The 116597-nt window shown below is 42.3% G+C and overlaps 1 protein-coding gene across 1 annotated transcript; it reads left to right on the top strand.

The window, feature by feature from the left end:
- Positions 1-35436: 35436 nt before the first annotated feature.
- EMX1 (empty spiracles homeobox 1) lies at positions 35437-101083 on the top strand. Its single transcript, XM_040420597.1, has 3 exons — positions 35437-36050; positions 93838-94022; positions 100523-101083. The coding sequence occupies exons 1-3, from the start codon at positions 35711-35713 to the stop codon at positions 100688-100690; spliced, it is 693 nt and encodes a 230-aa protein (XP_040276531.1). The 5' UTR covers positions 35437-35710; the 3' UTR covers positions 100691-101083.
- Positions 101084-116597: the final 15514 nt, after the last annotated feature.

Here is a 116597-nt window from a genome sequence, read left to right as displayed (position 1 = left end):
AGATGATATACAGTGTATCAGTGTACAGCACAGAGTGCAGTGAGGACAGGAGAGCCTCTGTATATATAGATGATATACAGTGTATCAGTGTACAGCACAGAGTGCAGTGAGGACAGGAGAGCCTCTGTTTGTATAGATGATATACAGTGTATCAGTGTACAGCACAGAGTGCAGTGAGGACAGGAGAGCCTCTGTCTATATAGATGATATACAGTGTATCAGTGTACAGCACAGAGTGCAGTGAGGACAGGAGAGCCTCTGTATATAGATGATATACAGTGTATCAGTGTACAGCACAGAGTGCAGTGAGGACAGGAGAGCCTCTGTCTATATAGATGATATACAGTGTATCAGTGTACAGCACAGAGTGCAGTGAGGACAGGAGAGCCTCTGTCTATATAGATGATATACAGTGTATCAGTGTACAGCACAGAGTGCAGTGAGGACAGGAGACCTCTGTTATATAGATGATATACAGTGTATCAGTGTACAGCACAGAGTGCAGTGAGGACAGGAGAGCCTCTGTATATATAGATGATATACAGTGTATCAGTGTACAGCACAGAGTGCAGTGAGGACAGGAGAGCCTCTGTCTATATAGATGATATACAGTGTATCAGTGTACAGCACAGAGTGCAGTGAGGACAGGAGAACCTCTGTATATAGATGATATACAGTGTATCAGTGTACAGCACAGAGTGCAGTGAGGACAGGAGAGCCTCTGTATATATAGATGATATACAGTGTATCAGTGTACAGCACAGAGTGCAGTGAGGACAGGAGAGCCTCTGTATATATAGATGATATACAGTGTATCAGTGTACAGCACAGAGTGCAGTGAGGACAGAACAGCCTCTGTATATAGATGATATACAGTGTATCAGTGTACAGCACAGAGTGCAGTGAGGACAGCAGAGCCTCTGTATATATAGATGATATACAGTGTATCAGTGTACAGCACAGAGTGCAGTGAGGACAGGAGAGCCTCTGTAATATAGATGATATACAGTGTATCAGTGTACAGCACAGAGTGCAGTGAGGACAGGAGAGCCTCTGTATATAGATGATATACAGTGTATCAGTGTACAGACAGAGTGCAGTGAGGACAGGAGAGCCTCTGTCTATAATAGATGATATACAGTGTATCAGTGTACAGCACAGAGTGCAGTGAGGACAGGAGAGACCTCTGTCTATATAGATGATATACAGTGTATAGTGTACAGCACAGAGTGCAGTGAGGACAGGAGAGACCTCTGTATATATAGATGATATACAGTGTATCAGTGTACAGCACAGAGTGCAGTGAGGACAGGAGAGCCTTCTGTCCTATATAGATGATATACAGTGTATCAGTGTACAGCACAGAGTGCAGTGAGGACAGGAGACCTCTGTCTATATAGATGATATACAGTTGTATCAGTGTACCAGCACAGAGTGCAGTGAGGACAGGAGAGCCTCTGTGTATATAGATGATATACAGTGTATCAGTGTACAGCACAGAGTGCAGTGAGGACAGGAGAGCCTCTGTATATATAGATGATATACAGTGTATCAGTGTACAGCACTAGAGTGCAGTGAGGACAGAGAGCCTCTGTTAATTTGATGATATACAGTGTATCAGTGTACAGCACAGAGTGCAGTGAGGACAGGAGAACCTCTGTATATAGATGATATACAGTGTATCAGTGTACAGCACAGAGTGCAGTGAGAACAGGAGAGCCTCTGTATATATAGATGATATACAGTGTATCAGTGTACAGCACAGAGTGCAGTGAGGACAGGAGAGCCTCTGTATATATAGATGATATACAGTGTATCAGTGTACAGCACAGAGTGCAGTGAGGACAGGAGACCTCTGTCTATATAGATGATATACAGTGTATCAGTGTACAGCACAGAGTGCAGTGAGGACAGGAGAGCCTCTGTGTATATAGATGATATACAGTGTATCAGTGTACAGCACAGAGTGCAGTGCGGACAGGAGAGCCTCTGTCTATATAGATGATATACAGTGTATCAGTGTACAGCACAGAGTGCAGTGAGGATAGGAGAGCCTCTGTGTATAGATGATATACAGTGTACCAGTGTACAGCACAGAGTGCAGTGAGGACAGGAGAACCTTTGTATATATAGATGATATACAGTGTATCAGTGTACAGCACAGAGTGCAGTGAGGACAGGAGAACCTCTGCCTATATAGATGATATACAGAGTATCAGTGTACAGCACAGAGTGCAGTGAGGTCAGGAGATCCTCTGTCTATATAGATGATATACAGTGTATCAGTGTACAGCACAGAGTGCAGTGAGGACAGGAGAACCTCTGTCTATATAGATGATATACAGTGTATCAGTGTACAGCACAGAGTGCAGTGAGGACAGGAGAGCCTCTGTCTATATAGATTATATACAGTGTATCAGTGTACAGCACAGAGTGCAGTGAGGACAGGAGAGCCTCTGTCTATATAGATGATATACAGTGTATCAGTGTACAGCACAGAGTGCAGTGAGGACAGGAGAACCTCTGTATATAGATTATATACAGTGTATCAGTGTACAGCACAGAGTGCAGTGAGGACAGGAGAGCCTCTGTTTGTATAGATGATATACAGTGTATCAGTGTACAGCACAGAGTGCAGTGAGGACAGGAGAGCCTCTGTATATATAGATGATATACAGTGTATCAGTGTACAGCACAGAGTGCAGTGAGGACAGGAGAGCCTCTGTCTATATAGATGATATACAGTGTATCAGTGTACAGCACAGAGTGCAGTGCGGACAGGAGAGCCTCTGTCTATATAGATGATATACAGTGTATCAGTGTACAGCACAGAGTGCAGTGAGGACAGGAGAACCTCTGTCTATATAGATGATATACAGTGTATCAGTGTACAGCACAGAGTGCAGTGAGGACAGGAGAGCCTCTGTATATAGATGATATACAGTGTATCAGTGTACAGCACAGAGTGCAGTGAGGACAGGAGAGCCTCTCTGTATATAGATGATATACAGTGTATCAGTGTACAGCACAGAGTGCAGTGAGGACAGGAGAGCCTCTGTCTATATAGATGATATACAGTGTATCAGTGTACAGCACAGAGTGCAGTGAGGACAGGAGAGCCTCTGTCTATATAGATGATATACAGTGTATCAGTGTACAGCACAGAGTGCAGTGAGGACAGGAGAGCCTCTGTATATATAGATGATATACAGTGTATCAGTGTACAGCACAGAGTGCAGTGAGGACAGGAGAGCCTCTGTCTATATAGATGATATACAGTGTATCAGTGTACAGCACAGAGTGCAGTGAGGACAGGAGAGCCTCTGTGTATATAGATGATATACAGTGTATCAGTGTACAGCACAGAGTGCAGTGAGGACAGGAGAGCCTCTGTCTATATAGATGATATACAGTGTATCAGTGTACAGCACAGAGTGCAGTGAGGACAGGAGAACCTCTGTATATATAGATGATATACAGTGTATCAGTGTACAGCACAGAGTGCAGTGAGGACAGGAGAACCTCTGTATATATAGATGATATACAGTGTATCAGTGTACAGCACAGAGTGCAGTGAGGACAGGAGAGCCTCTGTATATATAGATGATATACAGTGTATCAGTGTACAGCACAGAGTGCAGTGAGGACAGGAGAACCTCTGTATATATAGATGATATACAGTGTATCAGTGTACAGCACAGAGTGCAGTGAGGACAGGAGAGCCTCTGTGTATATAGATGATATACAGTGTATCAGTGTACAGCACAGAGTGCAGTGAGGACAGGAGAACCTCTGTCTATATAGATGATATACAGTGTATCAGTGTACAGCACAGAGTGCAGTGAGGACAGGAGAGCCTCTGTATATATAGATGATATACAGTGTATCAGTGTACAGCACAGAGTGCAGTGAGGACAGAAGAGCCTCTGTATATAGATGATATACAGTGTATCAGTGTACAGTACAGAGTGCAGTGAGGACAGGAGAGCCTCTGTATATATAGATGATATACAGTGTATCAGTGTACAGCACAGAGTGCAGTGAGGACAGGAGAACCTCTGTATATATAGATGATATACAGTGTATCAGTGTACAGCACAGAGTGCAGTGAGGACAGGAGAGCCTCTGTGTATATAGATGATATACAGTGTATCAGTGTACAGCACAGAGTGCAGTGAGGACAGGAGAACCTCTGTCTATATAGATGATATACAGTGTATCAGTGTACAGCACAGAGTGCAGTGAGGACAGGAGAGCCTCTGTATATATAGATGATATACAGTGTATCAGTGTACAGCACAGAGTGCAGTGAGGACAGAAGAGCCTCTGTATATAGATGATATACAGTGTATCAGTGTACAGTACAGAGTGCAGTGAGGACAGGAGAGCCTCTGTATATATAGATGATATACAGTGTATCAGTGTACAGCACAGAGTGCAGTGAGGACAGGAGAGCCTCTGTATATATAGATGATATACAGTGTATCAGTGTACAGCACAGAGTGCAGTGAGGACAGGAGAGCCTCTGACTATATAGATGATATACAGTGTATCAGTGTACAGCACAGAGTGCAGTGAGGACAGGAGAGCCTCTGTATATATAGATGATATACAGTGTATCAGTGTACAGCACAGAGTGCAGTGAGGACAGGAGAGCCTCTGACTATATAGATGATATACAGTGTATCAGTGTACAGCACAGAGTGCAGTGAGGACAGGAGAACCTCTGTGAATATAGATGATATACAGTGTATCAGTGTACAGCACAGAGTGCAGTGAGGACAGGAGAGCCTCTGTCTATATAGATGATATACAGTGTATCAGTGTACAGCACAGAGTGCAGTGAGGACAGGAGAGCCTCTGTCTATATAGATGATATACAGTGTATCAGTGTACAGCACAGAGTGCAGTGAGGACAGGAGAACCTCTGTCTATATAGATGATATACAGGGTATCAGTGTACAGCACAGAGTGCAGTGAGGACAGGAGAGCCTCTGTATATATAGATGATATACAGTGTATCAGTGTACAGCACAGAGTGCAGTGAGGACAGGAGAGCCTCTGTATATATAGATGATATACAGTGTATCAGTGTACAGCACAGAGTGCAGTGATGACAGGAGAGCCTCTGTCTATAGATGATATACAGTGTATCAGTGTACAGCACAGAGTGCAGTGAGGACAGGAGAACCTCTGTGTATATAGATGATATACAGTGTATCAGTGTACAGCACAGAGTGCAGTGAGGACAGGAGAGCCTCTGTGTATATAGATGATATACAGTGTATCAGTGTACAGCACAGAGTGCAGTGAGGACAGGAGAGCCTCTGTCTATATAGATGATATACAGTGTATCAGTGTACAGCACAGAGTGCAGTGAGGACAGGAGAACCTCTGTCTATATAGATGATATACAGTGTATCAGTGTACAGCACAGAGTGCAGTGAGGACAGGAGAACCTCTGTCTATATAGATGATATACAGTGTATCAGTGTACAGCACAGAGTGCAGTGAGGACAGGAGAGCCTCTGTGTATATAGATGATATACAGTGTATCAGTGTACAGCACAGAGTGCAGTGAGGACAGGAGAGCCTCTGTCTATATAGATGATATACAGTGTATCAGTGTACAGCACAGAGTGCAGTGAGGACAGGAGAGCCTCTGTATATAGATGATATACAGTGTATCAGTGTACAGCACAGAGTGCAGTGAGGACAGGAGAGCCTCTGTCTATATAGATGATATACAGTGTATCAGTGTACAGCACAGAGTGCAGTGAGGACAGGAGAGCCTCTGTATATATAGATGATATACAGTGTATCAGTGTACAGTACAGAGTGCAGTGAGGACAGGAGAGCCTCTGTCTATATAGATGATATACAGTGTATCAGTGTACAGCACAGAGTGCAGTGAGGACAGGAGAACCTCTGTATATAGATGATATACAGTGTATCAGTGTACAGCACAGAGTGCAGTGAGGACAGGAGAGCCTCTGTATATATAGATGATATACAGTGTATCAGTGTACAGCACAGAGTGCAGTGAGGACAGGAGAACCTCTGACTATATAGATGATATACAGTGTATCAGTGTACAGCACAGAGTGCAGTGAGGACAGGAGAGCCTCTGTCTATATAGATGATATACAGTGTATCAGTGTACAGCACAGAGTGCAGTGAGGACAGGAGAGCCTCTGTATATAGATGATATACAGTGTATCAGTGTACAGCACAGAGTGCAGTGAGGACAGGAGAGCCTCTGTCTGTATAGATGATATACAGTGTATCAGTGTACAGCACAGAGTGCAGTGAGGACAGGAGAGCCTCTGTATATATAGATGATATACAGTGTATCAGTGTACAGCACAGAGTGCAGTGAGGACAGGAGAGCCTCTGTATATATAGATGATATACAGTGTATCAGTGTACAGCACAGAGTGCAGTGAGGACAGGAGAACCTCTGTCTATATAGATGATATACAGTGTATCAGTGTACAGCACAGAGTGCAGTGAGGACAGGAGAGCCTCTGTGTATATAGATGATATACAGTGTATCAGTGTACAGCACAGAGTGCAGTGCGGACAGGAGAGCCTCTGTCTATATAGATGATATACAGTGTATCAGTGTACAGCACAGAGTGCAGTGAGGATAGGAGAGCCTCTGTGTATAGATGATATACAGTGTATCAGTGTACAGCACAGAGTGCAGTGAGGACAGGAGAACCTTTGTATATATAGATGATATACAGTGTATCAGTGTACAGCACAGAGTGCAGTGAGGACAGGAGAACCTCTGTCTATATAGATGATATACAGAGTATCAGTGTACAGCACAGAGTGCAGTGAGGTCAGGAGATCCTCTGTCTATATAGATGATATACAGTGTATCAGTGTACAGCACAGAGTGCAGTGAGGACAGGAGAACCTCTGTCTATATAGATGATATACAGTGTATCAGTGTACAGCACAGAGTGCAGTGAGGACAGGAGAGCCTCTGTCTATATAGATTATATACAGTGTATCAGTGTACAGCACAGAGTGCAGTGAGGACAGGAGAGCCTCTGTCTATATAGATGATATACAGTGTATCAGTGTACAGCACAGAGTGCAGTGAGGACAGGAGAACCTCTGTATATAGATTATATACAGTGTATCAGTTTACAGCACAGAGTGCAGTGAGGACAGGAGAGCCTCTGTTTGTATAGATGATATACAGTGTATCAGTGTACAGCACAGAGTGCAGTGAGGACAGGAGAGCCTCTGTATATATAGATGATATACAGTGTATCAGTGTACAGCACAGAGTGCAGTGAGGACAGGAGAGCCTCTGTCTATATAGATGATATACAGTGTATCAGTGTACAGCACAGAGTGCAGTGCGGACAGGAGAGCCTCTGTCTATATAGATGATATACAGTGTATCAGTGTACAGCACAGAGTGCAGTGAGGACAGGAGAACCTCTGTCTATATAGATGATATACAGTGTATCAGTGTACAGCACAGAGTGCAGTGAGGACAGGAGAGCCTCTGTATATAGATGATATACAGTGTATCAGTGTACAGCACAGAGTGCAGTGAGGACAGGAGAGCCTCTGTCTATATAGATGATATACAGTGTATCAGTGTACAGCACAGAGTGCAGTGAGGACAGGAGAGCCTCTGTCTATATAGATGATATACAGTGTATCAGTGTACAGCACAGAGTGCAGTGAGGACAGGAGAGCCTCTGTATATATAGATGATATACAGTGTATCAGTGTACAGCACAGAGTGCAGTGAGGACAGGAGAGCCTCTGTCTATATAGATGATATACAGTGTATCAGTGTACAGCACAGAGTGCAGTGAGGACAGGAGAGCCTCTGTGTATATAGATGATATACAGTGTATCAGTGTACAGCACAGAGTGCAGTGAGGACAGGAGAGCCTCTGTCTATATAGATGATATACAGTGTATCAGTGTACAGCACAGAGTGCAGTGAGGACAGGAGAACCTCTGTATATATAGATGATATACAGTGTATCAGTGTACAGCACAGAGTGCAGTGAGGACAGGAGAACCTCTGTATATATAGATGATATACAGTGTATCAGTGTACAGCACAGAGTGCAGTGAGGACAGGAGAGCCTCTGTATATATAGATGATATACAGTGTATCAGTGTACAGCACAGAGTGCAGTGAGGACAGGAGAGCCTCTGTGTATATAGATGATATACAGTGTATCAGTGTACAGCACAGAGTGCAGTGAGGACAGGAGAACCTCTGTCTATATAGATGATATACAGTGTATCAGTGTACAGCACAGAGTGCAGTGAGGACAGGAGAGCCTCTGTATATATAGATGATATACAGTGTATCAGTGTACAGCACAGAGTGCAGTGAGGACAGGAGAGCCTCTGTATATAGATGATATACAGTGTATCAGTGTACAGTACAGAGTGCAGTGAGGACAGGAGAGCCTCTGTATATATAGATGATATACAGTGTATCAGTGTACAGCACAGAGTGCAGTGAGGACAGGAGAGCCTCTGACTATATAGATGATATACAGTGTATCAGTGTACAGCACAGAGTGCAGTGAGGACAGAAGAGCCTCTGTATATAGATGATATACAGTGTATCAGTGTACAGTACAGAGTGCAGTGAGGACAGGAGAGCCTCTGTATATATAGATGATATACAGTGTATCAGTGTACAGCACAGAGTGCAGTGAGGACAGGAGAGCCTCTGTATATATAGATGATATACAGTGTATCAGTGTACAGCACAGAGTGCAGTGAGGACAGGAGAGCCTCTGACTATATAGATGATATACAGTGTATCAGTGTACAGCACAGAGTGCAGTGAGGACAGGAGAGCCTCTGACTATATAGATGATATACAGTGTATCAGTGTACAGCACAGAGTGCAGTGAGGACAGGAGAACCTCTGTGAATATAGATGATATACAGTGTATCAGTGTACAGCACAGAGTGCAGTGAGGACAGGAGAGCCTCTGTCTATATAGATGATATACAGTGTATCAGTGTACAGCACAGAGTGCAGTGAGGACAGGAGAGCCTCTGTATATATAGATGATATACAGTGTATCAGTGTACAGCACAGAGTGCAGTGAGGACAGGAGAGCCTCTGTCTATATAGATGATATACAGTGTATCAGTGTACAGCACAGAGTGCAGTCAGGACAGGAGAGCCTCTGTATATATAGATGATATACAGTGTATCAGTGTACAGCACAGAGTGCAGTGAGGACAGGAGAGCCTCTGTATATATAGATGATATACAGTGTATCAGTGTACAGCACAGAGTGCAGTGATGACAGGAGAGCCTCTGTCTATAGATGATATACAGTGTATCAGTGTACAGCACAGAGTGCAGTGAGGACAGGAGAACCTCTGTGTATATAGATGATATACAGTGTATCAGTGTACAGCACAGAGTGCAGTGAGGACAGGAGAGCCTCTGTGTATATAGATGATATACAGTGTATCAGTGTACAGCACAGAGTGCAGTGAGGACAGGAGAGCCTCTGTCTATATAGATGATATACAGTGTATCAGTGTACAGCACAGAGTGCAGTGAGGACAGGAGAACCTCTGTCTATATAGATGATATACAGTGTATCAGTGTACAGCACAGAGTGCAGTGAGGACAGGAGAACCTCTGTCTATATAGATGATATACAGTGTATCAGTGTACAGCACAGAGTGCAGTGAGGACAGGAGAGCCTCTGTCTATATAGATGATATACAGTGTATCAGTGTACAGCACAGAGTGCAGTGAGGACAGGAGAGCCTCTGTATATAGATGATATACAGTGTATCAGTGTACAGCACAGAGTGCAGTGAGGACAGGAGAGCCTCTGTCTATATAGATGATATACAGTGTATCAGTGTACAGCACAGAGTGCAGTGAGGACTGGAGAGCCTCTGTGTATATAGATGATATACAGTGTATCAGTGTACAGCACAGAGTGCAGTGAGGACAGGAGAGCCTCTGTCTATATAGATGATATACAGTGTATCAGTGTACAGCACAGAGTGCAGTGAGGACAGGAGAGCCTCTGTATATATAGATGATATACAGTGTATCAGTGTACAGCACAGAGTGCAGTGAGGACAGGAGAGCCTTTGTCTATATAGATGATATACAGTGTATCAGTGTACAGCACAGAGTGCAGTGAGGACTGGAGAGCCTCTGTGTATATAGATGATATACAGTGTATCAGTGTACAGCACAGAGTGCAGTGAGGACAGGAGAGCCTCTGTGTATATAGATGATATACAGTGTATCAGTGTACAGCACAGAGTGCAGTGAGGACAGGAGAGCCTCTGTCTATATAGATGATATACAGTGTATCAGTGTACAGCACAGAGTGCAGTGAGGACAGGAGAACCTCTGTATATATAGATGATATACAGTGTATCAGTGTACAGCACAGAGTGCAGTGAGGACAGGAGAACCTCTGTATATATAGATGATATACAGTGTATCAGTGTACAGCACAGAGTGCAGTGAGGACAGGAGAGCCTCTGTATATATAGATGATATACAGTGTATCAGTGTACAGCACAGAGTGCAGTGAGGACAGGAGAACCTCTGTATATATAGATGATATACAGTGTATCAGTGTACAGCACAGAGTGCAGTGAGGACAGGAGAGCCTCTGTATATATAGATGATATACAGTGTATCAGTGTACAGCACAGAGTGCAGTGATGACAGGAGAGCCTCTGTGTATAGATGATATACAGTGTATCAGTGTACAGCACAGAGTGCAGTGAGGACAGGAGAGCCTCTGTGTATATAGATGATATACAGTGTATCAGTGTACAGCACAGAGTGCAGTGAGGACAGGAGAACCTCTGTCTATATAGATGATATACAGTGTATCAGTGTACAGCACAGAGTGCAGTGAGGACAGGAGAGCCTCTGTATATATAGATGATATACAGTGTATCAGTGTACAGCACAGAGTGCAGTGAGGACAGAAGAGCCTCTGTATATAGATGATATACAGTGTATCAGTGTACAGTACAGAGTGCAGTGAGGACAGGAGAGCCTCTGTATATATAGATGATATACAGTGTATCAGTGTACAGAACAGAGTGCAGTGAGGACAGGAGAGCCTCTGTATATATAGATGATATACAGTGTATCAGTGTACAGCACAGAGTGCAGTGAGGACAGGAGAGCCTCTGACTATATAGATGATATACAGTGTATCAGTGTACAGCACAGAGTGCAGTGAGGACAGGAGAGCCTCTGACTATATAGATGATATACAGTGTATCAGTGTACAGCACAGAGTGCAGTGAGGACAGGAGAACCTCTGTGAATATAGATGATATACAGTGTATCAGTGTACAGCACAGAGTGCAGTGAGGACAGGAGAGCCTCTGTATATATAGATGATATACAGTGTATCAGTGTACAGCACAGAGTGCAGTGAGGACAGGAGAGCCTCTGTATATATAGATGATATACAGTGTATCAGTGTACAGCACAGAGTGCAGTGATGACAGGAGAGCCTCTGTCTATAGATGATATACAGTGTATCAGTGTACAGCACAGAGTGCAGTGAGGACAGGAGAGCCTCTGTGTATATAGATGATATACAGTGTATCAGTGTACAGCACAGAGTGCAGTGAGGACAGGAGAGCCTCTGTGTATATAGATGATATACAGTGTATCAGTGTACAGCACAGAGTGCAGTGAGGACAGGAGAGCCTCTGTCTATATAGATGATATACAGTGTATCAGTGTACAGCACAGAGTGCAGTGAGGACAGGAGAACCTCTGTCTATATAGATGATATACAGTGTATCAGTGTACAGCACAGAGTGCAGTGAGGACAGGAGAACCTCTGTCTATATAGATGATATACAGTGTATCAGTGTACAGCACAGAGTGCAGTGAGGACAGGAGAGCCTCTGTGTATATAGATGATATACAGTGTATCAGTGTACAGCACAGAGTGCAGTGAGGACAGGAGAGCCTCTGTCTATATAGATGATATACAGTGTATCAGTGTACAGCACAGAGTGCAGTGAGGACAGGAGAACCTCTGTATATATAGATGATATACAGTGTATCAGTGTACAGCACAGAGTGCAGTGAGGACAGGAGAGCCTCTGTATATATAGATGATATACAGTGTATCAGTGTACAGCACAGAGTGCAGTGAGGACAGGAGAGCCTCTGTCTATATAGATGATATACAGTGTATCAGTGTACAGCACAGAGTGCAGTGAGGACAGGAGAGCCTCTGTATATAGATGATATACAGTGTATCAGTGTACAGCACAGAGTGCAGTGAGGACAGGAGAGCCTCTGTATATATAGATGATATACAGTGTATCAGTGTACAGCACAGAGTGCAGTGAGGACAGGAGAGCCTCTGTATATAGATGATATACAGTGTATCAGTGTACAGCACAGAGTGCAGTGAGGACAGGAGAGCCTCTGTCTATATAGATGATATACAGTGTATCAGTGTACAGCACAGAGTGCAGTGAGGACAGGAGAGCCTCTGTATATAGATGATATACAGTGTATCAGTGTACAGCACAGAGTGCAGTGAGGACAGGAGAGCCTCTGTCTATATAGATGATATACAGTGTATCAGTGTACAGCACAGAGTGCAGTGAGGACTGGAGAGCCTCTGTGTATATAGATGATATACAGTGTATCAGTGTACAGCACAGAGTGCAGTGAGGACAGGAGAGCCTCTGTATATATAGATGATATACAGTGTATCAGTGTACAGCACAGAGTGCAGTGAGGACAGGAGAACCTCTGTGTATATAGATGATATACAGTGTATCAGTGTACAGCACAGAGTGCAGTGAGGACAGGAGAGCCTCTGTATATATAGATGATATACAGTGTATCAGTGTACAGCACAGAGTGCAGTGAGGGCAGGAGAGCCTCTATCTATATAGATGATATACAGTGTATCAGTGTACAGCACAGAGTGCAGTGAGGACAGGAGAACCTCTGTATATATAGATGATATACAGTGTATCAGTGTACAGCACAGAGTGCAGTGAGGACAGGAGAGCCTCTGACTATATAGATGATATACAGTGTATCAGTGTACAGCACAGAGTGCAGTGCGGACAGGAGAGCCTCTGTCTATATAGATGATATACAGTGTATCAGTGTACAGCACAGAGTGCAGTGAGGACAGGAGAGCCTCTGTGTATAGATGATATACAGTGTATCAGTGTACAGCACAAAGTGCAGTGAGGACAGGAGAACCTTTGTATATATAGATGATATACAGTGTATCAGTGTACAGCACAGAGTGCAGTGAGGACAGGAGAACCTCTGTCTATATAGATGATATACAGAGTATCAGTGTACAGCACAGAGTGCAGTGAGGACAGGAGATCCTCTGTCTATATAGATGATATACAGTGTATCAGTGTACAGCACAGAGTGCAGTGCGGACAGGAGAGCCTCTGTATATATAGATGATATACAGTGTATCAGTGTACAGCACAGAGTGCAGTGAGGACAGGAGAACCTTTGTATATATAGATGATATACAGTGTATCAGTGTACAGCACAGAGTGCAGTGAGGACAGGAGAACCTCTGTCTATATAGATGATATACAGAGTATCAGTGTACAGCACAGAGTGCAGTGAGGACAGGAGATCCTCTGTCTATATAGATGATATACAGTGTATCAGTGTACAGCACAGAGTGCAGTGAGGACAGGAGAACCTTTGTATATATAGATGATATACAGTGTATCAGTGTACAGCACAGAGTGCAGTGAGGACAGGAGAACCTCTGTCTATATAGATGATATACAGAGTATCAGTGTACAGCACAGAGTGCAGTGAGGACAGGAGATCCTCTGTCTATATAGATGATATACAGTGTATCAGTGTACAGCACAGAGTGCAGTGAGGACAGGAGAACCTCTGTCTATATAGATTATATACAGTGTATCAGTGTACAGCACAGAGTGCAGTGAGGACAGGAGAGCCTCTGTCTATATAGATTATATACAGTGTATCAGTGTACAGCACAGAGTGCAGTGAGGACAGGAGAGCCTCTGTTTGTATAGATGATATACAGTGTATCAGTGTACAGCACAGAGTGCAGTGAGGACAGGAGAGCCTCTGTATATATAGATGATATACAGTGTATCAGTGTACAGCACAGAGTGCAGTGAGGACAGGAGAGCCTCTGTCTATATAGATGATATACAGTGTATCAGTGTACAGCACAGAGTGCAGTGCGGACAGGAGAGCCTCTGTCTATATAGATGATATACAGTGTATCAGTGTACAGCACAGAGTGCAGTGAGGACAGGAGAACCTCTGTCTATATAGATGATATACAGTGTATCAGTGTACAGCACAGAGTGCAGTGAGGACAGGAGAGCCTCTGTATATAGATGATATACAGTGTATCAGTGTACAGCACAGAGTGCAGTGAGGACAGGAGAGCCTCTGTGTATATAGATGATATACAGTGTATCAGTGTACAGCACAGAGTGCAGTGAGGACAGGAGAGCCTCTGTCTATATAGATGATATACAGTGTATCAGTGTACAGCACAGAGTGCAGTGAGGACAGAAGAGCCTCTGTCTATATAGATGATATACAGTGTATCAGTGTACAGCACAGAGTGCAGTGAGGACAGGAGAACCTCTGTCTATATAGATGATATACAGTGTATCAGTGTACAGCACAGAGTGCAGTGAGGACAGGAGAGCCTCTGTGTATATAGATGATATACAGTGTATCAGTGTACAGCACAGAGTGCAGTGAGGACAGGAGAGCCTCTGTCTATATAGATGATATACAGTGTATCAGTGTACAGCACAGAGTGCAGTGAGGACAGGAGAGCCTCTGTATATATAGATGATATACAGTGTATCAGTGTACAGCACAGAGTGCAGTGAGGACAGGAGAGCCTCTGTCTATATAGATGATATACAGTGTATCAGTGTACAGCACAGAGTGCAGTGAGGACAGGAGAGCCTCTGTATATAGATGATATACAGTGTATCAGTGTACAGCACAGAGTGCAGTGAGGACAGGAGAGCCTCTGTATATATAGATGATATACAGTGTATCAGTGTACAGCACAGAGTGCAGTGAGGACAGGAGAGCCTCTGTATATAGATGATATACAGTGTATCAGTGTACAGCACAGAGTGCAGTGAGGACAGGAGAGCCTCTGTCTATATAGATGATATACAGTGTATCAGTGTACAGCACAGAGTGCAGTGAGGACAGGAGAGCCTCTGTATATAGATGATATACAGTGTATCAGTGTACAGCACAGAGTGCAGTGAGGACAGGAGAGATTCTGTCTATATAGATGATATACAGTGTATCAGTGTACAGCACAGAGTGCAGTGAGGACTGGAGAGCCTCTGTGTATATAGATGATATACAGTGTATCAGTGTACAGCACAGAGTGCAGTGAGGACAGGAGAGCCTCTGTATATATAGATGATATACAGTGTATCAGTGTACAGCACAGAGTGCAGTGAGGACAGGAGAACCTCTGTGTATATAGATGATATACAGTGTATCAGTGTACAGCACAGAGTGCAGTGAGGACAGGAGAGCCTCTGTATATATAGATGATATACAGTGTATCAGTGTACAGCACAGAGTGCAGTGAGGGCAGGAGAGCCTCTGTCTATATAGATGATATACAGTGTATCAGTGTACAGCACAGAGTGCAGTGAGGACAGGAGAACCTCTGTATATATAGATGATATACAGTGTATCAGTGTACAGCACAGAGTGCAGTGAGGACAGGAGAGCCTCTGTATATATAGATGATATACAGTGTATCAGTGTACAGCACAGAGTGCAGTGCGGACAGGAGAGCCTCTGTCTATATAGATGATATACAGTGTATCAGTGTACAGCACAGAGTGCAGTGAGGACAGGAGAGCCTCTGTGTATAGATGATATACAGTGTATCAGTGTACAGCACAGAGTGCAGTGAGGACAGGAGAACCTTTGTATATATAGATGATATACAGTGTATCAGTGTACAGCACAGAGTGCAGTGAGGACAGGAGAACCTCTGTCTATATAGATGATATACAGAGTATCAGTGTACAGCACAGAGTGCAGTGAGGACAGGAGATCCTCTGTCTATATAGATGATATACAGTGTATCAGTGTACAGCACAGAGTGCAGTGCGGACAGGAGAGCCTCTGTATATATAGATGATATACAGTGTATCAGTGTACAGCACAGAGTGCAGTGAGGACAGGAGAACCTTTGTATATATAGATGATATACAGTGTATCAGTGTACAGCACAGAGTGCAGTGAGGACAGGAGAACCTCTGTCTATATAGATGATATACAGAGTATCAGTGTACAGCACAGAGTGCAGTGAGGACAGGAGATCCTCTGTCTATATAGATGATATACAGTGTATCAGTGTACAGCACAGAGTGCAGTGAGGACAGGAGAACCTTTGTATATATAGATGATATACAGTGTATCAGTGTACAGCACAGAGTGCAGTGAGGACAGGAGAGCCTCTGTCTATATAGATGATATACAGTGTATCAGTGTACAGCACAGAGTGCAGTGAGGACAGGAGATCCTCTGTCTATATAGATGATATACAGTGTATCAGTGTACAGCACAGAGTGCAGTGAGGACAGGAGAACCTCTGTCTATATAGATTATATACAGTGTATCAGTGTACAGCACAGAGTGCAGTGAGGACAGGAGAGCCTCTGTCTATATAGATGATATACAGTGTATCAGTGTACAGCACAGAGTGCAGTGAGGACAGGAGAGCCTCTGTGTATATAGATGATATACAGTGTATCAGTGTACAGCACAGAGTGCAGTGAGGACAGGAGAGCCTCTGTATATATAGATTATATACAGTGTATCAGTGTACAGCACAGAGTGCAGTGAGGACAGGAGAGCCTCTGTTTGTATAGATGATATACAGTGTATCAGTGTACAGCACAGAGTGCAGTGAGGACAGGAGAGCCTCTGTATATATAGATGATATACAGTGTATCAGTGTACAGCACAGAGTGCAGTGAGGACAGGAGAGCCTCTGTCTATATAGATGATATACAGTGTATCAGTGTACAGCACAGAGTGCAGTGCGGACAGGAGAGCCTCTGTCTATATAGATGATATACAGTGTATCAGTGTACAGCACAGAGTGCAGTGAGGACAGGAGAACCTCTGTCTATATAGATGATATACAGTGTATCAGTGTACAGCACAGAGTGCAGTGAGGACAGGAGAGCCTCTGTATATAGATGATATACAGTGTATCAGTGTACAGCACAGAGTGCAGTGAGGACAGGAGAGCCTCTGTGTATATAGATGATATACAGTGTATCAGTGTACAGCACAGAGTGCAGTGAGGACAGGAGAGCCTCTGTCTATATAGATGATATACAGTGTATCAGTGTACAGCACAGAGTGCAGTGAGGACAGAAGAGCCTCTGTCTATATAGATGATATACAGTGTATCAGTGTACAGCACAGAGTGCAGTGAGGACAGGAGAACCTCTGTCTATATAGATGATATACAGTGTATCAGTGTACAGCACAGAGTGCAGTGAGGACAGGAGAGCCTCTGTCTATATAGATGATATACAGTGTATCAGTGTACAGCACAGAGTGCAGTGAGGACAGAAGAGCCTCTGTCTATATAGATGATATACAGTGTATCAGTGTACAGCACAGAGTGCAGTGAGGACAGGAGAGCCTCTGTGTATATAGATGATATACAGTGTATCAGTGTACAGCACAGAGTGCAGTGAGGACAGGAGAGCCTCTGTCTATATAGATGATATACAGTGTATCAGTGTACAGCACAGAGTGCAGTGAGGACAGGAGAGCCTCTGTATATATAGATGATATACAGTGTATCAGTGTACAGCACAGAGTGCAGTGAGGACAGGAGAACCTCTGTATATATAGATGATATACAGTGTATCAGTGTACAGCACAGAGTGCAGTGAGGACAGGAGAGCCTCTGTGTATATAGATGATATACAGTGTATCAGTGTACAGCACAGAGTGCAGTGAGGACAGGAGAACCTCTGTCTATATAGATGATATACAGTGTATCAGTGTACAGCACAGAGTGCAGTGAGGACAGGAGAGCCTCTGTATATATAGATGATATACAGTGTATCAGTGTACAGCACAGAGTGCAGTGAGGACAGAAGAGCCTCTGTATATAGATGATATACAGTGTATCAGTGTACAGCACAGAGTGCAGTGAGGACAGGAGAGCCTCTGTATATATAGATGATATACAGTGTATCAGTGTACAGCACAGAGTGCAGTGAGGACAGGAGAGCCTCTGTATATATAGATGATATACAGTGTATCAGTGTACAGCACAGAGTGCAGTGAGGACAGGAGAGCCTCTGACTATATAGATGATATACAGTGTATCAGTGTACAGCACAGAGTGCAGTGAGGACAGGAGAGCCTCTGACTATATAGATGATATACAGTGTATCAGTGTACAGCACAGAGTGCAGTGAGGACAGGAGAACCTCTGTGAATATAGATGATATACAGTGTATCAGTGTACAGCACAGAGTGCAGTGAGGACAGGAGAGCCTCTGTATATATAGATGATATACAGTGTATCAGTGTACAGCACAGAGTGCAGTGAGGACAGGAGAGCCTCTGTATATATAGATGATATACAGTGTATCAGTGTACAGCACAGAGTGCAGTGATGACAGGAGAGCCTCTGTCTATAGATGATATACAGTGTATCAGTGTACAGCACAGAGTGCAGTGAGGACAGGAGAACCTCTGTGTATATAGATGATATACAGTGTATCAGTGTACAGCACAGAGTGCAGTGAGGACAGGAGAGCCTCTGTGTATATAGATGATATACAGTGTATCAGTGTACAGCACAGAGTGCAGTGAGGACAGGAGAGCCTCTGTCTATATAGATGATATACAGTGTATCAGTGTACAGCACAGAGTGCAGTGAGGACAGGAGAACCTCTGTCTATATAGATGATATACAGTGTATCAGTGTACAGCACAGAGTGCAGTGAGGACAGGAGAACCTCTGTATATAGATGATATACAGTGTATCAGTGTACAGCACAGAGTGCAGTGAGGACAGGAGAGCCTCTGTGTATATAGATGATATACAGTGTATCAGTGTACAGCACAGAGTGCAGTGAGGACAGGAGAACCTCTGTCTATATAGATGATATACAGTGTATCAGTGTACAGCACAGAGTGCAGTGAGGACAGGAGAGCCTCTGTGTATATAGATGATATACAGTGTATCAGTGTACAGCACAGAGTGCAGTGAGGACAGGAGAGCCTCTGTCTATATAGATGATATACAGTGTATCAGTGTACAGCACAGAGTGCAGTGAGGACAGGAGAGCCTCTGTATATAGATGATATACAGTGTATCAGTGTACAGCACAGAGTGCAGTGAGGACAGGAGAGCCTCTGTATATATAGATGATATACAGTGTATCAGTGTACAGCACAGAGTGCAGTGAGGACAGGAGAACCTCTGTCTATATAGATGATATACAGTGTATCAGTGTACAGCACAGAGTGCAGTGAGGACAGGAGAGCCTCTGTATATAGATGATATACAGTGTATCAGTGTACAGCACAGAGTACAGTGAGGACAGGAGAGCCTCTGTATATATAGATGATATACAGTGTATCAGTGTACAGCACAGAGTGCAGTGAGGACAGGAGAGCCTCTGTATATAGATGATATACAGTGTATCAGTGTACAGCACAGAGTGCAGTGAGGACAGGAGAACCTCTGTATATATAGATGATATACAGTGTATCAGTGTACAGCACAGAGTGCAGTGAGGACAGGAGAACCTCTGTCTATAGATGATATACAGTGTATCAGTGTACAGCACAGAGTGCAGTGAGGACAGGAGAACCTCTGTCTATATAGATGATATACAGTGTATCAGTGTACAGCACAGAGTGCAGTGAGGACAGGAGAGCCTCTGTCTATATAGATGATATACAGTGTATCAGTGTACAGCACAGAGTGCAGTGAGGACAGGAGAGCCTCTGTATATAGATGATATACAGTGTATCAGTGTACAGCACAGAGTGCAGTGAGGACAGGAGAGCCTCTGTATATATAGATGATATACAGTGTATCAGTGTACAGCACAGAGTGCAGTGAGGACAGGAGAGCCTCTGTCTATATAGATGATATACAGTGTATCAGTGTACAGCACAGAGTGCAGTGAGGACTGGAGAGCCTCTGTGTATATAGATGATATACAGTGTATCAGTGTACAGCACAGAGTGCAGTGAGGACAGGAGAGCCTCTGTCTATATAGATGATATACAGTGTATCAGTGTACAGCACAGAGTGCAGTGAGGACAGGAGAGCCTCTGTCTATATAGATGATATACAGTGTATCAGTGTACAGCACAGAGTGCAGTGAGGACAGGAGAACCTCTGTATATATAGATGATATACAGTGTATCAGTGTACAGCACAGAGTGCAGTGAGGACAGGAGAACCTCTGTCTATATAGATGATATACAGTGTATCAGTGTACAGCACAGAGTGCAGTGAGGACAGGAGAGCCTCTGTATATATAGATGATATACAGTGTATCAGTGTACAGCACAGAGTGCAGTGAGGACAGGAGAGCCTCTGACTATATAGATGATATACAGTGTATCAGTGTACAGCACAGAGTGCAGTGAGGACAGGAGAACCTCTGTATATATAGATGATATACAGTGTATCAGTGTACAGCACAGAGTGCAGTGAGGACAGGAGAGCCTCTGTCTATATAGATGATATACAGTGTATCAGTGTACAGCACAGAGTGCAGTGAGGACAGGAGAACCTCTGTCTATATAGATTATATACAGTGTATCAGTGTACAGCACAGAGTGCAGTGAGGACAGAAGAGCCTCTGTATATATAGATGATATACAGTGTATCAGTGTACAGCACAGAGTGCAGTGAGGACAGGAGAGCCTCTGTCTATATAGATGATATACAGTGTATCAGTGTACAGCACAGAGTGCAGTGAGGACAGGAGAGCCTCTGTATATATAGATGATATACAGTGTATCAGTGTACAGCACAGAGTGCAGTGAGGACAGGAGAGCCTCTGTATATAGATGATATACAGTGTATCAGTGTACAGCACAGAGTGCAGTGAGGACAGGAGAGCCTCTGTCTATATAGATGATATACAGTGTATCAGTGTACAGCACAGAGTGCAGTGAGGACAGGAGAGCCTCTGTGTATATAGATGATATACAGTGTATCAGTGTACAGCACAGAGTGCAGTGAGGACAGGAGAGCCTCTGTATATATAGATGATATACAGTGTATCAGTGTACAGCACAGAGTGCAGTGAGGACAGGAGAGCCTCTGTCTATATAGATGATATACAGTGTATCAGTGTACAGCACAGAGTGCAGTGAGGACAGGAGAGCCTCTGTATATATAGATGATATACAGTGTATCAGTGTACAGCACAGAGTGCAGTGAGGACTGGAGAGCCTCTGTCTATATAGATGATATACAGTGTATCACTGTACAGCACAGAGTGCAGTGAGGACAGGAGAGCCTCTGTATATATAGATGATATACAGTGTATCAGTGTACAGCACAGAGTGCAGTGAAGACAGGAGAACCTCTGTCTATATAGATGATATACAGGGTATCAGTGTACAGCACAGAGTGCAGTGAGGACAGGAGAGCCTCTGTATATATAGATGATATACAGTGTATCAGTGTACAGCACAGAGTGCAGTGAGGACAGGAGAACCTCTGTATATATAGATGATATACAGTGTATCAGTGTACAGCACAGAGTGCAGTGAGGACAGGAGAACCTCTGTGTATATAGATGATATACAGTGTATCAGTGTACAGTACAGAGTGCAGTGAGGACAGGAGAGCCTCTGTGTATAGATGATATACAGTGTATCAGTGTACAGCACAGAGTGCAGTGAGGACAGGAGAACCTCTGTATATAGATGATATACAGTGTATCAGTGTACAGCACAGAGTGCAGTGAGGACAGGAGAACCTCTGTATATAGATGATATACAGTGTATCAGTGTACAGCACAGAGTGCAGTGAGGACAGGAGAACCTCTGTATATATAGATGATATACAGTGTATCAGTGTACAGCACAGAGTGCAGTGAGGACAGGAGAACCTCTGTATATAGATGATATACAGTGTATCAGTGTACAGTACAGAGTGCAGTGAGGACAGGAGAACCTCTGTATATAGATGATATACAGTGTATCAGTGTACAGCACAGAGTGCAGTGAGGACAGGAGAACCTCTGTATATAGATGATATACAGTGTATCAGTGTTCAGCACAGAGTGCAGTGAGGACAGGAGAACCTCTGTCTATATAGATGATATACAGTGTATCAGTGTACAGCACAGAGTGCAGTGAGGACAGGAGAGCCTCTGTCTATATAGATGATATACAGTGTATCAGTGTACAGCACAGAGTGCAGTGAGGACAGGAGAACAGTAAGTTGAAGATTAAATAATCTCTAAAAGGAATGAATTTATATATTAAACAGATTTTTCTACATTTGATTGATTGATTATGATTGGATAATTTAGATTTTTTTAACTTGAGAGTAAAAAAAGGAAATGAAAACCTTGGAAAAGTATGGGAACCGTCGGAGATGTGCCACGATCCAGCAGGTGTGAAACCTCTGTGCCACGTGTCCCACCTCCTCTACGGGCGTTGTCTAAGTGAATCTCTCGATCTTCACAGTACCCCTGATGGTGGGGATAGACTTTCCTGAGGGGAACACCAGGTCGTTTGCTCTTGAGGAGGGAAGGCACACAAGGCAGCTGGTCTAGGCGGACCAGGAGATACCTGGGTAGGTACCAGAAGTACAAGCGGTATTAGGCAAGCGGGGTCATTACCAGTAGCAACAGTGCAGGACTGAAGGATGAGGCAAAGGCATAGTCAGACAGGCAAAAGGTCACGGCAGGCGGCAGAGGAACAGGTCTGGCAATCCGGATCGGCAACAGGAGAGTCAAGGAAAGCAGGCAGGGATCAGACGAGTAGCAGAATACAGGAACAAAGTATAAGTCAGGAGCACATGTGGGTATTAGGAGCTAGCAAACACAAGGACCTTGACATTGAGGCATCTGGGAAGAGGGCTGAGCCACTTAAGTACCTGCTGGAAAGCCTGGGTTGGTCAGCGAGGTCACATGACCAAAGTTATAGAGCCCAGGGAGTGATGCACGCCGCCCTTAAGGCAGTGTAACACAAAACCAGGCAGCAAGCATGCTGTGGCCAAGGCTGAGTGGAACCTGTAGATGGGAATCCTCAGCACCAAAGCACGTACAGCGACAAGGCCCAGGACTGCAACGGTGGACGGAAGGATCACCGCTGAGCACGGCGCCAAGGACCACGGCTGTAAGTGGGGAACAGCAGGGTACAGCAGCCACTGTTACAGTACCCCTCCCCCTTATGCCCCCTCTTCTTCAGTCCATGACGGGACAAAAATCTTTTTATCAAGGCCGGTGCATAAATATTCTCTGACTCCCAAGACCTCTCCTCCGGACCGAAGCCCTTCCAGTCCACCAGATAGTAGGTCTTCTTACCTCGCTTCTCGAAAGTCCAAGATGTCCTTGACCTCGAATGTCCCCTCCAAATCTTCAGATATCGGAGTAGGAGTAGACATAGCCGTAGAGACACGGTTAAGGACTACAGGTTTAAGCAGGGACACGTGGAAGGCATTGGGGATACGAGATAGAGAAAGCAGTAGACTTAACTTATAAGTCACCTTATTGATCCTCCTCAAAACTACGAAGGGTACAAGGAACCTAGGGGCAAACTTGAAACCAGGAACCCTTAAACGGATGTTTTTGGAGGATAGCCATACCTTGTCTCCAGACAAGAACTGAAGCTAAAAAGGTCCTTTGCTTCTGCACCTGTTCTGCGGCATCCCGATGTCTCCCGACAATTATTTTTAGGCTAGTTTCACACTAGCGGCAAGGAACTCCGGCAGGCTGTTCCCGCGGGTAAACAGCCTGTCGGATCCATGCTGCCACTAGTGCACGCGTGCCCCCGGACTATCGCTCCGGCCCCATTGACTATGATGAGGGCGGGCCGGAGTTCCGGCGGCAGCACGGTAAATATGCCGAGAGGCAGCCGGTATAAAACTATGACATGTCGTAGTCTTATTCCGGCCGCCTCTCGGCATGTTTGCCGTGCTGCCGCAGGAACTCTGGCCCGCCCCCATTATAGTCAATGGGGCCGGAGCGGTAGTCTGTGGGCACGTGTGCACTAGCGGCAGAACGGATCCGACAGGATGTTTACCCGTGGGAACAGCCTGCCGGAGTTCCTTGCCGCTAGTGTGAAACTAGCCTAAAAATAATTGTCGGGAGACATCGGGATGCCGCAGAACAGGTGCAGAAGCAAAGGACCTTTTTAATTGGACGAAGGTGGCCTCTGCCTCAGGAGTCCAGTCTCTGGCATTCACCCCTTTCTTAGTAGAGTGGCGATCGGAGAAGTAAGGGATAAAAATATTTGGGATGAACTGACGGTAGAAATTTGCGAATCCAAGGAAGAGCTGTATAGCACAAAGACCCTGTGGGCGGGACCAGTCCATTACTGCATTCAATTTTTCAGGATCTATCTGCAACCTGGCATATGAGATGATGTATCTGAGAAACGGTACGGTAGATTTTTCCAAGATGCAATTCTCGAGTTTGGCATAAAGTCGATTCTCTCTCAAACGCTGTAGAACTAAACGTACATGCTTCCGGTGAGTGGTCAGATATGGAGAGTAGAGATCAATATATCGTCCAGGTAAACTATCACGCACACATAGAGCGGATCATGAAAGATATTGTTTACCAACTCGTGGAATAGCGCGGCCGAAAGGCATGACGAGATACTCGTAGTGTCCATCACGGGTGTTCAAAGCAGTCTTCCATTCATCGCCCTTTCGGATGCGGATAAGGTTGTATGCACCGCGCACGTCGAGTTTAGTGAAGAACTTAGCCCCCCGGATCCTGTCAAAGAGTTCGGAGATTAGCAGAAGAGGGTATCGATTCTTGACTGTGACCTTATTCAGACCTCGATAGTCTATACAAGGCCATAAGGAACCATCTTCGACCACGAGGAGGAGTGGCACCAGGCAGAAGGTCGATCGGACAATGATACGGAGGTAGGGTCTCAGCCTTTTCTTACTGAAGACATCTGCAAAACTGGCATATTGCTGCAGGAGTCCAGGCAGATCTACCGGTACAGTAGGCGAGGAATCAGGTCGGACCTCTGATAAACAGGTGGAGTGACAGGATGATCCCCAACGCAGAATCTGACCGGAGTGCCAGGGGAGTCCAAGGATAACTGGATTAATGGAGGCTGGCAGCACATTAACCACTTCACATCCGGGCCATTTACCCCCTTCCTGACAGAGCCTAATTTAGCAAATCTGACATGTGTCACTTTATGTGGTAATAACTTTGGAACGCTTTTACTTGTCCAAGCCATTTTGAATTTGTTTTCTTGTGCTTAGTGATGATCGAGTATGCTCGGCCAAACACCAGTTCAGCTCGAGCATCTCGATGCTCGGCACATGGCGGTATTCGGCCGAATACCGCCATGTGCTCGAGCTACTATGTGGCCAATAAACGTGCAGGTAAGTACTGCCCTCACTGTAATGCCGTAGCCACGTTGGCTGCTGGCATTACAGTGATTGGCTGTCCGGAACGCTTCATCGGGTGCTATATAGCACCCGATGACACGTGTTCGGCTCAGTCTTAGTCAGGGAGGGCTGAGCATAGGAAGGGACAGACAGTGTAGGTAAGTTAATGGCTACCAGAAGTACAAGCGTAGTCAGGCAGGTGGGGTCGTTACCAGGAGCAAAAGTGCAGGACCGAAGGATGAGGCAGAGGCGTAGTCAGAAAGGCAAAAGTCAGGGCAGGCGGCCCAGGAACAGGTCAGGCAATCCGGATCGGCAACAGGAGAGTCAAGGCAAGCAGGCAGGGATCAGATGAGTAGCTGAATCCAGGAACAATGTTTAAAGAGGACCTTTCACCAATTATTACCCTATGAACTAAGTATACAGACATGTAGAGCGGCGCCCGGGGATCTCACTGCACTTACTATTATCCCCGGGCGCCGCTCCGTTCTCCCGCTATGCCCTCCGGTATCTCTGTTCACTAAGTTATGGTAGGCGGAGTCTGCCCTTGTTCTTCTGTAGCGCTGGCCAATCGCATTGCAGAGCTGACAGCCTGGGAGAAAATAACCTCCCAGGCTGTGAGCTCTGCGCTGCGATTGGCCAGCGCTACAGAAGAACAAGGGCAGACTCCGCCTACCATAACTTAGTGACTGGAATCTCCGCCTACTATAACTTAGTGAGCAGAGATACCGGAGGGCATAGCGGGAGAACGGAGCGGCGCCCAGGGATAATAGTAAGTGCAGGGAGATCCCCGGGCGCCGCTCTACATGTCTGTATACTTAGTTCATAGTGTAATAATCGGTGAAAGGTCCTCTTTAAGTCAGGAGCACACGTATCAGGAGCTAGCAAACACAAGGACCTTGACACTGAGGCATCTGGGAAGAGGGCTGATCCACTTGAGTACCTGCAGGAGAGACTGGCTTGGTCAGCGAGGTCACATGACCCAACCCATGCAGCCCAGGGAGTGATGCGCGCAGCCCGTAAGGCAGTGTAACACGAAACCAGGTAGCAAGCATGCTGTGGCCAAGACTGAGTGGAACCTGTGGAGCGGAATCCTCAGCACCACAGCACGTACAGCGACAGAGCCCAGGACTGCAACAGTGGACAAAAGGATCACCGCTGAGCACGGCGCCCAGGAGCACGGCGGTAAGCGGGGAAACAACGGCATTTAGCAGCCGCTGTTACAAGATGTGAGCGTTCAGACTCCTTCAAGCTTGTCTCCAATGCAACAGCCATGGTTTCTTCTAAGCATCTGTCTAGCACTCTGAAAATGACAATGGTTGAGACCCAAAAAGCAGAAGACTACAAGAAAATTGCAAAGTGTTTTCAGGTAGTCATTTATTCATTTCAAAATGTTATTAAGAAATGGCAGTTACCAGGAACCGCGGAGGTCAAGAGAACGTCTGGAAGACTAAGAAAAATTTCAGAGACAGCTGCTCGTAGGATTGCAAGAAAGGCAAATCAGAACCTCTGCTTAACTGGAAAAGACCATTAGGAAGTTTTAGCAGATTATGGAGTTGTGGTACATTGTTCTACTGTTCTCCAACACTTGCACAAATATGGCCTTCATGGAAGAGTCATCAGAAGAAAACCTTTCCTGTGTCCTCACCACAAAATTCAGTGTCAGAAGTTTGCAAGACAACATCTAGACAAGCCTGATGCATTTTGTAAACAATTTTTGTGGACCAATGAGGTAAAACAGAACTCTTTGGCCACAATGAGCAAAGGTATGTTTGGAGAAAAAATGGCACAGAATTTCATGAAAAGAACACCTCTCCAACCATTAGGCATGGGGCTGGATCAATCATACTTTAGGGTTTTGTTGCAGCCAATGGTACGGGGTAGATTCCATAACACCAACTGTAAAAAAGCTGATGGTGAAAAGTGGATGGCTTCTACAAATAGATAATGATCCTAAACACACCTCAAAATCCACAGTAGACAACCTCAAAAAGCGCAAGCTGAAGGTTCTACCATGGCCCTCACAGTTCCCTGATTTGAACATCACTGAAAATCTGTGGACAGACCTTAAGATAGTAGATTATTCAAGATGGCCCAGTAATCCCACAGAACTGGAAGAGGGGATGTGATATTTGTCAAAAGAGGTGCTACTAGGTACTAACCATGCAGGGTGCCCAAAGTTTTGCTTTGGGCCCTTTTCCTTTTGGGTATTTTAAAAATGTAAAAGATGAAGATAAAAAATACTTTTTGCCTAAAGTACAAAAGGAAACGTGCCATCTGTAACTTTATGCCTTTTGGAGATCATTTCCTCTTCAACTTGCTTAAGGAGTTGTCTCCTCTCAGACAATGGGTGCATATCGCTAGGATATGCCCCCATTGTCTCTTAGGTGCAGGTCCCACCGCTGGTACCTGCACCGATATTGAGAACGGAGCCCCAAAAGTGGTGGAGTGCGCAGCTGCCCTACATTAATTTCTATGGGGCTGCCGAAAAGAGCCGAGCATTGGCTTGGCTATTTCCGTCTGGCCCAGAGAAGTGAATGGGAGCGGCGGACGGTCATGTGCGGTGTGCTCCCATTCACTTCTATGGGAAGACCACTTGGTGGTAGCCCGTTCTTTGCAGGGCGCCGTTCTCAATATAGGTGCGGGTCCCAGCAGACACGCACCTATAACACAATGGGGATATGCCCCCATTGTCTGAGATTAGACAACCCCTTTAACTGTTTACAGTAACAGTAATTGTGACAGGGTGCCAAAACTTTTCCATGCCACTGTAGATGGTTTACAATGTATCAGTGTGTACAGCACAGAGTACAGTGAGATATTGCACATAGTACTAACTGTTGTGGGGCACAGGTTCCACACTGCTGCCCTCAAGTCCTCCATTACCTGTGCCCCCTCCTCCTCAGTGATCACAGGCGGTGAGGGGGGGGGGGGGGGGGGGGTTGCTGCAGCCACTGGAGTGGATAATAGACTCTTTGTAGTGAAGGTGAGAAAACATCCCCCTCCACAGGGGGCTATCCAAACTGCAAGAATGTCACAGCAACCCAGCCAACTAACACTGCCTGCATCCCCAGTGCACAAAGCCCCCGCTCACAGGACATGGCACCCCATAACACACTGGGAGCTGCAACCTCTAAAATACAGAGGACCCCCATAACATACTGCACCTGACAAAATACACTGCACCCCATAACATAATGTACTCGCCTAATGTACTGTAACTCCTATAATACACTGCACCCCATAATGTACTGCAACTGACAAAATACACTGCACCCCCATTACACACTGCACCCACTTAATGTACTGCAAATCCTAAAGTACGCTTCTACCGATTAACACACTGCACCCACCTAATATATTGCAACTCCAAAAAATACACTGCATCCCTATAACACACTGCACCTGCCTATTGTACTGCAAATCCTAAAATACACTTTTCCAGAATAACACACTACACCTCCTAATGTACTTCATAGACTGCACCCCCATAACACACCACACCTGCCTAACGTACTGAAAATCCTAAAATACACTGCACCCCATAACACACTGAACCTGCCTAATGCACTGCAACTGTTAACTTACACTGCACCCGCCTAATGTACTACAAATCCTAAAATTCAATGCACCCCCATAAAACACTGCATCTGCCTACTGTACTGCAACTGCTAAAATACTCTGCACCCCTTAACACACTGCACCTGCTTAATGTACGGCAAATCCTAAAATATACTGCACTCTATAACACACTGCACTTGCCTAATGGGCTACAACTGCTAAAATACACTACACACCATTATACACTGCACACGCTTATCGTACTGCAACAGGTAAAATACACTGCACTCATAACACAAACTGCACTTGTCTAATGCACTATAACTGCTAAATCACACTGCACCTCCATAACACACTGCACCTGCCTAAGGTACGGCAATTAATAAAATACACTGCACCAAATAACACACACACTGCACCTGCCTTATGCACTGCATTTAATAAAATATACTGCAGACCCTCAACAATCTGCACCCGCCTAATGCACTGCAATTAATAAAAATACACTGCACCCACATAACACTCTGCACCTGTCTAATGCACTGCAACTGCTAAATTACTCTCATCTCCATAACACACTTCACCTGCCTAAGGTACTGCAACTAATAAAACACACTGCACCCTATAACACACACACTGCACCTGCTTAATGCACTGCAACTGCTAAATTACACTCACTTCCATAACACACTGCACCTGCCTAAGGTGCTGCATTTAATAAAATACAGTTGCACCTCCATAACACTCTGCACCTGCACAGGGTACTGCAATTAATAAATTACACTGCACCTCCATAACACACTGCACCTGTCTAATGCACTGAAACGGATATATTACACTGCACCCACATAACACACTGCATCTGCTTAATGCACTGCAATTGCTAAATTACATTGATGCAGAAAAATCCCCTGCATCCTCTCTACTTCAACCCTGCAACCGGCAATACAGTGCCCCACGTCTCATGTACCGGATCTTCTAAAATACCCTGCATCCGAAAATGTAGGGCTAGTCCTATTAGATACACTGTGCCCCTAAAATAGGGTTAGTCCTATAAGATACACTGCGCCCCTAAAATAGGGTTAGTCCTATAAGATACACTGTGCCCCTAAAATAGGGTTAGTCCTATTAGATACACTGCGCCCCTAAAATAGAATTAGTCCTATAAGATACACTGCGCCCCTAAATTAGTGTTAGTCCTATAAGATACACTGTGCCCCTAAAATAGGGTTAGTCCTATAAGATACACTGCGCCCCTAAAATAGGGTTAGTCCTATAAGATACACTGTGCCCCTAAAATAGGGTTAGTCCTATTAGATACACTGCGCCCCTAAATTAGTGTTAGTCCTATAAGATACACTGTGCCCCTAAAATAGGGTTAGTCCTATAAGATACACTGCGCCCCTAAAATAGGGTTAGTCCTATAAGATACACTGCGCCCCTAAAATAGTGTTAGTCCTATAAGATACACTGCGCCCCTAAAATAGGGTTAGTCCTATAAGATACACTGTGCCCCTAAAATAGGGTTAGTCCTATAAGATACACTGCGCCCCTAAAATAGGGTTAGTCCTATAAGATACACTGTGCCCCTAAAATAGGGTTAGTCCTATTAGATACACTGCGCCCCTAAATTAGTGTTAGTCCTATAAGATACACTGTGCCCCTAAAATAGGGTTAGTCCTATAAGATACACTGCGCCCCTAAAATAGGGTTAGTCCTATAAGATACACTGTGCCCCTAAAATAGGGTTAGTCCTATAAGATACACTGCGCCCCTAAAATAGGGTTAGTCCTATAAGATACACTGCGCCCCTAAAATAGGGTTAGTCCTATAAGATACACTGTGCCCCTAAAATAGGGTTAGTCCTATAAGATACACTGTGCCCCTAAAATAGGGTTAGTCCTATAAGATACACTGCGCCCCTAAATTAGTGTTAGTCCTATAAGATACACTGTGCCTCTAAAATAGGGTTAGTCCTATTAGATACACTGCGCCCCTAAATTAGTGTTAGTCCTATAAGATACACTGCGCCCCTAAAATAGGGTTAGTCCTATAAGATACACTGTGCCCCTAAAATAGGGTTAGTCCTATAAGATACACTGCGCCCCTAAAATAGGGTTAGTCCTATAAGATACACTGTGCCCCTAAAATAGGGTTAGTCCTATTAGATACACTGCGCCTCTAAAATAGGGTTAGTCCTATAAGATACACTGCGCCCCTAAAATAGGGTTAGTCCTATAAGATACACTGCGCCCCTAAAATAGGATTAGTCCTATAAGATACACTGCGCCCCTAAAATAGGGTTAGTCCTATAAGATACACTGTGCCCATAAAATAGAATTAGTCCTATAAGATACACTGTGCCCCTAAAATAGGGTTAGTCCTATAAGATACACTGCGCCCCTAAAATAGGGTTAGTCCTATAAGATACACTGCGCCCCTAAAATAGGGTTAGTCCTATAAGATACACTGTGCCCCTAAAATAGGGTTAGTCCTATTAGATACACTGCGCCTCTAAAAGAGGGTTAGTCCTATAAGATACACTGCGCCCCTAAAATAGGGTTAGTCCTATAAGATACACTGCGCCCCTAAAATAGGATTAGTCCTATAAGATACACTGCGCCCCTAAAATAGGGTTAGTCCTATAAGATACACTGCGCCCCTAAAATAGAATTAGTCCTATAAGATACACTGCGCCCCTAAAATAGGGTTAGTCCTATAAGATACACTGCGCCCCTAAAATAGGGTTAGTCCTATAAGATACACTGCGCCCCTAAAATAGGGTTAGTCCTATAAGATACACTGTGCCCATAAAATAGGGTTAGTCCTATAAGATACACTGTGCCCCTAAAATAGGGTTAGTCCTATAAGATACACTGCGCCCCTAAAATAGGGTTAGTCCTATAAGATACACTGTGCCCCTAAAATAGGGTTAGTCCTATAAGATACACTGCGCCCCTAAAATAGAATTAGTCCTATAAGATACACTGCGCCCCTAAAATAGGGTTAGTCCTATAAGATACACTGCGCCCCTAAAATAGGGTTAGTCCTATAAGATACACTGTGCCCCTAAAATAGGGTTAGTCCTATAAGATACACTGTGCCCCTAAAATAGGGTTAGTCCTATAAGATACACTGCGCCCCTAAAATAGGGTTAGTCCTATAAGATACACTGTGCCCCTAAAATAGGGTTAGTCCTATAAGATACACTGTGCCCATAAAATAGGGTTAGTCCTATAAGATACACTGCGCCCCTAAAATAGGGTTAGTCCTATAAGATACACTGTGCCCCTAAAATAGGGTTAGTCCTATAAGATACACTGTGCCCCTAAAATAGTGTTAGTCCTATAAGATACACTGCGCCCCTAAAATAGTGTTAGTCCTATAAGATACACTGTGCCTCTAAAATAGGGTTAGTCCTATAAGATACACTGCGCCCCTAAAATAGGGTTAGTCCTATAAGATACACTGCGCCCCTAAAATAGGATTAGTCCTATAAGATACACTGCGCCCCTAAAATAGAATTAGTCCTATAAGATACACTGTGCCCCTAAAATAGGGTTAGTCCTATAAGATACACTGCGCCCCTAAAATAGGGTTAGTCCTATAAGATACACTGCGCCCCTAAAATAGGGTTAGTCCTATAAGATACACTGCGCCCCTAAAATAGGGTTAGTCCTATAAGATACACTGTGCCCATAAAATAGGGTTAGTCCTATAAGATACACTGCGCCCCTAAAATAGAATTAGTCCTATAAGATACACTGTGCCCCTAAAATAGGGTTAGTCCTATAAGATACACTGTGCCCATAAAATAGGGTTAGTCCTATAAGATACACTGCGCCCCTAAAATAGAATTAGTCCTATAAGATACACTGCGCCCCTAAAATAGGGTTAGTCCTATAAGATACACTGCGCCCCTAAAATAGGGTTAGTCCTATAAGATACACTGCGCCCCTAAAATAGGGTTAGTCCTATAAGATACACTGTGCCCATAAAATAGGGTTAGTCCTATAAGATACACTGCGCCCCTAAAATAGAATTAGTCCTATAAGATACACTGTGCCCCTAAAATAGGGTTAGTCCTATAAGATACACTGCGCCCCTAAAATAGGGTTAGTCCTATAAGATACACTGTGCCCCTAAAATAGGGTTAGTCCTATAAGATACACTATGCCCATAAAATAGGGTTAGTCCTATAAGATACACTGCGCCCCTAAAATAGAATTAGTCCTATAAGATACACTGCGCCCCTAAAATAGGGTTAGTCCTATAAGATACACTGTGCCCCTAAAATAGTGTTAGTCCTATAAGATACACTGTGCCCCTAAAATAGGGTTAGTCCTATAAGATACACTGCGCCCCTAAAATAGAATTAGTCCTATAAGATACACTGCGCCCCTAAAATAGGGTTAGTCCTATAAGATACACTGCGCCCCTAAAATAGGGTTAGTCCTATAAGATACACTGCGCCCCTAAAATAGGGTTAGTCCTATAAGATACACTGTGCCCCTAAAATAGGGTTAGTCCTATAAGATACACTGTGCCCCTAAAATAGGGTTAGTCCTATAAGATACACTGTGCCCATAAAATAGGGTTAGTCCTATAAGATACACTGTGCCCCTAAAATAGGGTTAGTCCTATAAGATACACTGTGCCCCTAAAATAGGGTTAGTCCTATAAGATACACTGTGCCCCTAAAATAGTGTTAGTCCTATAAGATACACTGTGCCCCTAAAATAGGGTTAGTCCTATAAGATACACTGTGCCCCTAAAATAGGGTTAGTCCTATAAGATACACTGCGCCCCTAAAATAGAATTAGTCCTATAAGATACACTGCGCCCCTAAAATAGGGTTAGTCCTATTAGATACACTGCGCCCCTAAAATAGGGTTAGTCCTATAAGATACACTGCGCCCCTAAAATAGGGTTAGTCCTATAAGATACACTGCGCCCCTAAAATAGGGTTAGTCCTATAAGATACACTGCGCCCCTAAAATAGGGTTAGTCCTATAAGATACACTGCGCCCCTAAAATAGGGTTAGTCCTATAAGATACACTGCGCCCCTAAAATAGGGTTAGTCCTATTAGATACACTGCGCCCCTAAAATAGAATTAGTCCTATAAGATACACTGCGCCCCTAAAATAGAATTAGTCCTATAAGATACACTGCGCCCCTAAAATAGGGTTAGTCCTATAAGATACACTGTGCCCCTAAAATAGTGTTAGTCCTATAAGATACACTGTGCCCCTAAAATAGGGTTAGTCCTATAAGATACACTGTGCCCCTAAAATAGGGTTAGTCCTATAAGATACACTGCGCCCCTAAAATAGGGTTAGTCCTATAAGATACACTGTGCCTCTAAAATAGGGTTAGTCCTATAAGATACACTGCGCCCCTAAAATAGGGTTAGTCCTATAAGATACACTGCGCCCCTAAAATAGGGTTAGTCCTATAAGATACACTGCGCCCCTAAAATAGGGTTAGTCCTATAAGATACACTGCGCCCCTAAAATAGGGTTAGTCCTATAAGATACACTGCGCCCCTAAAATCCATTTTCACTGTGAACCCAAACCTACCTCTGCTTCTCGTCTAATGTAATGCAGTTAGTGAAATACATAGAGCCCTAAGTAGACCAAATCACTGTGCACCCCTGTCCCCACCTAATGTACTGCACCCCATTATTGCATTGCACCCCATTCCTCAATCAGAGGACCCTCTGTGTAATTCTATATATCCTCAAGTAGAAAGAGCTTGGCCTGCACCAGCACCCCAACACTTCAGCCTGCACCCTATTCCTGCAGGAATCATTTGCCCTGAACCCATGTCTACACATGGCATACAAGACCAATGATAAGGACATCTCTGAACATTGCCTGGTCTTCAGGCCATCTCTGAACATTGCCTGGTCTTCAGGCCATCTCTGAACATTGCCTGGTCTTCAGGCCATCTCTGAACATTGCCTGGTCTTCAGGCCATCCCTGAGCATTGCTTGGTCCATAATTGACACCTAACATCTCGGGGGGTTTAAGATATTAAGATGCACAGGTTTGCACAAGCGCTTGGGAGCTGTAAGAGTTAATATCGGGCAGGCCCCTCCTCTCATGCATGATTCATGAGCTGGGTGGAGCAGCAGTCATGCAGACCCTTGCAGCCTCCTCCACCTCTCAGAATAGTTGCTGCTTTTGGGGGGGTTGATCATCATCTTCAGAGCAGCAGGTGAGGAGGTGCTGGAGCCCTGGCCAGGTGACCACACATCATCTCCAGGAGAAAGAAGGAGACTTGTGTGGAGGAATCTCTGGGAAGCTTGGAGTCACCACCTGCCCAAGAAGAAGGTGCATGGATTCAGAGGTCTGCAGCTGAGTACTGGAGCGCTTGCTTGGAGAGTGGTCCTGGATTTGGGGGGTTGGGGGGACAGGATTGACCCTGTTTGAGGAGGAGGACAGGAGCCTCCGGAACTGTGAGCCATGTTTCAACCAGCAGGGAAACGCTGCTTTACCATTGAGTCTTTAGTGGCCAAGGACACCCACCTGACCTCAGAGGAACCTGTCAGACCCACAGCCCTGAGCTACCCCAGCTCCACAGCCGAAGCTTTTGTCAGTGGCTTCCCCAGTCCTGCTGGAAGGTCCCTGTACACTAACCCAGAACTGGTCTTCCCAGAGGCTGCTGTCACCCACCCACCACTAACTATGCACCCACACCAGCTCCACCAGCACCCACACTCCTTCTATGGAGCTCAGCACAGGGACCCCCTCAACTTCTACCCTTGGGTGCTCAGGAACAGGTTCTTCCCACACAGATTTCAAGGTAACTACAGCTCTGGTGGCACCATTGCCCCCTGCCTTCTTCACTACCCCAGTGGCTTCTCATATCTGCTGATGGCTACTCTTCTTCTTACATTTGTGCAGGATAATTATTGATCGTGAGATTGTGTGTATAATCACCCACCATTATCTGTCACAATGATATCTGCTGCGTGCACCCTGGTATATACCTGATATCTGCTGTGTGCACCCTGGTATATACCTGATATCTGCTGTGTGCACCCTGGTGTACACATGATATCTGCTGTGTGCACCCTGGTATATACATGATAACTGCTGTGTGCACCATAATATATACCTGATATCTGCTGTGTGCACCCTGATATATACCTGATATCTGCTCTGTGCAGCCTGTTATATACTTGATATCTGCTGTGTGCACCCTGGTATATACATGATATCGGCTGTGTGCACCCAGGTGTACACATGATATCTGCTGTGTGCACCATAATATATACCTGAAATCTGCTGTGTGCACCCTAGTATATACTTGATATCTGCTGTGTGCACGCTGGTATATACATGATATCTGCTGTGTGCTCTATAATATATACCTGATATCTGCTGTGTGCACCCTAGTATATACCTGATATCTGCTGTGTGCACCTTGGTATATACATGATATCTGTTGTATGCTCCCTGGTATATACCTGATATCTGCTGTGTGCACGCTGGTATATACATGATATCTGCTGTGTGCACGCTGGTATATACATGATATCTGCTGTGTGCACGCTGGTATATACATGATATCTGCTTTGTGCACCCTGGTATATACCTGATATCTGCTGTGTGCACCCTGGTATATACATGATATCTGCTGTGTTCACCCTGGTATATACATGATATCTGCTGTGTGCACCATAATATATACCTGATATCTTCTGTGTGCACCCTGGTATATACCTGATATCTGCTGTGTTCACCCTGGTATATACATGATATCTGCTGTGTGCACCATAATATATACCTGATATCTTCTGTGTGCACCCTGGTATATACCTGATATCTGCTGTGTGCACGCTGGTATATACATGATATCTGCTGTGTGCACGCTGGTATATACATGATATCTGCTGTGTGCACGCTGGTATATACCTGATATCTGCTGTGTTCACCCCGGTATATACATGATATCTGCTGTGTGTACGCTGGTATATACCTGATATCTGCTGTGTTCACCCCGGTATATACATATCTGCTGTGTGCCCCCGGTATATACATGATATATCCTGTGGGCACCATGGTATATATACAGGATGCTGTATATACTTATTACACCAGAGAATATACAGTGGCATACTAAATACGGGGTACACAACAAAATACTAAATACTACATAGTAATATAGTAGGTGAAACGTAACCAACTACATACTATACACCAATGACACATACTGAACACAAACTAAACGAAATTACAATTTGAGTAAAGGTTACACACATACACCAATACTGTAAGTACCACATGCAGGTTACACAGCAAATACAAGTGACACATATACTGAATACACAACTGCACCAAGGGACACATTACACACAAGACACTGCACCTAATAAACACAGGTTCTACATGTGCACAGCTACATACTAAACACATCTACACAGGAGCATAGGACATGGGGACTAACTGGTAACCTCTATACTATATGCCATACTACTATACTAAGTACTCGTGTACCCGTCTGCAGCTAGAAGAAAGAATACACAAGATACCGTTCTCAACAACAGCACAATAAACGCCTGGACACATGTCTATGGAATACAGGAGAACCCTCCTGGAGGTGTCCACAGAGCTGACATCGGCATAACCTACAGTGTAAATACAGGTTCAACGTATATATACGGTCAGAAAGCTGGTAAACAGACGAAATAGTCAGGAGAACAGGCATATAAGTGTACAGACTAAACATATACAAAGTTCTATTCAGAATTTAGTATAAACATACACTACTATATAATAAACACATTATATGTGTGTGTGTGTATATATATAACTTCCTTACTAAATATAGGTTACACCTGTATAAACTACATACTAAATACAAACCACATATATATAACTAAGTTCTAAATGTAGGATACACATATCCACAACTACATACTAAATACAAACTTCCGATATATAAAACTACATATTGAATATAGGTTTATATAAAACTACATAGTAAATATTGGTTAAACATAAACAACTACATAATAAATATAGGTTAAATATATATAAAACTACATAATAAATATAGGTTAAATATATATAAAACTATATAAAAAATATAGGTTACACATATAAAACTACATACTAAATATTGGTTAAACATATAAACAACTACATAATAAATATAGGTTAAATATATATAAAACTACATAATAAATATAGGTTAAATATATATAAAACTACATAATAAATATAGGTTAAATATATATAAAACTATATAAAAAATATAGGTTACACATAAAACTTCATAATAAATATAGGTTAAATATCTATAAAACTACATAGTAAATATAGCTAAAACATATATAAAACTACACAATAAATATAGGTTAAATATATATAAAACTACATAATAAATATCTATAAAACTACATAGTAAATATAGCTTACACATATAAATCTACATAATAAATATGGCTTAGATATATATATATATAAAACTACATACTAAATACAAACTTCACATATATTGAACTAGATAATAAATATAGCTAAAACATATATAAAACTACATAATAAATATAGGTTAAATATATATAAAACTACATACTAAATATAGGTTACACATAAAAAACTACATAATACATATAGCTAAAAAATAAATAAAATTACATACTAAATATAACACATAGATAAACCTACATAATAAATATGGCTTATACATATATAAAACTAAATACAAACTTCCCATATATAACACTAGATAATAAATATAAGTTACACAAAGATACAACTACATAATAAATATAGGTGTTATATATATATAACTACATACTAAATACAAACCTCCCCTATATAACAGTAGATAATAATGACAGGTGACACATATATAACACTACATAGTAAACACAGGTCACACAGCGTCCCGACTACACCTGTAAGTGCTAATCGTGTGCTCATATCAGATGCTAATATCACGTACATTATATGTAAAATATCTACGTACATATACTGTCAGAATAAACGTACAGCAATTGCCCAGCACTCCATTCACACAGTCTTCTATGAGCAGCCGAGTACTGAGCAGGACCCCGCACCACCGGCACCGCACACAGGGGGTCAGCAGCGACACGTGCGGAGAAGACGCAGCACATACAGGAGCGTTCACACTCGGCATACCCCGGTATACATGGCGACAAACTAAACAGATGGTTTATATGGCCGACAAAACATCCAGGAGAGGAGAGGACAGACCGACCGGTTATACACAACGATGTGTCCAGGGGTAGATAGATAGGAGATGATAGAGAGATAGATCATAGATAGATAATAGATAGAAAGATAATAGATAATAGATAGATAGATAGATAATAGATAGATAATAGATAGATAATAGATAGATAATAGATAATAGATAGATAATAGATAGATAGATAATAGATAGATAATAGATAATAGATAGATAGATAATAGATAATAGATAGATAGATAATAGATAGATAATAGATAGATAATAGATAATAGATAAATAATAGATAGATAGATAATAGATAATAGATAGATAGATAATAGATAGATAGATAGATAGATAGATAGATAGATAATAGATAGATAATAGATGGATAATAGATAATAGATAATAGATAATAGATAGATAATAGATAGATAGATAATAGATAGATAGATAGATAGATAGATAGATAGATAGATAGATAATAGATAGATAATAGATAGATAATAGATAATAGATAATAGATAGATAGATAATAGATAGATAATAGATAATAGATAGATAATAGATAATAGATAGATAATAGATAATAGATAGATAATAGATAGATAATAGATAGATAATAGATAATAGATAATAGATAGATAGATAATAGATAGATAATAGATAATAGATAGATAATAGATAATAGATAGATAATAGATAGATAATAGATAGATAATAGATAATAGATAATAGATAATAGATAATAGATAGATAGATAATAGATAATAGATAATAGATAGATAATAGATAATAGATAATAGATAGATAATAGATATATAATAGATAGATAATAGATAGATAATAGATAGATAATAGATAATAGATAATAGATAGATAGATAATAGATAGATAATAGATAGATAATAGATAGATAATAGATAGATAGATAGATAATAGATAATAGATGGATAATAGATAATAGATGGATAATAGATAATAGATAGATAATAGATAATAGATAGATAATAGATGATAGATAGATAGATAGATAATAGATAGATAATAGATAGATAGATAGATAGATAGATAGATAGATAATAGATAGATAAGAGATAGATAGATAATAGATAGATAATAGATAATAGATAGATAGATAGATAATAGATAGATAATAGATAATAGATAGATAATAGATAGATAGATAATAGATAGATAGATATGAGATAGATAATAGATAGATAATAGATAGATAGATAATAGATAGATAATAGATAATAGATAGATAGATAATAGATAGATAATAGATAGATAGATAGATAGATAGATAAATAGATAGATAATAGATAGATAATAGATAGATAATAGATAGATAGATAATAGATAGATAGATAATAGATAGATAATAGATAGATAGATAATAGATAGATAATAGATAATAGATAGATAATAGATAGATAGATAATAGATAATAGATAGATAATAGATAGATAGATAATAGATAGATAATAGATAATAGATAGATAGATAATAGATAGATAATAGATAGATAGATAGATAGATAGATAAATAGATAGATAATAGATAGATAATAGATAGATAATAGATAGATAGATAATAGATAGATAGATAATAGATAGATAATAGATAGATAGATAATAGATAGATAATAGATAATAGATAGATAATAGATAGATAGATAATAGATCATATACAGATCTACAGTCAGACCCTCAAACCCTAAGCGGTTGGAGAAAACATTCTTTCCTTCAGGCTCCCTGTAACATTATACACTGCAGACCTCACTCCAGAGATATGACCTAAATAACCACAGAAATAATTACTAATACCAGTAATAACACTAATAAGAAGAATATTTAGTATAATATTAATGATCATGATTACTAAAATTATCACTATTACTTCTGTACTTCCTTCACCTCTTATCATTACTGTACCTGTCACCACTGCTAATATCTCTACTACATGATCACTATTATTACCAGTATTATTATCACCACTAGTATTATCACTATTATTACCAGTATTATTATCACCACTAGTATTATCACTATTATTACCAGTATTATTATCACCACTAGTATTATCACTATTATTACCAGTATTATTATCACCACTAGTATTATCACTATTATTACCAGTATTATTATCACCACTAGTATTATCACTATTATTACCAGTATTATTATCACCACTAGTATTATCACTATTATTACCAGTATTATTATCACCACTAGTATTATCACTATTATTACCAGTATTATTATCACCACTAGTATTATCACTATCATTACCAGTATTATTATCACCACTAGTATTATCACTATCATTACCAGTATTATTATCACCACTAGTATTATCACTATTATTACCAGTATTATTATCACCACTAGTATTATCACTATCATTACCAGTATTATTATCACCACTAGTATTATCACTATCATTACCAGTATTATTATCACCACTAGTATTATCACTATCATTACCAGTATTATTATCACCACTAGTATTATCACTATTATTACCAGTATTATTATCACCACTAGTATTATCACTATTATTACCAGTATTATCAGTACTACATGGTCACTATCATTATCACTGTCATCACTACTATTATCACCACTAGTATTATCACTATCATTACCAGTATTACTATCACTAGTATTATCACTATCTTTGACAGTATTATTATCTCCACTATTAGCACTACTATTACTGCCCCTCTTATTATCCCTACCGCTAATTGCAGGACATTGTATATTATTATTATCCCTCTTAAATTGGGGGTTATTATATTTGCCGGAGAGATGATGGGTGTAGTTGTGGGGTGATCCTTGGTTTGTGAGTTGATATTAGTGATGATGATGGAGGGGGGGGGGGGGGGAGCAGAGGGTCTCCCTCCCCCTCCTCATTATTGTCCTATAAATGCTAATCCCCGGCCCCTCTATACAAGATGATTATGAAAAGCGTCATTGTCCCGGGGGAGAGCAGCCTCACATCTCCGACCCCCCATCTCCAGGGTGAGACCCCTCATCACAAGTATATAGATACCAATACATAGCAGGAAGGACGACTCCCATCATCAACCCTTCAATTACCAGGGTGAATATATATTATTACCATCACCCCCACCATCATTATATCATTACCGATACTAATTACAGCGCAGATTAATCACCCTCTTCTCCCCACTCCCTATTCTATAGTAGTAGTAGTATTATTACTACAGGATTTAAGACTATTGTAGAAGAAATATATTACTAATATTACATTCAAAATATTATTATTATTTATTGTATAATTTTTATTGTATTTTTATTATTTTATTATAAATTGTATATAATTATTTCAATTATTACATTATTATTTATAATTACATTTCTATAATTATTAGTTTAATCATTATTTTTAGTTTTCCAATCTTCCTTATTTTTTGTAGCATGTAGATATGAGATTAACAAATTCTATTTCCTAGACATTAAAAGTACTTGCAACAGCCTTATAATCTATGTATCACCTATATACTGTATACTGTGAGGTAGATTTATATTCTGGATTAGAGGTCAGTGGTCAGGGGGCACTCTCTGATGTCATCTATATATCACCTATATACTATATACTGTGAGGTAGATTTATAGTATGGATTAGAGGTCAGTGATCGGGGAACTCTCCGATGTCGTCTATATATCACCTATATACTGTGAGGTAGATTTATAGTCTGGATTAGAGGTCAGTGGTCAGGGGGGCACTCTGTGATGTCATCTATATATCACCTATATACTGTGAGGTAGATTTATATTCTGGATTAGAGGTCAGTGATCGGGGGGGGGCACTCTCTGATGTCATCTATATATCATCTATATACTATATACTGTGAGGTAGATTTATAGTCTGGATTAGAGGTCAGTGATCTGGGGGGGGGCACTCTCTGATGTCATCTATATATCACCTGTATACTATATACTGTGAGGTAGATTTATAGTCTGGATTAGAGGTCAGTGATGGGGGGGGGGCACTCTCTGATGTCATCTATATATCATCTATATACTGTGATGTAGATTTATAGTCTGGATTAGAGGTCAGTGGTCAGGGGGCACTCTCTGATGTCATCTATATATCACCTATATACTGTGAGGTAGATTTTAGGGTTGGTTGAGCACCAAAGTGCTTGGGTGCTCTGGTGCTCGAGTAGAACACCTCGGGATGCTCGGGTGCTCTACAGACCGAGCACCTGAGCACAATAGAAGTCAATGGGAGAACCCGAGCATTAAACCAGGTACCCCCTGCTCTGAAGAGGGGAGGGTGTCTGGTTAATAGGAAAAGGTCAGAAATTGATGGAAACACCACAGAAATGGTTCGGGAACAGCATGGGGACGATGTCTGGATGCATCTCGGACTCCCAGATCGCTGCTGGGAACGATGTTGTCCGAGTAGTACGCCACTTTTGCAGACTGACAATAATACGCACAAAACCGAAGATAAAATCAATTTTAGAGGAAAAATTGTGAGGAAACATTCTTTCCTGTATATTTACTTGTATATAAAGTCCAAGTGCTGCCAAAAATTACAAGGAAGAGGCACTCCGATACAACCTGTATATCACATAAAGGAGGGTCTCATTCACATTGTGGTACAATTGTTCAGGTAGTGGGACTCCTACACTCATAAAGCCTATGCACTAAGTGAAAGGGCTGCCAAAAATTACAAGGAACCGGCACTCCAATACACCCTTTATTACACATAAAGGAGGGCATCATACACACCCTTGAAAAATTATGATTGATGGCCTGCTGGTGACCCTCAAAAACATTAGGGGTGAGGGCCTGCTGCTGATCTGACCATCTAAAACATTAGGGGCGAGGGACTGCTGGTGACCCTCAAAAACATTATGAACAATGGCCTGCTGGTGACCCTCAAAAACATTATGGGCGAGGGCCTGCTGGTGACCCTCTAAAACATTATGGGTGAGGGCCTGCAGGTGAGCTGACCCTCTAAAACATTAGGAGCGAGGGCAGCCTTATAAGCATGTTGATATGATGGAGGAGGAGGACGAGAAAAGGGAGATTGGACCATATACCCTTTTTAGTGGCGGAAGGGGTGGATGGGAATACAGTGTATTCAATACACCATAGAAGCCATATTTAGAGTGCCTTTATGTTCAGCCGCTTTCCTCTGGTGGAGTAGAGAAGTCAGGGGCAAACCAGGCCTTTTTCATTTTTATGAGTCAACCGGTCAGCATTTTCAGTTGACAGGCAGATGTGCTTATCAGTCATTATGCCCGAGCAGCACTCAATACCCGCTCTGACAAAACCCTGGTGGCGGGGCAGGCCAGCACCTCCAAGGCGTAGAGTGTCAGTTTGTGCCACGTGTCCAGCTTGGACACCCAACAGTTGTAAGGCACTGAGGGATCATTGAGGACGCTGACACGGTCTGCTACGTGCTCCTTCACCATCTTCCAAAATTTTTCCCTCCTTGTGATACTAGGCCGCGCATCAGGGTGAGGTTGCTGGCGGGGTGTCATGAAACTGTCCCAGGCCTTGGAGAGTGTTGTCCTGCCTCTGTTGGAACTGCTGTGTGTTCCCCTCATATCCCCTCCTCGGTTGTCCAAGGAACTACGTACTCTACCGCCAGCGTTGTCAGATGCAAATTTTTGGAGCAATTTTTTCACAAGGACCTTCTGGTATTGCACCATTTTTCTCATCCTCTCCACCACAGGAATGAGAGATGAGAATTTCTCTTTGTAGCGGGGATCGAGAAGGGTGAACAACCAGTAATCGGTGATGGCCAAAATGCGTACAACGCGTGGGTGACGGGGTAGGCAGCATAACATAAAGTCAGCCATGTGTGCCAGAGTCCCAACAGACAAGACTTCGCTGTCCTTATCAGGAGGATGACTCTCAATCTCCTCATCCTCCTCTTCTACCCATCCACGCTGAACAGATGGAATAAAACTTCCATGGGTACTACCCTCTGTAGCGGAGGCAACCGTCTCCTGCTCATCCTCCTCCTCCTCTTCATCATCCAATTCACGCTGAGAAGACGAACTGAGGGTGGTCTGGCTATCACCCTGTGTAATGTCTTCCCCCATTTCCACCTCTTCCACATGCAAAGCGTCCGCCTTAATTGTAAGCAGCGAGCGTTTGAGTAGACACAGAAGTGGGATGGTGATGCTGATAATAGCGTTATCGCCGCTCACCATCTGTGTAGATTCCTTAAAGTTGCGTAAAACCTCACAGAGGTCAGACATCCATGCCCACTCGTCGCTTGTGAAGAGTGGAAGCTGACTGGAAAGGTGATGACCATGTTGTAGCTGGTATTCCACTACTGCCCTCTGCTGCTCACAAAGCCTGGTCAACATGTGGAACGTGGAGTTCCAGCGCGTGCTCACGTCGCACAACAGTCGGTGAGCTGGCAATTGCAAGCGCTACTGCAGCGTTGCCAGGCCGGCAGAAGCTGTCGATGACTTGCGGAAATGGGCACACACGCGGCGCACCTTCACCAGGAGCTCAGGAAAATTGGGGTAGGTCTTGAGAAACCACTGAACCACTAGATTAAACACGTGGGCTAGGCATGGTATGTGTGTGAACTTGCCGAGCTCCAAAGCCGCCACCAAGTTACGGCCATTATCAGACACAACCATGCCTGGTTGTAGGTTGAGTGGCGAGAGCCACAGCTCAGTCTGGTTCCTTATACCCTGCCACAGCTCTGCGGCGATGTGCTGTTTGTCACCTAAGCAGATCAGTTTAAGCACGGCCTGTTGCCGCTTCCCCACTGCAGTGCTACACTGCTTCCAGCTACTGACTGATGGCTGACTGGTGCTGCAAGATGATAATTCAGAGGTAGAAGTGGAGGAGGAGGAGGAGAAGGGGGGTTGCAGTCACTAACGTAGGTGGTGGGGCGGAAACCCTGATGGAAGTAGGGCCTGCAATCCTTGGCATCGGTTGCACCTGTGCCATCCCAGGGTACGACTCGCTCCCGGCCTCCACAATGTTCACCCAATGTGCCGTCAAGGAAATGTTAAGTGGACCTTCCCAATAACTGTGTTGTCAGGGCACGGGTGATGTTACGGGACACATCCTGGGGTAAGGCTGGGAATGCACAGTGTGAAAAATATTGGTGGCTGGGGACAAAGTAACGCGGGACGGCCACCACCATCAGGCTGCGGAAGGCCTCAGTGTCCACAAGTCTAAATGGCAACATTTCCAGGGCCAGCAATTTGGAAAGGTGTGCATTTAGTGCTATGGCCTGTGGGTGGCTGGGTATTTGTGCTTTCGTGCAAAAGCCTGGGGGTATAGACATCTGTACGCTGCGCTGGGATACAGAAGTGGATGTGCTAGCTGATGGTGCTTGCAAAGGTCCAGGTGCAGGGCGGGAGGCATCCGGGCCTGCGTCTTGGACAGAGGATTGGCCAGCACGTAACACAGGGGAAGAGGAGGTAGTGGTGTGACCCGCAGACACAGATTGTGGACCCAGGCGTTCGGCCCACCTATTAGGGTGCTTTGATGCCATGTGGCAGATCATGCTGGTGGTGGTGAGGTTGCTAGTGTTCACGCCCCTGCTCATTTTGGTATAGCACAGGTTGCAAATAACAATTCTTTTATCATCCGCACTTTCCTTAAAAAAAAGCGCCAGACTGCGGAACACCTACCCCTTGGCAAGGGAGATTGCCGCAAGGGGGTGCTCCGGGGAACAGTTGCAGGCCTGTTTGGTGTGGCCCGCCTTCTCCCTTTTGCCACCCTACTGCCTCTTCCAGCCTGTTGCGGTTCTGCGGATCCCTCCCCCTCTGTACTGCTGTCATCGCTCGGCTTGCCACCTTCCCAGGTTGGGTCAGTGACTTTATCGTCCACCACCTCCTCTTCAACTTCCTCACTCTGGTCATCCTCCTGACTTGTCGACCTAACAACAACCTCAGTTATTGACAACTGGGTCTCATCCTCATCATCAACCTCTTGAGACACTAATTGCGGTTGACTTATTGGCAACTCGTAAAATCATCATCCACCTCGTAAAAAACTAATTGCCGTTTCCCACCGTCATCTTCTTGTGACTGTGGATGCTCCAGAGTTTGGGAATCAGGGCACAATATCTCCTTATGTCCCTCTTCAAGCGGTCTTGTTGAGAGGCCTAAATCAAGGAATGGCGATGAAAAGAGCTCCTCGGAATATCCGAGTGTGGGATCACTTGTTTGCCAAGACTCTCCATGGTGGGTGGAAGGAGGATCAGGGTGAGGATTCTGTTGACCAGACTCTTGGCTACTGAGACTGGACTTTGTGGAAGACAGGGTGGTGCTTAACCGACTGGAAGCATTATCTGCTGCAATCCAACCGACCACCTGGTCGCACTGGTCTGACTTCGAGAGCGTTGTCCTGCACCGCCCTGCAAACTGGGACATGAAGCTAGGTATCGTGGATGAGTGTGTTTCTTGTGCTCTGGCAGCAGACACAGTTTCACCGCGCCCAGGGCCACGCCCTCTGCGTGCACCATCAGCAGCACGGCCACTTCCCTGTCCCTTACTGCTCGTCTTCTTCATATTAAATGGTATATATGCTTGCAAGTATGTCACACGTACAGTAGCGCAGGTTTTGTAAGTGTATGCGCAAATAAAGTACACTGGATGTCACAGATATTTTTAGGATGCGCAAACATTATACAGGAGGTATAGCGCAAGTAATGTCGCTGTCACCAGCGGCTAATAAAAAATTACACTGAATTAATGTCACTGATATTTAGGATGCGCAAATATTATACAGGAGATGTAGCGCAGGTAATGTCACAGATATTTAGGCTGCGCAAATGTACAATAAAAGATGTAGCAGAGGTTGTGTCACTATCAGAAGCAATTTACGCAGGGTGCGCTAATAATTATATTGCTGTCAGATACAACTATAGTTCTTAAAAGGACTTTTGTGTCTCTAACAAGTTTTTTCACTAAAATATTCCTCTTCCACTCCCTACACTGTCTGTCCCTTCTTCAGCACAGCTCTCCCTGACTAAGACTGAGCCGAACACGTGTCATCAGGGGCTATATAGAACCCAATGACGGGTTCCTGCCAGCCAATCACTGTAATGCCAGTAACCAACATGGCTACGGAATTACAGTAATGGCGGTACCTCCGCGCACGTTTATTGGTTTTGATGGGGGGGGGGGCACTCTGTGATGTAATCTATGTATCACCTATATACTATATACTGTGATGTAGATTTATAGTCTGGATTAGAGGTCAGTGCTGGGGGGGGCACTCTGTGATGTCATCTATGTATCACCTATATACTGTGAGGTAGATTTATAGTCTGGATTAGAGGTCAGTGGTCAGGGGGGCACTCTGTGATGTCATCTATGTATTACCTATATACTATATACTGTGAGGTAGATTTATAGTCTGGATTACAGATTACAGGTCAGTGATCGGGGGGGGGGGGCACTCTCTGATGTCATCTATATATCACCTATATACTGTATACTGTGAGGTAGATTTATAGTCTGGATTACAGGTCAGTGATCAGGGGGCACTCTCTGATGTCATCTATGTATCACCTATATACTATATACTGTGAGGTAGATTTATAGTCTGGATTACAGGTCAGTGGTCAGGGGGGCACTCTCCGATGTCATCTATGTATCACCTATATACTATATACTGTGAGGTAGATTTATAGTCTGGATTACAGGTCAGTGGTCAGGGGGGCACTCTCCGATGTCATCTATGTATCACCTATATACTATATACTGTGAGGTAGATTTATAGTCTGGATTACAGGTCAGTGGTCAGGGGGGCACTCTCCGATGTCATCTATGTATCACCTATATACTGTGAGGTAGATTTATAGTCTGGATTACAGGTCAGTGGTCAGGGGGCACTCTCTGATGTCATCTATGTATCACCTATATACTACACTGAACAAAAATATAAACGCAACACTTTCAGTTTTGCTCACATTATGCATGAGCTGAACTCAAAGATCTGAAAAATTTTCTACATGCAAAAAAGACCCATTACTCTCAAATTTAGTTCACAAAATTGTCTAAATCTGTGTTAGTGAGCGCTTCTCCTTTGCCGAGATAATCCATCCCACCTCACAGGTCTGGCATATCAAGGAGCTGATTAGACAGCATGAATATCGCACAGGTGTTCCTGCAGTCAGCATGCCAACTGCACGCTCCCTCAAATGTTGCAACATCTGTGGCATTGTGCTGTGTGATCAAACTGCACATTTCAGAGTGGCCTTTTATTGTGGGCAGTCTAAAGCACACCTGTGCAATATTCATGCTGTCTAATCAGCTCCTTGATAGGCCACACCTGTGAGGTGGGATGGATTATCTCGGCAAAGGAGAAGTGCTCACTAACACAGATTTAGAGAGATTTGAACAATATTTGAGAGTAATGGGTCTTTTGTGTCTGTAGAAAATGTTTCAGATCTTTGAGTTCAGCTCATGCAAAATGGGAGCAAAACCGAAAGTGCTGCGTTTATATTTTTGTTCAGTGTATATACTGTGAGGTAGATTTATAGTCTGGATTAGAGGTCAGTGAACAGGGGGGCACTCTCTGATGTCATCTATATATCACCTATATACTGTATACTGTGAGGTAGATTTATATTCTGGATTAGAGGTCAATGATCGGGGGGGGGGGCACTCTCTGATGTCATCTATGTATCACCTATATACTATATACTGTGATGTAGATTTATAGTCTGGATTAGAGGTCAGTGGTCAGGGGGCACTCTCTGATGTCATCTATGTATTACCTATATACTATATACTGTGAGGTAGATTTATAGTATGGATTAGAGGTCAGTGATCAGGGAACTCTCCGATGTCGTCTATATATCACCTATATACTGTGAGGTAGATTTATAGTCTGGATTAGAGGTCAGTGATCGGGGGGGGGGGGCACTCTCTGATGTCATCTATATATCACCTATATACTGTGAGGTAGATTTATAGTCTGGATTAGAGGTCAGTGGTCAGGGGGGCACTCTCTGATGTCATCTATATATCACCTATATACTGTGAGGTAGATTTATAGTCTGGATTAGAGGTCAGTGATCGGGGAACTCTCCGATGTCGTCTATATATCACCTATATACTACACTGCCCGTCAAAAAAAAAAGTCGCCACACAAAAATATTTCATTGGACCGCCTTTAGCTTTGATTACGGCACGCATTCGCTGTGGCATTGTTTCGATAAGCTTCTGCAATGTCACAAGATTCATTTCCATCCAGTGTTGCATTAATTTTTCACCAAGATCTTGCATTGATGATGGTAGAGTCTGACCGCTGCGCAAAGCCTTCTTCAGCACATCCCAAAGATTCTCAATGGGGTTAAGGTCTGGACTCTGTGGTGGCCAATCCATGTGTGACAATGATGTCTCATGCTCCCTGAACCGCTCTTTCACAATTTGAGCCCAAAGAATCCTGGCACTGTCATCTTGGAATATTTGCCCGTGCCATCAGAGAAGAAAAAATCCATTGATGGAATAACCTGGTCATTCAGTATGTTCAGGTAGTCGGCTGACCTCATTCTTGGAGCACATACTGTTTCTGAACCTAGACCTGACCAACTGCAGCAACCCCAGATCATAGCCCTGCCCCCACAGGCTTGTAGAGTAGGCACTAGGTATGATGGGTGCATCACTTCATCTGCCTCTCTTCTTACCCTGATGTGTCCATCACTCTGGAACAGGGTAAATCTGGACTCATCAGACCACATCACCTTCTTCCATTGCTCCAGAGTCCAATCTTTATGCTCCCGAGCAAATTGAAGCCTTTTTTTCTGGTTTTCCTCACTGATTAGTGGTTTTCTTACGGCTACACAGCTGTTCAGTCCCAATCCCTTCCCTACGCATTGTGTGTGTGGAAATGCTCTTACTTTCACTATTAAACATAGCCCTGAGTTCTACTGATGTTTTTCTTCGATTTGATTTCACCACGATCATTCAGGATATTTTTTTCTTCCTCGAATACGATGGGTCCCCACTATCCTTCCAGTTTTTAATAATGCGTTGGACAGTTCTTAACCCAATTTTAGTAGTTTCTGCAATCTCCTTAGATGTTTTCTCTGCTTGATGCATGCCAATGATTTGACCCTTCTCAAACAGACTAACATCTTTTCCACGACCACGAGATGTGTCTTTCGACATGGTTGTTTAAGAAATGAGAAGCAGCTCATTGCACCAGTCGGGGTTAAATAACTTGCTGCAGCTGAAAGATAATCGCCCATGCAGTAATTATCCAATAGGAGGCTCAGAACTATCTGCTTAGTTAGATCCAGGTGGTGACTTTTCTTTTGGACAGGCAGTGTATGTACTGTGAGGTAGATTTATATTCTGGATTAGAGGTCAGTGATCAGGGGGGCACTCTCTGATGTCATCTGCAGTTGCAAGAAAAAGTATGTGAACCCTTTGGAATAATATGGATTTCTGCACAAATTGGTCATAAAATGTGATCTGATCTTCATCTAAGTCACAACAATAGACAATCACAGTCGGCTTAAACTAATAACACACAAAGAATTAAACGTTACCATGTTTTTATTGAACACACCATGTAAACATTCACAGTGCAGGTGGAAAAAGTATGTGAACCCTTGGATTTAATAATTGGTTGAGCCTCCTTTGGCAGCAATAGCTTCAACCAAACGTTTCCTGTAGTTGCAGATCAGACGTGCACAACGGTCAGGAGTAATTCTTGACCATTCCTCTTTACAGAACTCTTTCAGTTCAGCAATATTCTCGGGATGTCTGGTGTGAATTGCTTTCTTGAGGTCATGCCACAGCATCTCCATCGGGTTGAGGTCAGGACTCTGACTGGGCCACTCCAGAAGGCGGATTTTCTTCTGTTTAAGCCATTCTGTTGTTGATTTACTTCTATGCTTTGGGTCGTTGTCCTGTTGCAACACCCATCTTCTGTTGAGCTTCAGCTGGTGGACAGATGGCCTTAAGTTCTCCTGCAAAATGTCTTGATAAACTTGAGAATACATTTTTCCTTCGATGATAGCAATCCGTCCAGGCCCTGACGCAGCAAAGCAGCCCCAAACCATGATGCCCCCACCACCATACTTCACAGTTGGGATGAGGCTTTGAGGTTGGTGTGCTGTGCCTCTTTTTCTCCACACATAGTGTTGTGTGTTTCTTCCAAACAACTCAACTTTGGTTTCATCTGTCCACAGAATATTTTGCCAGTACTGCTGTGGAACATCCCGGTGCTCTTGTTCAAACTGTAAACGTGCAGCAATGTTTTTTTTGGACAGCAGTGGCTTCCTCTGTGGTATCCTCCCATGAAATCCATTCTTGTTTAGTGTTTTACGTATTGTAGATTCGCTAACAGGGATGTCCGCATATGCCAGAGACTTCTGTAAGTCTTTAGCTGACACTCTAGGATTCTTCTTCACCTCATTGAGCAGTCTGCGCTGTGCTCTTGCAGTCATCTTTACAGGACGGCCACTCCTAGGGAGAGTAGCAGCAGTGCTGAACTTTCTCCATTTATAGACAGTTTGTCTTACCGTGGACTGATGAACAGCAAGGCTTTTGGAGATACTTTTATAATCCTTTCCAGCTTTATGCAAGTCAACAATTCTTAATCGTAGGTCTTCTGAGAGCTATTTTGTGCATCATTCACATCAGGCAATGCTTCTTGTGAAGAGCAAACCCAGAACTGGTGTGTGTTTTTTATAGGGCAGGGCAGCTGTAACCAACACCTCCAATCTCATCTCATTGATTGGACTCCAGTTGGCTGACACCTCACTCCAATTAGCTCTTGGAGATGTCATTAGTCTAGGGGTTCACATACTTTTTCCACCTGCACTGTGAATGTTTACCTGGTGTGTTCAATAAAAACATGGTAACATTTAACTCTTTGTGTGTTATTAGTTTAAGCAGACTGTGATTGTCTATTTTTGTGACTTAGATGAAGATCAGATCACATTTTATGACCAATTTGTGCAGAAATCCATATAATTCCAAAGGGTTCACATACTTTTTCTTGCAACTGTATGTATTATCTGTACACTATATACTGTGAGGTAGATGTATAGTCTGAATGAGTTCATACCTATGGCTGATGATCTATACAGGTGAAATAAATACAGATGAGGCAATGAGTAGATATCTCCTGGTGATGCGTACATATCTTTATGTGATGAGTACATATCGTCATCTGATAAGTACATATCTTCAGGTGACGAGTACATATCTCCTGGTGATGAGTACATATCTCCTGGTGATGAGTACATATCTCCTGGTGATGAGTACATATATTCAGGTGATGAGTACATATCTCCAGGTGATGAGTACATATCTTCAGGTGATGAGTACGTATCTCCTGGTGATGAGTATGTATCTCCTAGTGATGAGTACATATCTCCTGGTGATGAGTACATATCTCCAGGTAATGAGTACATATCTTCAGGTGATGAGTACATATCTTCAGGTGATGAGTACATATCTCCAGGTGATGAGTACATATCTCCAGGTAATGAGTACATATCTCCAGGTAATGAGTACATATCTCCTGGTGATGAGTACATATCTCCAGGTAATGAGTACATATCTTCAGGTGATGAGTACATATCTTCAGGTGATGAGTACATATCTCCAGGTGATGAGTACATATCTCCAGGTAATGAGTACATATCTCCAGGTAATGAGTACATATCTCCTGGTGATGAGTACATATTTTCAGGTGATGAGTACATATCTCCTGGTGATGAGTACATATCTCCTGGTGATGAGTACATATATTCAGGTGATGAGTACATATCTCCAGGTGATGAGTACATATTTTCAGGTGATGAGTACATATCTTCAGGTGATGAGTACATATCTTCAGGTGATGAGTACGTATCTCCTGGTGATGAGTACGTATCTCCTGGTGATGAGTACATATCTCCTGGTGATGAGTACATATCTTCAGGTGATGAGTACATATCTCCAGGTGATGAGTACATATCTCCAGGTGATGAGTACATATCTTCAGGTAATGAGTACATATCTCCAGGTGATGAGTACATATCTTCAGGTGATGAGTACATATCTTCAGGTGATGAGTACATATCTCCAAGTGATGAGTACATATCTTCAGGTGATGAGTACATATCTTCAGGTGATGAGTACATATCTCCAGGTGATGAGTACATATCTTCAGGTGATGAGTACATATCTTCAGGTGATGAGTACATATCTCCAGGTGATGAGTACATATCTTCAGGTGATGAGTACATATCTCCAGGTGATGAGTACATATCTTCAGGTGATGAGTACATATGGATGGCTGATACCTATTGATGTTTGATTAGTGAATATCATTGATAATGAATAAGTGTCAGTCATCCTTTAGCAGCATGGATCTGATCCATGGTATCTGAGTAAGGCCTCATGCACACAACCTTTTTTTTTTTTTGCGGTACGCAAAAACGGGTTCCGTTTTTCCGTGATCCGTGACCGTTTTTTTTCGTCCGTGGGTCTTCCTTGATTTTTGGAGGATCCACGGACATAAAAAAAAGTCGTTTTGGTGTCCGCCTGGCCTGCGGAGCCAAACGGATCCGTCCTGACTTACAATGCAAGTCAATGTGGATGGATCCGTTTGACGATGACACAATATGGTGCAATTGCAAACGGATCCGTCCCCCATTGACTTTCAATGTAAAGTCAGGAGTTAATATACCATAGGATCGTAGTTTTCTCCAATCCGATGGTATATTTTAACTTGAAGCCTCCCCATCACTATGGGAACGCCTCTATGTTAGAATATACCATCGGATTTGAGTTAGATCGTGAAACTCAGATCCGACAGTATATTCTAACACAGAGGCGTTCCCATGGTGATGGGGACGCTTCAAGTTAGAATATACTGAGAACTGTGTACATGACTGCCCCCTGCTGCCTGGCAGCACCCGATCTCTTACAGGGGGCTGTGATCCGCACAATTAACCCCTCAGGTGCTGCACCTGAAGGGGTTAATTGTGCATATCATAGCCCCCTATAAGAGATCAGGGGCTGCCAGGCAGCAGGGGGCAGACCCCCCTCCCTCCCCAGTTTTAATTTCATTGGTGGCCAGTGCGGCCCCCCCACCCCCCTCCCTCCCTCTATTGTATTATTTTCATTGGTGGCACAGTGTGCGGCCCCCCCGCCCCCCTCCCTCCCTCTATTGTGTTATTTTCATTGGTGGCACAGTGTGCGGCCCCCCCGCCCCCCTCCCTCCCTCTATTGTATTATTTTCATTGGTGGCACAGTGTGCGGCCCCCCCCCTCCATCCCTCTATTGTATTATCATTGGTGGCCAGTGTGCGCCCCCCCCGGCCCCCCCTCTATTGTATTAATATCATTGGTGGCCAGTGTGCGGCCTCCCCTCTCCCCCTTCCCCCCACGATCATTGGTGGCAGCGGAGAGTTCCGATCGGAGTCCCAGTTTAATCGCTGGGGCTCTGATCGGTAACCATGGCAACCAGGACGCTACTACAGACCTGGTTGCCATGGTTACTTAGCAATATTAGAAGCATCATACTTACCTGCTGCGCTGTCTGTGACCGGCCGGGAGCTCCTCCTACTGGTAAGTGACAGGTCTGTGCGGCGCATTGCTTAATGATCTGTCACTTACCAGTAGGAGGAGCTCCCGGCCGGTCACAGACAGCGCAGCAGGTAAGTATGATGCTTCTAATATTGCTAAGTAACCATGGCAACCAGGTCTGCAGTAGCGTCCTGGTTGCCATGGTTACCGATCGGAGCCCCAGCGATTAAACTGGGACTCTGATCGGAACTCTCCGCTGCCACCAATGATCGGGGGGGGGGGAAGAGGCCGCACACTGGCCACCAATGATAATACAATAGAGGGAGGGAGGGGGGGGGGGGCGCACACTGTGCCACCAATGAAAATAATACAATATAAGAGGGGCGGGGGGGCCGCACACTGTGCCACCAATGAAAATAATACAATGGAGGGAGGGGGGGGGGCGGGGGGGGACCGCACTGGCCACCAATGAAATTAAAACTGGGGAGGGAGGGGGGTCTGCCCCCTGCTGCCTGGCAGCCCCTGATCTCTTAAAGGGGGCTATGATATGCACAATTAACCCCTTCAGGTGCAGCACCTGAGGGGTTAATTGTGCGGATCAAAGCCCCCTGTAAGAGATCAGGGGCTGCCAGGCAGCAGGGGGCAGTCATGTACACAGTTCTCAGTATATTCTAACTAGAAGCGTCCCCATCACTATGTGAAAACTCAGCTCTGAAAAAGCTTTCATACGGACGGATCTTCGGATCCGTCTGTATGGAAGTAACCTACGACCACGGATCACGGACACGGATGCCAATCTTGTGTGCATCCGTGTTCTTTCACGGACCCATTGACTTGAATGGGTCCGTGAACCGTTGTCCGTCCGAAAAATAGGACAGGTCATATTTTTTTGACGGACAGGAAACACGGATCACGGATGCGGCTGCAAAACGGTGCATTTTCCTATTTTTCCACGGACCCATTGAAAGTCCGCGAAAAAAAAAGCGGAAAACGGCACAACGCCCACGGATGCACACAACGGTCGTGTGCATGAGGCCTAACATTACTGTACTTAGTGTCAATGACTCTAATCTGAATGTTAGAATGATTTTCTCAGCGTGGATTGCTGATGGTCTGGATGTAGTGCTGTGGAGGTTGCTGGTGAGGGCACTTTAAGGCCTTATTCACATGGCCGTTGTTTGGGTCCGCAAAAATGCAGTCAACTTCAATGTGGCCACAAAAGATACGGACAGCACTCGGTGTCCACATCCATTGCTCTGTTCTGTTGCCCAGCAAAAAAATAGAACCTGTCCTAACACCCTCTGTATACTGTTACTACACCAGTGGATATACAGTAAGTGTGCCCTGACACCCTGTGTATACTGTTACTACACCAGAGGATATAAGTATGCCCTGTCACCCTGTGTACATTGTTACTAGACCAGTGGATATAAGTGTGCCCTGTCACCCTCTGTATACTGTTACTACAGCAGTGGATATAAGTGTGCCCTGACACCCTCTGTATACTGTTACTACACCAGTAGATATACAGTAAGTGTGCCCTGACACCCTCTGTATAGTGTTACTACACCCGTGGATATAAGTGTGCCCTGTCACCATCTGTATAGTGTTACTACACCCGTGGATATAAGTGTGCCCTGTCACCCTCTGTATAGTGTTACTACACCCGTGGATATAAGTGTGCCCTGTCACCATCTATATACTGTTACTACACCAGTGGATATAAGTGTGCCCTGACACCCTCTGTATAGTGTTACTACACCCGTGGATATAAGTGTGCCCTGTCACCCTCTGTATAGTGTTACTACACCCGTGGATATAAGTGTGCCCTGTCACCATCTATATACTGTTACTACACCAGTGGATATAAGTGTGCCCTGTCACCCTGTGTATACTGTTACTACAGCAGTAGATATAGAGTAAGTGTGCCCTGTCACCCTCTGTATACTGTTACTACACCAGTGGATATACAGTAAGTGTGCCCTGTCACTCTCTGTATAGTTTTGCTACACCAGTGGATATAAGTGTGCCCTGTGACCTTCTATATATTGTTACTACACCAGTAGATATACAGTAAGTGTGCCCTGTCACCCTCTGTATACTGTTACTACACCGGTGGATATAAGTGTGCTCAGTCACCATCTGTATAGTGTTACTACACCAGTGGATATAAGTGTGCCCTGTCACCCTGTGTATACTGTTACTACACCAGTGGATATACAGTAAGTGTGCCCTGTCACCCTGTGTATACTGTTACTACACCAGAGGATATAAGTGTGCCCTGACACCCTCTGTATACTGTTACTACACCAGTAGATATACAGTAAGTGTGCCCTGACACCCTCTGTATACTGTTACTACACCAGTGGATATAAGTGTGCCCTGTCACCCTGTGTATACTGTTACTACACCAGAGGATATAAGTGTGCCCTGTCACCCTCTGTATACTGTTACTACACCCGTGGATATAAGTGTGCCCTGACACCCTCTGTATACTGTTACTACACCAGTGGATATACAGTAAGTGTGCCCTGTCACCCTGTGTATACTGTTACTACACCAGTGGATATAAGTGTGCCCTGTCACCCTGTGTACACTGTTACTACACCAGTGGATATAAGTGTGCCCTGTCACCCTGTTTATACTGTTACTACACCAGTGGATATAAGTGTGCCCTGTCACCCTGTGTACACTGTTACTACACCAGTGGATATAAGTGTGCCCTGTCACCCTGTGTACACTGTTACTACACCAGTGGATATAAGTGTGCCCTGTGACCTTCTATATATTGTTACTACACCAGTAGATATACAGTAAGTGTGCCCTGTCACCCTGTGTATACTGTTACTACACCAGTGGATATAAGTGTGCCCTGTCACCCTGTGTACACTGTTACTACACCAGTGGATATAAGTGTGCCCTGTCACCCTGTGTATACTGTTACTACACCAGTGGATATAAGTGTGCCCTGTCACACTCTGTATACTGTTACTACACCAGAGGATATAAGTGTGCCCTGTCACCCTGTGTATACTGTTACTACACCAGTGGATATAAGTGTGCCCTGTGACCTTCTATATATTGTTACTACACCAGTAGATATACAGTAAGTGTGCCCTGTCACCCTCTGTATACTGTTACTACACCGGTGGATATAAGTGTGCTCAGTCACCATCTGTATAGTGTTACTATACCAGTGGATATAAGTGTGCCCTGTCACCCTGTGTATACTGTTACTACACCAGAGGATATAAGTGTGCCCTGTTACCCTGTGTATACTGTTACTACACCAGTGGATATAAGTGTGCCATGTCACCCTGTGTATACTGTTACTACACCAGAGGATATAAGTGTGTCCTGTCACCCTCTGTATACTGTTACTATAGCAGTGGATATAAGTGTGCCATGTCACCCTGTGTACACTGTTACTACACCAGTGGATATACAGTAAGTGTGCCCTGTCACCCTGTGTATACTGTTACTACACCAGTGGATATAAGTGTGCCCTCTCACCCTCTGTATACTGTTACTACAGCAGTGGATATAAGTGTGCCCTGTCACCATCTGTATAGTGTTACTACACCAGTGGATATAAGTGTGCCCTGTCACCCTCTGTATACTGTTACTACACCAGTGGATATAAGTGTGCCCTGTCACCATCTGTATAGTGTTACTACACCAGTGGATATAAGTGTGCCCTCTCACCCTCTGTATACTGTTACTACACCAGTGGATATCAGTGTGCCCTGTCACCCTCTGTATACTGTTACTACACCAGAGGATATAAGTGTGCCCTGTCACCCTGTGTACACTGTTACTACACCAGTGGATATAAGTGTGCCCTGTCACCCTCTGTATACTGTTACTACACCAGTGGATATAAGCGTACTCTGTCACCCTGTGTACACTGTTACTACAGCAGTGGATATAAGTGTGCCCTGTCACACTCTGTATACTGTTACTACACCAGAGGATATAAGTGTGCCCTGTCACCCTGTGTACACTGTTACTACACCAGTGGATATAAGTGTGCCCTGTCACCCTGTGTACACTGTTACTACACCAGAGGATATAAGTGTGCCCAGTCACCCTGTGTACACTGTTACTACACCAGTGGATATAAGTGTGCCCTGTCACCCTGTGTATACTGTTACTACACCAGTGGATATAAGTGTGCCCTGTCACCCTGTGTATACTGTTACTACACCAGTGGATATAAGTGTGCCCTGTCACCCTGTGTATACTGTTACTACACCAGTGGATATAAGTGTGCCCTGTCACCCTGTGTATACTGTTACTACACCAGTGGATATAAGTGTGCCCTGTCACTCTATGTATACTGTTACTACACCAGTGGATATAAGTGTGCCCTGTCACCCTGTGTACACTGTTACTACACCAGTGGATATAAGTGTGCCCTGTCACCCTGTGTACACTGTTACTACACCAGTGGATATAAGTGTGCCCTGTCACCCTGTGTACACTGTTACTACACCAGTGGATATAAGTGTGCCATGTCACCCTGTGTACACTGTTACTACACCAGTGGATATAAGTGTGTCCTGTCACACTCTGTATACTGTTACTACACCAGTGGATATAAGTGTGCCCTGACACCCTCTGTATACTGTTACTACACCAGTGGATATAAGTGTGTCCTGTCACCCTGTGTATACTGTTACTACACCAGTGGATATCAGTGTGCCCTGTCACCCTGTGTACACTGTTACTACACCAGTGGATATAAGTGTGCCCTGTCACCCTGTGTATACTGTTACTACACCAGTGGATATAAGTGTGCCCTGTCACCCTGTGTATACTGTTACTACAGCAGTGGATATAAGTGTGCCCTGTCACCCTGTGTACACTGTTACTACACCAGTGGATATAAGTGTGCCCTGTCACCCTGTGTATACTGTTACTACACCAGTGGATATCAGTGTGCCCTGTCACCCTGTGTACACTGTTACTACACCAGTGGATATAAGTGTGCCCTGTCACCCTGTGTATACTGTTACTACACCAGTGGATATCAGTGTGCCCTGTCACCCTGTGTATACTGTTACTACACCAGTGGATATCAGTGTGCCCTGTCACCCTGTGTACACTGTTACTACACCAGAGGATATAAGTGTGCTCTGTCACCCTGTGTACACTGTTACTACACCAGTGGATATAAGTGTGCCATGTCACACTCTGTATACTGTTACTACACCAGTGGATATAAGTGTGCCCTGTCACTCTATGTATACTGTTACTACACCAGTGGATATAAGTGTACCCTGTCACCCTGTGTATACTGTTACTACACCAGTGGATATAAGTGTGCCCTGTCACCCTGTGTACACTGTTACTACACCAGTGGATATAAGTGTGCCCTGTCACCCTGTGTACACTGTTACTACACCAGTGGATATAAGTGTGCTCTGTCACCCTGTGTACATTGTTACTACACCAGAGGATATAAGTGTGCCCTGTCACCCTGTGTATACTGTTACTACACCAGTGGATATAAGTGTGCCCTGTCACCCTGTGTACACTGTTACTACACCAGTGGATATAAGTGTGCCCTGTCACCCTGTGTATACTGTTACTACAACAGTGGATATAAGTGTGCCCTGTCACCCTCTGTATACTGTTACTACACCAGTGGATATAAGCGTACTCTGTCACCCTGTGTACACTGTTACTACACCAGAGGATATAAGTATGCCCTGTCACCCTGTGTACACTGTTACTACACCAGAGGATATAAGTATGCCCTGTCACCCTGTGTACACTGTTACTACACCAGTGGATATAAGTGTGCCCTGTCACCCTGTGTACACTGTTACTACACCAGTGGATATAAGTGTGCCCTGTCACCCTGTGTACACTGTTACTACACCAGTGGATATAAGTGTGCTCTGTCACCCTGTGTACATTGTTACTACACCAGAGGATATAAGTGTGCCCTGTCACCCTGTGTATACTGTTACTACACCAGTGGATATAAGTGTGCCCTGTCACCCTGTGTACACTGTTACTACAGCAGTGGATATAAGTGTGCCCTGTCACCCTGTGTATACTGTTACTACACCAGAGGATATAAGTGTGCCCTGTCACCCTCTGTATACTGTTACTACACCCGTGGATATAAGTGTGCCCTGACACCCTCTGTATACTGTTACTACACCCGTGGATATAAGTGTGCCCTGACACCCTCTGTATACTGTTACTACACCAGTGGATATACAGTAAGTGTGCCCTGTCACCCTGTGTATACTGTTACTACACCAGTGGATATAAGTGTGCCCTGTCACCCTGTGTACACTGTTACTACACCAGTGGATATAAGTGTGCCTTGTCACCCTCTGTATACTGTTACTACACCAGTGGATATAAGCGTGCCCTGTCACCCTCTGTATACTGTTACTACACCAGAGGATATAAGTGTGCCCTGTCACCCTGTGTACACTGTTACTACACCAGTGGATATAAGTGTGCCCTGTCACTCTATGTATAGTGTTACTACTAGAGATGAGAAAATGTCATATTTTGAAATCCGTTCACGCTTCGTTTGGTGGTAAAAGCAGAATTGAGTTCTGGAATCCGTTACCACGGACCATAGCGCAGTTCTATGACGGAATGCATAACGTAATGTCTTTAGAGGCATGCCGTTATTTATTCTATCATAATAGACGTCTATGGGCTGCATAACGGCTCTGTCCTGTTCCCGTTATGCAGGGGGGTCCTCTCCTGCCTCTAAAGACATTCCGATATACGTTCCGTCATAGAACTGCGCTATGGTCCGCGGTAACGGAATCCATAACAATTCTACTTTTACAATCAAACGAAGCGTGAACGAATTTCATAACATGAAATTCGCTCATCTCTAGTTACTACACCAGTGGGTACTGCAGTGACATACAGTATGATGGACATATATGGGTCAATTAAAATACACAGTAATGAACATTTGCATGTAATATGCATTAAAAAAGTTACTCTTGTCATTTTCACACTGCATGTGATATATACACTGTACATGAGCTACTTATACTTGTCATATGCACACTGAATATTCATCTTTACACACATCAAGTATCATAGATTTATGTCATATACAATGTAATTTCTCCAGAATGTACAGATTATAATTACCTGTCACCCAGCCAGATACAATGTATTAATTACATGTACAATGTCCTCACAGGTCCAGAGACATTGTAACAATTCTAGGAATGATGTCACCTGCCCGATAGAATAAAACAATGATACCCTACCATCACCAGTGACAATCATATATACAATGTCACCAGCCCATATACAATCATATATACAATGTCACCAGTCCAGATACAATCATATATACAATGTCACCAGCCCATATACAGTCATATATACAATGTCACCAGTCCATATACAATCATATATACAATGTCACCAGCCCATATATACAACCATATATACAATGTCACCAGTCCATATACAATCATATATACAATGTCACCAGTCCATATACAATCATATATACAATGTCACCAGTCCAGATACAATCATATATACAATGTCACCAGCCCATATACAATCATATATACAATGTCACCAGTCCAGATACAATCATATATACAATGTCACCAGCCCATATACAGTCATATATACAATGTCACCAGTCCATATACAATCATATATACAATGTCACCAGCCCATATATACAACCATATATACAATGTCACCAGTCCATATACAATCATATATACAATGTCACCAGTCCATATACAATCATATATACAATGTCACCAGCCCATATACAATCATATATACAATGTCACCAGCCCATATACAATCATATATACAATGTCATCAGCCCATATACAATCATATATATAATGTCACCAGCCCATATACAATCATATTACAATGTCACCAGCCCATATACAATCATATATATAATGTCACCAGCCCATATACAATCATATATATAATGTCACCAGCCCATATACAATCATATATACAATGTCACCAGCCCATATACAATCATATATACAATGTCACCAGCCCATATACAATCATATATACAATGTCACCAGTCCATATACAATCATATATACAATGTCACCAGCCCATATACAATCATATATACAATGTCACCAGCCCATATACAATCATATATACAATGTCACCAGCCCATATACAACCATATATACAATGTCACCAGTCCATATACAATCATATATACAATGTCACCAGTCCATATACAATCATATATACAATGTCACCAGCCCATATACAACCATATATACAATGTCACCAGTCCATATACAATCATATATACAATGTCACCAGTGCATATACAATCATATATACAATGTCACCAGCCCATATACAATCATATATACAATGTCACCAGCCCATATACAATCATATATACAATGTCACCAGCCCATATAAAATCATATATACAATGTCACCAGCCCATATACAACCATATATACAATGTCACCAGTCCATATACAACCATATATACAATGTCACCAGTGCATATACAATCATATATACAATGTCACCAGTCCATATACAACCATATATAAATGTCACCAGCCCATATACAACCATATATACAATGTCACCAGCCCATATACAACCATATATAAATGTCACCAGCCCATATACAACCATATATACAATGTCACCAGCCCATATACAACCATATATACAATGTCACCAGTCCAGATACAATCATATATACAATGTCACCAGCCCATATACAATCATATATACAATGTCACCAGCCCATATACAATCATATATACAATGTCACCAGTCCATATACAATCATATATACAATGTCACCAGCCCATATACAACCATATATACAATGTCACCAGTCCATATACAATCATATATACAATGTCACCAGCCCATATACAATCATATATACAATGTCACCAGTCCATATACAATCATATATACAATGTCACCAGCCCATATACAACCATATATACAATGTCACCAGCCCATATACAACCATATATAAAATGTCACCAGTCCATACACAACCATATATAAATGTCACCAGCCCATATACAATCATATATACAATGTCATCAGTCTGGATACAACCATATATACAATGTCACCAGTCCATATACAATCATATATACAATGTCACCAGCCCATATACAATCATATATACAATGTCACCAGTCCATATACAACCATATATAAATGTCACCAGCCCATATACAATCATATATAAATGTCACCAGCCCATAAACAATCATATATACAATGTCACCAGCCCATATACAACCATATATACAATGTCACCAGCCCATATACAATCATATATACAATGTCACCAGTCCATATACAACCATATATACAATGTCACCAGTCCATATACAATCATATATACAATGTCACCAGCCCATATATACAACCATATATACAATGTCACCAGTCCATATACAATCATATATACAATGTCACCAGCCCATATACAATCATATATACAATGTCACCAGTCCAGATACAATCATATATACAATGTCACCAGCCCATATACAGTCATATATACAATGTCACCAGTCCATATACAATCATATATACAATGTCACCAGCCCATATATACAACCATATATACAATGTCACCAGTCCATATACAATCATATATACAATGTCACCAGTCCATATACAATCATATATACAATGTCACCAGTCCAGATACAATCATATATACAATGTCACCAGCCCATATACAATCATATATACAATGTCACCAGTCCAGATACAATCATATATACAATGTCACCAGCCCATATACAGTCATATATACAATGTCACCAGTCCATATACAATCATATATACAATGTCACCAGCCCATATATACAACCATATATACAATGTCACCAGTCCATATACAATCATATATACAATGTCACCAGTCCATATACAATCATATATACAATGTCACCAGCCCATATACAATCATATATACAATGTCACCAGCCCATATACAATCATATATACAATGTCATCAGCCCATATACAATCATATATATAATGTCACCAGCCCATATACAATCATATTACAATGTCACCAGCCCATATACAATCATATATATAATGTCACCAGCCCATATACAATCATATATATAATGTCACCAGCCCATATACAATCATATATACAATGTCACCAGCCCATATACAATCATATATACAATGTCACCAGCCCATATACAATCATATATACAATGTCACCAGTCCATATACAATCATATATACAATGTCACCAGTGCATATACAATCATATATACAATGTCACCAGCCCATATACAACCATATATACAATGTCACCAGCCCATATACAATCATATATACAATGTCACCAGCCCATATACAACCATATATACAATGTCACCAGTCCATATACAATCATATATACAATGTCACCAGTCCATATACAATCATATATACAATGTCACCAGCCCATATACAACCATATATACAATGTCACCAGTCCATATACAATCATATATACAATGTCACCAGTGCATATACAATCATATATACAATGTCACCAGCCCATATACAATCATATATACAATGTCACCAGCCCATATACAATCATATATACAATGTCACCAGCCCATATAAAATCATATATACAATGTCACCAGCCCATATACAACCATGTATACAATGTCACCAGTCCATATACAACCATATATACAATGTCACCAGTGCATATACAATCATATATACAATGTCACCAGTCCATATACAACCATATATAAATGTCACCAGCCCATATACAACCATATATACAATGTCACCAGCCCATATACAACCATATATAAATGTCACCAGCCCATATACAACCATATATACAATGTCACCAGCCCATATACAACCATATATACAATGTCACCAGTCCAGATACAATCATATATACAATGTCACCAGCCCATATACAATCATATATACAATGTCACCAGCCCATATACAATCATATATACAATGTCACCAGTCCATATACAATCATATATACAATGTCACCAGCCCATATACAACCATATATACAATGTCACCAGTCCATATACAATCATATATACAATGTCACCAGCCCATATACAATCATATATACAATGTCACCAGTCCATATACAATCATATATACAATGTCACCAGCCCATATACAACCATATATACAATGTCACCAGCCCATATACAACCATATATAAAATGTCACCAGTCCATACACAACCATATATAAATGTCACCAGCCCATATACAATCATATATACAATGTCATCAGTCTGGATACAACCATATATACAATGTCACCAGTCCATATACAATCATATATACAATGTCACCAGCCCATATACAATCATATATACAATGTCACCAGTCCATATACAACCATATATAAATGTCACCAGCCCATATACAATCATATATAAATGTCACCAGCCCATAAACAATCATATATACAATGTCACCAGCCCATATACAACCATATATACAATGTCACCAGCCCATATACAATCATATACAATGTCACCAGTCCATATACAACCATATATACAATGTCACCAGTCCATATACAATCATATATACAATGTCACCAGCCCATATATACAACCATATATACAATGTCACCAGTCCATATACAATCATATATACAATGTCACCAGTCCATATACAATCATATATACAATGTCACCAGCCCATATACAATCATATACTGTATACAATGTCACCAGTCCATACACAACCATATATAAATGTCACCAGCCCATATACAATCATATATACAATGTCACCAGTCCATATACAATCATATATATAATGTCACCAGTGCAGATACAACCATATATACAATGTCACCAGTGTGGATACAATCATATATACAATGTCATCAGTCTGGATATAACCATATATACAATGTCACCAGTCTGGATATAACCATATATACAATGTCACCAGTCTGGATATAACCATATATACAATGTCACCAGTCCATATACAATCATATATACAATGTCACCAGCCCATATACAATCATATATACAATGTCACCAGCCCATATACAATCATATATACAATGTCAATATACAATGGTGCATTTATGTGTGTTGCATGGTGTACTGTATGTATATGTAAACGTGTTGTGACGCTGCGTGTCCGCCGTTGAGTAAGGAACCTGTTGTTAAAAATTTTAATCCCAGCCCCGGTCAGAGCCTTTCTAATAATTGTCTCCCGACCTCGCATACAGACAGGGGGAGATGTAAGGCCAGCACTCACATGGTTAATGCCAGTGAGGAGCTTAATTAGGGAGATGATGGGGATTGCAGTGCTGTACATGACCTGCCTGTCACAAGCTCCAGCAACTGCTAATTATTCTGTAATATCTTGTAATAACCGCTAATTATTCAGATTACACTGTAATAACCTCTGCCCGGGAGAAGAGACAATCCTGGAGAGTCCTCAGAGCTGATACTCTAAAGACACTGCTGCTGGCAGCACAAAGACAGCACTGCAACATGGGACTGTGTGTGCACCACTATACTGCACTATGGACACCGTGTATAGGTCACCAGTGTGCACCACTATACTGCACTATGGACACAGTGTATAGGTCACCAGTGTGCACTACTATACTGCACTATGGACACAGTGTATAGGTCACCAGTGTGCACCACTATACTGCACTATGGACACAGTGTATAGGTCACCAGTGTGCACCACTATACTGCACTATGGACACAGTGTATAGGTCACCAGTGTGCACCACTATACTGCACTATGGACACAGTGTATAGGTCACCAGTGTGCACCACTATACTGCACTATGGACACAGTGTATAGGTCACCAGTGTGCACCACTATACTGCACTATGGACACAGTGTATAGGTCACCAGTGTGCACCACTATACTGCACTATGGACACAGTGTATAGGTCACCAGTGTGCACCACTATACTGCACTATGGACACCGTGTATAGGTCACCAGTGTGCACTACTATACTGCACTATGGACACAGTGTATAGGTCACCAGTGTGCACCACTATACTGCACAATGGACACAGTGTATAGGTCACCAGTGTGCACCACTATACTGCACTATGGACACAGGGTATAGGTCACCAGTGTGCACTACTATACTGCACTATGGACACCGTGTATAGGTCACCAGTGTGCACCACTATAGTGCACTATGGACACAGTGTATAGGTCACCAGTGTGCACCACTATACTGCACAATGGACACAGTGTATAGGTCACCAGTGTGCACCACTATACTGCACTATGGACACAGTGTATAGGTCACCAGTGTGCACCTCTATACTGCACTATGAACACAGTGTATAGGTCACCAGTGTGCACTACTATACTGCACTATGGACACAGTGTATAGGTCACCAGTGTGCACCTCTATACTGCACTATGAACACAGTGTATAGGTCACCAGTGTGCACCACTATACTGCACTATGGACACAGTGTATAGGTCACCAGTGTGCACCACTATACTGCACTATGGACACAGTGTATAGGTCACCAGTGTGCACCACTATACTGCACTATGGACACAGTGTATAGGTCACCAGTGTGCACCACTATACTGCACTATGGACACAGTGTATAGGTCACCAGTGTGCACCACTATACTGCACTATGGACACCGTGTATAGGTCACCAGTGTGCACTACTATACTGCACTATGGACACAGTGTATAGGTCACCAGTGTGCACCACTATACTGCACAATGGACACAGTGTATAGGTCACCAGTGTGCACCACTATACTGCACTATGGACACCGTGTATAGGTCACCAGTGTGCACCACTATACTGCACTATGGACACAGTGTATAGGTCACCAGTGTGCACCACTATACTGCACTATGGACACAGTGTATAGGTCACCAGTGTGCACCACTATACTGCACTATGGACACAGTGTATAGGTCACCAGTGTGCACCTCTATACTGCACTATGAACACAGTGTATAGGTCACCAGTGTGCACCACTATACTGCACTATGGACACAGTGTATAGGTCACCAATGTGCACCACTATACTGCACTATGGACACAGTGTATAGGTCACCAGTGTGCATCACTATACTGCACTATGGACACCGTGTATAGGTCACCAGTGTGCACCACTATACTGCACTATGGACACAGTGTATAGGTCACCAGTGTGCACCACTATACTGCACAATGGACACAGTGTATAGGTCACCAGTGTGCACCACTATACTGCACTATGGACACAGTGTATAGGTCACCAGTGTGCACCACTATACTGCACTATGGACACAGTGTATAGGTCACCAATGTGCACCACTATACTGCACTATGGACACAGTGTATAGGTCACCAGTGTGCACCACTATACTGCACTATGGACACAGTGTATAGGTCACCAGTGTGCACCACTATACTGCACTATGGACACAGTGTATAGGTCACCAGTGTGCACCACTATACTGCACTATGGACACAGTGTATAGGTCACCAGTGTGCACCACTATACTGCACAATGGACACAGTGTATAGGTCACCAGTGTGCACCACTATACTGCACTATGGACACAGTGTATAGGTCACCAGTGTGCACCACTATACTGCACTATGGACACAGTGTATAGGTCACCAATGTGCACCACTATACTGCACTATGGACACAGTGTATAGGTCACCAGTGTGCACCACTATACTGCACTATGGACACAGTGTATAGGTCACCAGTGTGCACCACTATACTGCACTATGGACACAGTGTATAGGTCACCAGTGTGCACCACTATACTGCACAATGGACACAGTGTATAGGTCACCAGTGTGCACCACTATACTGCACTATGGACACAGGGTATAGGTCACCAGTGTGCACTACTATACTGCACTATGGACACCGTGTATAGGTCACCAGTGTGCACCACTATACTGCACTATGGACACAGTGTATAGGTCACCAGTGTGCACCACTATACTGCACAATGGACACAGTGTATAGGTCACCAGTGTGCACCACTATACTGCACTATGGACACAGGGTATAGGTCACCAGTGTGCACCACTATACTGCACTATGGACACAGTGTATAGGTCACCAGTGTGCACCACTATACTGCACTATGGACACAGTGTATAGGTCACTAGTGTGCACCACTATACTGCACTATGGACACAGTGTATAGGTCACTAGTGTGCACTACTATATTGCACTATGGACACAGTGTATAGGTCACCAGTGTGCACCACTATACTGCACTATGGACACAGTGTATAGGTCACTAGTGTGCACCACTATACTGCACTATGGACACAGTGTATAGGTCACCAGTGTGCACCACAATACTGCACTATGGACACAGTGTATAGCTCACCAGTGTGCACCACAATACTGCACTATGGACACCGTGTATAGGTCACCAGTGTGCACTACTATACTGCACTATGGACACAGTGTATAGGTCACCAGTGTGCACCACTATACTGCACTATGGACACAGTGTATAGCTCACCAGTGTGCACCACAATACTGCACTATGGACACCGTGTATAGGTCACCAGTGTGCACCACTATACTGCACTATGGACACAGTGTATAGGTCACCAGTGTGCACCACTATACTGCACTATGGACACAGTGTATAGGTCACCAGTGTGCACCACTATACTGCACTATGGACACAGTGTATAGGTCACCAGTGTGCACTACTATACTGCACTATGGACACAGTGTATAGGTCACCAGTGTGCTCTACTATACTGCACTATGGACACAGTGTATAGGTCACCAGTGTGCACCACTATACTGCACTATGAACACAGTGTATAGGTCACCAGTGTGCACTACTATACTGCACTATGGACACAGTGTATAGGTCACCAGTGTGCACCACTATACTGCACTATGGACACAGTGTATAGGTCACGAATGTGCACCACTATACTGCACTATGGACACAGTGTATAGGTCACCAGTGTGCACCACTATACTGCACTATGGACACAGTGTATAGGTCACCAGTGTGCACCACTATACTGCACTATGGACACAGTGTATAGGTCACCAGTGTGCACCACTATAGTCTACAATGGACACAGTGTATAGTTCACCAGTGTGCACCACTATACTGCACTATGGACACAGGGTATAGGTCACCAGTGTGCACTACTATACTGCACTATGGACACCGTGTATAGGTCACCAGTGTGCACCACTATACTGCACTATGGACACAGTGTATAGGTCACCAGTGTGCACTACTATACTGCACTATGGACACAGTGTATAGCTCACCAGTGTGCACCACTATACTGCACTATGGACACAGTGTATAGGTCACTAGTGTGCACCACTATACTGCACTATGGACACAGTGTATAGGTCACCAGTGTGCACCACTATACTGCATTATGGACACAGGGTATAGGTCACCAGTGTGCACTACTATACTGCACTATGGACACAGTGTATAGGTCACTAGTGTGCACCACTATACTGCACTATGGACACAGTGTATAGGTCACCAGTGTGCACTACTATACTGCACTATGGACACAGTGTATAGGTCACCAGTGTGCACCACTATACTGCACTATGGACACAGTGTATAGGTCACCAGTGTGCACCACTATACTGCATTATGGACACAGTGTATAGGTCACCAGTGTGCACTACTATACTGCACTATGGACACAGTGTATAGGTCACCAGTGTGCACCACTATACTGCACTATGGACACAGTGTATAGGTCACCAGTGTGCACTACTATACTGCACTATGGACACAGTGTATAGGTCACCAGTGTGCACCACTATACTGCACTATGGACACAGTGTATAGGTCACTAGTGTGCACCACTATACTGCACTATGGACACTGTGTATAGGTCAATAGTGTGCACTACTATACTGCACTATGGACACAGTGTATAGGTCACCAGTGTGCACTACTATACTGCACTATGGACACAGTGTATAGGTCACCAGTGTGCACCACTATACTGTACTATGGACACAGTGTATAGGTCACCAGTGTGCACTACTATACTGCACTATGGACACAGTGCATAGGTCCCCAGTGTGCACTACTATACTGCACTATGGACACAGTGTATAGGTCACCAGTGTGCACCACTATACTGCACTATTCACACTGTGTATAGGTCACTAGTGTGCACCACTATACTGCACTATGGACACAGTGTATAGGTCACTAGTATGCACCACTATACTGCACTTTGGACACAGTGTATAGGTCACCAGTGTGCACCACTATACTGCACTATGGACACAGTGTATAGGTCACCAATGTGCACCACTATACTGCACTATGGACACAGTGTATAGGTCACCAGTGTGCACTACTATACTGCACTATGGACACAGTGTATAGGTCACCAGTGTGCACCACTATACTGCACTATGGACACAGTGTATAGGTCACCGATGTGCACTACTATACTGCACTATGGACACAGTGTATAGGTCACCAGTGTGCACCACTATACTGCACTATGGACACAGTGTATAGGTCACTAGTGTGCACCACTATACTGCACTATGGACACAGTGTATAGGTCACTAGTGTGCACTACTATATTGCACTATGGACACAGTGTATAGGTCACCAGTGTGCACCACTATACTGCACTATGGACACAGTGTATAGGTCACTAGTGTGCACCACTATACTGCACTATGGACACAGTGTATAGGTCACCAGTGTGCACTACTATACTGCACTATGGACACTGTGTATAGGTCACCAGTGTGAACTACTATACTGCACTATGGACACAGTGTATAGGTCACCAGTGTGCACTACTATACTGCACTATGGACACTGTGTATAGGTCACCAGTGTGCACTACTATACTGCACTATGGACACAGTGTATAGGTCACCAGTGTGCACTACTATACTGCACTATGGACACAGTGTATAGGTCACCAGTGTGCACCACTGTACTGCACTATGGACACAGTGTATAGGTCACCAGTGTGCACCACTATACTGCACTATGGACACAGTGTATAGGTCACCAGTGTGCACTACTATACTGCACTATGGACACAGTGTATAGGTCACCAGTGTGCACCACTATAGTGCACTATGGACACAGTGTATAGGTCACCAGTGTGCACCACTATACTGCACTATGGACACAGTGTATAGGTCACCAGTGTGCACCACTATACTGCACTATGGACACAGTGTATAGGTCACTAGTGTGCACCACTATACTGCACTATGGACACAGTGTATAGGTCACCAGTGTGCACTACTATACTGCACTATGGACACAGTGTATAGGTCACCAGTGTGCACCACTATACTGCACTATGGACACAGTGTATAGGTCACTAGTGTGCACCACTATACTGCACTATGGACACTGTGTATAGGTCAATAGTGTGCACTACTATACTGCACTATGGACACAGTGTATAGGTCACCAGTGGGCACTACTATACTGCACTATGGACACAGTGTATAGGTCACCAGTGTGCACCACTATACTGTACTATGGACACAGTGTATAGGTCACCAGTGTGCACTACTATACTGCACTATGGACACAGTGTATAGGTCAGCAGTGTGCACCACTATACTGCACTATAGACACTGTGTATAGGTCAATAGTGTGCACTACTATACTGCACTATGGACACAGTGCATAGGTCCCCAGTGTGCACTACTATACTGCACTATGGACACAGTGTATAGGTCACCAGTGTGCACCACTATACTGCACTATGCACACTGTGTATAGGTCACTAGTGTGCAACACTATAGTGCACTATGGACACAGTGTATAGGTCACCAGTATGCACCACTATACTGCACTTTGGACACAGTGTATAGGTCACCAGTGTGCACCACTATACTGCACTATGGACACAGTGTATAGGTCACCAATGTGCACCACTATACTGCACTATGGACACAGTGTATAGGTCACCAGTGTGCACCACTATACTGCACTATGGACACAGTGTATAGGTCACCGATGTGCACTACTATACTGCACTATGGACACAGTGTATAGGTCACCAGTGTGCACCACTATACTGCACTATGGACACAGTGTATAGGTCACTAGTGTGCACCACTATACTGCACTATGGACACAGTGTATAGGTCACTAGTGTGCACTACTATATTGCACTATGGACACAGTGTATAGGTCACCAGTGTGCACCACTATACTGCACTATGGACACAGTGTATAGGTCACTAGTGTGCACCACTATACTGCACTATGGACACAGTGTATAGGTCACCAGTGTGCACTACTATACTGCACTATGGACACTGTGTATAGGTCACCAGTGTGAACTACTATACTGCACTATGGACACAGTGTATAGGTCACCAGTGTGCACTACTATACTGCACTATGGACACTGTGTATAGGTCACCAGTGTGCACTACTATACTGCACTATGGACACAGTGTATAGGTCACCAGTGTGCACTACTATACTGCACTATGGACACAGTGTATAGGTCACCAGTGTGCACCACTATACTGCACTATGGACACAGTGTATAGGTCACCAGTGTGCACCACTATACTGCACTATGGACACAGTGTATAGGTCACCAGTGTGCACTACTATACTGCACTATGGACACAGTGTATAGGTCACCAGTGTGCACCACTATAGTGCACTATGGACACAGTGTATAGGTCACCAGTGTGCACCACTATACTGCACTATGGACACAGTGTATAGGTCACCAGTGTGCACCACTATACTGCACTATGGACACAGTGTATAGGTCACTAGTGTGCACCACTATACTGCACTATAGACACTGTGTATAGGTCAATAGTGTGCACTACTATACTGCACTATGGACACAGTGTATAGGTCACCAGTGTGCACCACTATACTGCACTATGGACACTGTGTATAGGTCACCAGTGTGCACCACTATACTGCAATATGGACACAGTGTATAGGTCAGCAGTGTGCACCACTATACTGCACTATGGACACAGTGTATAGGTCACCAGTGTGCACTACTATACTGCACTATGGACACAGTGTATAGGTCACCAGTGTGCACCACTATACTGCACTATGGACACAGTGTATAGGTCACCAGTGTGCACCACTATACTGCACTATGGACACAGTGTATAGGTCACCAGTGTGCACTACTATACTGCACTATGGACACAGTGTATAGGTCACCAGTGTGCACCACTATTGTGCACTATGGACACAGTGTATAGGTCACCAGTGTGCACCACTATACTGCACTATGGACACAGTGTATAGGTCACCAGTGTGCACCACTATACTGCACTATGGACACAGAGTATAGGTCACCAGTGTGCACCACTATACTGCACTATGGACACAGAGTATAGGTCACCAGTGTGCACCACTATACTGCACTATGGACACTGTGTATAGGTCACCAGTGTGCACCACTATACTGCAATATGGACACAGTGTATAGGTCAGCAGTGTGCACCACTATACTGCACTATGGACACAGTGTATAGGTCACCAGTGTGCACCACTATACAGTAATATGTACAATTATAGAGTGTAAGTCTTTACTGTGCACCACTATCCTGTATCCATGTATGCATGGTTGTAGATTATATACAGCACCACTATACAGTACTAGGTATACGTATAGAGTGTATTTAACATTATTGTGCACCACTATACTGTAATATGTAGAATTATAGAGTGTGTATGTAACAGTATACACCACTATACTGTACTATTCACAATCCTAGTACTGTACAGTGGTGCACATTAGTGACATATACACTCTATGTACAATTCTGGATTGTATATGTCACTAGTGTGCACCCCCGTACTGTACTATGTATTATGAATTATAATTATTGTATTTCTATGAATTTACACTATTTTGCACCACTATACTGTAATATGCACAACTACAGAGTATTTGTTATACTAGTGTACTATGTACAATTATAGAATGTATGTCTTTAGCGTGCACCACTATGCTATACTATGCACAATTATAGAGTGTATATAACACTATTATGCATCACTATACAGTACTATGTATAATTTTTAAGTGCATGTCTTTAGTGTGCACCACTATGCAGAATTATACAATGTATATAGCACTATTGTGCAGAACTATACAGTATGTAAAACTATAGTGTATATTTTACCAGTGTGCACCACTATAAAGTACTATGCACAATTATAGAGTGGATAAGTCACTAGTGTGAACCATTATGGGGTTTATGTGTATTATGCACAATTATAGTGTATATGTTACTAGTGTGCTCCACTGTACCATACTATGTACACTGCTCAAAAAAATAAAGGGAACACTTAAACAACACAATGTAACTCCAAGTCAATCACACTTCTGTGAAATCAAACTGTCCACTTAGGAAGCAACACTGAGTGACAATCAATTTCACATGCTGTTGTGCAAATGGGATAGACAACAGGTGGAAATTATAGGCAATTAGCAGACACCCCCAATAAAGGAGTGGTTCTGCAGGTGGTGACCACAGACCACTTCTCAGTTCCTATGCTTCCTGGCTGATGTTTTGGTCACTTTTGAATGCTGGCGGTGCTTTCACTCTAGTGGTAGCATGAGACGGAGTCTACAACCCACACAAGTGGCTCAGGTAGTGCAGTTTATCCAGGATGGCACATCAATGCGAGCTGTGGCAAGAAGGTTTGCTGTGTCTGTCAGCGTAGTGTCCAGAGCATGGAGGCGCTACCAGGAGACAGGCTAGTACATCAGGAGACGTGGAGGAGGCCGTAGGAGGGCAACAACCCAGCAGGAGGACAGCTACCTCCGCCTTTGTGCAAGGAGGAACAGGAGGAGCACTGCCAGAGCCCTGCAAAATGACCTCCAGCAGGCCACAAATGTGCATGTGTCTGCTCAAACGGTCAGAAACAGACTCCATGAGGGTGATATGAGGGCCTGACGTCCACAGGTGGGGGTTGTGCTTACAGCCCAACACCGTGCAGGACGTTTGGCATTTGCCAGAGAACACCAAGATTGGCAAATTTGCCACTGGCGCCCTGTGCTCTTCACAGATGAAAGCAGGTTCACACTGAGCACATGTGACAGACGTGACAGAGTCTTGAGACGCCGTGGAGAACGTTCTGCTGCCTGCAACATCCTCCAGCATGACCGGTTTGGCATTGGGTCAGTAATGGTGTGGGGTGGCATTTCTTTGGAGGGCCGCACAGCCCTCCATGTGCTCGCCAGAGGTAGCCTGACTGCCATTAGGTACCGAGATGAGATCCTCAGACCCCTTGTGAGACCATATGCTGGTGCGGTTGGCCCTGGGTTCCTCCTAATGCTAGACCTCATGTGGCTGGAGTGTATCAGCAGTTCCTGCAAGACGAAGGCATTGATGCTATGGACTGGCCCGCCCGTTTTCCAGACCTGAATCCAATTGAGCACATCTGGGACATCATGTCTCGCTCTATCCACCAACGTCACGTTGCACCACAGACTGTCCAGGAGTTGGCAGATGCTTTAGTCCAGGTCTGGGAAGAGATCCCTCAGGAGACCGTCCGCCACCTCATCAGGAGCATGCACAGGCGTTGTAGGGAGGTCATACAGGCACGTGGAGGCCACACACACTACTGAGCCTCATTATGACTTGTTTTAAGGACATTACATCAAAGTTGGATCAGCCTGTAGTGTGTTTTTCCACTTTAATTTTGAGTGTGACTCCAAATCCAGACCTCCATGGGTTGAAAAATTTGATTTCCATTTTTTAATTTTTGTGTGATTTTGTTGTCAGCACATTCAACTATGTAAAGAACAAAGTATTTCAGAAGAATTTTTAATTATTTCAGATCTAGGATGTGTTATTTTTGTGTTCCCTTTATTTTTTTGAGCAGTGTATAATTATAGAATGTATTTAAGACAATTGTGCACCACTACACAGTACTGAGTACAATTATAGAGTGCATATAACACTGTTGTGCAGCACTTTATAGTACTATGTACAACTAAAGAGTGTATTACTAGTGTGCACCATTATACTGTACAGTGGCTAATACTATAATTACAGTGTATATGGCGCTAGTATGCACCATTACTCAGTATATTAGCTAGTGTTATACATAACTACAGTGTATATGACACTCATGTGCACCATTATACAGCACATTAGTACTATAAATAATCACAGTGTATTTGACACTAGTGTGCACCATTATACAGCACATTAGTACTATAAATAATCACAGTGTATATGACACTAGTGTGCACCACTATACAGTACATTAGTTAGTATTATAAATGATTACACTGTATATGACACTAGTGTGCATGTATATAAATGGTAAAAAGTATAAATCTGAAGGTGTCGGCCCTCTACAGAGTAATGAGGGGGGAGTCGCAGAGAGCGATGAGGAGAAAGCAAAGCTATTAAATATTTTTTTCTGTATTCACTGAAGAAAATAAACTGTCAGATGAAATGCAGAATGTAAAAGTTAATTCCCCATTAAAAGTGCCCAGTTTGACCCAGGAAGAAGTACAGCGGCTTCTTAAAATGATTAAAATGGACAAATCGCCAGGACCAGATGGCATACACCCCCGTATCCTAAGAGAATTAAGTAATGTCATAGCCAGACCCTTATTTCTGATATTTGCGGACTCTATACTGACAGGGAATGTCCCACAGGATTGGCGCATGGCAAATGTGGTGCCAATATTCAAAAAGGGTCCAAAAACAGAGCCTGGAAACTATAGGCCGGTAAGTTTAACATCTGTTGTGGGTAAACTGTTTGAAGGTTTTCTGAGAGATGCTATTTTGGAGCATCTCAATGGAAATAAGCAAATAACACCGTATCAGCATGGCTTCATGAGGGATCGGTCATGTCAAACTAATTTAATCAGTTTCTATGAGGAGGTAAGTTCTAGACCTGACAGCGGCGAATCAATGGATGTCGTATATCTGGACTTCTCCAAAGCATCTGACACTGTACCACATAAAAGGTTAGTATATAAAATGAGAATGCTCGGACTGGGAGAAAATGTCTGTATGTGGGTAAGTAACTGGCTGAGGGATAGAAAACAGAGGGTGGGTATTAACGGTACACACTCAGATTGGGTCACTGTCACTAGTGGAGTACCTCAGGGGTCAGTATTGGAGGGGTCACTGTCACTAGTGGAGTACCTCAGGGGTCAGTACTGGAGGGGTCACTGTCACTAGTGGAGTACCTCAGGGGTCAGTATTGGAGGGGTCACTGTCACTAGTGGGGTACCTCAGGGGTCAGTATTAGAGGGGTCACTGTCACTAGTGGAGTACCTCAGGGGTCAGTATTGGAGGGGTCACTGTCACTAGTGGAGTACCTCAGGGGTCAGTACTGGAGGGGTCACTGTCACTAGTGGGGTACCTCAGGGGTCAGTACTGGAGGGGTCATTATCACTAGTGGAGTACCTCAGGGGTCAGTACTGGAGGGGTCACTGTCACTAGTGGGGTACCTCAGGGGTCAGTATTGGAGGGGTCACTGTCACTAGTGGAGTACCTCAGGGGTCAGTACTGGAGGGGTCACTGTCACTAGTGGAGTACCTCAGGGGTCAGTATTGGAGGGGTCACTGTCACTAATGGAGTACCTCAGGGGTCAGTACTGGAGGGGTCACTGTCACTAGTGGGGTACCTCAGGGGTCAGTACTGGAGGGGTCATTATCACTAGTGGAGTACCTCAGGGGTCAGTACTGGACCCTATTCTCTTCAATATATTTATTAATGATCTTGTAGAAGGCTTGCATAGTAAAGTATAAATTTTCGCAGATGACACTAAACTGTGTTTACTGCCTAACTAAAGTACGTTAAAAACACTTTATTTCATTTTATTAAAAAGTTATCTCCACAATTATAGGCTGATAGGGTGAACTGGAACTAATTCAGACCAATAATATGCTGGTTCCTACGTAGACCCTACCACAAGAACTCCCTATGTGTATAGGAGTATGAAAAGCAAAGGAAAACTCCTATTGCAGTCCTAGAAGTGTATCTGCACCAGTCCCTCAGGGCTGTAGACCCCATAGACAGTGCGTACCTTATTGTTATATAGGACCAAAATATAGAAGGAGTATTCCCTATTGGGGCTCAGTAAGGGGAAGAGAGTCAGCCTGCAGGTAACAAATCTATACTGCAGTCTAATGCTCGACGCGTTTCCCTTCCGACTACTGTCGGTAATTCATCAGGAGCATTGATCCAAGTGTATGGCCAACACTATGCACTGCGACCCTGATGGTGGGTGCGCAATAATCACGCCAAACACACTTGGATCTAATTGCTGACTATAACGCTGCACGCCCCTGAGCCTCCCGGCACTGTAGTGGCCGTAGCGCGCGCGAAGTATGCGCTGATTAATGGAGATGTCTCCTCCAAATAATTACCGTGTATAACACTAGTGAGCACTGTACATTATTCACTACTGCACACAATGATTGTGTCTACACCACCAGAGAGCATCACTCCAATATGGTATGGTCCTCACTAGTGTGCCACTTTATACAATACATTGTTGACTATCGTGCACAGTTATAATGTACATTTATCACCATTGTGCCCTATAATATCCCTCAGTGCACTATAATCCACCATGATAGAGCACGTATTACAAGTGTGTACCATTACAAAGTATATTAATGAGTGATATGCATAATTAAAGTGTATGTATCACTAGTTTGCACCAGTATACAGTGCAGTAATGAATTATTACTTATCCTGTACTGATCCTGAGTTACATCCTGTATTATACTCCAGAGCTGCACTCACTATTCTGCTGGTGCAGTCACTGTGTACATACATTACTTATCCTGTACTGATCCTGAGTTACATCCTGTATTATACTCCAGAGCTGCACTCACTATTCTGCTGGTGCAGTCACTGTGTACATACATTACTTATCCTGTACTGATCCTGAGTTACATCCTGTATTATACTCCAGAGCTGCACTCACTATTCTGCTGGTGCAGTCACTGTGTACATACATTACTTATCCTGTACTGATCCTGAGTTACATCCTGTATTATACTCCAGAGCTGCACTCACTATTCTGCTGGTGCAGTCACTGTGTACATACATTACTTATCCTGTACTGATCCTGAGTTACATCCTGTATTATACTCCAGAGCTGCACTCACTATTCTGCTGGTGCAGTCCCTGTGTACATACATTACTTATCCTGTACTGATCCTGAGTTACATCCTGTATTATACTCCAGAGCTGCACTCACTATTCTGCTGGTGCAGTCACTGTGTACATACATTACTTATCCTGTACTGATCCTGAGTTACATCCTGTATTATACTCCAGAGCTGTACTCACTATTCTGCTGGTGCAGTCACTGTGTACATACATTACTTATCCTGTACTGATCCTGAGTTACATCCTGTATTATACTCCAGAGCTGCACTCACTATTCTGCTGGTGCAGTCACTGTGTACATACAGTACTTATCCTGTACTGATCCTGAGTTACATCCTGTACTATACTCCAGAGCTGCACTCACTATTCTGCTGGTGCAGTCACTGTGTACATACATTACTTATCCTGTACTGATCCTGAGTTACATCCTGTATTATACTCCAGAGCTGCACTCACTATTCTGCTGGTGCAGTCACTGTGTTCATACATTACTTATCCTGTACTGATCCTGAGTTACATCCTGTATTATACTCCAGAGCTGCACTCACTATTCTGCTGGTGCAGTCACTGTGTTCATACATTACTTATCCTATACTGATCCTGAGTTACATCCTGTATTATACCCCAGTGCTGCACTCACTATTCTGCTGGTGCAGTCACTGTGTTCATACATTACTTATCCTGTACTGATCCTGAGTTACATCCTGTATTATACTCCAGAGCTGCACTCACTATTCTGCTGGTGCAGTCACTGTGTACATACATTACTTATCCTGTACTGATCCTGAGTTACATCCTGTATTATACTCCAGAGCTGCACTCACTATTCTGCGGGTGTAGTCACTGTGTACATACATTACTTATCCTGTACTGATCCTGGGTTACATCCTGTATTATACTCCAGAGCTGCACTCACTATTCTGCTGGTGCAGTCACTGTGTACATTACATTACTTATCCTGTACTGATCCTGAGTTACATCCTGTATTATACTCCAAAGCTGCACTCACTATTCTGCTGGTGCAGTCACTGTGTACATACAGTACTTATCCTGTACTGATCCTGAGTTACATCCTGTATTATACTCCAGAGCTGCACTCACTATTCTGCTGGTGCAGTCACTGTGTACATACATTACTTATCCTGTACTGATCCTGAGTTACATCCTGTATTATACTCCAGAGCTGCACTCACTATTCTGCTGGTGCAGTCACTGTGTACATACATTACATTACTTATCCTGTACTGATCCTGAGTTACATCCTGTATTATACTCCAGAGCTGCACTCACTATTCTGCTGGTGCAGTCACTGTGTACATACAATACTTATCCTGTACTGATCCTGGGTTACATCCTGTATTATACTCCAGAGCTGCACTCACTGTTCTGCTGGTGCAGTCACTGTGTACATAGATTACTTATCCTGTACTGATCCTGAGTTACATCCTGTATTATACTCCAGAGCTGCACTCACTATGCATTTGGTTTGAACTATTATAGAGCCCCAAATGAAGGTCCCTCTGTTAGGGGCAGATAGCAGACCCCACCCTGTATATTTGGAGAATACCCTGTTAGTCCTCTGGTATATATGGGAAGCTGCCGTGTGGCTGGGGCTAATGATACTGAAGTAAAAGCTTAATAATGGGGTGGGATTGAAAGTCCAATGTTTTAATTGTGCACATATTGATGTAATTATACCGTGCGTCTGCCTGATCCTGCAAATGAAGGATTCAATAAGAAGCTTTCTCCCGCACTCTTTAGGCAACTGCCTGGGCCTGTAACCTGACACCTCATTATTGATGGACTGATGCCAGCGAGTCTATAATTATATAATACATAGGATCCTTGCATCGCTGCTAACCTACACTGTTACCTTACAGAGCGGCGCCGACCGCTGACATTCACCGCAGCCCTGATACACGGGGCCCCATTATTACACCCTCCAAATAGAAAATGATGCAGTAACTGAGATCCCAGCGGATAGAGTTACATGAATCATTTACTAAATACAGCCACAAAACATGGCCCTTGTCTCCAGATATAAGCTGCCTATAATTATATACAGGAGAGACCCAGGTTATACCAGCATGGTCCATATCACTGTATACAAGAAGATGTATAACTTATACCAGCTGTACATATATAATGATATACAGGAGATACCCAGGTTATACCAGCATGGTCCATATCACTATATACAAGAAGATGTATAACTTATACCAGCTGTACATATATAATTATATACAGGAGATACCCAGGTTATACCAGCATGCTCCATATCACTGTATACAAGAAGATGTATAACTTATACCAGCTGTACATATATAATTATATACAGGAGATACCCAGGTTATACCAGCATGGTCCATATCACTGTATACAAGAAGATGTATAACTTATACCAGCTGTACATATATAATTATATACAGGAGATACCCAGGTTATACCAGCATGGTCCATATCACTATATACAAGAAGATGTATAACTTATACCAGCTGTACATATATAATTATATACAGGAGATACCCAGGTTATACCAGCATGGTCCATATCACTATATACAAAAAGATGTATAACTTATACCAGCTGTACATATATAATTATATACAGGAGATACCCAGGTTATACCAGCATGGTCCATATCACTATATACAAGAAGATGTATAACTTATACCAGCTGTACATATATAATTATATACAGGAGATGCCCAGGTTATACCAGCTGTACATATATAATTATATACAGGAGATACCCATGTTATAGCAGCTGTACATATATAATTATATACAGGAGATACCCAGGTTATACCAGCATGGTCCATATCACTATATACAAGAAGATGTATAACTTATACCAGCTGTACATATATAATTGTATACAGGAGATACCCAGGTTATACCAGCATGCTCCATATCACTATATACAAGAAGATGCATAACTTATACCAGCTGTACATATATAATTATATACAGGAGATACCCAGGTTATACCAGCATGGTCCATACCACTATATACAAGAAGATGTATAACTTATACCAGCTGTACATATATAATTATATACAGGAGATACCCAGGTTATACCAGCATGATCCATATCACTATATACAAGAAGATGTATAACTTATACCAGCTGTACATATATAATTATATACAGGAGATACCCAGGTTATACCAGCATGGTCCATACCACTATATACAAGAAGATGTATAACTTATACCAGCTGTACATATATAATGATATACAGGAGATACCCAGGTTATACCAGCATGCTCCATATCACTATATACAAGAAGATGTATAACTTATACCAGCTGTACATATATAATTATATACAGGAGATACCCAGGTTATACCAGCATGATCCATATCACTATATACAAGAAGATGTATAACTTATACCAGCTGTACATATATAATTATATACAGGAGATGCCCAGGTTATACCAGCATGCTCCATATCACTATATACAAGAAGATGTATAACTTATACCAGCTGTACATATATAATTATATACAGGAGATGCCCAGGTTATACCAGCATGGTCCATATCACTATATACAAGAAGATGTATAACTTATACCAGCTGTACATATATAATTATATACAGGAGATGCCCAGGTTATACCAGCATGGTCCATATCACTATATACAAGAAGATGTATAACTTATACCAGCTGTACATATATAATGATATACAGGAGATACCCAGGTTATACCAGCATGGTCCATATCACTATATACAAGAAGATGTATAACTTATACCAGCTGTACATATATAATTATATACAGGAGATACCCAGGTTATACCAGCATGCTCCATATCACTATATACAAGAAGATGCATAACTTATACCAGCTGTACATATATAATTATATACAGGAGATACCCAGGTTATACCAGCATGGTCCATATCACTATATACAAGAAGATGTATAACTTATACCAGCTGTACATATATAATTATATACAGGAGATGCCCAGGTTATACCAGCTGTACATATATAATTATATACAGGAGATACCCATGTTATAGCAGCTGTACATATATAATTATATACAGGAGATACCCAGGTTATACCAGCATGGTCCATATCACTATATACAAGAAGATGTATAACTTATACCAGCTGTACATATATAATTGTATACAGGAGATACCCAGGTTATACCAGCATGCTCCATATCACTATATACAAGAAGATGCATAACTTATACCAGCTGTACATATATAATTATATACAGGAGATACCCAGGTTATACCAGCATGGTCCATACCACTATATACAAGAAGATGTATAACTTATACCAGCTGTACATATATAATTATATACAGGAGATACCCAGGTTATACCAGCATGATCCATATCACTATATACAAGAAGATGTATAACTTATACCAGCTGTACATATATAATTATATACAGGAGATACCCAGGTTATACCAGCATGGTCCATACCACTATATACAAGAAGATGTATAACTTATACCAGCTGTACATATATAATGATATACAGGAGATACCCAGGTTATACCAGCATGCTCCATATCACTATATACAAGAAGATGTATAACTTATACCAGCTGTACATCTATAATTATATACAGGAGATACCCAGGTTATACCAGCATGATCCATATCACTATATACAAGAAGATGTATAACTTATACCAGCTGTACATATATAATTATATACAGGAGATGCCCAGGTTATACCAGCATGCTCCATATCACTATATACAAGAAGATGTATAACTTATACCAGCTGTACATATATACTTATATACAGGAGATGCCCAGGTTATACCAGCTGTACATATATAATGATATACAGGAGATACCCAGGTTATACCAGCATGGTCCATATCACTATATACAAGAAGATGTATAACTTATACCAGCTGTACATATATAATTATATACAGGAGATGCCCAGGTTATACCAGCATGGTCCATATCACTGTATACAAGAAGATGTATAAGTTATACCAGCTGTACATATATAATTATATACAGGAGATACCCAGGTTATATCAGCATGGTCCATATCACTATATAAAAGAAGATGTATAACTTATACCAGCTGTACATATATAACTATATACAGGAGATACCCAGGTTATACCAGCATGGTCCATATCACTATATACAAGAAGATGTATAACTGATGCCAGCTGTACATATATAATTATATACAGGAGATACCCAGGTTATACCAGCATGGTCCATATCACTATATACAAGAAGATGTATAACTGATGCCAGCTGTACATATATAATTATATACAGGAGATGCCCAGGTTATACCAGCATGGTCCATATCACTATATACAAGAAGATGTATAACTTATACCAGCTGTACATATATAATTATATACAGGAGATACCCAGGTTATACCAGCTGTACATATATAACTATATACAGGAGATGATCAGGTTATACCAGCATGGTCCATATCACTATATACAAGATGTATAACTTATACCAGCTGTACATGTATAATTATATACAGGAGACACCCAGGTTATACCAGCATGGTCCATATCACTATATACAAGATGATGTATAACTTATACCAGCTGTACATATATAATTATATACAGGAGATACCCAGGTTATACCAGCATGGTCCATATCACTATATACAAGAAGATGTATAACTTATACCAGCTGTACATATATAATTATATACAGGAGATACCCAGGTTATACCAGCATGGTCCATATCACTATATACAAGAAGATGCATAACTTATACCAGCTGTACATATATAATTATATACAGGAGATGCCCAGGTTATACCAGCATGGTCCATATCACTGTATACAAGAAGATGTATAACTTATACCAGCTGTACATATATAATTATATACAGGAGATGCCCAGGTTATACCAGCATGCTCCATATCACTATATACAAGAAGATGTATAAGTTATACCAGCTGTACATATATAATTATATACAGGAGATACCCAGGTTATACCAGCATGGTCCATATCACTATATACAAGAAGATGTATAACTTATACCAGCTGTACATATATAATTATATACAGGAGATACCCAGGTTATACCAGCATGGTCCATATCACTATATACAAGAAGATGCATAACTTATACCAGCTGTACATATATAATTATATGCAGGAGATACCCAGGTTATACCAGCATGGTCCATATCTCTATATATGTACAAGAAGATGTATAACTGATACCAGCTGTACATATATAATTATATACAGGAGATACCCAGGTTATTCCAGCATGGTCCATATTACTGTATACAAGAAGATGTATAACTTATACCAGCTGTACATATATAATTATATACAGGAGATACCCAGGTTATACCAGCATGCTCCATACCACTATATACAAGAAGATGTATAACTTATACCAGCTGTACATATATAATTATATACAGGATATACCCAGGTTATACCAGCATGCTCCATATCACTATATACAAGAAGATGTATAACTTATACCAGCTGTACATATATAATTATATACAGGAGATACCCAGGTTATACCAGCATGGTCCATATCACTATATACAAGAAGATGTATAACTTATACCAGCTGTAAATATATAATTATATACAGGAGATACCCAGGTTATACCTGCATGGTCCATATCACTGTATACAAGAAGATGTATAAGTTATACCAGCTGTACATATATAACTATATACAGGAGATGCCCAGGTTATACCAGCATGGCCCATATCACTGTATACAAGAAGATGTATAACTTATACCAGCTGTACATATATAATTATATACAGGAGATGCCCAGGTTGTACCAGCATGCTCCATATCACTATATACAAGAAGATGTATAACTTATACCAGCTGTACATATATAATTATATACAGGAGATACCCAGGTTATACCAGCATGCTCCATATCACTGTATACAAGAAGATGTATAACTTATACCAGCTGTACATATATAATTATATACAGGAGATACCCAGGTTATACCAGCATGGTCCATATCACTATATACAAGAAGATGTATAACTGATACCAGCTGTACATATATAATTATATACAGGAGATGCCCAGGTTATACCAGCATGGTCCATATCATTATATACAAGAAGATGTATAACTTATACCAGCTGTACATATATAACTATATACAGGAGATACCCAGGTTATACCAGCATGCTCCATATCACTATATACAAGAAGATGTATAACTTATACCAGCTGTACATATATAATTATATACAGGAGATACCCAGGTTATACCAGCATGGTCCATATCACTATATACAAGAAGATGTATAACTTATACCAGCTGTACATATATAATTATATACAGGAGATACCCAGGTTATACCAGCACGGTCCATATCACTATATACAAGAAGATGTATAACTTATACCAGCTGTACATATATAATTATATACAGGAGATGCCCAGGTTATACCAGTATGGTCCATATCACTATATACAAGAAGATGTATAACTTATACCAGCTGTACATATATAATTATATACAGGAGATGCCCAGGTTATACCAGCATGGTCCATATCACTATATACAAGAAGATGTATAACTTATACCAGCTGTACATATATAATTATATACAGGAGATGCCCAGGTTATACCAGCATGCTCCATGTCACTATATACAAGAAGATGTATAACTTATACCAGCTGTACATATATAATTATATACAGGAGATACCCAGGTTATACCAGCATGCTCCATATCACTATATACAAGAAGATGTATAACTTATACCAGCTGTACATATATAATTATATACAGAAGATACCCAGGTTATACCAGCATGCTCCATATCACTATATACAAGAAGATGTATAACTTATACCAGCTGTACATATATAATTATATACAGGAGATACCCAGGTTATACCAGCATGCTCCATATCACTATATACAAGAAGATATATAACTTATACCAGCTGTACATATATAATTATATACAGGAGATACCCAGGTTATACCAGCATGCTCCATACCACTATATACAAGAAGATGTATAACTTATACCAGCTGTACATATATAATTATATACAGGAGATACCCAGGTTATACCACCATGGTCCATATCACTATATACAAGGAGATGTATAACTTATACCAGCTGTACATATATAATTATATACAGGATATACCCAGGTTATACCAGCATGGTCCATATTACTGTATACAAGAAGATGTATAACTTATACCAGCTGTACATATATAATTATATACAGGAGATACCCAGGTTATACCAGCATGCTCCATACCACTATATACAAGAAGATGTATAACTTATACCAGCTGTACATATATAATTATATACAGGATATACCCAGGTTATACCAGCATGCTCCATATCACTATATACAAGAAGATGTATAACTTATACCAGCTGTACATATATAATTATATACAGGAGATACCCAGGTTATACCAGCATGGTCCATATCACTATATACAAGAAGATGTATAACTTATACCAGCTGTACATATATAATTATATACAGGAGATACCCAGGTTATACCAGGATGCTCCATATCACTATATACAAGAAGATGTATAACTTATACCAGCTGTACATATATAATTATATACAGGAGATACCCAGGTTATACCAGCATGGTCCATATCACTGTATACAAGAAGATGTATAAGTTATACCAGCTGTACATATATAACTATATACAGGAGATGCCCAGGTTATACCAGCATGGCCCATATCACTGTATACAAGAAGATGTATAACTTATACCAGCTGTACATATATAATTATATACAGGAGATGCCCAGGTTGTACCAGCATGCTCCATATCACTATATACAAGAAGATGTATAACTTATACCAGCTGTACATATATAATTATATACAGGAGATACCCAGGTTATACCAGCATGCTCCATATCACTGTATACAAGAAGATGTATAACTTATACCAGCTGTACATATATAATTATATACAGGAGATACCCAGGTTATACCAGCATGGTCCATATCACTATATACAAGAAGATGTATAACTGATACCAGCTGTACATATATAATTATATACAGGAGATGCCCAGGTTATACCAGCATGGTGCATATCATTATATACAAGAAGATGTATAACTTATACCAGCTGTACATATATAACTATATACAGGAGATGCCCAGGTTATACCAGCATGGTCCATATCACTGTATACAAGAAGATGTATAACTTATACCAGCTGTACATATATAATTATATACAGGAGATGCCCAGGTTATACCAGCATGCTCCATATCACTGTATACAAGAAGATGTATAACTTATACCAGCTGTACATATATAACTATATACAGGAGATACCCAGGTTATACCAGCATGCTCCATATCACTATATACAAGAAGATGTATAACTTATACCAGCTGTACATATATAATTATATACAGGAGATACCCAGGTTATACCAGCATGGTCCATATCACTATATACAAGAAGATGTATAACTTATACCAGCTGTACATATATAATTATATACAGGAGATACCCAGGTTATACCAGCACGGTCCATATCACTATATACAAGAAGATGTATAACTTATACCAGCTGTACATATATAATTATATACAGGAGATTCCCAGGTTATACCAGCATGGTCCATATCACTATATACAAGAAGATATATAACTTATACCAGCAGTACATATGTAATTATATACAGGAGATACCCAGGTTATACCAGCATGGTCCATATCACTATATACAAGAAGATGTATAACTTATACCAGCTGTACATATATAATTATATACAGGAGATGCCCAGGTTATACCAGCATGGTCCATATCACTATATACAAGAAGATGTATAACTTATACCAGCTGTACATATATAATTATATACAGGAGATACCCAGGTTATACCAGCATGGTCCATATCACTATATACAAGAAGATGTATAACTTATACCAGCTGTACATATATAATTATATACAGGAGATACCCAGGTTATACCAGCATGCTCCATGTCACTATATACAAGAAGATGTATAAGTTATACCAGCTGTACATATATAATTATATACAGGAGATACCCAGGTTATACCAGCATGCTCCATGTCACTATATACAAGAAGATGTATAACTTATACCAGCTGTACATATATAATTATATACAGGAGATACCCAGGTTATACCAGCATGCTCCATATCACTATATACAAGAAGATGTATAACTTATACCAGCTGTACATATATAATTATATACAGGAGATACCCAGGTTATACCAGCACGGTCCATATCACTATATACAAGAAGATGTATAACTTATACCAGCTGTACATATATAATTATATACAGGAGATGTCTAGGTTATACCAGCATGCTCCATATCACTATATACAAGAATATGTATAACTTATACCAGCTGTACATATATAATTATATACAGGAGATACCCAGGTTATACCAGCATGGTCCATATCACTATATACAAGAAGATGTATAACTTATACCAGCTGTACATATATAATTATATACAGGAGATACCCAGGTTATACCAGCTGTACATATATAACTATATACAGGAGATACCCAGGTTATACCAGCATGCTCCATATCACTGTATACAAGAAGATGTATAACTTATACCAGCTGTATATATATATATGTAATTATACCAGCGTGCTCCATATTATATGCTTTTACTACCTTTTTGTGTCTTGCACATTCCGTGTGACGTACATAGTGATCTGGCAGAAGTTTTCAGTGGGTGTAATATAAATGTAGAGTGGGATGAACGTGGAGTAAAACATCTTCAAATATTTAAGTACGGTATTTGAAACTTTGAAAGATATTGAAGAAAACCACAGTATCTTCCTTGTACATATCCAGCCAAAAATGTGTTTTTGTCAGCTCCCGACTTCTCATGTCTTCAGTTTCTGTCAGACATATCAGCTCCTATGAGGCTAACGTTCCCTGGTCACCAACAAGTCCTACAAGTCTGTCTGTAATGTCTCCAGCCTTCTCCCCTTCTGTAGCTTCAGCCAGTTATATAATGTCACCAGTGCTTGGTATTTCTTACTTGGTGTGCCATGTAGATGAGTGAACGGTTGTCACGACCCCTCCCTCGTTACCATATTATCTTAAAACTGCCCCAATTTTTCTCAGTAGATGTATAATTTAAATATACGTAACTCCTCCATAATTTTTCTCGATTGTCCTTCAGTTGTGTAGGAGAACGTCAGATTTTTGATGGTTAAGACATCTATCTTCTATGATGGCCTCCTAATAATCTCAAGCATTCCTCATCTCAGTAGTATATGGAGCTTCTCTTTACTGCTGTACTTCAATTATCTGTGATGGATATGGCATCAACTTCATATCTGATGGTTATGACATAATTTCCATGATTTGTGAAGATGATGACATCACAAGAACAATTTTGACCATTTATTACATCATCTGAATGATAAGTGCAGGGTGGCACATAACCTGACATCATCTTCGAGAGTTTGAACCAAATCTCAATGATCTCTCCTGTTAACATCATAAAGTTAAGATGACATCACAAGACTCGGTGTGTTTCTCAGAATTTCTATGCCCCGTAAGGATTATTGCGCCATCAAGTCAATGAACAATCTCATTGATCTCTATGCCCATACTCATTACTGACATTATTATAGGACATTCTCACTCTCCTGTTGTATCTTCTTATTCCAGGCAGTGATGTTTCTCAAGAGAGTTTACTCCTTCATGGACCCTTTGCCAGGAAGCCTAAACGTATCAGAACAGCGTTTTCCCCTTCGCAGTTGCTCCGGCTGGAGAGGGCCTTCGAGAAGAACCATTATGTGGTGGGAGCAGAGAGGAAACAGTTAGCAAGCAGCCTCAGCTTATCAGAAACCCAGGTAGTTCTTAAATGTCTACATGTGTGTACTTTTTGTCATGTATGTATGGTATATACAGTACAGACCAAAAGTTTGGACACACCTTCTCATTCAAAGAGTTTTCTTTATTTTCATGACTATGAAGGCATCAAAACTATGAATTAACACATGTGGAATTATATACATAACAAACAAGTGTGAAACAACTGAAAATATGTCATATTCTAGGTTCTTCAAAGTAGCCACCTTTTGCTTTGATTACTGCTTTGCACACTCTTGGCATTCTCTTGATGAGCTTCAAGAGGTAGTCCCCTGAAATGGTCTTCCAACAGTCTTGAAGGAGTTCCCAGAGATGCTTAGCACTTGTTGGCCCTTTTGCCTTCACTCTGCGTCCAGCTCACCCCAAACCATCTCGATTGGGTTCAGGTCCGGTGACTGTGGAGGCCAGGTCATCTGGCGCAGCACCCCATCACTCTCCTTCATGGGGTGCTTCAGGGCACACCTGTGAAGTGAAGACCATTTCAGGGGACTACCTCTTGAAGCTCATCAAGAGAATACCAAGAGTGTGCAAAGCAGTAATCCTTATTAAGGAGATCCAGCTAGTGTAGGAAGTCTTACAAGGAATTCCGCATAGGAAATCATATGCAAATGAGTTTTCCTCCAGAGGAAAAAAAGATTAAAGGCTATGGACACCTTCAGAGCAATTTTTTTATGATTGCATTTCACTCATTTTTTTTCCGTTTGTCTTTATTAAAAATGTTCAGCTGTTTCTGAGGAACAGGGTTAAAAATCAGTCTGTTTGCAAGCTGTGACTTCCTGTTTTCTTTGAATCCGGCTCTTATATCTGATCTCTTTACCTCAAACTGATAAGAATATGGCTTACATAAGTGGTTCTGAGGTCAGGAGATCAGCAGTAAGAGCTAATTCAAAGAAAACAGGCAAACAGCATGCAAAAAGACTGATTTTTTAACCCGAGTTGCTCAGAAACGGCTTAACATTTTTAATAAAGACCAATTGAAAATATGATTTTTAGCCCAAAATGAGTACAATGCTATCCTAAATAGGTGTACAAAGCCTTTAAGCAGGTCCTATGAGTTAAAAGACTATTTATCTGTTCCATGCTATTGGTATGCGAGTTGTCCACTGGTTTTCTAGTTCAAGGGAAAGCTTTCTATGTTCTATGTAGATATGAAGCATCACGGGGCGCTCTCCGGGTTCTTGTAGACTTTTAGCTTACAGTACATGCAAATCAAGGCCAGTGCATACAGTTTACCATCTGTGAGTAATGTAAGTGCCCATAGTGCACCTGTATGGGGTGAGACACCTATAAATATGTGTCCTCTTCTTCAGCTTGCAGCACCAGATTTCATATGCCAGGAATATATATATAAAAAAAACACATTGTTTTGTCGGCCAGTTTGAACGCAAAAGTCATTTGCATAGAGATAGGAGGGGTGAGAACGGCGGCGGCCTGTCATTGGTGGAGGCTTTAATGGATATGGAAATGAATCAGCAGTGAGATTTTGCAGGATCTTTGCCTTCCAGGGACGATGTCTGTATAAATTACGATTCTTGTCAGAATAAGAACGCCCAAGGTAGAAGGAGCGGATAATGGAATTTATTCAACTAGAATCCCACAATGACAGATTACCAGACTACTAGGCTACCAAGGTGATAGATTACCAGGCTGCAAACCGAAAAGATTACCACGCTGTTAGTCTACCAAGCTAAAAGATTACAAGGCTACTAGTCTACTAAAATGAAAGATTACCAGGCTACTAAAATGAAAGATTACCAGGCTACTAAACCATAAGATTACTCAACTAAAAGGTTACCTGACTACCTAGCTACCAAGAAAAATGACAACCAGGCTACTAATGCATACAAATAACAAACTGAAAGACTATCAAGCTACTAAGCTATAAGGCTACCAATCTGAAAGATTACCAGGCCACTAGTCTACCAAGATAAAGGGTTACCAGGCTACTAGGGTACCAAGATAAATGACTACCAGGCTGCTAATCTATGGAACTAACAAACTAAAAGACTGTCTGGCTACTAGGTTAACGAGATACTAGGCTAAATGATTACCAGGCTACCTGACTACTAAGGTAAATTACTACCAGGCTATAAGGCTAGCAAACGGAAACATTACCAGGCTACCTAACTACCTGGCTACCAAGCTAAAAGATTACGAGGCTACTAGATTACCAAACTACAAGATTACCAGGCTACTAGATGACCAAACTACAAGATTACCAGGCTACTAGATTACAAAACTACAAGATTACCAGGCTATTAGATTACCAAACTAAAAGATTACCAGGCTACTAGATTACCAAACTACAAGATTACCAGGCTACTAGATTACCAAACTACAAGATTACCAGGCTACTAGATTACCAAACTACAAGATTACCAGGCTACTAGATTACTAAACTACAAGATTACCAGGTTACTAGATTACCAAACTACAAGATTACCAGGCTACTAGATTACCAAACTACAAGATTACCAGGCTACTAGATTACCAAACTAAAAGATTACCAGGCTACTAGATTACCAAACTAAAAGATTACCAGGCTACTAGATTACCAAACTACAAGATTACCAGGCTACTTGACACTAGCTACAAATTTACCAGGCTACATGACTACTAGGCTACCAAGCTACTAATCTACCACATTAACAGACGACAGACTAAAAAGCTAAAATACCATAATAACTTGCTACTATACTACTAAAGTACTAAGCTACCCAGTTACCTAGCTTCTAAACTAACAGACTACTGGACCACTAAGGTATAGAAGTTTACTAGAGTCCCAGACTATTAGATAACAGGTTACTAGAGTGCCGAGCTATAAGACTACCAGCCTTCTAGAGTGCTAGACTATGAGGCTAAGAAAGTGCCAGGCTATTAGACTACCAGGTTACTAGGGTTCCAGGCTATTAGACTACCAGGTTACTAGGGTTCCAGGCTATTAGACTACCAGCCTATTAGCATAGTAGATGACAAGGCTGCCAATGTTAATAGGTTTCAAGGCTACTAAACTACTAGACTACAAAACTAACAGTCCCCCAGCCTGCTAGATTAATAGACTACCAAGACACTTAGCCTCCACGCTATATTGCTAAAAGGACTAAGCTACCAGTCCACAAGGCTATCAAACTAGGCGTTAACTAGACTATCATGGTTATAGACTACTAATCTTTTAGACTACCAGATAGCTAGAGTATCTTGCTACTAGACTAGATTATAAGGCTATTAAACTACCAAGGTACTTGACCACCATGCTATTAGATGTCTAATTTACCAGTCTAATGATGTACCATTCTTTTAGACTACTTGGCTACTTAACTAACAAGACTCTAAACTACCAGACTAATAGTTTACTAGTCACGTAAACTCCCCAATTAACAGGCTTACACTACCAACTAATAAGCTTCTAGTCTAGATTTTCAGGTCACCAGACAACATGGTCGCTGCACCATCTGTTGAGGACAGGAACCATACTTAGGTTGACATTGCCTAAGAGGAGAGGTTTTGGAGCCATTTTGTGGAGCCCAAGCTGTCAATTTCAGATCGGTGAGGCTACAACTACTGGCACCCCCTCAATGAGAAGATTACTGGGGCCTTGGTACTTCATTGAGTGCCAGATCCTCTTCATTATTACCAGGCACATCTTTGTATTTTTGGCAGTAGCTGTGTCTGGTATTCCAGCTCAATTCCATTCAAGAGGGGCCACTTCAATCAGCTGATCACTGTGGATCATAGAGTTGGAGGTCCACCAGTGTGATTGGCCATCAATCTTATAGTAAAGGAGACCTCCTATAGATTATCCTGTTAAAACTGAAAAGACCTTTGCCTCCAGTGGAAGTGGTTAGCAACCAAGATGTGACAATGGAATGGCCAAATATTACACCTATATGGTGGGATGGAAATTGGGAAACTTTCTCATTGCCTGGTGGTTGGACAGAATAGCGGGGGGCTGAGATTGCTAAGTACACATTTCTTTTTAGTTCCCCAAAGTCAGTACAAGCATCATTGGCATGTCTTATGAAACCATCAGATCAGTCAGCAGCCATGCCATCAGCTGAAAACTCCCACAAGCTTGCCATGGCTGAAAGCACAAAAGGAAAGAAAATATACAAAGCAACAGCACTCTGCAAACCAAATAAAGTACAATAATGCCAAAGTAGTAGAAAGCGCTGTATAGATCTGATGAGACGCTTCTTGCTCTAACTCTCACCTAGCGCGCTGCCCCGGCCGGTAGCTAGCGCACACGTGGAGGAGCCTGCAGGGATGAGTTCAGGAGCGTCTTCGTGTGACGTCACAACTTCACTCTGGGTGCCTCCAAAGGACAAATTTCCATCCAACGCGTTTCAGAACCTACGGGTTCCTTCGTCACAACTTCACTCTGGGTGCCTCCAAAGGACAAATTTCCATCCAACGCGTTTCAGAACCTACGGGTTCCTTCGTCACAACTTCACTCTGGGTGCCTCCAAAGGACAAATTTCCAGCCAACGCGTTTCAGAACCTACGGGTTCCTTCGTCAGGAGGAACCCGTAGGTTCTGAAACGCGTTGGATGGAAATTTGTCCTTTGGAGGCACCCAGAGCGAAGTTGTGACGTCACACGAAGACGCTCCTGAACTCATCCCTGCAGGCTCCTCCACGTGTGCGCTAGCTACCGGCCGGGGCAGCGCGCTAGGTGAGAGTTAGAGCAAGAAGCGTCTCACCAGATCTATACAGTGCTTCCTGGAACAACGGGATCACACCACATCACGGAACGACTATTTACCAGATACAGGTAGAGATCTTATAACTAGCGTCCTGTGTATATACATATAATAATCCTCACTCTCCCCTACCCTCTCTGTATGCCAGCGCCGGTATTATATACATATATATATTGCCTACTATATTATGACCCGGTAATATAGAAGACCTCAGAGATCCCCTTTAAATAACATTGCAGCACATTGGCGAGGAAGTCCCTGAGATGCTCTTCTACTACCTGGATCCACACAGCAGTGATAGGATCTTGTAGGAGGAACTTCACTGTAATAGCCTTCTGTATGCTGTAATGTGACCTGTTGCCTCCACAGCCCTCGTGTGTCTCGTCCCTAGAAGTCTGGCTGATGATGATCACGCACTCTTGCATGTTAAAATTGGAGTATTAAATATGCAGTTTGCATTTTCACATTCCCATGGATTGTGGCCAAATGAGAGTTTGCTGCTCACACTGAATATTTTGGAATTAGTCAGTGTGTATAGCTGCCATCACGCTGAGTTCTCACCCAGTAGACTCTGTTTGAAATATATGTTATTTTTTTCCATTCACACATCCGATAAGCCACCCTCCTCCAATCCTCCTTCCATGGTCCACCTCATAGTACCACCAGATACTTTATCAATTGGCAATCGGATATAGAAAATTCAGATAAATGGGACACAAGATGGGATATTTCTGTGAGGACGCTACAAAGAGTTAATGATTCATATAAATTCAAAATATTCCCAAGTTAAAGGGGTTGTCTGCCTCTAATTGGTGGGGGTCCGACACCTAGCACTTACTTCAATGGGAACAGTGCTGCAGTAACCAGCTTTGTCCACTACACTATAAATGGAGCTGTGCAGTTCCGGCATCGGAGCCCCTCCCGATCAGCTGATCAGTGGGGGTGCGGGGTGTCAGTCCTCAGCCATTCAGAAAGATTATAAGGAAGTAATACAATATTACAGTGCCCCTTCCCCCTCGGAGCTGGATCCTTGTTAAGGTCATGTTACAGTCCATTGATCCTAGGAATCAAATGGACGGCAACAACATCTACTTTATTTGCATAAAAAAGAGAGTTGTCACTAGAAGAGTAACAAAAATTTTACAAGATGAGAATTAGTATCTTTCATAAAGAAATTATAGGGAATGGCCAACCTCACCCACCATTAACTTTATAAGGGAAAACAGGAATGTGTTAAAGGGCACCTGTCAGCATGATCGCCTCTATTAAACTAGACATACTGACTGGAAGGGCTGACCCTGCTGATTAAAATTATACCTATCTTGTGAGAATCGGTTGTGGCATTCCTGAGAAAAAAATACTTTTATGCTTTGTGCAAGTGAGAGCTTCACTGCACCAAGGGGAGGAGCTTAACCCCTCAGCTCTTCAGTGCTGGCCCCGCCCCTCGGTGCACTGAAGCTCTCACATGCATAAAGAATAAAAGTATTTTTTCTCGGGAATGCCACAACCGATTTTCACAAGACAGGTATCATTTTAATCAGCAGGATCCACCCTACCAGACAGTATATTGCTCTATATGTGATTTCGCTGATACAATGCATCCTGTCCTTGATCTTCAAGGTGACATTTAGTTTATACATGGATGTTTATTAACATAAATAATACCGCCTTCTATAGTGCTCCCCACAATGAACACTTGTCATTTTTATTTTTTTTGGTGTGAAATTGCTTGGTTTTGGATATTTTTTCCTTCTCCTAATTGTGATCTTGTGGTATCTGATAGGTGAAGGTGTGGTTCCAGAACAGGAGAACCAAATACAAGAGGCAGAAGCTGGAGGAGGAAGGTCCGGACTCCGATCAGAAGAAGAAGGGCTCTCATCACATCAACAGATGGAGACTGGCCACCAAGCAGCCCAACGGAGAAGACATTGATGTCACGTCCAACGATTAAATGACAGGCCCCTGAGGCCACACAAGACTTTCACTGCATCTCATAGTGGAATAAGGGACATATGATATAGACTGGGCGGTGATGGGGTCTGGGTACAGAACTGCTGGGCCTGATGAAGGTGCGGACGTCATGTGCCCGTTATAGACAGCGATGCTGAAGGCCACACACGGCTGTAGACACGGCTGGTTTCTCCATAGACTTTTATCAGCCAATCCAAACCACGACCATGGATGGAATGGGCTACAAGAAATAAAACATCTCCCCTCTCTCGGCTTCTTTTATCTGCCCCCTAATTTTTTAATTTATTTTCTTTATCTGATAAAGGAAAGAACCTGTAGCTATTACCAATTTAGTGTGTAAATGTGTGTTAATAAAAATAATATCACAACGTGGGCCTGTCTGACCTCATCAAAGACGATTCCGGGGACACATGACACAGAGGGGCCCCAACACCACACAGCCGGGGCCAAAAAATCTCACTATGAAATCCCAGCCTGCTGTATATAAGACATGTCATCTAGTGGGGTTCATGGAACTAACTGCACACCTCTGTCCATAAATGATTGATTGATTGATAGATAGATAATAGATAGATAGATAATAGATAGATAATAGATAGATAGATAATAGATAGATAATAGATAATAGATAATAGATAGATAGATAGAAGATAATAGATAATAGATAGATAATAGATAGATAGATAATAGATAATAGATAGATAGATAGATAATAGATAGATAATAGATAGATAGATAATAGATAGATAATAGATAATAGATAGATAATAGATAGATAGATAATAGATAGATAATAGATAATAGATAGATAATAGATAGATAATAGATAGATAGATAGATAGATAATAGATAGATAGATAATAGATAGATAATAGATAAGATAGATAATAGATAGATAGATAGATAGATAATAGATAATAGATAGATAATAGATAGATAATAGATAGATAGATAATAGATAGATAGATAATAGATAGATAGATAGATAATAGATAGATAATAGATAGATAATAGATAGATAGATAATAGATAGATAGATAATAGATAGATAATAAATAATAGATAGATAATAGATAATAGATAGATAATAGATAATAGATAGATAGATAATAGATAGATAGATAGATAGATAGATAGATAGATAGATAATAGATAATAGATAGATAATAGATAGATAGATAATAGATAGATAATAGATAGATAGATAATAGATAGATAATAGATAATAGATAGATAATAGATAGATAATAGATAGATAGATAATAGATAATAGATAGATAGATAGATAATAGATAGATAATAGATAGATAGATAGATAATAGATAGATAATAGATAGATAATAGATAGATAATAGATAATAGATAGATAATAGATAGATAGATAGATAGATAGATAGATGATAGATAGATAGATAATAGATAGATAGATAATAGATAGATAGATAGATAATAGATAATAGATAGATAATAGATAGATAATAGATAGATAGATAGATAGATAGATAATAGATAGATAATAGATAGATAATAGATAGATAGATAATAGATAGATAATAGATAATAGATAGATAATAGATAGATAATAGATAGATAGATAGATAGATAATAGATAGATAGATAATAGATAGATAGATAGATAGATAATAGATAAATAGATAGATAGATAATAGATAAATAGATAGATAATAGATAGATAATAGATAGATAATAGATAGATAATAGATAATAGATAGATAGATAGATAGATAATAGATAGATAGATAATAGATAGATAGATAGATAATAGATAGATAGATAGATAGATAGATAGATAGATAGATAATAGATAATAGATAAATAGATAGATAGATAATAGATAGATAATAGATAATAGATAGATAATAGATAGATAATAGACAGATAGATAATAGATAGATAATAGATAGATAATAGATAATAGATAGATAATAGATAATAGATAATAGATAGATAGATAATAGATAGATAATAGATAGATAGATAGATAGATAGATAGATAGATAATAGATAGATAATAGATAATAGATAGATAGATAGATAATAGATAGATAATAGATAATAGATAAATAGATAGATAATAGATAGATAATAGATAGATAATAGATAGATAGATAGATAGATAGATAATAGATAGATAGATAATAGATAGATAGATAATATATAGATAGATAGATAATAGATAAATAGATAGATAGATAGATAATAGATAGATAATAGATAATAGATAGATAATAGATAGATAATAGACAGATAGATAATAGATAGATAGATAGATAATAGATAGATAGATAATAGATAGATAATAGATAGATAATAGATAGATAATAGATAATAGATAGATAATAGATAATAGATAGATAATAGATAATAGATAGATAATAGATAATAGATAATAGATAGATAGATAGATAGATAATAGATAGATAATAGATAGATAATAGATAGATAATAGATAATAGATAGATAATAGATAATAGATAGATAATAGATAATAGATAGATAATAGATAATAGATAATAGATAGATAGATAATAGATAATAGATAATAGATAGATAATAGATAGATAATAGATAATAGATAGATAATAGATAATAGATAATAGATAGATAATAGATAGATAATAGATAGATAATAGATAATAGATAGATAATAGATAGATAATAGATAGATAGATAGATAATAGATAGATAATAGATAGATAGATAGATAATAGATAGATAATAGATAATAGATAGATAGATAGATAGATAGATAATAGATAGATAGATAGATAATAGATAATAGATAATAGATAGATAGATAGATAACAGATAATAGATAGATAATAGATAGATAGATAATAGATAGATAATAGATAGATAATAGATAGATAATAGATAGATAGATAATAGATAGATAGATAGATAGATAGATAGATAGATAATAGATAACAGATAATAGATAGATAATAGATAATAGATAGATAGATAGATAATAGATAGATAATAGATAGATAGATAGATAATAGATAGATAATAGATAGATAGATAATAGATAGATAGATAATAGATAGATAATAGATAATAGATAATAGATAGATAGATAGATAGATAGATAATAGATAGATAATAGATAATAGATAGATAGATAGATAGATAATAGATAATAGATAATAGATAGATAGATAGATAATAGATAGATAATAGATAGATAATAGATAGATAATAGATAGATAATAGATAGATAGATAGATAATAGATAATAGATAGATAATAGATAGATAGATAATAGATAGATAATAGATAATAGATAGATAATAGATAGATAATAGATAGATAATAGATAATAGATAATAGATAGATAATAGATAATAGATAGATAATAGATAATAGATAGATAATAGATAGATAGATAATAGATAATAGATAGATAATAGATAGATAATAGATAGATAGATAGATAATAGATAGATAGATAATAGATAATAGATAGATAATAGATAGATAGATAATAGATAGATAATAGATAGATAATAGATAGATAATAGATAATAGATAGATAGATAATAGATAGATAATAGATAGATAATAGATAATAGATAGATAATAGATAGATAGATAATAGATAGATAATAGATAGATAATAGATAATAGATAATAGATGTGTTTTCCGTGGGGAGAGTAGAATTAGTGTCTTATCTCCTGCAGGAACAAAGGATTGGACATGCTGAAATCCCGCCTACCCTATCTTATGCACATTAGATGGTCGGCAGGTTTGTGGATGGAGTTCTCCTGACAGCAGATATTTGGGGAGATAAGGATTGGACGTGTTGGATTTCAGTTTCCTGATCAGTGTCTTGCTTTCACCCCATTCACTACATATGCATGCCTGGCTGAGCTGAGCATGTATACGTATGGGAGGATTAATCTCAGGTGTATGGCGGCTTTAAATAATGTGAGCACCTTGGGGGTGGCTACCCAGGATGCAGATTATGCCCCAGCACAGTGTATGAGGGGAGACACATCTCGTGGGCACCTTGGGGGTGGCTGCACACAACGTGCGGATAACCTCATAGTAATACTGCTCCAGCACAGTGGATGAGGTGAGACACATCTCGTGGGCACCTTGGGGGTGGCTGCACATGACATGCGGATAACCTCATAGTAATACCGCCTCTGGAGTGTATGAGGTGAGACACATCTCCTGGGCACCTTGGGGGTGGCTGCACATGACATGCGGATAACCTCATAGTAATACTGCCCCAGCACAGTGTATGAGGTGAGACACATCTCATCGGCACCTTGGGGGTGGCTGCACACAATGAGCGGATAACCTCATAGTAATACCGCCTCTGCAGTGTATTAGGCGAGACACATCTCGTGGGCACCTTGGGGGTGGCTGCAAACGAGGTGTGGATGACCTTACAGTAATACTGCCCCAGCATAGTGTATGAGGTGAGGCACCTTTGGGGTGGCTGCACACGACATGCGGATGATCTTACAGTAATACTGCCCCAGCACAGTATACAGGGAATGCAGAATTATTAGGCAAGTTGTATTTTTGAGGATTCATTTTATTATTGAACAACAACCATGTTCTCAATGAACCCAAAAAACTCATTAATATCAAAGCTGAATATTTTTGGAAGTAGTTTTTAGTTTGTTTTTAGTTTTAGCTATTTTAGGGGGATATCTGTGTGTGCAGGTGACTATTACTGTGCATAATTATTAGGCAACTTAACAAAAAACAAATATATACCCATTTCAATTATTTATTTTTACCAGTGAAACCAATATAACATCTCAACATTCACAAATATACATTTCTGACATTCAAAAACAAAACAAAAACAAATCAGTGACCAATATAGCCACCTTTCTTTGCAAGGACACTCAAAAGCCTGCCATCCATGGATTCTGTCAGTGTTTTGATCTGTTCACCATCAACATTGCGTGCAGCAGCAACCACAGCCTCCCAGACACTGTTCAGAGAGGTGTACTGTTTTCCCTCCTTGTAAATCTCACATTTGATGATGGACCACAGGTTCTCAATGGGGTTCAGATCAGGTGAACAAGGAGGCCATGTCATTAGATTTTCTTCTTTTATACCCTTTCTTGCCAGCCACGCTGTGGAGTACTTGGACGCGTGTGATGGAGCATTGTCCTGCATGAAAATCATGTTTTTCTTGAAGGATGCAGACTTCTTCCTGTACCACTGCTTGAAGAAGGTGTCTTCCAGAAACTGGCAGTAGGACTGGGAGTTGAGCTTGACTCCATCCTCAACCCGAAAAGGCCCCACAAGGTCATCTTTGATGATACCAGCCCAAACCAGTACTCCACCTCCACCTTGCTGGCGTCTGAGTCGGACTGGAGCTCTCTGCCCTTTACCAATCCAGCCACGGGCCCATCCATCTGGCCCATCAAGACTCACTCTCATTTCATCAGTCCATAAAACCTTAGAAAAATCAGTCTTGAGATATTTCTTGGCCCAGTCTTGACGTTTCAGCTTGTGTGTCTTGTTCAGTGGTGGTCGTCTTTCAGCCTTTCTTACCTTGGCCATGTCTCTGAGTATTGCACACCTTGTGCTTTTGGGCACTCCAGTGATGTTGCAGCTCTGAAATATGGCCAAACTGGTGGCAAGTGGCATCTTGGCAGCTGCACGCTTGACTTTTCTCAGTTCATGGGCAGTTATTTTGCGCCCTGGTTTTTCCACACGCTTCTTGAGACCCTGTTGACTATTTTGAATGAAACGCTTGATTGTTCGATGATCACGCTTCAGAAGCTTTGCAATTTTAAGAGTGCTGCATCCCTCTGCAAGATATGTCACTATTTTTGACTTTTCTGAGCCTGTCAAGTCCTTCTTTTGACCCATTTTGCCAAAGGAAAGGAAGTTGCCTAATAATTATGCACACCTAATATAGGGTGTTGATGTCATTAGACCACACCCCTTCTCATTACAGGGATGCACATCACCTAATATGCTTAATTGGTAGTAGGCTTTCGAGCCTATACAGCTTGGAGTAAGACAACATGCATAAAGAGGATGATGTGGTCAAAATACTCATTTGCCTAATAATTCTGCACGCAGTGTATGAGGTAAAGCACATCTCGTGGGCACCTTGGGGGTGGCTCCACACGACGAGCGTATAACCTCATAGGAATACCGCCTCTGCAGTGTATGAGGTGAGACACATCTCGTGGGCACCTTGGGGGTGACTGCACACCACGAGCGGATAACCTCATATTAATACCGCCTCTGCAGTGTATGAGGGGAGACACATCTCGTGGGCACCTTGGGGGTGGCTCCACACGACGAGCGGATAACCTCATAGTAATACCGCACCAGCACAGTGGATGAGGCGAGACACATGTCGTGGGCACCTTGGGGGTGACTGCACACGACATGCGGATAACCTCATAGTAATACCGCACCAGCACAGTGTATGAGGTGAGACACATCTTGTGGGCACCTTGGGGGTGGCTGCACACGACATGCGGATGATCCTACAGTAATACTGCCCCAGCACAGTATATGAGGTGAAGCACATCTCGTGGGCACCTTGGGGGTGGCTCCACACAACGAGCGGATAACCTCATAGTAATACTGCCCCAGTACAGTGTATGAGGGGAGACACATCTCGTGGGCACCTTGGGGGTGGCTGCACACAACGTGCGGATAACCTCATAGTAATACTGCCCCAGCACAGTATATGAGGTGAGACACATCTCGTGGGCACCTTGGGGGTGGCTCCACACGACGAGCGGATAACCTCATAGTCATACTGCCCCAGCACAGTGTATGAGGTGAGACAAATCTCATGGGCACCTTGGGGGTGGCTGCACACGACATGCGGATAACCTTACAGTAATACCGCACCAGCACAGTGTATGAGGTGAGACACATCTCGTGGGCACCTTGGGGGTGGCTCCACACGACGAGCGGATAACCTCATAGTAATACCGCACCAGCACAGTGGATGAGGCGAGACACATCTCGTGGGCACCTTGGGGGTGGCTCCACACGACGAGCGGATAACCTCATAGTCATACTGCCCCAGCACAGTGTATGAGGTGAGACAAATCTCATGGGCACCTTGGGGGTGGCTGCACACGACATGCGGATAACCTTACAGTAATACCGCACCAGCACAGTGTATGAAGTGAGACACATCTCGTGGGCACCTTGTGGGTGGCTCCACACGACGAGCGGATAACCTCATAGTAATACCGCACCAGCACAGTGTATGAGGTGAGACACATCTCGTGGGCACCTTGGGGGTAGCTCCACACAACGAGCGGATAACCTCATAGTAATACTGCACCAGCACAGTGGATGAGGTGAGACACATCTCGTGGGCACCTTGGGGGTGGCTGCACACAACGAGCGGATAACCTCATAGTAATACTGCCCCAGCACAGTATATGAGGTGAGACAAATCTCATGGGCACCTTGGGGGTGGCTGCACACGACATGCGGATAACCTTACAGTAATACCGCACCAGCACAGTGTATGAGGTGAGACACATCTCGTGGGCACCTTGGGGGTGGCTCCACACGACGAGCGGATAACCTCATAGTAATACCCCACCAGCACAGTGGATGAGGCGAGACACATCTCGTGGGCACCTTGGGGGTGGCTCCACACGACGAGCGGATAACCTCATAGTCATACTGCCCCAGCACAGTGTATGAGGTGAGACAAATCTCATGGGCACCTTGGGCGTGGCTGCACACGACATGCGGATAACCTTACAGTAATACCGCACCAGCACAGTGTATGAAGTGAGACACATCTCGTGGGCACCTTGGGGGTGGCTCCACACGACGAGCGGATAACCTCATAGTAATACCGCACCAGCACAGTGTATGAGGTGAGACACATCTCGTGGGCACCTTGGGGGTAGCTCCACACAACGAGCGGATAACCTCATAGTAATACCGCACCAGCACAGTGGATGAGGTGAGACACATCTCGTGGGCACCTTGGGGGTGGCTCCATACGACGAGCGGATAACCTCATAGTAATACCGCACCAGCACAGTGGATGAGGCGAGACACATCTCGTGGGCACCTTGGGGGTGGCTCCATACGACGAGCGGATAACCTCATACTAATACCGCACCAGCACAGTGTATGAGGTGAGACACATCTCGTGGGCACCTTGGGGGTGGCTCCATAGGACGAGCGGATAACCTCATACTAATACCGCACCAGCACAGTGTATGAGGTGAGACACATCTCGTGGGCACCTTGGGGGTGGCTCCATACGACGAGCGGATAACCTCATAGTAATACCGCACCAGCACAGTGGATGAGGCGAGACACATCTCGTGGGCACCTTGGGGGTGGCTGCACACAACGAGCGGATAACCTCAGAGTAATACTGCCCCAGCACAGTGGATGAGGCGAGACACATCTCGTGGGCACCTTGGGGGTGACTGCACACGACGAGCGTATAACCTCAGAGTAATACTGCCCCAGCACAGTGTATGAGGTGAGACACATCTCGTGGGCACCTTGGGGGTAGCTCCACACAACGAGCGGATAACCTCATAGTAATACTGCCCCAGCACAGTGGATGAGGTGAGACACATCTCGTGGGCACTTTGCTTTTTTGTCTTAGGTGCAGAATTTGGCAGCTGTGCGGATCCTGAATTCTGCAGGCGGTCAGTTGTGTTTTTCTTCTGCAGATTTTAACCTTTTTAATGGAAGGATGAGATCTGCGGAAAATCTGCATAAAACACCGCACAAAACACAGCATAAATAGTGTGCAGCCGCCTTCCACTAGATCCAGGATCATCTGAGCCGAGTGACGTCACCAGGACTGCGTCCAATCAGATGCTGAGACCCGGTCACCCTCCACCCCGGACCGATTCCGGCAGCAGAGTCTGCGTAGTATTTAACCGCCTCACTGCCAGGCTGATGCCCGCTGGCGCCCCCTCTCTGTTTGTTTGCTACACGGAGAATAATATTTGTGTTTTTACACCAGAACAACAAATGCTATTTCTGAGAAGGAAGCCGCTGCCAGGTTGGCTGCAAATCTCTCCCGCTCAGACCCCGCTGCTGTTTTCTGGTGTCTGCCGCGTGGCAGCTGCCAGATTCCACAGGTGCTGTCACACTCCACTCGCTGCAGAGGGCGCCACGTCAGCCATGACTGATGGTGACATAATACCACAACATGTGACACACACAACACTGCCAATTATCAATATTATGTCCCTGGGAAAGCTGGGTGCCAACCGGACTGGCCGCCATCACAGCAGCCACATCTGTCTCTGGGAAAGCTGGATATGTCAAGACTGAGATGAAAATGGAAAGTTTCAGATGTGAGCTGCGGTACATTGCCCAATGCATCACACGACCTGTAAGCCTTAGGTCTGCAGAAAAGCGACATTCTTCTACATGTGACAGCGTGGTCAGCTCATCCTGATATTGTATCTTCTGCTACAGTCGCATCCAAAGCTGCATTTTTCAATTCAACATTTTTCTTCAAGAACCCTGAAAAACTGTAATATCAGCTCTAACGATATGACGGAACTATATTTAGAAAAAACACAATGCCCTGCAATATACACTGCTCAAAAAAATAAAGGGAACACAATAATAACACATCCTAGATCTGAATTAATTAAATATTCTTCTGAAATACTCTGTTCTTTACATAGTTGAATGTGCTGACAACAAAATCACACAAAAATAAAAAAATGGAAATCAAATTTTTTAACCCATGGAGGTCTGGATTTGGAGTCACACTTAAAATTAAAGTGGAAAAACACACTACAGGCTGATCCAACTTTGATGTAATGTCCTTAAAACAAGTCAAAATGAGGCTCAGTAGTGTGTGTGGCCTCCACGTGCCTGTATGACCTCCCTACAACGCCTGTGCATGCTCCTGATGAGGTGGCGGACGGTCTCCTGAGGGATCTCCTCCCAGACCTGGACTAAAGCATCTGCCAACTCCTGGACAGTCTGTGGTGCAACGTGACGTTGGTGGATAGAGCGAGACATGATGTCCCAGATGTGCTCAATTGGATTCAGGTCTGGGGAACGGGCGGGCCAGTCCATAGCATCAATGCCTTCGTCTTGCAGGAACTGCTGACACACTCCAGCCGCATGAGGTCTACCATTGTCTTGCATTAGGAGGAACCCAGGGCCAACCGCACCAGCATATGGTCTCACAAGGGGTCTGAGGATCTCATCTCGGTACCTAATGGCAGTCAGGCTACCTCTGGCGAGCACATGGAGGGCTGTGCGGCCCTCCAAAGAAATGCCACCCCACACCATTACTGACCCAATGCCAAACCGGTCATGCTGGAGGATGTTGCAGGCAGCAGAACGTTCTCCACGGCGTCTCAAGACTCTGTCACATGTGCTCAGTGTGAACCTGCTTTCATCTGTGAAGAGCACAGGGCGCCAGTGGCAAATTTGCCAATCTTGGTGTTCTCTGGCAAATGCCAAACGTCCTGCAGGGTGTTGGGCTGTAATCACAACCCCCACCTGTGGACGTTGGGCCCTCATATCACCCTCATGGAGTCTGTTTCTGACCGTTTGAGCAGACACATGCACATTTGTGGCCTGCTGGAGGTCATTTTGCAGGGCTCTGGCAGTGCTCCTCCTGTTCCTCCTTGCACAAAGGCAGAGGTAGCGGTCCTGCTGCTGGGTTGTTGCCCTCCTACGGCCTCCTCCACGTCTCCTGATGTACTGGCCTGTCTCCTGGTAGCGCCTCCATGCTCTGGACACTACGCTGACAGACACAGCAAACCTTCTTGCCACAGCTCGCATTGATGTGCCATCCTGGATAAGCTGCACTACCTGAGCCACTTGTGTGGGTTGTAGACTCCGTCTCATGCTACCACTAGAGTGAAAGCACCGCCAGCATTCAAAAGTGACCAAAACATCAGCCAGGAAGCATAGGAACTGAGAAGTGGTCTGTGGTCACCACCTGCAGAACCACTCCTTTATTGGGGGTGTCTTGCTAATTGCCTATAATTTCCACCTGTTGTCTATCCCATTTGCACAACAGCATGTGAAATTGATTGTCACTCAGTGTTGCTTCCTAAGTGGACAGTTTGATTTCACAGAAGTGTGATTGACTTGGAGTTACATTGTGTTGTTTAAGTGTTCCCTTTATTTTTTTGAGCAGTGTAGTATATTCATAGGGGCACTATTATATTAGATATACACTTGTACATATACAGTCAGGTCCATAAATATTGGGACATGGACACAATTGTAACATTTTTGGCTCTATACACCACCACAATGGATTTGAAATGAAACAAACAAGATGTGCTTTACCTGCAGACTGTCAGCTGTAATTTGAGGGAATTTACATCCAAATCAGGTGAACGGTGCAGGAATTACAACAGTTTGTATATGTGCCTCCAACTTGTTAAGGAACCAAAAGTAATGGGACAGAATAATAATCATAAATCAAACTGTCACTTTTTAATACTTGGTTGCAAATCCTTTGCAGTCAATTACAGCCTGAAGTCTGGAACGCATAGACATCACCAGACGCTGGGTCTGTTAACCTGTGCACATCATTGGTATTAAACAATATGGCCACCCCGGCATAAGGCTCCACAGCCTTAGTCCTAACTTTTTTATTTTTCTATTCACATAGCCTTATGAGGGCTTATTTTTTGTGGGACAAGTTGTACTTTCTAATAGCACCATTTACAGTTGCATACCATGTAGTAGGAAGCAGGAAAAAATTATTCCAAATGGGGGAGAATTGGGAAAAAACGCAATTCTGATAAAGGTTTTTTTTTTTTTTTTTACACTGTACACTATGCGGTATAATTGACCTGTTATCTTCATCCTCCAGGTCAGTACGGTTACGATACCACACTTGTATAATTTTTCTTGCATTTCATACTGAAAAAAAAATTAAAACCTTTGAGGAATTTTTTTTTATAACCATATTCTGACCCCTATAACTTTTTTGTAGTTATGTGTACAGAGCTGTGTGAGGGCCCATTTTTTTGCAGGACGATCTGTTCTTTTCAGTGATACCAATTTGAAGTGTGTGCGACTTTTTGATCACTTTTTATAAAAAAAAAATTGGGTAGTTGAAGTGACAAAAAATGCAAATGATCCGCGATCTCAGCCAGGGAACGCTGTTACCGGAGTGGAAGTGCGCGACTTCCGCTTCCGGACTGCGTAGATGTAGCGGGTCTCTACTATTTAAAATAGCAGAAACCCGGCGGCTATGGCGCCCGCTTCACGAGGTCCTTAGAGAGTAAAGTACATGCAAAGCCTATTCAGTTATAATATTAATGCATTATATTAGAGATATTCCAATGGACATGTCCAGACCTGTCCGGACGCAGTCAGGCTGATGTCAGCAGTAAGTATATAAGGCAAGCTGGACAGATTTTGATAAAGTGATCTGTTATAGTGCTATCAGTTTTGAAACTTAAGATGGATAAACGCAAATGTGTTAACAGACAATTTCGGCTACATATGTGGCAAATACACTACTTATGATCAGCGCAAGAATCTGACAAAGCGAGTGCGTCTTGCAGCTTGGGATGCGTTTGGGCTAGTAGTGCAGAACTTCCTTGGGAAGAGACGAGCTGCAAACTATGCTGAATTAGTAGACAACGTGCCTACAGCATATGAACAACTTGGCTGCTGAATGTCATTGAAAGTGCATTTCTTACATTCCCAGCTTGACTTTTCCCCACCCAATTTGGGACACGTAAGTGACGAACATGGAGAGCGGTTCCATAAAGATATTTCTACAATGGAGAACAGGTATCAAGACCGCTGGAATCCCACCATGATGGCGGACTACTGCTGGTTTTTGCAACGGGAAAATATGACCATTCACAAATGCAAAAGCAGAAGCCTGAAGCCCTTTTAGCAGCACTGGGCCTCGCTCAAGTAAGACTTTTAAACTGAAAAACGAGACTTTTTGGAATTTTGTTATTCCATTACATTTTCATACACTATTTACTACGCAAACTTTGATGTAGATCAGGAAATGGTTGGAGTAAAACGTGTTCTGTTCAAAATTATTCAATGCTTTCCAAGTGCTTCATTTATTTAGGCATACTTATGCATAATATCGTGACGTGTTACAACAATTCTGACTTCGGATTTGTAATCCGCACACTCGATTTAGTATAGGACAAATGGTGTTTGCCCAGTAGCAGACAAAAAGTTTTTTTTTGTTGCGTGGCGTCATAAGACAACAGAAAAAGAGCAGATAAGTGACTCCAATCATCATAGGTCAGAATCAGAGCCTCCCTGCCTACCACCAGTCTCCATATCTGACTCTATAGGAGCTTCTCCAGGAGGGGGCTTCTTCTTTGTTGGGGGGTCCCCTGTGTCTGCTTCACATTCGTTATCTATTCTCCGCAGCTCTTGCTCATAATCACCATCTGACTCTGATAAAGCCTCATATCTGTTTGATAGGACCATGACTCCTGCACCGTTATTGACTTGTTTCCTTATGTTTTGGCCCAGGTTATGTTCCTCCTGAGACTTACGGGAAGACTTATCTTTTTTCCTTCTTTTGTTCCTCTTGGCCTCATATACAGAAGGTGATACACAGGCGGCTGCCTGAGGCAGGTCCTGAGTGACCACCTCCATGGTGCCCTGTGTGTTCTCTGAAGGCTGAGGTTCGGGTGTTGTCTCACCTGACCCCTGCCGTACCTCTTGCCTGGTCAGTATGGTCCCTGACATCAAAGCCTCCTCCTCTATAGCGTCTGCGGCCTCCACTAATTCTTTATCTGGAAGCTCCCTGCATACGTTATGCCAGGCATCTGGGCAATCCTTATGTCAGTGGCCTATCTGTCCGCAGAGATTGCATCTAACGTTCTTACACGTGGCACTCAGATGGCCGAGCTCACCCCACAGGTTGCACTTGACCACGGTGCACACATTTGCCACATGACCGACCTTGCCACATTTGAAGCACTTCCTAGGTTGTCCAGGATAGAAGCAGACGCCTTCTTCTCTACCAATAAAGGAGTTAGGAAGATGTAAGGTGATGTTATTGTGCTGGCGCAGCTTCACCAGCACCTTCCACCCTCCAGTCCAGACACCATCATCGTCCCTGTTCTTGGTGAGGTCAGAATCAAGGTCACAGTGCCTCCGGAGCCACACCACAATGTCCTGGGGAGGAACAGATTTTTTCCAGAAGATGACATTGACAATAACTGTGTCTGGTTTGGAAATCGGAATGAAAATTAATTTATTCCAGCCCTCTGTGTCCCTAAACCTAGCAAAGTTTGCCCAGAACCTATCCAGACTAGACATCAGCTTAAGGCCGAATGCACACGGCCGTGTTTCGCGGCCGAGAGCGGTCCGTGGTATGCAGGGCTGGATTCCTGTTCAGAGCAGGAGCGCACGGCGTCATTGGTTGCTATGACGCCGTGCGCTTCATGCCGCCGCTGCTGTATAGTAATACACTCGTATAGATCATACGAGTGTATTACTGTAGTGTACAGCGTCATAGCAACCAATGACGCCGTGCGCTCCTGCTCTGAACAGGAATCCAGCCCTGCATACCACGGACCGCTCTCGGCCGTGTGCATTCGGCCTTAAGCTGACATCATAGCCCTGTCTGTCTGGTAGGTTTATCACTGCCAGGATGTCCGCTGGAGCAAACCCCATCTGGTGGCACAGGAGTTCCCTCACCACAAACCTCCTATCTGAGAGGTCTTCTTTGGTGCCTCAGTGTTTAAACCTCACCACGTTCCTCCTCATAAACGCCTGGCCTGTATAGCCTGCACTGGAGGTGAAGGATGCAGCACCGCGGCTCCAGGCGTTTCTGGGAGGACCGTGACGGGGCTCACTCCCCTGAGTATTGGGGTGCGTGTCTGCACTAGAGGGGTTCATCTCATCCGGTGTGGATTTTGATAAGGGGGGGGGGGAATTACAGACATCATTCTGTACACTTTCCTGCCCCCCGTCCACCTCTATATCCTGCTCAGATGGCTGCATATCCCACACAGACTGTACAGTCGTGGCCAAAAGTTTTGAGAATTACATAAATATTGGAAATTGGAAAAGTTGCTGCTTAAGTTTTTATAATAGCAATTTGCATATACTGCAGAATGTTATGAAGAGTGATCAGATGAATTGCATAGTCCTTCTTTGCCATGAAAATTAACTTAATCCCAAAAAAACCTTTCCACTGCATTTCATTGCTGTCATTAAAGGACCTGCTGAGATCATTTCAGTAATCGTCTTGTTAACTCAGGTGAGAATGTTGACGAGCACAAGGCTGGAGATCATTATGTCAGGCTGATTGGGTTAAAATGGCAGACTTGACATGTTAAAAGGAGGGTGATGCTTGAAATCATTGTTCTTCCATTATTAACCATGGTGACCTGCAAAGAAACGCGTGCAGCCATCATTGCGTTGCATAAAAATGGCTTCACAGGCAAGGATATTGTGGCTACTAAGATTGCACCTCAATCAACAATTTATAGGATCATCAAGAACTTCAAGGAAAGAGGTTCAATTCTTGTTAAGAAGGCTTCAGGGCATCCAAGAAAGTCCAGCAAGCGCCAGGATCGTCTCCTAAAGAGGATTCAGCTGCGGGATCGGAGTGCCACCAGTGCAGAGCTTGCTCAGGAATGGCAGCAGGCAGGTGTGAGCGCATATGCACGCACAGTGAGGCGAAGACTTTTGGAAGATGGCCTGGTGTCAAGAAGGGCAGCAAAGAAGCCACTTCTCTCCAAAAAAAACATCAGGGACAGATTGATCTTCTGCAGAAAGTATGGTGAATGGACTGCTGAGGACTGGGGCAAAGTCATATTCTCCGATGAAGCCTCTTTCCGATTGTTTGGGGCATCTGGAAAAAGGCTTGTCCGGAGAAGAAAAGGTGAGCACTACCATCAGTCCTGTGTCATGCCAACAGTAAAGCATC

Source organism: Bufo bufo, chromosome 2, assembly GCF_905171765.1.
Source record: "Bufo bufo chromosome 2, aBufBuf1.1, whole genome shotgun sequence".
NCBI classification, from domain to species: domain Eukaryota; kingdom Metazoa; phylum Chordata; class Amphibia; order Anura; family Bufonidae; genus Bufo; species Bufo bufo.
Note: the sequence above shows the minus strand (reverse complement) of the source record. Positions and strands in the feature narration are given on the sequence as shown.

Bases quoted from the DNA above. Each gene is read 5' to 3' on its own strand.
- EMX1 (XM_040420597.1), top strand. From the start codon at position 35,711: ATGTTTCAACCAGCAGGGAAACGCTGCTTTACCATTGAGTCTTTAGTG. The intron at 36,051-93,837 runs GTAACTACAGCT...TTCTTATTCCAG, and splicing joins CTTCCCACACAGATTTCAAG to GCAGTGATGTTTCTCAAGAG. The intron at 94,023-100,522 runs GTAGTTCTTAAA...GGTATCTGATAG, and splicing joins TCAGCTTATCAGAAACCCAG to GTGAAGGTGTGGTTCCAGAA.